Consider the following 114,586-nt stretch of genomic DNA (forward strand, 5'->3'; position numbering starts at 1 on the left):
CAGGCCCAGAGTCTAAGTCCCACAACCCCGACAAAGAGTGTGTGCTTGTGTGGGGGGGAGAGGGAGGGGCAGGTAAATGGAGGGAAGGGGAGGGGAGGGGGGGAGGGAAGGGAAGGGAAGGGAAAGGAGAGGAAAAGAAAATGCTGGGCCCTGGTGGGTCATGCCTGCCATCCTAGCTACACCAGAGGATGAGATCCGAGAATTGTGGTTTCAAGCCAACTTGGTCAGGAAAGTCCATGAGACTTTAGACTCTTATTTTCCATTAAACACCAGAAAATCAGAAGTGGAGCTATGGTTCAAAGTGGTAGAGCACTAGTTTTGAGCCCAGGGATAGTGTCCAAGCTCTGAGTTCAAGGCCCACAATTGATGAAAAAAACTAGAAAAAAAATATCCTTTTACCAGGAACCCACCCCTCTATCACAATTTTATTTCATGCAGTAAGGCAGGGCTCATGATCTAGTATCTCCTAAGGGCCTCACTTCTCAATACTCTTGAATTAAGAACTGTGCCTGTACTGAGGCTTAAATGCAGGATCTGGGAGCTATCCATTGGCTTTTATGCTCAAGGCTGGTTCTCTACCACCCAAGCCACAGTTCCACTTGGGCCACAACTCCACTTTCAGCTGTTTGGTGGATAACTGGAGACAAAATTCTCAATAGACTTTCCTGCTCAGAGTTTGGCTTTGAACCATGATGGAGGCCCCTCTTTCCCTGGCCCTGTGCCATGCTTCATGGCATCCTTTTTTAACTTCCCATTAAACTTGCTCTGGTCTGTTGAGTTTGCTCGCTGCACTTTCTTTATTCAAATACCTCCATAACGCAGTTTCTTAGCACCCTATCCCTCCCGACCCAGTCCTTCACCTCAGTTTTCCTAGTGTCAGAAGCTATTCAGTGAATATTATGACTGCATTCTCCTGCCCCCTTCCTCTCTTCATTGGTAGAAGTTAGTAGAAAAGCAGCCAATCAAGGCGTTGTTTGCAGCTTACAGAACTTGGAGACGGCAGGGTAAACTGGCCAACCAAAACATGCCAGAGAAGAGAAATGGGCCACAGATAGTGAACAGGCTACAGGAGAATAGAGAAATCAGGACAAAAGAATGAGTAAATAAAAGCAGGAGAGCCACCAGTCAAAAAGCCGTCTTCAAAGACTCCAATTGTCTCTAACTTCCAACATCTGTTATGAGAAACTGGTACAAGTTGGAAGACATGGATTCAAGGATTGTCTTCCTGTGGCATACCAACGCACGTGTTCTTTCTCTGCCATCTTTCTCTTCTAATAAACTTTCCTGTCACTTTTACTTATGTTCAAATCCCCCATAACTTGTTCTCCAATAAAAATTTTGTATCCTGGGCCGGGAGTTTAGCCTAGTGGTTAAAGTGCTTGCCTATCATGCATGAAGACCCGGGTTCGATTCCTCGGTACCACATACATAGATAAAAGCCAGAAGTGGTGCTGAGGCTCAAGTGGTAGAGCTCTAGCCTTGAGAAAGTCCAAGGACAGTGCTCAGGCCCTGAGCTCAAGCCCAGGACTGGCAAAAAAAAAAAAAAATTTGTATCCTCTAATTCATCTATTTTCTAGCTATTACCAAAAGTAGGAACTGGCTGAGAGTTTAGGAGGTGTATTTTCCATCCGGTGTGTGTTAATAAAGAGATTCATTGCAAATGTCCAGCTGACTGATGCTTCTTGAAAGGACTAGGAAAGGAAGGGTATAAAGGCGAAGTATTTCTGGTGAATTCACCCTGCTTCCATGGTCTGAAGTGAAGAGAATTGTCATCTTCTTTTGGCCTTAAAATGGACACTCTGCATTTGCATATAGGAGAAAGGGAGATAAGTACGCTGGAGGGAAAAAGGAAATTCCAAAATACCTGAGTTCCATTTCTGACTTTTCAACTAAAGAATGTGAGAGTTTCTCAGACAATTTCTTATCACCAGTGTGCTTCAACTTCTTATCTACAAATGGGAATGACAACGGAATATCACATGCAAAGGTGTTGGATGTAAGCAAGATGGCTACAGTCAGGAGCAGTGTAATGGGTTGAATAACAATCCTTGTCCCCTTAAGAAAATTAATATCCATTTGATTCTCAGAATGTGACCTCATATGGAGTAAGGGTCTTTTGAGATGAGACCAGACTAGATTAGAATAGGTCATGAATCTAATGCAAATGATACAATAAGAATTTAGAAAGCAGGATGTAGAGACATAAAGAAGGTATTGTGAGAATAGAGCTTGGTAAAAATGATATATCTATAATCCAAGGAACACGTTGCCTTTCTGATAGTCAGATGTCCCCTGCTGACATTTGGGTGAAAGAGTTCTATCCATTTTTAGCCACCGAATTTGCAGGGTAAAGGTTATCAGAAGCCAAGTGCAGTCATCCATGCCAAATCCTAGCACAAATGAGAAGGGGAACTGCCACACATATGGCTTATTAAAAGAACGGTCATGAGAGACTCTGCCAGGACACTACTTTGCACAGACACACAGAATTTATCAATGAGGTCATCTCCTCAACCATGGTCTCTGCTCAGCCCTGGATTTATGCCACTCTCCTCCTCCCCATTGATCTTTGAAGACAATGATGGTTGCTTATGTAAGTGTCACTTCACCTCTAGAAACCTTTGCCCTCTGAATACACCCAGGGTACATTAGTGCATGCACTTTTCACCTGTCCTGCTCAGTCTGAATTCAACTCAGTATCTTAGGGAGAAATTCTCCCTGCTATTATTGGGGTTGGTTATGGCAACTGGTCACAGCAAGCCTCAGAAAGCAATGCAATTGCCTATTCATTTTTCCCTGCACTCAAGGAAATTCATCAGCTTTTATATGGGACAGAGGAGTACGGAGCCTTAACAGTAAATTAAGGAAGGGAGAGAGACCGACAGACAGAGACAGAAAAAGAAACAATGTTCCTGGCCTAAAATTTAAAGTGTTTTGCTACTAAATATAAATTAAACATTCCTTTCTGAGCTCTAGTTATTCATATTCAATGTGAGCGACCTATCTGGTAATGGCTAAGAAACGCACACAGTAAATCTTTTCATAAAAAGTCTTAGCGGTTATTACCAGGCATTTCTCCAACATTCCCTTCTATCCTTCCAAGCCTTGGTGTATGTCTTCATAATTTAAAATAAGCCTATGGTGGCGGGGGGGGGGGGGGAAACCCAATCACCATCCAAATGTTTTATGTTAAATATCTTGTTACATATTAATAAAAAAATTTAAATAGAAATGTGTCCCATTATCTCAGCTAATTCCTATTGACTTTGTTTTTGAAAGGAGAAATGCAAGTATGTAAACACTAAAGAAAAATAAACAGTATAAATACTTACTTGAATTGCTCCTTAGTTTTAGTCATAGGCCTATTCCTAACCCTATATGTATCACCAACAAATTTTTCGCAGCCAACCTGGGCTAGATAATGAGTGAAGAGTGTGACTCAGTGGTAGAGCACTTCTGTATCCTAAGCAAGGCCTTGGGTTCAATCTCTCATCTCTTTTGCTGTCCCTTGGTTATCTCATATTGTTACAGTATCTCACTTTGTTATCTGATGTATTGGATTTATTTGTATTTGGTTATTTGAAATTGGATAGGGAAGGGGGTAAAAACCAAGACGGGTGGGGGGGTGGGTGGTGGAGGGGAGAGTAATGGGGACCAAGACATGTGAAAGGGTATCAATATATGTGAATTAATGCACCTTCTATCTGGCAAATATCATGTAACCCTTTTATTAATTACAATAAAAAAATAAAGATAAAAAATGAAGAGAAGCTCTTTTGGGTTGCCATTTATAGAATTACTTCTTAAAGACTTCAGGCATGCCACCATTTATTTAACTAAGCCTCTGTTGTGTGCAATGTTTTGCTATTTTACACAGTACTGGTTATCTTATGCACAACCTATATCTAGAATGTTGTTAAGTATGTCCACACAGTAAATTCCTAGCAGGGGAGAATTATTAGAAATGATCATGCTAGTCATATAGTAACATTCCATAATGCAAATTCTCTACCCCCTTGCAATTAGAATAAAATCCAAATCACTTATATGGACTTAAATTGGCTTACTTAGGACTAAGACTTGGTCCTGACAAATCTTCAATGAATTATCCCTTAATTATGACCTGAGGCCACCCAGTCTTTTGTGGTCCAATCCTTCAATTTTGATTCTTCTTTGGCGGGGTGTTGGGGGTATGCAGTTGTGTTTTGTGCAAGTACTGCAGCTTGAACTCCAGGCCTGGGCCCTGTCCCATAGGGCATTTTCCCTCAGGGCTGGCACTCTACCACTTGAGCCACACATCCATTTTTGGTAGTTAATTGGAGATAAGAGTGTCACAGATACTTTTCTTCCTGGGCTGGCTTTGAACTTTTATTTCAGCCTCTTGAGTAGCTAGGATTCCACACCTGTCTGTTGGTTTTTAAAATCCTACAGGGCAGGATTTTAAAAACCAGGCTGGCCAGCAACTTGTTCTATGCTGATTGATTCTTTACCCCTCAGGGCTCCTGAGCTACTCTAACACCCTGCAAGAAGTAGAGAACTCTACTCAGAGTCACTTTCTCAGTGAGACCTTTGACCTGTGCTCATAATAAAGCACTCTGAGTCCTCATGGTTCCTCATTTAATTCTCACAGCATTTCCTCTCCAAGAAATCATTTCCCTCCCCCCCCCCAGCTTCAGACCAGCAAGCCACTGGTTCTTGTTCTCCACCAAGTCCCAGATGCATCTATAGTAAGAAGAATCCAGAAAATGAACTTGCGGATTTGAAGTTTGCACACAGCCTTTACATTACTTTCTAGACAGTCACAGCTTGCCCTGTATGGTGTGTGCCTGTTCTGAATACCTTTCCTACATTCAGTCTTAGCAAGCATTCCCCATTGTCTTATTACTGTCCTATTTAAAGGTTTAGAAATAAGCCAGGTGCTGACTGATTGTTCAAGGCTTATAATTCTAGTTACTCAGGAGGCTGAGATCAGAGGATCCAGTCTCAGAGCCAGCCAGAAATATCCGTGACACACTTATCTCCAATTACCAGCAAATGACCATAAGTGGAGTAGTAGCTCAAGTGACACAATATTAGCCCTGAGTAAAAAAACCAAGTGAGAGTACACAGGCCCTGAGTTCAAGCCCCAATGTCAGTATAAAAACAAAGTACACACACACACATACACACACGAATCTAGAAATAGATAACTACTTCCTTGGAGTTATCTTTTTATACATAAGTAAGAACAGATACTTGTTTATATCATCACCATCCCAAGTTCATCTTCAAAAAATAAGCAGGCCCTAACAGCTACTACTTGAATAAGAAACATAATAACTAAATTGGGGAACTTCCCACACTACTTGAATTAATGTAATGATTGATGGGAATAATAAATTTAAAAACAGCATCATTTTTTAGACAAGATAATCTTATCCTTACAACATGCCACAAAGGCCCTTTCTTGATTTTCAGTCTCCAAGGCTTTCTCACTTCCCTATATTCTTTAAGTATATTTTGTCAATATTTATCAATGTATATTTATAGTCAATCAATATTTAATCATATACTCATTCACTCATAAATATTTACAGATTGCTCACCAGCTCAGGTGCTGAGCTAAAACCTATGTCTCTCCATTTTTCCTACTCATCTTTGCCAAGTATTCTATCCCAGGCTTTACCCTAAAGTCACAGATCTGATCTGCAAAAGTCTATAAGAGGGGCCGGGAGTTTTGCCTAGTGGTTAAAGTGCTTGCCTAGCATGCATGAAGACCCGGGTTCGATTCCTGGGTGCCACATATAGAAAAAAGCCGAAAGTGGTGCTGAGGCTCAAGGGGTAGAACTCTAGCCTTGAGAAAGTCCAAGGACAGTGCTCAGGCCCTGAGCTCAAGCCCAGGACTGTCAAGCGCACACACACACACACACACACACACACACACACACACACACACACACACACACAAGTCTATAAGAGACAGTTTTGCCTAGTAATAGAGTACTTGCCTAGCATGCATGAAGACCAGGCTGGAAGTGGTGCGCTGGCTCGGTGGCTCATGTGGTAGAGTGCTAGCCTTGAGAAAAGCCCAAGGACAGTACTCAGGCCCTGACTTCAAGCCCTAGGACTGCCGCCCTCCCCCCCTTTTTTTTAAGTCTATAAGAAAGGATTAGCTGAGCACCTGCGACTAGGGATTGAACACCTATAATCCTACCTACTCCAGCAGGATTGTGGATTGTGGTTCAAAGCTAGCCTGGGCATTAGACTCTTATCTCTAAATCAGTAGCAAAAAAAATCTGGACACGGACTTGTAGAATACTAGCCTTGAGCACAAAAACTCAGGGACAGCACCTAGGCCCTGAGTTCAAGCTTAGGGACAGCTTGCACAAGTGCACCACACAGACGCACACACACACACACACACACACACACACACGCACACACATCTGCAGAAAAACTCCACATGCAGAGATTAAGTCCCTACCTGGAATCTTTGGGAGTGCCAATTTACATATTAATTCGCTAATCATCAACCAGTTCAGCCCTTTGATGTATGCAATATTGAACTGGCTTTCTTTTAACTCCTTCTTTAATTAGCAGCCTCTTCCTCTTTTACAGGGATATTTTCTCCCAGTGCTCAGTGCTCATGGCTTAGAGCAGGCTTAGCCAGATTTGAATGAGGTACTCTGTCCAATGTCCGCCAGAGACAGGGGATTTTCTTCCTTAAGGTTGGCATTACAGCCCTCTCCTCAAACATAGTTCTGTTCTTCCTCCAGGTACAATAAATAAAAACAAAATCACCCAGGGACACCAAGTTTTTGCATTGGACCGGTGGGTCCAGCTCTTAAAGCTAAGTTCCTTTGCTCCTTTGTCTCTGGTCCTTAATTACAACCTCCACCCGCTTGGTGCCCAAACCCTCTTAGTTGCCAAACCCCACTCCCTGCACTCTGTTCCACTTTCCACTCCTAGTCTTGTCCTGACTTTCCACCACCCTCAGCATCGCCCCCCTCTCTCGCTGGCTCGTGATCCAAGAACTCGGTCCCCCCAGCCCATCCTTCAACAGCCAGAACTCCTGGGTGTGTGTTCCCGGGGAGTGGGGGTGGGGATAGGGTTGGGGCCAGGGGAGGGGGTTGGTCTTGGAGGTGGGCAGGTCACATACCCTTCTCCCGGGAGAGCTGTCTCCTGCGGGAGGAGGCGCGCGCGGGAGCGAGCTGGCAGCTTTTACTCTTTCCCAATTGTTTACTCGTCCCAGAGCAACCAGGTCCACGCGCCTAAGAGCTGAGCCTCTAGGGTTGGGAAAAATGGGGTGAAACTTCATTCAAGGCTGGGCCTGGCGGCCCACGAGGTTGGAATGGGGGTGGTTTTAATCTGTGGGCGTGTGAAGGTGGGTGGAGAAGGGGTGTGTGTGTCAGTGTGTGTTGAGTGTGTGTGACCTGCAAGGCCACTTCCTCCCTCTCTCAGTGCCCTGCCCCCCCCCCCAATCCTGCCACCATCGTGGTATAAACAAAACTGTCACCTCCCCCCTCCCTCCTTCCCACCTCTGGAGGCGGGCAGAGGTCTTAGCTCCTTGGCTCCTTCCTCTAGCAAAGGGTTAATTTTTCCCGATCGCATGAGGGGGAGGAGATTTCCCCGTAGACGAGTCAAAAAGCGTGGTGGACAAACCTTGCGGGCACTAAGACCGCCAGGCATTCATTTCCTCCTCCGGTGGCTGCGGACGCGGGGAGGAGGCGAGCCCGGGAGATCGAGCGAGAGCCAGCCAGCCAGCCAGAGAGCGAGCGAGCGAGCGAGCGAGCGAGGAGCTGGGAGCCGGGGCTCAGGCAATGCTCAACAACCCTGGATGTAGCTGAGGAGAGGTTGGGGCCGAGAGCTGGACGGCGGGGATGGCGGGGATGGTGGGGGGGGACAGGGAGGGGAGACCTCGCCGGGGGGTGGGGTGAGGGGCTGGGCGGGAGAGTCCTCGAGACCCCCCGCGCCTCACGGGCGCTTTCGTTTGGCCCAGACAGCCCGCATCGACTCCGAGGATCTGCCCCGATGAACATGTCAGTGTTGACTCTCCAAGAATACGAATTCGAAAAGCAGTTCAACGTGAACGAAGCCATCCAATGGATGCAGGAAAACTGGTGAGGGGCTCGCGTGTGAGTGACACCCCCCCCCCAACCTCAGCATGTATTCCTGTCGGTCGTGCCTCTGGCAGGGGTGTGTGTGTGTGAATGGAAGTCCTAACCAGCCGAGGGCTGAGTTCCGGAGAGGGGAGGGGGGGTCTCCAGGTTTGCAGGAAGTGTGCAATCTCGGGGGTGGGGGTCTGGGGTGTTTCTTGGTGCCAGGCGCGGGCACCCCGCATCTATCGTATCTTCATGTCGCTTATATAACACGGGACCTAGCTGTGCGCCCTGGGGAGAGATGTCTGCACGCCCCGGGAAGGCGGGAGACGCGACCGCAGTCCACACACCCCACCAGGACTACCCTGCTGGTTTTGGGGTGGGGAGGGGGCGGTGGCTTGGTCTCCCCGCCCCCTCCACACTCGAGGGCACGAGGCTGGAGGACCCTCTCCCTGCCGCCGCGCCCGGCACCGGTCGTCGCCTGCTTCCCATCCCCGGCGTCCTTCCTTTCTCCTTGGCGCTCGCCCCCTTCTCGGGCCCGGGCTCTGACTGCCGCTCCCAGGGCGGGTGCCAGGTTTCCAGGGGTGGGGGGACCCCACCCCCACCCCCGCTTCCCACCCGGCCCCGGGGTCCCCAGCACGACCGGATCCCTCTTTCCGGTTTCACGGAAGACCTCGGGGGAGTGGAAGGGAGGCGGAGAGGTGGGGACAATGAGCCGTGTAGTACGAATGAATGAAGCCGCGCCATGATGTAGTTTCTGTGGTACGGAAACGCCTTTTGGACACACTCCCTTCGAATTCAGAGCCAAGCCGCTGATTGGCGTGCGGGCGCGTGGCTTAGACGCCCCTCAGGCTGCAGAGTCCTTGGGTCCTGGGTGTCTGCGGGGGGGGGGGGCGTCTCTTTCCCGGAAGTTTTGGGGTCGTAGAAGGGGAGGAGGGGAACCCCATCTTTGTTTACCGCGTTCCCTGCACCGATCGTGTAGAAAATCCCCGGGTGGGAGGCGATCCGGTGTCACCTTGCCTCACCGGCCCGCGGGGAGGGTGCGCGCGGCTGGCTTTTTCCTCTCCACCTCTTGCCTGGGCTCTAGCTATCGGTAAAGCGCTCGCCCTACGTCTTCCCCGGCCAGACCAACTAGCCCGATGGCCTCAGAAATGAGGGGGTGAGGGGGGCCTGGCTGGGGGAGAGTGGGGGGCGCCGGGGCGCTGGGGGCTTTGGGGCGCCGCGTGCGCGCGCATCCAGCCCTGCCCTCTCCTACCATCATTAATGGGAAACCCGAGACTCGGCGAGTCCCGGCCCCTGGGGCGGGGTGGGGGGGTGGGACGGGTTGGTGGAGGGGTTCCCCCGCGCCCGCTACACTCCTGTACGCTCGAGTCGCCCCGGCCCGAGTCCGGAGGTGCGGCTGGCGCCTCCAGCCTCTTCCCGCCCGGCTGGCGTGTGCGGATCCGGGCCGGGACTCCGGCGGAGTGCTCGCCGCGCGTTGGCAAGGTCGGCGGTGTGCTTGTTGACCGCGGTGGGCCTTGGGGGGGGAACCCCGGAAGAATGCTCGTAGACCGCGCCGGGACTTTGGAGAAGGGGCTCGATCCTCGGGGGAAGGGGATCGGGAAGTGGCGGCGGCGGGCACGTGCGGTGCAGGGCCGGGTTCCCACGCGGGGCCTCCGGAGCCTGAGAGGCCGCGATCCCCGGGGGGCTCAGCCTGAAAAGGTAGTTAGGTTATTTGTCAGGCGCCACGTCTCGATCCGGGGGTGGTGGGGGTGAGGGTGGGTCAGGGGAGGCCCAGGTATTTCGGACGCCCGCCCTACCGCGGCCCTCGGTCCCTGCATTTCCTCCTCCCGGGGAGGGGGTGGCGCTGAAGGCCCAGAGGGGGCGGCGGCCCGAGGACCTCGGACCGCCCGGGGCTGAGTTCTGGCCTCCGGCTCCTCCCGCCCTCGCTTGCACGCCCTGCCTCCCGCGGAGCCCGGCGCCTGGCGCTCGGGGTCCGGCCTCTCCCTCGCAGCGGCAGCGCTTTTCAGACCCGACCTGGCGGTTGGAATTTACGATCTGTGGACTCCCGCCGGGGCATTCCCACCTAGTGAGCTATTTGTCGCTTTTTCTGCAGGGTTACTTCCTTCCTCTCTACCGTCCTCCCCACCCCCCCGGCCCTGGGATCCATTCCCTTCATAAGTACTCAGAGCCAGATAGTACTCAAGAGATTGTAAAAAATCAATCAACCAATCAATCACTAATAATAATAATAAAACCATCCACTTCTCTGGATCACTGTTTCTTCCAAGCTGTTTTACTGTACCTGTCTTCCCCAGTATCTTTATTTGCGAGGAAATTTACATATGGGTCGGTGACCCATCTCCCCCCCCTTTCCCCCAGCAGAACGGCAGTCCCCTTTGGGGACAGGTCCCTAACTCCATTCCGTCCTAGGTGCTGCAGAAAGCAGCTAGCAGAGTACTTTGTACCAGAAGACACTTACTTGTCCAGGGACTCAAGCTAAATGATGTCCATTTTAAGGCCAGTGATACCCGTACATACTCAGAGCTAGGCTTCTAACTCATTTGGTGGGATTTCAGATCCCTGTTCTGTTGACTTGTGTCCCTGGATCACACGCCGCCCTGCTCCACACCTTCTGCTTCGAAGATAGTCTTGCTTCCATCATTCAGTTCCTTTTCAGTTTCTCCCAATAGGTCCTGTCAAGCCCCGATTTTAGAACTCTCTTCACCTCACTCACCTCCCTCCATGTCTTGAGCCAGGTAGATGAGAAAATGAACTTCATCTTCTTGGTTAACAGGAACAGCATAAAATCATAATCATTGCTTAAACTTGGAGGGGATTACAACATCTCACGGCTCCCACACTTACTCTCTTAAAATAGTCTTCTGGAAGAAAATCACTAGTAAGGCTTCTTTCTGCCTTGTGTCTTTACAATTTATTTATAGCTATTCTTGAAAAAAATGAAACTCATAAACCTAGCCCCAAACAATGCTTAAAATTTGGAGAATTGATAATGTATCTCTTTAAGATTGAGTTACAAGGGCTCTTGGAGTATTGCAAAGAGAGTCAATTAGCTTTTCCAGTAAGTGGTTGTGCTAGCTAGCATCAGATCCTGTTAAAGAGTCCCTTAAAACAAGAAGAGTTTGTTAAACAACCCTTAGATGAACATACTTATAGATTGTGTTTTCATAAACTCTAAGGGCTGGAACATAGGCATGTTTATGGGATCATTGCTGCCTTGATGTTTAACCTGACACTTTCTGGCAGTAGCGTTTTTTTTTTAAATATAGGAAATTGTTTTCTATATAATAGATTGGAATAGAATTGAAATGCAAAGTAGTAAGTGTATTCTCTTAGAGAATCATCCGATCTCATGTCTTGAAAGTACATGTCCAATTAAAAATAATCCCATGTAAAATCTGGCTGGAGTTTCTTATATGAGGTGTGTGGGGGAAAGGGGAGGAAAATGCCTGCTTTTAGCTCCAAATAACTTTTTTTTTAGATCCAGTTTCACACTGAAAAGTCCTTGTGACTTTTTTTTAACAGCTTGAAAATAGAGATATTCTGTTCTTTTATAAGATGTCTGGCCTTTCCCTGTTATTTTCTCTAAGCTGATTTAATTTTGTTAAGTACAGCCAGCAAGGGAGGCAGAAACACCTTATGATTGGGAAGGTGACATAAAATTCATTGAGTGAGAAGGAGCAGGGCTCTAGCTGTGTCTTCCCTCAGCCCTCAGCCAGGTTTGTGCTAACTACACTGGATGCTAGCTGCTCTAGTTGTAATTGTGTGGCCAATGGTGATTATCTTCTGATGTCGGCTGACACAGTGTTCACCAATAGGAAAGCAGGAGGCCTGTGCTGACTGCTGTAACATTATGTATGTGTGGTGATGTCAGCAGAGGGCATGCCTAGCACTTCTTCAAGCCCTCCTCCTCTGCTGGCAACCCCCCCCCCCCATCTAGCCTTTCAGTACTTTGTATGTTTTTCTGACTCCTCCACCCCTTTTTTCCTGGAGTGATGGTCAGAAGGCTTTTTTTTTTTTTCTTTTTCTTTTTTTGTTTTCTGTTTTGTATTCTGGATTATAAGATTATAAAACAGGAATTTTTACAATTCAAATACTATTCCAGTGTAAGAAGCATTTCTATTCAGTTTATTTTGACCTAATTAAAAAAAAGACTACAAAAGAAATTGTGCCTCTGTATGTTCTTATGAGAGGTCTATAAAATAATATGGTGTAATTCTTTAGAATTAAAGGAAAAAATGCTTAACCTGTATGAACTCTTAAAGTTCACAGAACTTTTTAAATGAAGCTTAGCATTTGACTGTTGTTTTTCCTCTACTGAAATTGCTTTAATTTGCTCCCTTAATTCTGTTTGCATGTGTGAATGAGGGAACCCAGTCTAGGCACTGGGGAAGGGCAGAAAAAGCAAGAGTAATCAGTATTAGGATTACAGCAGATAGGATTTGAATTTCCTGTCTAAGAAAACGCTCTGTCTTCATGGGCCTCTTAACTCAGAGAGTCATAGTGATAACAATCAACTTTAGCATTGAAAAATCGTAAGGGTGAGAGGCATTTAAGGAGTTTGCAAATCACCATCCACATGTACATTTGCATTAGTTACTATGTGGTTGTTGTTATTATTATTATTATTATTATTTATAGGCTTTCCCCCCCTTGGAACTTAAATTTTTCTGATTGCTTTTATGCTAATGACCCCCAAACTGTCAAGGTACACATTAGAATTTAGCTCCTTCAGTCAGTCCACTCCATATCTAAGAGTTGCTTTACCTACTATCTTCAAAGAAATGTTTTTCTATCCAAGGCAATGCGCAGGCTATGAGTGGGCCTGCTAGAAAGATTTAAGGCATAAAATAATCAGTAGCCATGAAATGTGTTAACCAACAAATAAAATGAAGGAAGGCCAATATGATACCCATTCTTAAATCTTTGTATCTGTGACTTGAGTTATTGTAGGTCCCAGTATTCTCTTGAATTAGATATCTACTAATTATCTTGATGATTGTTTCATTTTTTATATATGGACCCAGATGAGCTGTTGCCCTTTATTAATGGCTATCAGACGTGGGTGATGCAACTCCCCCCCAACCCCTCTGTTATCTTTTCTTGTCTCTCAATCCCTCCTTTCCTCCCTCCCCCAGATCCACCTGCTTCTAATGTTCCTTCAGAACACCTTGCTTTGTATTTTCTTTGCTAGATAAGCTCAGGCCTTGACTCAGGAAAGCTACCTCTGCCACATATCTTATTCCTGTTGATGAGCCTGGAAAATGAGTGAAAACTTACTTTGCAGTGTGCTGCTCAGGTTTACAACTTCATTCCCTCATCCAAATTCTTGTATATAGTAGGGGCAAATGTGAACTCTTGGCATAGTTGTTCAGAGGATAACATAAAACAGCGTAGCTAATTGTATTTCACCTCCAAGAAGTCAGTTTACAGATAGATTTGCCTTTAAAAATAAAAAGTATTACCTGATGACTGAATGTTGTAGAATAATAGAGGATGGGGAGGATGGAGAGAGAGAATAAGCAAAGAGTTAAAATACTTGACATGCATGTGTGAGATGCCACTGCTGAGAACCCCTGGAACAATTAACATACACTTAAAAATGAATGACTGGAATGCAAAACAGCTGCAGTGAGAGGGAGGGGTGAATATGGCTGAAATACTTTATGTACAAGTGTGGAAATGGAACTATGAAGCTTGAGATTGGTTAAAGAAAGGAACAGAAGGGAAGAGGAAGAGTGACTAGGGGAAAGCCTGATCAAGGTACACTGTCGGTGTAAAATATCCTGATGCAACTAATTGGTGCTAATATATATATATATATATATATTTCCTTTTTAAAAGAATATTGCTTGAGGGTATGCACTATGATTTTGCAAGTCTATTGTGCAAGAATTATCCCAAAGAATGGGACCATGCAAGTCTCCTTAGTTCATGAATGTGTATTTATCATGATTTATTTCCATAGTGAGGAATTAAGATTTTTAGCTTTGAGGTTATTTATTGCTAAGTGGATTGAGTAGCAGGTGTTTTGTGGTATTCTATACAATGAAATAAATTGGATAAAGTGGACATGCGATCTGGAAGTAATTTTGCTCATGCATGGCTTTCTCATACTTTTATTCATTATCTTTAGGCTTTGATATTGTAGGGTTTCCCCCCCTTTTTAAATTTAGCAATAGGGAAAGTTTCACTAACAGTCACATTTATATATGGATATGATCATACTTTATGTGAAATAACTCCATCCTCCTACATAAATTTCAGATGTTTTAACTCAGTCCTTTATATCTTAACAGCTATCCTAGAAGCAAGTTTTGATTTTTCTGAATTGACTTTTAAAATGTTTTTCTTTTTAGCAAGTTTTAAAAAAAATTCTTGTATTAATTGTGCAAAATAGGGGGTTTCATTATAACATTTTCATGGTACTATTAACTTTTAATAACAGTGTTGAGAATCTTTTCTTTAAAATTCTGAAGGCTATCTTTGTTAGAGTACAAATTATGCCTATATCAGACAGGTGCCAGTGACTTATTCCTATAACCCTAGCTCAGATCTGAGGATTATGGTTCAAAGCCATTCCAGGCAGTAAAGTCTATGAAACATCTCCAGTCCACAAAAAGCTGGAAGTGAAGCTGTGCTTCAAATGGTAGAGTGCCAGCTTGAGTAAGAAAGCTAAAGTACAGTTCCCAGGACCTGAGTTCAAGCCCTAGTACCAGTGTGTGCATACACACACACACACACAAAGATAAGCCTACATCACATCAATGAGTGTATGTATGGAGTGCATGTGCTCATAATACATATTAAGTGATTTTAAATATATGAAAGCTGATACATATGAAAGGTCATTTGTTATCTGCTTCTTGCTAACACATGGCCATCTTGTTGAGCTAACCAGACTTCTAAAATTCACTGCAAAAGAAGTCCTAAAAATTATCCATGGTGAAAAAAATATCTGAAATAATATGACTTTAGTGAGTATTTTAAAGCTACTGAAATTGAATATTTAACACTTGGATTTACCCCCAAATTACTGCTGAAATTTAAAATCTCTTTGATTTGGTTAATAATCACTGCGATCCTTACCTTTTTCCTGTCTTTTTATGCCATATTGTTTAAGTCTTTTATACAGGGAGCTTAAATAATACTAAGCTCATTTACCTTATCGGGAGAAGCACTTTATGGAAATTCAGTGTTTTGAATCCAGTCTTCTGGAGTTGAGAATTTCATGATCTTGGGCCTGGAGGGTTAGTGGGGGGAAAGCAAAACATCTGATGAAATGATGAGCTTTTTTGAAAAAAAGAAATCGTGACTCCTATCAACATCTATATGTACTTAAGAGCTGGTCTAGCATTGTGATGAGAGGGTAGGAAGCTCAATAAAAGGTGTTTTACAAGAAAAAAAGTACTGTAAATATTGTTCTCTACAGCTTCCTTTCAACTTTATGAGTTGTAGTATAGACTTAAAGAACTTGGATCTGTATAGAGTCTCAATAATATTGGCCCAGCTACTTACTGACTGCAACTCTTAAGATATTATCTTTTGTACAACAGAAACCTGGCTCGGTGGGGCTCACTTCTAGGGAGGAATAAGAAGGTATGGTTGGTCTCTAGATATGACAAAGGTTGGATGGATAGATATCATACAGGGGGGGGGGGCAAATGTTCCCTCATTTGAATATTCATGAAGATTCATGAAACAATGCCCTTGAAAATCTCAACTGTCCTGACAACATCTCTGTGGTTTTCATCACTGGCTTTGTACTTGTCTCTTAGAATTGTCACTAAACCCATCTATGTGGGTACAAACTGAGTAAGCCATTAGGAAGAATCACTGCATTTCTGAATATTGCTTGTTGAGCATGGATTAATACTTACAGTTTCAGAAAGTTGATTATCAAACTCTAATTCAGTTTTACCTGAAGGAGAAACCATGACACAGATTTGGATTCAGGGCATTTCTTCTTAAGCTGTGGCATGTAGTAAGCTTCCATCTGCTGCTCTGTAGGGAATTTCACACACTCAGCGTGGGTCTAGACTCTGGGAGTTCAAGTTTCCACCTGGCACTGCCTGAAGCTTGGCTTTCCTCCCTTGGGCAAGATTTCCTAGGTCCTGCTAACTGCCACTCACTGTTGACAAAAGCCATGTGCAGCCTGGAAGTCTTCTTCCCTCTTGTGAGAGATTAGCTCTCACAGCATTAAGGCTGAAAGGGTGCTTTGTATTTTGTTTTTGTTTTAAATTCTCTTCCCAATCTTAAGAACTATTTACAGGAAAAAAGAAATGAATACAAAGGTATAGGAAAGAAATCCCTTTCATTCTTGTTTCTTGCAGACCTTTTCCATAGGTTTAAGTGGACAAGTCCTGTTGTTCATTATATAACAACCTTTGTGCTGGGCACCCGACATTCCTGTGCTCTCTTCTTCCTTACTTGCTCTGTTGCCCCCTCTCCCGCTGTACATAATAAATATGTTCCATTACTAAAACTCTAGCCTCAGTGATTACTTGTATGGTTGGACTTCTTGTGGAAAACCAACCTCAATACAAAACATGCTAAGTTTTTAGTATCTTATTAGAAGTAATCATCAACCTGTTTTCCCTCTCCTTTGTCGAGATTCTGCATGATTGGCAAGCAATCTTCTGATGACTTAACACCCCCAACTCCTCTTGAATATCTTCATGTATTAATCTCTTCAGTTACCTGATGGTTTCCTTTAGATACATATAAATTATAATGTTGAGGAAACTAGTTCTTCCCCCATGACATGCTAGGGTTTGAACTCAGGATCTCATGCATGCTAAGCAGGCATGTTATCGCTTGAGCCATACCCCAGCTCGTGTTGCATTAGTTACATTTTGAATAAGGGCACACATTTTGGCGTAGAATCAACCAGAGATCACACAGTCCTATCCTCACTTTCTTGTTTACAAACAGCTTGTCGGTTGAGATGAGGATTGATTTTTTTTGCTCAGGTTGTTCTTGAACATCCATCTTCCCTCCCACAGGCCATCACCAACATACTCTTAAATGTTCTGGTATTTACAGCGAGGTTGATGTCTAGAAAAGTTGAGCTAATTTGCATTCTGGTTCAGAAGGAACATTCCCATCCTTCAGGTTGAAGATGATCACATTAAAAAAAACTCTTTAAAACATCAATTGTTATGATAAAGGTGATATACAGAGGGTTATAGTTACTTAAGTCAGGTAAAGAATACATATCTTAGGGGCCGGGAATTTGGCTTAGTGGTAGAGTGCTTGCCTAGCATGCTTAAAGACCTGGGTTCAATTCCTTGATACCACATACTTAGGGGGAAAAAAAAAAGCTAGAAGTGATGCTGAGGCTCAAGTGGTAGAGCTTTAGCCTTAAGAAAGTCCAAGGACAGTGCTCAGGCCCTGACTCAGGCCTAGGACTGGCAAAAAAAACAACAACAAAAAACCCCCAAAACATGTCTTTTTGAACAGTGTCACTCCTTCTCTTGAGTTCTCCTCGTTTTTCTCTCTCATTCCCACCTACCAGTTGCACAGTTCATTTTCAACATAGTGTCCAGTAAGTACCACTGCTGCATGTGTTCACCTTTTCTTCCTCCATTTCTGGGCTCTCCTCCTACCCTCCCAAAGACCCCTAAATGAACAAACAAGACCAAAAGAAAACAAAAATGGTAACAAAGTAATCCTGAAAGCCAGGCATTGGTGGCCTGTGCCTGTAATCCCAGCTATTTGAGGGGTATATAGGAAGAGCATGATTCAAGGACATCGCCTGGGGGAAATGTGAGATCATGTTGACAAGAAGAGCTAAAAGCAGGGGCTGGGAATTTGGCTTGGTGGTAGAGTGCTTACCTAGCATGCATGAAGACCTGGGTTCAGTTCCTCAGTTCCACATACATAGTAAAAGCTGGAAGTTGTGCTGTGGCCCAAGTGGTAGAGCTCTAGCCTTGAGCAAGCTCAGTGCTCAGGCCCTGAGTTCAAGCCCCAGGACTGGTAAAAATAAAAAAAAAAGCAAAAAACATAAAGGATTGATAATCCGTGGCTTGTAATACACTAACTTTTTGAAGCCTAGAGCAGATCTGGCAACTAGTTTAGTACATGGGAAAGAAATGTGCTTTTTAAAAACTTGATTGAAACAACAACTAACCTATAGGTCAGTAGTCCCAGGAGGAAGTGGTGAGGGTCAGGATGAGAAAGGAAGACACCTCCTGCTAGATTCATTCTGCACAACTGCACTGTTGGGTTTCTTGTTTTTTTCCATGCTTTTGCAGGTGTTGCAATGAATATTTGTGTAGGTTTGGGAGTCTGGTGGTTCAGCCCATTGGCTGTAGAGCCAGTATGACTGGGTTCAAGTCTTCCATCTATCTCAGAGGAGCTGAGTGATGTTTCAGGTTAATTAGCCTCTCTGCTTTACCTCTCTCATCTCCAAATTGGAGATAATTATAGTAGTCAGTCTTAATGTGGGATGAAGATGATAATGAATTGGCAGGTCTACCTTAGCAGATTTATGAGGATTAAACCTTCACTATTGTAACTTAAACAGTCCAGCAGGTGCTGTGTGTGTGTGTGTGTGTGTGTGTGTGTACTTGGGCTTGAATTCAGGGCCTGATCACTATCTCTTAGTTTTTTTTGCTTAAGGTGGTATTTTATCACTTTATCCCTAGATCTATTTCTGGATTATTATTATTATTTCATTATTATTATTATTGCTATCATTATTATCATTGTGGTTAATTGAAGTCTCATAGAGGTTTCTTTTTTTCTTTTCTTTGGCCTGGGCTGGCTTTGAACTTCGATCCATTCTCAGATCTGTCTCCTGAGTAGTTAGAGGTACAGGTGTGAGCCTTCAGCGTTTAGGAGCACATGTATTTTTGTTCCATTAGTGTCCCCCACAATTTCACTAAGGGGTAAAGAGGGAAGGCAGGAAGGCTATGTGGAGTCAGTTAAATTTCCAAGGAAGCAACATGTAGTCTTATCAGTTCTAGGAAGGTGGAAAAGGAGAGCTTGGCAGAACAGCCCCTGGTGAGGTAGGACCTGATGGTTAAGAAAAGGTCTTATGACCTCAACTTGGCCTGGCAGCAATCTAGCATCTACTTGGAAAGAGACTAGCAAGAGAAAACACTGTTAGTGTAGATGGTTTCACCCAAAGTGTGAGCCAGGTTTCCTGTGTAGATTTTGAAACCACAGTTCTACTTCTGTGTGTTGTTTTTGTTGTTGTTTGGTGATTAATTGGACAAGAAAGTCTCACAGCCTTTTTTGTCCAGGCTCGTTTTGAACTTTTATTCTCAGCTTAAAGCCTCCTAAGTAGCTAGGATTACAGATGGGAGCTGCCAGCACCCACCCAGTTTGTTTCCTAATGAAGTTTCTACTCACTTATTTATTCACTAATAGATATAAACAGACAATGTTGTTTATTGTAGCATTTATGGTCTCCCTGCCTCAGTCTCTTCTAAGTGCTGGGATTACAGCAGTGAGCCACCCGGGGACCCCTTGACATATAGCTGGTGTTTAATTATTATTCTTACATGGTTATTTTCAGAGATACTATTCTGAATCTGTACTGTGATTGTGACACGATGTGTGACTGCAGAGGGTTTGTTACTACCTGGCTCTTCTCTAATTCTTTGTAGTTACTGAAATGTTTTAGAAGAAAAGGCCTTCTGTGATCCTTAACCTCCATACTCCGAGCTCACTTGGCATTCAGTTTCCCCTTGGGTCCGCTTGCGCACATCCAGATGTAGCAGATGGGGAGAAAGGCCTCAGTGACCCGAAGCAGCTGTTCTGTGTGATTCAGCCCCACTTTCTTTGGGGATTATCAGTGGCACAAATCAAACTCCTCTTCCTCAGCTGCCCTGCTCCAATATGCCATTCACCAGCGGGGGTGTAATTGCGCACGCAAAATAAAACAGCCCTCTCAAATTCAAAACCCAGATCTGGGTGTCACCTGCTGCTGGCGGTGGCTTCCTTCCCACTACCTTTTGGTTTTCTCCACTCCTTTTTCTGCCCTCCCCCCCCCTTCCTTCCTCATTATCTTAGGGAACAGATCTGTGGTGGAGAATTCAGTAGTGGTTTCTCACTGATGATGGAACAGATCCAAACTGCTTTGGGAAGGGTGGCCAAGCTCTCCAAACCTGCTTGGTTGACCTTGGATGGAATTAGCTGTTGCTAAGCCTTTCTCTTTCCCACTTGTCAAAATACATGGCTGCTTCCTGTTACTCTTGGTTTGTTAGCAGTTGATTTATAAACAGATTACTCTTTGTGCCCTCCCCAGTGTGGAAATGAGTGCCTAGCAACCCCTTTTAGCAATGAGGTAGGTAGGCGCAATGTGTTTTGTGGACAGAGTACACAGAGGCAGGAACGTTTAAGACTTTTCAATCATTTTCAAATGATCTGACTGCGTTATGCCCCATATCCGACTCCTTAATGGAAATGTGAAAGGCTGTCTAGTTCCTTAAAAATATATGTTAGGTTACACAGGGTGGCTTATATCTATAATCTTAGCTGCTAATGAGGCAGAAGGCGGATCACTATCAGCCTAAATAAAGAGTTCGGGAGACCCCAGTCTCAGGCAATAAGCTGAACATTGGGGTCATGCAACTGTGAGTCCCTTCCTGAAAAATAACTATAATACAAAATAGGTCTGGGTCACAGCGTGAGTGGTAGGGCACCTGCCTACCCAGCAAGGCTCTGAATTCAAATCCAAGTACTGTCAAACAAAGCAAAACGTGAAGCATATTTTATCCTCTTGGTTTTTTAAGAAGAAAAGGCATCAGTTTAGCACAACTACATTTTAAGTGAGATCCTCCTAATTTTTAGGGACTGTTAGCCCTCTTCTAAGTAACCAGACCATTTATTCCAATCAGAAAAAGTGACATAAAAGTATTTTTTTTTCCAGCTGAACACCAGTGTTTCATGTCTGTAATCCTAGCTACTCAGGACACTGAGATCTGAGGACTGAGGTTCAAAGCGGCTCAGGCAAGACAACCCATGAGACTTTATCTCCATTTATCAAAAAAGCTGTATGTGGAACTGGACTCAAGGGGTAGAGTGCTAGCCTTGAACAGTGAAACTCAGGGACAACACCTAGGTCCAGAGTTTAAGCCCCAGAACCAGCAAGGAAGAAGAAAAATAACCAGAATGTATGCTAGAATTAACATTACAATGATCAATAGACTTTAAGTGTAAAGGGAGTGTAGGAAAATCCTGTTTTGCACTTATCTGCTGTCACGAATGCTTTTTCAGATAAAAGATGATTCACACTGATGCTGTGACCTTAAACATACTTTCCTTTTTGCAGTAATAAATTACACCATTTGATTCTTATTAATTTGTTTAGTGATAAAGGCCATCAACTGCAATTTTTCTATATGGCCTGAGGAATGTATCAAGATGGGCCAAAGTTTCCCCGAAGGAAACCACAGTCATCTAATCTAATAAAGGTAAAAAATTAAACCTTAAACTGGTCTCTAGAGAAAACAGGGAATAGGGTAATTGGCTCAGGGATCTTGTGGCACCTGGCCCCAGATGCTGCTACATACCTGGAGAATACATCATTAGTATAGACATCTCATTCTGCAGAAAGCCTGGGAAAACAGGTGAGACTTAGAGAAAGCTGGAAGGCTGAGGCCAGGAAGGTTGAGTTCCGAGATTGGTGGTGTATGATGTAGGTGAGAGTCTAGAACTGCTTTGTAGGGCACCTAGCCCATGGTTTTGACTCTCATTTCTCCGCGACTTTCTCTTAGAGAGATGAAGGATTGTCTCTGCGGACACAGATAATAGGCTTGTTGGTTCTCTTATTTTGTTTTGTTTTAACATTTTAGTTATCCTCTAATTGACCAAGTTAGGCAGGTTTTAGGAGGCTCAGCTAATCCAGTATTGGTTTCTATACGTTCATTTCCTATCCTATCCTCTGTTCATGTCAAAATGGGAGGAAGCTACAGGAGAATGTTCAAACAGTGTATCTACATATATATATTATCTACATATATATATATATATATTTTTTTTTTTTGCCAGTCCTGGGGCTTGAAGTCAGGGCCTAACCACTGTCCTTGGGCTTTTTCCTCAAGGCTAGCACTCTGCCACTTGGCCACAGCACCATTTCTGGCTTTTTCTGTGCCTGTGGTGATACAGAAGAATTGAACCTGCTAGGCAAGCACTCTACCGCTAGGCCAAACTTCCAGCCAATTATATATATATTTTTGAGGGGGTAGAGGGAGGCTTGAAATCAGGACCTAGATGCTGTCCCTTAGTTTTCTTTTTCTTTTTTGTTTTTGTTTGTTTTGTTTTTTGCTTAAGGCCAGTGTTCTATTACTTCACCCACCATTCCACTTCCAGCTTTGGGGTGAAGAATTGTAGATACAAGTCTCACAGTCTCTCCTACCTGGACTGGTTTCAGATCATGAGCCTCAGATCTCAGCCTCCTGAGTAGCTAGGATTATAGGCGTGAGCCACTAGCAGTGAGCATTGTATGGCATGTAGTTTTTAGAAATCTCTGTAACTGTTGCAAGAGGTAATCTGGGTTCAACTCTTTTTAAAAATTAAGATAAAAAGCTGGGCACAGTGGCTCACACCTGTAATCCTAGCTATTCAGGAGGCTGAGATCTGAAGATGGAGGTTCAAAGCCAGTCTGGGCACTAAAGACCATGAAACTCTTATCTCCAATTAACCACTGGAAAAGGGAAGTGGGGCTGTGGCTCAAAGGGTAGGGCGGTAGCCTTGAGCTGAAGAGCTCAGGGACAGCACCCAGGCCAAGTTCAAGCCCCATGACATCCTCCCCCACCCCTCCCAAAAACATTTAGATAATATTCTATTCTTAAGATATATACAGCAAAGTACTTATTTCTGGATGCCAAAAAGCCCTATATATTTAAATATGATAAAATATCATTTTATTATAGGTTTATTATTTGTAGAAAAATAAATGCTATGGAGAATTAGTATTAAGTATAATTAATATGGTAGTAATTTGTATGCCAGCTAAATTAGGATAATTAATGTCTTTGCTGTGTGAGCATTAAAATGCTGTTTCCTCACAAGATAATTCTTCTGCTAAAAAATTTAATCTGTTAAGCGTGTATGACTTTCTTCTGTAGTATCTGGGAAAAAGGGACATTATTTCTATTCACATAAATCATACATGTTTCCCTTCCTTCCTTTCTTTCTTTCGTGTGTGTGTGTGTGTGTGTGTGTGTGTGTGTGTGTGTGTGTGTGTGTATACTAGGGCTTAAAATCAGGATCTTATGCTCCTTTGGTGATTTTGCTCATGGCTGATGCTGTACCTCTTCAGCCATACCTCCAGACTGGCATCTGTCTGGTTAATTGGAAATGGAGTTTTGTAGACTTTTCTGCTTGGGTTGGCTTTGAACCACAATCCTCCAGATCTTAGCCTTCTAAGTATAGGTGCGAGCCATCAGTGCTAGGTTCCTCACAACTTTTTAAAGGGCATATTTTCTTATTGTAGAAATTTGCTTAAAGTTTTTTTTTAATTACCCAAAATGTATGTAAGGTAATGTATGAGAAATGTATGTAAGCCAGGTACTTAACACTTAATATCAAAATTATAATTTACTAAGCTTGATTGAAGTATTCTTTCTAGAGCCATCCCCTGAGAAGACACCATGCAGAAAGGAAAGGAAAGGCTGTATACTTGTATATTTCACTTTTGAAAACCTTCAACTAGAATTTTCTCACACTTATAATAATTATTTCAATGTAATGCATTTGGAAAAGGGACTTCAAATTTAACACTGTATAATATGAATCTTGCAACAATTTTAAAAAGAATAAACCCTCATTAATGACTGGGTTTATTTTGAAGCACAGCAAATGTGCAGTCTAACGTTGAGCTGTTTTTGTCCCCAGTGCTAGGACTGTGGCTTAGATGAATGTCACTTCCTGTGAAGATTTCAGGCAATCCCAAGATTGTGCTTAAAATTGGCCTTCACAGAAGAGCACTAGCCTTGAGCACAAAGGCTCAGGGTCAGCACTCAGGCCCTGAGTTCAAGACCTAGGACCAGGACACACACAAAAACAAAGCAAAACAAAATTTGCAATCACAGATAAAATACCACAACCACTATGGAAAATTACATGAATCAAGGTAAAACGACTGCCAGGTTTTTAGAAGTACTATGGTTAAGGAATAGGAAACTTTGCCTCAGATCTGTGATTTAGTTCATTATGTACTAGACATTTCATAGGCCCCTTGCTGCCCCATAATGCATTGGTATTCCCATGGGTCCATGGGTTTCTTTTTATGTAGCTTGAGGAATGTAGCTTGAGGAATGGACCAGAGTTTCCACAGGGACCACAATCTACTAATCTAACAAAGGTAAAAGATTAAACCATAAACATGTCCCTAGAGAAAATAGGAATAGGATAATTGGCTCAGGGATCTTGTGGTACTTGGACCCAGATAACTGCCATGTACCCGGATCTGAGGGACAAGGACCAGGGACTGGGAGGTGTTGAACTGAGTTTCTTTTACCTTTCACAGAGACTATAGGAAATAGTAACAAATAGGTGAAAGGCCATGTCCCCTTCATCATGAAATTTTACTCAATGGGGGAGTACACAGATGTCCTGTTTGTAGTATGTCTTAGCTGTTACATTGTGCTCAGTTGCTTTCCTTAGGTTGTCAGCAATAAAACAATTCTGTGTGTCTTTTTAATATGCAATATTTACGGCATGTCCGATGGAACAGTGCCCTGACTAATCCCCATAAATTATATATCTTCATTGTTCTTAGGCCAGATAATGGATTACTTTTTTTGGCTAATACCAGGTTCGAACTCAGGGGACTCAGGCTTGCCCAGTTTGCTAGGATAGTGCTCTACTACTGAGCTAGGCTTTTAGCCTAGCTTCTTGTAGGTTATTTTGGAATTTCCTAACTATGCTGGCTTCACACCACCTCTGCAATCCTTTTGATCTCAGCTTCCTGATTAGTTAGGATAAAAAGTATGAGCCATTGGCACTTAACCTTTAACTATGAGCCTCTTGAAAGCAGCCTCCCAAATTCCTACAATTACAGGCACAAACCACCAGAGTGTCTGGCACCTGAACTCTAAGGCTTGAACTCAGGGCTTGGGTGATGTCCTTGAGCCTCTTTGTGCTCAAGGCATATAATGCTCTACCATTTGAGCCACAGCACCACCTCAGGGTTTTGAGTGGTTAATTGGAAATAGTCTCATGGGGATTTTTCTGCCTGAATTGACTTTGAACCACAGTCCTCAGATCTCAGCCTCCTGAATAGCACCCTGCCAGCACACACTACTTTTGATTCGAGTTCATCCCAGCCATTAACTTTGTGTTAGAGGTCATGCTAATTGCTAGTTTCCTTTTTATATCTTAATTCATTTTTTTTTAATTTTTTGGAGATGAGTTTTTCCTTTATAGCCCCAGTTGCCCTCGAACTTGCAAACCTCCTGACTTAGAATCCAGATGGCTTGGGGACAACAGAGATATGCCTCCACACTGAGCTCTTTCACTTATTGATTTTGTTAAAATATTTAGCATAAGGATCAGTTCATCAGGAAAGTTCTTTCCATTCAGAATGAGTTTTGGCCAAAAGCAGCTAATGGCTGGGTGCTGTGGGCCCTTTAGAATGCATCAATAAAAAGCCAGGCACCTGTGGCTCACACCTGTAATCCTCATTACTCTGGAGGCTGAGGTCTGAGAATCACAGTTCAAAGCCAGCCTATGCAGGAAAAAAATCTGTGAGACTCTGATCCCCAGTTGACCACCAGAAAACCAGAAATGGAGCTGTAGCTCAAAGTAGTAGGGCACTACCCTTGAGTGAAAAAACTCAGACACAGCACCCAGGCCCTGAGTTCAAGCTCTACAACTGATCAAAAAATAAATAAAAGAATACATGAGTACTTGTATTCTTTGACCCTCATGTAGGTAAAGGAATCAAATAAGAACCTTGTCTCAGCAGGTCTAATTCTGTGCTTTGGAGTCCTCTGAAGTGAGGATGCCCTAGAAACATTCCCCAGAACTTGGTTGGGATATTTGTCACCCACCCTCTGGGGCCTGGCACCCAGAGCAAGTTTGTGGCAGCATGCTACTCACGGCCCAGTGCTCATGTCTCTGCTTGTTCCTTCTCTGCCTCCCTGACTCACACCTAGCAATCTGTTCTGTGGGTGGAGAAGCAGGTCAGAGGTGGGATAGGCAGATAAATAAAGTCATTGGGTGAAATTGCCCCCTATAAGGGCCAGGCATATGGCGAGCCTTTGGTGTTTCTCACCCATAGGTAGGCATATTCAGCACAGTACCAGACTGAAAGGTATCATCCAATGTAGGCCCAGGTGTGTACATTGGCTCTAAATTCCACCTTTCTTCTTGGACTTAAATAAAACAAAGCAAATATGGCCTGGAGCTGATGTCACGTTTTTTGAAATGCTTGGCTACCCAAGAGGCTGATCCAAGAATCACAGCTTAAGCCAGCCTCAGCAAGAAAGTCTGTGAGACTTTTATCTCCAGTTAATTGTGGCTCAAGTGGCAGAGTGCTAACCTTGAGCACAAACACACACACACACACACACACACACACACACACACACACACACACACACAAATGTTGATACTGAGAGCATCTAGTGAGATGAATAAAACATTGGAGGGGAGAGATAAGGAAGAGTGGCAGATGGTTAGGAACCATGTCCGCTAGCCATTGTTGAGATAAGGAAAGATTAATACCTAATTTTCCTTCAAGAAAGCCAAATGTTGTGTGTGTGTGTGTGTGTGTGTGTGTGTGATCTTCTGGGGAGAAGGGATAGGCTCAATGTCAAAGGTCACTATAGTCACAAACTGATTTGAGCACAGGTCTTTCTCCCACGAACTCACTTGGTAGCTGGCCACAAGTTATCATGCTCAGCTTTGAGCGGGCTTGAGTTGCTAATGTATCCCAGGATCCTGAAGCTCTGTTACTGCCAGGTGTGCTGGACACAAGATTGCAAGTTGTTCTAATATCAGGAATCAGATGGGTCATCTTGCTTGGAGAAGACTCCCCTCTCCCTCCCACCCACCTTCCATGGTTGGCCACAGGGTTCACATAGAAAGTTGTCTTTGGCAACTGGTCTTGGATTCTTTCCCAGTGCTAGGGCATATGATTTGTTTATCAAAAACAAGTGTGAACCTGATGATTTTCACATACCTGTTTCATAAATCTTCTTGATGCTTCTGACAAGGGATGGCATTATTATCATTATTTTGTAGTTAAAGGTGATTGGAATCTCTGAGAAGTGATTAACTCATCCCTGTCCCCAGGGAGTGTGTGGTTGAGATCAAAAGCTCCCCAGATTCTGAGATCAGCGCTCTACTCTACCTCAGGGCCACATGGGTGAAAGACAGCTCAGTCTATGGACAATCTACTTAAGTCTTGATTATCCGAGCTCATTCCCACCCACTGTTTTTTTTTTTTTTTGGAGTGCTACAAATTTCAGGATTTGGGCTTGGTGTGGCGGCTCACGACTGGAATCAGAGCTACTGAATGGGCGGAGATAGGAGGATCTCAGTCTGAGACTGGCCCAGGCAAAAACATGAGACTCCATCTGAAAAATAAAGCCATAAAGATTAGAAAGTATGACCTTTGCCCAGCCAACCATACAAAGCCTGAAATTTTAAACCTCGGTATTGAAAATCAAAAACCAAAAAGCCAATGGTGGGAATTTGATGAATGTTAGAAGAATTAGCCTGATTTGATCAAGGTTTCCCCAGGTGATTGTGGGTAATAAAGTTGTTTATAGACTGGAAGTCAATCTGACTAAGTAAAGTAAGTCTGATGGACAGCAATCACAGCGGCATAAGAGCCTTCTTCCAGAACCTCAAATAATATTTAGGATGACTTAGTTGAATTGATCATTGTTTCATTGTTGTGGCTTTTGTGGCATGACTTGATCTTAGCCCCTGAGGCAGATTCCCTGGCAGATTCCCCTGGATCCATCCGGAGATCGGAGATCGTGGAGAGGAATGCCACCCAGATCTTAATGTTGTTTGCATATATCAAGCATGTAGGCTGTTCTGCTTGTCAAAATTAGTCAGAAGCCAAGTTGCTCTGTGCAAAATAAAAGCCAAACAAACCTGCCCTCCCATCTCATGTGTTTGCTATACTTCAGGTGGCTTATAAAGACTCCGTGTGCCCAAGAGCCATATACAGCATTGTATATAAGAAAACCAGCCACCCGCCTACCCGCCTGCCCACCTGCTGTTGCTTGCCCAAATGTTTATATATTGCATGGCAGACCTGAGAGGTTGAGCTGTGTAAAGGCCCTCAGTGAGTGCCTCACACATAAGTTTCATGCCAACCATGTAGGGTTTCCATTCTGAAGAGGATCGTGACCTTGTCTTTTCTCTCTTAGACCTTGCCAAGTTCAAGTTCTAGACCTGGGTATTCTGACCCAGAGTTCTCCCCTTGACACTAATTGCCGGGTGAACTTGACTGTCATTGACTTTATTGGTCTGCCATTTCTTAGAGTAGATAGTGTGCAGTAATCAAACCAGGCTATGGTGAGAATGACACTAGTGTCATTAAAGGGTATCAGTGAAGTACCGAATTCTAGAATTCATATAACCTTTCATAAAGGAGTGTTTGCAGTTACTGTAGTCTTGCCTGCCTTCCAGCCTCATTGGAGATCTCAAGCAACAATAAATGTAATGTCATGTGAAGCGGTCAGAAATGCTGTCTCAACCCTTCCCAAAGATGCCTCATTGCTGCCAAATCCTATTATATTGGCTCGTATTTTCCAGGCTGATAGGATAAGTTACTGTAGTATGCCCTCAATTCACCCTCTTAGTCCTAGGTAGCTAGCTGCCCCTTTTACTTGAGTAGTTTTATGGCCCTGGCAAACTGACTTGCTGGAATCTCACCTGCAATATTTGACCTTTCTCCCATTTTATTCTGAAAGCCCACCTCAATATAATTGATCTTCATCTTCTTTTAAGGTTTCCTAATATTGTTGGAAAGCCTTTACTTTTCAAATTATAGTGTATGTGTATAAGTGTGTGTGTGTGTGTGTGTGTGTGTGTGTGTGTGTGTGTGTGTGTTCATGCTTGAGACAAGGTCTTCTTGTGGAGATCAGGTTGGCCTTGAACTCACAGTCTGTCTCTTCTTTCCTAGGGCTGAGATTTTATATTGGTGGATTATTGGTGAAGTCTCTTGCGATTAACCCTTGAACATATTGGGGATTATGAATTGTAGATCTTTTTTTGTATGTGCTAGTCCTGGGGCTGGAACTTAGGACCTGGCACTAGCTCTGAGAAGCTCAGAGATAGTGCTTTACTACTTGAGCCACAGTTCCACTTGTGGCTTTTTTTTTGGGGGGGGGTGTTTAATTGGAGATAAGCATCTCATAAACTTTCTTATCCAGGTTGTCTTGAAACCACAAGTTCTCAGCCTCCTGAGTAGCTAGGATTATAGGCCTGAGCCCCAGGCGTCTGGCCTTAGGGTGATATGTTGATGTTCTCTCCAGGCTGGCACAGGTTCAGGACTTGTTCAGGTGGCCCTTCTCCCAGCAGTTATACTTGTAGATGCAGTAAAGATAGACCCAGGGTACAGTGGCCTTTGGTGTCTTCCTGTAAATCAGTACACAAGGCAGGAATCTACACGGAAAGAGATGTTATCACTCTTTGCTAAGGTAGATGCCCTTGAGGAACTCTTAGGATAGCTAGGCCTATAACTTGGCTTCTTGCTCCTGTTTCTCCCAGTAGGATCCTCTTATTGTCAAAGTGACCCACTACTCTTGGCTTACTTTCCATAGACAATGTGCAGTCGGAATGTCTACCATCTTCCTAGTTACCTATGAAGGACCAGCAAAAAGCACATGGGTTTCTTTGTTTGCTTGCTTACCTTTTTTTTTTTTCGTTAATGATATTGGTACTTAGGCTTGAACTCAAGGCCTGGACACTATTTCTTAATTTTTTTTTCTCTCAAGGCTAGCTCCCTGCCACTTGAGGCATGGCTCCACTTCTGGCTCTTTGCGGGATCATTTGAGATAAAAGTCCCCTGACACTAGCTTTAAGTTGCTAGTGTAACATTCTCACAGATTTGTCTATGTAGTTGATTGAGAGCTGTGATCCTTAAGATCCGAGGCTCCTGAATGACTAGGGAGGATTACAGGCATGAGCTTCTAGAAGCTTCTAGCTTGCTGCTTTTCAAATATCAAGCCATGAATGACCATATGAAATATAGTTCCTCTCTTTTCTTGTTGGAAAAATGTTATGCTTTCAATGTGCATGCTTTAAGGACTTTCATGCTATAGGTCGTTGCAAGGTAGATGTTTATGAGCCATGATTATTTTACTAACCAAGGAAGTCTTTAACAATCTGCTTAAAAATCCAGCCATCCATAGAAAGGGTATCAATGTTTGTGAAGTAATGCATCTTCTATCTGGTGAATATAATGTATCCCTTCTATTAATTACAATAAAAAAATCTAAATAAAAAAAAATCCAGCCATCCGCCTGGGAGTTTGCCCTAGTGGTAGAGTGCTTGCCTAGCATGCACGAGAACCTGGTTCAATTCCTCAGTACTACATACATAGAAAAATGCTGGAAGTGGATCTGAGGCTCAAGTAGTAGAGTTCTGGCCTTGAGAAAATCCAAGGACAGTGCTCAGGCCCTGAGCTTAAGCCCAGAACTGGCAAAAAAAAATCCAGCCATCCTTAACTGGGTACCACTGTCTTATACCTGTCATTCTAGTTACTCAGGAGGCTGAGAGCTGATGATCAGGATTTGAAGCCAGCTGATGCAGCAAAGTTTGAGACTCCAATCTCTGGTTAACCACCAAAAAGCCAGAAGTGGAGCTATGGTTCAATTGGTAGAATACCAGTCTTGGGGCAAAAGAGCTAAAGGCATGCATCTAGGCCTTGAGGTCAAGCCACAGGTTCAAAATCTGTGGTTTTGGCTAGGCATGTACAATCCAGCAAGGCCAGCAAGGGCAAAAAAACTTAGCAAAATAAATGTACCTTAGCTCAGTAAATGAGGAAGACATGGCTGTACATGTCTTAAGATTCCCAACTCTAAGGAAGATGTAAGTAGGAAGATCTCAGTCCAAAGTCACACACACACACACACACACACACACACACACACACACAATCTAGCCATCCTGCCCCTTCTTTCCTGGAAAATAAGCATGAGGGTTTTTGTTTTTGTTTTTTAAATTACACAGGGAGTCTTTTTGTTTCTGTTAATGTTCATTAATAAGATGTTAGAAGGAGGTTAGTCATATGTTGTCCTGTACTGGGAAAGGCCTTAGCCTTTCATTATTTCCTATAGGAATCCTGCAGGGAGAATTCCATTCTAATTCTTGGTCACTTGTTATTTAACCTTTTTTCCACTCTACCTCCCCTTCCAGTAAACATTTCACCTCCTCTCCACTTTACATCCCATTCCCATGAACATTTTTTCTTCCTTTCTACTCTACCTCCCATTGCAATGAACATCTTATCTTCTGAATATTTACATTTTACCAACATCAGCTGGTTCGACTGCCTGACTCAAGTGATTGCTAAAACCTTGGTTTTCCAGCCACTTTCCAAGTCTTCTATCCCCACCTAATCGGAATGGGAGCTCCAGACCTCATGCTTACATGCAGCATTATTATCCCTCTTTTTTACTTTATTTTCCAGATAGGGTCTTTCTTTTTTACCCTGGTCTCAGGCTTCAATAATTCTACTACCCATGCTTCTTGGGTAGCTTAGAATGGCACGTATACCCCAGTACACCTGGCTTGTGCGTTTGAGATAAGGTAGTCTCACACAGGCAGGCCTTGAACTGTCATCCTCCTTTTCTGTGCTTCTAGAGTAGCTAAGATTTTATATTTGATGACTAATCCAACTTTTGTTTGAGATATGGTTTCCCTATGTATCTTCAGCTAGTCTAAAACTGTTGAACCTGCTCTTTAAGTCTCCTGAGTGTCTTCTACTTTATTTTTCCCCCAGTACTAGAGCTTGAACTCATGGACTCAGCACTTAGCGTTTTTTCTGCTTAGGGCTGGTTCTCCATCATTTGAGCCACAGTTCTATTTTTTGCAGTTAATTGGGAATTATAGGCTCATGGATTTTCCTGCCAGCACTGGCTTCAATCTGGGAATGCTCAAATTAGACCAAGATTACAGGTGTGAGCTGTCAGGCTCTGACTTTTCTTCCACTTCTTATTTTGTTCTTTTCCTTGTTTCTTGAGCACATATTCCAGGAAAGGAACATAGGCATTGTTGGAGGCATGCCTACTAAAGCATTCTTGGTAAGAGATGGTGTACAGTGTTCTTTAATATTGCTCTTCAATTATTCATATACTGCATTGTGTCGAGTTCTTAATAGGGAGGTTAATGGGCCGCAATAAGACTTAGGTTCCCATTTCGTGAGAAGTTCCCTAGGGAGCTTCTGGGTCACCAATGTTTTGGCCTTAACATATCCTGAAGTGGGGGTCCAGAACATGGAAGATTGAACCAGTAGTTTGGAAGAGTCTTAGCAATAAGCAATCTAGACCTCTTCCTACTGCTCTATGTGATTCTGGCTATTTGAAGTCCTTCTGGATTCGTATTCCCTCTATCATGGCACACGCAGCCGCTGCTGGCACAAGGTATGGCTGAACAAGGCAGAGAAGCAGGGCCTCTCACAGGCTGAGAAGAGCAAAGATAAGGCCTGCATCCAAGATCCAGGAGCATAGTTAAATCCTGATGTATGTGACACAGGTTATTCAGTTTTGATTTCTGAAAAACAATGGACTTAAAATAGGATCTGTGTCTATCAGCCAGTTGCTTCTTTCTTAGAGGAGCCCCTGATATCTTCCTTTTGAGAGGTTAAGATGTCTTTGGCAATTTAATGCAGCAAAATTTGGCAGGGAGGTGGGGTGGAACTAGGATTTGAACCCCGGGCCTTGGGTGTCCTATACAAGGAATCTGTCACCTGAGTCACACACGCAACCCTTTTTGCTTTAGTTATTTCTCACATAAGTTCTCAGGTTTGGTCTGAAGTGACCTTGGACTGTGATCCTCCTACTTCCATCTTTCTTATAGTTGAGATCTCAGGTATGTATCACCACACACTTCTCATTTATTTATGTATTTTTTATCCTAGCTGGCCTTCCTGGTATGTAAGGGTTCTGCTATCCATACCTGGCCCAAACCACAAGTTTTGAAAAGAGTCATAGGTGCATTTTGAAATAAGGTTTCTAGGACAGTGTAAAGAAAGCACTTTCCCCTTTCTTGGGTAAAATCTGAAATAACTTTAGCCTTCTAAAGCACAAATGGGGGTGTGCTTTTGCACACGTGTGCACACAGGCTGACCTAGTTTTCTCAGCGCTCAGCCCTAGTGTATACATGCTTCAGAATTAGCCCACCACAAATGCAGAGTCTCAGGTAGGGTGGCAGCAGGAGGCATCTCTCTGCCCTACGGAGTCAGAGAAAGTGTTTTAGCAAGATTCTCCCGTACTGTTCAGGTGTGTTCAGGTGTGTGTCCTGAGCTTAGGAAGGTCTGGTGGCAGTAGGGTGACACTTCCCCTGAGAACCTGGAGTCTTTTAAATGAGTTTCAGTTTCTATTTTATGGGGTGTGTGTGTGTGTGTGTGTGTGTGTGTGTGTGTGTGCGTGTGTGTGTGCGTGCCAGTATTATGGCTTGAACTCAGGGCCTGGGCACTGTTCCTTAGCTTTTTCATGCTACCACTTGAACCACTGCTCTACTTCTGTGGCTTTTTTCTTTTTCCTTTTCTTTTCTTTCTTTCTGTCTTTCTTTTTTCTTTCTTTCTTTTTTTTTTTTTGCCTACATTGGCTTCCTGCCATGCTCCTCAGATTTCAGCCTCCTAAATAGGTAGGGTTACAGGTATCAGTCAGCACCACCCTGCTTCATAGTTGTTGTTGTTGTTGTTGTTGTTGTTGTAATAAAGGAAAGATCCAGAAGCTGGTGTCAGGTGAAGGCTAGGCAGCTTTTTCTGTATATGCGATACCAAGGAATTGAACCCAGGGCTTCATGCATGCTAAGCAAAACACTCTACCACTAGTCCACACTCCCAGCTCCTAGGACCTTATGCTTTCTACCTCTTAAGCCAAGCACTCAGCTGCAACTTGCTTTTTTTTTTTTTTAACTAAAAGTGCCTGGAAATTTAAAGGGCAGAATATTTACAACATTATTTTTTTTTCAGGGAATGTTTAGATCTTCCTTTCCTTTCAATGCTTTTACCTTTACTATTTGTGGGTGAGCTACATGGGTAGTTTTCCAAATAAACATATTGCTTTAAAGTTCAACTTTAATTTTAAAAATTCTGAACTGAGCCAGGCACCAGTGGCTCATGCTTATAATCCTAGCTTCTTAGGAGACTGAGATCTGAGGATCACAGTTCAAAGCCAGCCTGGGCACAGAAATCCATGGCATTCTTATCTCCAAATAACCAGAAAACCAGAAGTGGCACTGTGACTCAAGTGGTAGAATGTTAGCCTTAAACTATAGTGCTTAAGGACAGTACCCCCGCCCAGAGCTTCAGCCCTACCACCACCACCAACAACAAAACTCTGAACTGAATGTCTATGCTTCTTCATGGCACACATCCCTCCTGAGGGGAGACCCCAGGTCTTTCATTATTTCAATTACATTCACGAGTCATCGCAATTTGGGGATGACACCAATATTTGTGGGGAGAGGGTGACCAACAAGGTAGGTATAAGAGCCCATCAGACTTACAATTTAATTTATTTACCCAAAGATTTCCACCTCACTAGAGAAACAGTGAGTTAAATATGTCACAGGCTTAGCCAGCACTGTTGGATCCCAGGGAAGCCCTGAGGCTAAAGTAATCCCAGAAATCTGCACATAGATTCCTAGGTTCAATACCTGCCCATGCTGCTACAAGCTGTACAATTTGGGGTAGGCAGATTACTTCATCTGTTGCTTTACATTCCCCCCTCAGTCAAAAGGAAATTAAGAGAGTTCCTTGTTCCTTCTGATAGTCTGAAGATTCATTTAGATAATGGATCATGAAGTCAATAATATTAATCTTATCAGTGGGGCTGTGAAGAGTTTACAGGTAAAACAGCATTGTTTGAAGATGTTAGCATCATTCATTTCTCAAGTGGGTGGAAATCCTAGAAGGAAAAGAATGGATCTAATAGTAGGTAATTATGAGGCAGATGAATATTCATAATGGCTCATGAATATTCAGAGACACAGTCATGGACTCCCATATATTTGGACCTTGGCAGTCTCACATAGATTATAATGGCAGGGTAATGCTCCATCAGAACAGTTTTCTTAGCATCTGTCAAGAAGTTCTACTTTAGGAAGGCCACACTAAGCTTTACTGGGGGCCACTTTTCCTCACACAGAATTAACAGCACACAGCGCAGACGACAGACAGTGCCATTATCTGTCATCTACTATCACCATATTGAATGGTTACAGATCTTCTACCAGGTGGAAGTGGTGCTGTGGTTCAAGTTGTGGAACACTAGTCTTGAGAAAGCCCAAGGACAGTGCCAGGACCTGAGTTCAACACCCTGGGACTGGCAAAAAAAAAAAAAAAAAGCATAAAGCCCTAAATTCAAACTCTAGTACTTCCCTGTGAACCCACTTCAAAACAAAAACAGACAAACAAAAAACTAAAAACCAACAGGTGGGCTGGGAGTTTGGCCTAGTGGTAGAGTGCTTGGCTAGCATGCATGAAGACCCGGGTTTGATTCCTCGGTAGCACATGCATAGAAAAAAGCTGGAAGTGGTGCTGAGGCTGAAGTGGTAGAGCTCTAGCCATGAGAAAGTTCAAAGACAGTGCTCAGGCCCTGAACTCAAGCCCTGGACTGGCAAAAAAAAAAAAAAAAAAAAAAAACCCCAACAGGCAACAACAAAAATTGTAAGATTAAGGAAAAAAAAAAGGATTTGTGATGGCTATAATTTGAGATCAATCTGGGCACAAAGTTAGGGAGACCTCACGTCAGTGAAAAAAAGCTGTGTTCAGACATTCACTGTATTGAGAAACATCTGAACATCTTAAATCTGGATCTTTGTGAAAGCAAAGAATCTCAACCCCTAGGAGATGTTGGCTCTCTGTGGGGATTTGGCAAGGATGGGAAGGTGTGTAGAGGTGGCTTATTGAATAGATATGTATGAATAGATTTGTATCTTCAACCACATGAAAGTCCTCTTTCAGGCTCTGGGCTGCGCTGGCTTTTAATGAAAACAAAATCTATTAATTTGATTCAGAAGGCCTGCAAGCTCTCTAAAGCCTGTAGGATTTGTGTTCGTACTGGGATTTGAACTCTGGGCCTTGTATTCACAAGGCAGGAACTTGTCACTTGAGCCCCTCTGTGGGCAGAGTTTCAAGTGTATGACTAGACTGGCCTGGACCTAGATTCTTCTATTTATGGTTCTTTTTGTTGTTGGTGGTGGTGGTGGTTGTGGTCTCAGGGCTTGAACTCGGGCCTGGGTGTCAGCTCAAGGCTACCACCTGAGCCACAGGGTGGTTAATTGGAGGTAAGAGTCGCATGGTCTTTTGTGCCTGGACTGCCTTAGAAGCACGATCTTTAGATCTCTGCCTCCTGAGAGGCTAGGATTACAGGCCTGAGCCACCAGTGCCCAGCTATTTATGCTTCTTATCTACCTGGAATGACATCTGCACACCACTGGGCCCACCATTTTATTGGTGGAGATGAGATCCTCACAAACTTTTTGCCTGGGCTAACCTTGAACCTGGATCCTCTTGAGCTCAGTCTCCTCAATGGCTAGGATTACAGATGTGAGCCACCAGCGTCCATTTCCTCTTTTCATTTCTTAGGTGGGAAGTGTTATCTCTACTTTGTAAATGAGTGGTCAAGGATCTTGAAACCATTAACATTCACACCGCCTTTATTTCTGAAGCTCCACTTTGCTTGTAATAATGATCCTTGCCTGTCATATCCTAGGACTGATTTGCAATCACTGAGAGGTAAATAGGCGGTTTCCCCATTTTTCCCAGGACCAGATCTGAAGTGCTTTTGGGGGTGAGCTGCCTGGTTTGGAGCTCGTTAGTGAGGTGCTTCCTCATTCTTTCCCTGTGCCAGCAGGGTTTCTGGCAGGCTCCTAGGTAGCCGGTACATGGAGATTCTCATCAGTGTTGTTTGGAAAAATAATCCTTGCTTTGGCTGCCTGAGGCTGGTTGTGTTGTTTTGTTTTGTTTTGTTTTTTTCTTTTTTCCTGCCTGCTCTGCAAGCTTAGAAGCTATGTTCTGTTTCTCTCCTCACTAATCCCAATCACTCTTGCACAGCCTGCCTCAGTTTCCCTTCATCACTGGCTACTGTCATCAGGTCACCTCCCTCCATCCTGGACCACCTGACACCTCCTTTTCTCTGTGACAGGGCCAGGCTCTGTCGGAGGGTACCTCTCTTCTAGGAAGATTCTCCCTGTGACAGGAGAATAGGGGATCAGAACAGGATAGAGACGGGGCTTCCTTGATGTCTGCAAGCTTTCTTGGATTCTGGCATTGGAAGGGGCATCGTTTGCCATGCTGGAATATCTCCATCCTTTGCCCTTTATGGCTTAGCAGGCAATGTCTCTGGAGTGGTGACAATTCAGTTGGCGTTGGTTCAGCTTCTCCAAGCCTGGAGAGTACGGGTTGGAAACTGCATGCTCAGTGGTGAGGGTGAGTCGCCTCCACACAGCACCCAAGGAGGAAACCAAGGAAGAGACCTGAATCCTCTGTGCACCCGAGGGGCTTGCAAGGCTGAAGAAAGGGGATCTGTGATTGGCTATGGAGGTAGGGTCTCATGAGATCTGAATTCTGATAGGCCGATAAACTCCCTGATGGGTAACCACAGTTCAATTAGGGAACAATTATAATTCCATAAAATGTTCATTCTCAACCATCAAACGAATAGGAATGGAATGAAGCAAATAGGGTTTTTAATTGCAGCTTCTCATTATTTTGCACCGTAAACGCTGGACCAAATCCCATTGATTTACAATAGAAGAAGGTACCTTTCCAGAATCTAAATTCATAAAAATGCTCAATGGGCTCTTTGCCTTTTTTACTGATTGGTTGCCAGGTGCTTTTAGCTCATTCTGTAATCCTACCTACTTAGGAGGCTGACACTGGAGGGGGAGTGTCACAGTTTGAAGCCATCATCGGCAGCGACTCCATCTCCAATTAGTGTAAAAAGCAGAGCTAGAGGTGTGGCTCAAATGATAGAACACAAACCAGGAGCAAGCAAGCTAAATTAAAGCTCAGGTACCAACATACACACACACACACACACACACACACACACACACACACACACACACTGATGGAGGTGGAATCAAAATGCAAATTGGGCTATTTAGCTGTAATAGGAACTCATCATCATTTCAGCATTCCTGTTTGTCATTCCTTGGCTCAAATTTACACACACACACACACACACACACACACACACACACACCTCAATCTCTTTAATTCTGACATCCAAGACTATGGTATTATGAAGCTAGGGACGAGGATGGTGTGTGTTATACAGTGGCTGAGCATGTTGTATCACTGTCACTTGCAGTCAGTGTGTCACAGAAGCCTTCTGAGTGCTGGCCCTGTTTCTAGAATTGATCCACTCAGATCTAGCTAGGTAGCTATAGTTTTTACAATATGGTCAATTAAATAAAAGCACCTTGCCAGACACCAGTGATTCATGCCTAGAATCCCTAGTGACTTAGGAGGCTGAGGTTTGAAGATTATACTTTGAAACTAGCTCAGGCAAGGAAGTCTATGAGACTTTAATTTAACAACCCCCAAAAGCCATAAGTGGTGATGTGACTCAACTGGTAAATTCTAGCCTTGAGCACAAGAATAGCACTCAGGCCGAAGGTTTAAACCCCAGGACCAGCACAATCAATCAATCAATCAATGAAATGCAAACACCTGCAGAAGATGTATCAACCCCAATTTAAAGGATTTCCTTCCCTACTACAATGGGTGCTGTGACCAGGAATGAGCTGCTTGCTAGGGACTGTGAGTGTCATAAGCAAAGGATCACCATTTCCTAACCCACTGAGAAATGTAGTCCCATTGCAGAAGTAGGCCCCTGGGGTGGGGTTGGGGGAAATGGAGAGGAACAATAGAAACACTGACCAAAACATATTGTACTCATATGCTAATGTGTTGTATTGAAACCCGTTGCACAACTCGGGAGGCTGAGATCTGCGGATCATGGTTCAAACCCAGCCTGGGCAGAAAAGATTATGAAACTTATCTCCAATTAACCACCAGAAAACTGGAATAGGTGCTGTGGTTTAAAGTGGTAGAGGACTATCCTTGAGTAAAAGAACTCAGAGATAGCACCCAGGCCTCAAGTTCAAGCCCCATGACCAACAAAATGAGAGAGAGAGAGAGAGAGAGAGAGAGAGAGAGAGAGAGAGAGAGAGAGAGAGAGAGAGAGAGAGAGACAGGGAGGGAGAGGAAGAAGAAGAAGAAGAAGAAGAAGAAGAAGAAGAAGAAGAAGAAGAAGAAGAAGAAGAAGAAGAAGAAAAGAAAAATGTATACAAGCAAAACTCTTAAACCTATTAGTATCAGCATACAATAGTTGTTTGGAGAACTCAATCCGGAAACATCCTGTTATAGACAACAGCTACTGATTCTTCAATCCACAATTTTATTATGTCTGGATGAAAGAGGAGCCATCTTTCCAATGAGGAAATGGGGGACAAAGCAAACTGTTTCTGTAATCTGATCAAGTTTCCTTCTTTGTTGTCTGACTTTTGAGCTGGGGGAGACGGGCAGTGGGGGCTGGGAACAAAGCAGCATTGGCATTTGATTATTATTTCTGAGAGACTTGAGTGACACCGTCAGAGGTTTATGTCAAGGGCTGCTGATCTGGGCACTGTGGCTCCTGCTGCAATGAGTCACCATTTATTTGGGGGTGTGGGGAGGTGGCTGCTTGGGTAGTAGACAAGGAATTGGCAAAGCAGCACCATTGGGAAAATTTGAGACATATCCATGCTAAAGCAGGGAGAAATAGCTTCATGATATCAGACACTGTCAAATGTATCTTTCCGCATCGACTCAATGTCTGGTATTTTAGAATCTTCTCTCAATCAGACAATGGAGGCTTAGCCTGTAATCCTAGCCATGTCAAATTCCCAAATACCACAAGGTTCTTTAATACTGACAAAGTGTTAATGTTGCCAGACTGGTGACTCACACCTCTAATCTTAGTAGGGTCGCAGTTCAAAGCCAGCCTAGGCAGAAAAGTCCCCAAAACTCTTGTATACCCAATTAACTACCAAAGATAAAACAAAACAAAACAGCAACAAAAGCCAGAAATGAAGGAAAGCCAGAAGTAGAGTGCTAGCCTTGAGAATCTTTGCTCAAGGACAGCTCCCCAGGCTCTTGAGTTCAAGTCCCGGGACCAGCATACATTCACACACACACGCATACACATACACACAGGTAACAACTTACCCATCAGATTTACAAATAACATTTCCTTCCTTCCTTCCTTCCTTCCTTCCTTCCTTCCTTCCTTCCTTCCTTCCTTCCTTCTTCTTTAAAAAAGTAATATATAGGCCCATCTCAGATCTTCCATTCCCCAGCCCGGGCCCTTGATATATTCTCTTTTCTGTTTGATGTCTAGGAAATTGCTGTTTCTGTCATAGTCTTGATTGGTATCCTTCTGGTCAATGCTGAGCTTTTGCTAATTCAAAGGAACTTTTCAAAACTGAGATTTGAAACTTTGGACCTTGCATTTGCTAGGCAGGTGCTCTACCACTTAAACCACTCTCCTAGCCATTTTGTTTTTAGTTTATTTAGTAATTTAGTGCCAGATCTGGGGCTTGAACTTGAGGCCTAGACAGTGTCCCTGAGCCATAGCTCCACTACTGAGGTTGGGGGCATTACCTGGAGATAAGAATCTCAAGGATTTTCCTGTGCAGGCTGGCTTTGGCCCTCAGATCTCAGCTTCCTGAGTAGCTAGGGTTATAAGCTTCAGCCACCCACACCTGGCTTTTAGTTTATGTTTCAAATATGTTCTGATTGACTTGTTCAACTTAGACCATGATACTATGGACCTTCCCCCCTCCCCCCCACCCCATTAGCTGAGATTACAGGCATGTACCACTATAATCAACTCCAACTTAAAAAAAAATAATTCATGAATTTTCCTCACTCGTGAGATTGGGATGTAGTTTGTTGCCTTGTAAGTTCCAATCCTACCATAGCTTTCTTTAATACCCATGTGCCACCGTACCTGGCCTACACAGCTTTTAAAAAATACCAACGTCCCATACCTTTCTCTATACCTAAAAGGATTCTATAGGTGGTAGTACCAAATATTGCCCAGGCATGCATCACTTAAGGACAGGGTACATTCTTAGAAGTGTGTCATTAAGCACTTCCCAAGCTGTGCCAACATCAGAACTTGAGTTGATTCTCATATGACCCCAGGAGTCTGAGCCGTGAAGCTTTGAAGATCAGAAGTTGAACTAACTGGTGAGTTAGGGCATATACCAGCTCTCATGGATTATGTTTATCCGAAAACAACAGTTATGAGAATAGGTGAATGAAAAAATTTAATCCTAGTGACAAGACATCAGAAAATAGATATTTCAGCAATCTGTATGTAAAATGAAGACTAATATACACTTAGAGTTCAAATTATATTGTCAACTTTTCAGCCAGGCTACAAACCCCAGGCATAGCTAAAGGTTTTACATTTTCCTTTTTTATTCTTGTTCACTCCAAGCAAGTAATTGTTATATCTATCTTTACACATCCTTGAATTACATACTATTTATTTGTTTGTTTGTCTTGTGCCAATAGTAGAGCTTGAACTCTGGGCCTGTTTCTCTCTTAGTTTCTATGCATGGCTGGCCTCTATCACTTCCTGCTTTTTTGCTGGTTCATTGGCGATAAGAGTCACTCAGGTTTGTCTGACCAGGCAGACTTTGAACCAGGATTTAGATCTCTTCTTCTTGAGCAGTGAAAATTTAGATCATAAGACAAGCCCTCATCTAGAAGCCTTAGAATACTGAATGGTCCTTCTGGAATTTAACTCGATTTTTTCTTTTCTTTATTTATATTTAATATTTATTTATTTATTGAGGCATAGTCCAGCTAGTTAGCTCAGGTTGGCCTTGAACTCCTGCCTCACCCTCCCACATTAAAAGTGTGCACACATCCAGACAGCCTAGTAGGAATTTTATGGTACCCAAGAGAATAATATGTGATTCGCATACTTTTTTCCAGCTTTAAACTTAATGTTTTTCTTAAGGTCTTCAGTACGTTCATTAAAAATAATAATAGTAATAATAATAACCTTTTAGCTGCATGCCACATGGGAGCTGAAGTCGAGAGGGTTGCACTTTGAGGCCAGCCCAAGCGAAAAACAAAGTTACAGCTCATCTCAAAAGGCAAGCCAGGATTCCTGGCCATCTGAGCTGCATAAGAGACAAAGGTAGAAGGAAAGTCATCGAGCTGAACGTAGGTAAGAAGTGTGAGCCTTTCCGAAAACTATCCCAATCCAAAAGGACTAAGGACATGAATCAAATGATAGAGCACCTGCCTGCTGAGATTAAGACATTGAATTCAAACCTCTGGAATAATAATAATAATAATAATAATAACCACCTTTGGTTACAGTTAGCGAATAAATACTTGGATAATAAGGACAAGCTTCATGTGAACCCACACTATCTCTGTTCATGACTTTAATTCTGAAAACGAGTAGCAATCTCTTGGTTCCAATTGAATGCTTTAGAATCAAAGGCAGAAAACCATTCAAAAACAACGCATTATAAAAAACCAAAAGCTCTTTTTCCCATTTTCAGAGTAAGTGGGAAAGACTGGTGGATATGGGACAACTTCATGAAAAAGCGGCCTCTAGTTCAAAATGTAGGACAGGCAGGCTTCCTCTGTGTGTGTGTGTGAGTGTGTGTGTGTGTGTGTGTGTGTGTGTGTGTGTGTGTGTATGTTGCTAGGACTAAAGTTGCTAAATGACTAGCAGAGGCAGCAGGTTAAGGGAGGGTGTTCTGCCCTTCAAACACTTGCAAACATTACTGATAAGTACAAACTATGACCAAGTGGGAAACATTCCAGACTCTTGGTAGAGATGGTTTCAAGTCAGTTAGAGACTGTCACCTGCTAAGGGAGAGGTGACTTAGAGTAGACTGGGGAAAGATGAGGCAAATTAGATGGGTGGAGTGGGGGGAGGGGGAGGGGGATCCTCGGCAAAGCTTACTTCAGTTTAAAAAATTATGTCAAGGGCTGGGAGTTTGGCCTAGTGGTAGAGTGCTTGCGTAGCATGCATGAAGACCCGGGTTCGATTCCTCGGTACCACATACATAGAAAAAAGCCAGAAGTGGTGCTGAGGCTCAAGTGGTAGAACTCTAGCCTTGAGAAAGTCCAAGGACAGTGCTCAGACCCTGAGCTCAAGCCCAGGATTGGCAAAAAAAAAAAAAAAATTATGTCAAAACTTTCTTTTGATAGAGAGTCATCGGTCCTGGTGCAATTCCCATCTTGTTTCCTAATCATCCCTCCCCCCTCCCCACACAAAAACTAGTAGACTTAAGAGGGAATGTTAAGATCTTCTTTCTAGGAAGGAGGAAAAATTATATGTGTGGTTTTTCTACAAAGTGGTATATATACTTTTATCTCCAATAAACTACTCAGAAAAAGCCAGAAGTGACACCATGGTTCAAGTGGTAGAGTGCTAGCCTTGAGCACAGAGAATCTCAGAGACAAAGCCTAGAACCTCAGTTCAAGCCCCAGGACCAGCCAAAAAATAAGTAATAGGTTTAGTGAAAATATGAAAAGGATTACATTGGACCAGACACATTTTATATTTTTTTAAAGTGCATTACAGAATGACAATTCCTTTCTACAACAATTTAAAGGAAATAAAAATAAATTACGTGGTATACATAATCTAACTGCAGACCATCCTTCACACACAAAACTACCATGGAGGTATGAAACGTTTCAATAAGAGAGTGTTACTGAAATCACCATGATTTTATCTATACACTTCTGCCTAAATCTGTCTACAAAGTAAAATAAATCGACAGACCAGAGCCTAAAGTGGCTGGAAGTGCATCCAATTCTCACTCAAATAAAAATGGCCCAGTTCCAAGAACATTCTTGGATACATGTATTTGGGTATTTTAGTGTTTTGGGTTTTTTTTCGCCCTCTCCTTCAGTTTAAACAACTGGAATTGTTCTTGAAGCCAAGCTTGTATAGAATAAGAATTATTTCTTCATTTTGTTGTTTGTTTTCTTAATTAAAAAAATCACACACCTACAAAGATATATCACCCAAATCTCACATTTTCCCTAAAACTTAGAAGTGTGGTATTAAGTCTTTGAACTCAGGGCTTCCCACTTGATACTTACCACTTTAGCCACACCCCTAGACCTTTTTGCTTTTAATCCCCTCCCCCCAATAGAGGCTCAAAGGTTGTTTTGAGTTTTGTTACTTTTTGCCAAGGCCAGCCATGAAACACAGTCCTCCTATATACATCTCCATAGCCAGGGTTATAGGTGTGAATCATTGTGTCTGCCTTGTGGATTGAAATAGGGTCTTGCTTTTCATCCAGACTGACCTTGAACTTCTATCCTTATGACCTTCAGTTCTCAAGTAGCAGGGATGATAACAGCTAATATACCACTACTCTGGATGCCTTTTTTTTTTTCTAATGTTAATTTATTTGCCATTACTTCAGGGAGATATTTTCATTCTCCAGCCAAAAGACATTTCCTCTTCCTAAGGCAAACATTTTCTTTTCTGTCCCTTCATCTCACTGCAGAGTGAGTTGTTTTTATTTGTTGCTTGGTGACTGTCTCTAAGTAGAGTAAGCTCTGTGAGGTTTGTCTTAGTTCCACACTGTTCTAGCACCCAGTGTAGGACCTAGCAGAGAAAAGCAATCCAGTAGTATTGTAGAGTAATGAGATATACAGATACTGCACCCACCCAAACCCACAAACAAACTGCTTGTGAGCTGGCTGTACAAGCCACGGGCCAGGAAGAAAGAATGGTTGTGGCTTTGTAGGCATGTTTTATCAAATTAAAGAGTTGCAAATAAGTTCTTAGCCAAGTCAAGTCAATTAATCCAGAACATGCAATATTTCTAATAGGCTACTTTTTTCCCCCAGGGGCGGGGTGGAGGCGTCAGTCATGGAGCCTGAACTATGGGCAGAGCACTGTTCCTGAGCTCTTCAGCTCAAATCTAGCACCCAACCACTTCAGCCACAGCACCACTTCCTGTTTTCTGGTGGTTAATTGGAGATAAAAGTCTCACGACTTTCCTGCCTGGGCTGGCTTTGAACTATGATCCTCAGATTTCAGCCTCCTGAGTAGCTAGGATTACAGGGGTGAGGGCTTAACAGGCTACTTGTTAGAAACAAGGAAGTGTAAGCAATGCATTTTGAACAGAAACTGTTGGATAAAAGAAAGAACTGAATTCACATTAAAGCCAGGTCTGAGATTTATTAGGTATTTATATGTAAGCTCTCTTTTAAGCTTTGAGATAGACTTGTGGGTTTTGTTTTGTTTTTGTTTTTTGTCTTTATCCTTAAGAGAGGCTCTAAATTTGTCTCCAAAGATTGGTATGAACAGCCAGGAGTGATGGCTCACACCTGTAATCATAGCTACTCAGGAGACTGAGATATGAAAAATCACAATTTGAAGCCAGCCTGGGCAGGAAGGTCTTTGAGACTCTTAACCCCAAGGAATCAGTAAAATGCTGGGAGTGGAGGTTTTGGTCAAGTGATAGAGTACCAGCCTTGAGTGAAAAAAGCCAATTCAGAGAGTGAGGTTTTGAGTTCAAGCCCAGTACTGGCACAAAAGAAAAGAGGATGCATGAGGTACTGTTAAACCCTACCCAAGTCATCTACATGCCCAGGTTTGGGGCCTGCTCTTTTGAAATTAACAAGAGGAAGAGCTCCTGACTAAGCTCATGGCTAGTTATTAGCATTTATTATTATTATTATTATTATTACTCATGGAGCTTGAACACGGGGCCTGGGTGTTGTCCCTGAGCTCCTTTGCTCAAGGCTAGCACTCTACCACTTTGAGCCACAGCTCTATATCTGGTCTCCTGATGGTTAATTGGAGATAAGTCTTATGGGTTTTCCTGTTTGGGTTAGCTTTGAACTGTGATCTTCAGATCTCAGCCTCCTGAGTAGCTGGGGTAACAGCAATGTTTTGGTTTTCTGGTATTGAGGATTGAACCTATGACCTCACGCTTTTTAAGCAGTGGTTTTACCACTCGAGTTGTATCCCTTTCCAATGATTTTGTTTTTGCCTTTTTATTGTTGTTGTGGTTTGTGGTGTCAGTTTTAGAGCTTGAACTGAGGGCCTGGGTGCTGTCCCTGAACTTTTTCATGTAAGTCTAGCACTCTCTGTAAGCCATTGTGCCACTTCTGATTTTCTGGTTGTTAATTGGAGGTAAGAATCTCACGGACTTTCTTACCTGGCCTGTCTTTGAACCAGGACCCTCAGATCTCAGCCTTCAGAGCAGCTAGGATACAGGTGTAAATCACTGATGCCTGTCTTTTGTTTTGTTTTTAAAGCAAGCCATTTCTCTTTGTCCCCAAGCTGGCCTCAAACTTAAGGTCCTCCTGCGTCTGCCTCTCAGGCAACTATTTATTCTTCATTCTGAAAGAAAAAAAAAGCCTTAACCTTTTAATTTAGGTAGACTTAATAGAAACGAACTTAGTTGATCTAAATAAAATATGACATATAAGTTAAAACACTGTCTAACCCAGTCTTGATTCCTCAGTACCACATACATAGAAAAATCTAGAAATGGTGCAATGGATCAAGTGGTAGAGCTGTAGTCTTGAGAAAGCCCAAGAACAGTGTTTAGGCCCTGAGTTCAGGCCCCAGGACTGTTAAAAAAAATAGTGTCTAAAACCTTAGTGCTAATCTACGCAGTGAAAAATGCCCTCTCTCTGGGTGTAAGATGAATTTGACGCACTTCTGGTTGGCTTGGACCTCTGCTTTCAACTTTGCCCCAGATAAAATGAGTCATAGTGGTAAAGGAATGAAGTAGCAGCCATAAAGAGATTGTAAGAGGCAGGCAGCTGGTTATCTGGGTTAGTATTCAATCCTGGCTCACAGTTTCGACTTCCCTGGTTCCTCATACTGAAAGGAGCTCAAATCTATTCTTAGAAACCCCAGTGAATAAAGTTCTCTTGCTTTCTAGTCATCTAAGTAAACAAAAGGACTTAGTTTTAAGATATTTATTGACACACACATATGCATGCATGCATGTGCACATGTGCACACGCACACACACACGCACAAATATATGTATCCATATATATACATGCCACAACCATAAAATTTCCAGAGCTACTACACTTTCCCTGACAGCCTTTGATGTGTGGCATTTAATTTCATGGCTTTCCTGGCAAGAGGGAAGAGGAGAGCTACTTGGCTTCCATTTATGAGTTCTACAGCCCTTTAACACACATCCCCAGGAGACATCTGGAAAGTTCTGTAATGTTTTTTTTGTTCAGGCCCCCATTTCCTCAGTTTACCAATATTCATAAATGGATGGGAATCTGCATCCCAGGTCCTTAAGTTTATAAGGAAGTGTTAATTTTCTCCTTATTTTGGTGGTTATATCTGTCAATCACTTGAACATTATAACAAGTACTAGCTTCATGGTTAGGATATAACCTTTTACTGCTATTTTAAATGTCTCAAGTTTTATATAAGGTATTCAATGCAGAGCAAGTGCACATTTTACTAAAGACAACCCTATAAGTGTAGGAACTCTGCTCAGAAGAACTTTCAGCCTGGCTTTAGATACTTTATAGATAATTGAACTTGAGCATGAAATGTCAAGTACTTTAATGATTGCTAATTTGGATGATTCCTAGTTCCAGAGATTGGAGACATCACGGATCTATGAAAGGGTGAAGTTGGACCAGGCTTGGTAGCCTGTAATCCTACTACTCCAGGAGTATCACATTTCATAGTCATTCTGGGCAAAATCTTAACGAGTCCTCATCTCAACCAATAGCTGAGAGTGGTGGCTCATAGCCTGTCATCCTAGCTACACAGGAAATGTAACGAGGATTGAAGCCAGACCATTGAGCCATAAAGCCGACTCCCCACAAATGACTAAAGTAAAAAAGGCTGAAGTGTGGCATAAGTGGTAAAACACTTGCCTAGAAAGCACAAGGTCCCCACTTCCAACCTGAGGATTGCCAATATGTATATACGAAGTAGGGATTTGAGAAACATACCAGGAAAATTTGAGATGAATTTCCAATTCATAGAATCCTAAGGGACAGAGAAACAAGAATGAGGAGAATATGATTTTCTAATCAGCTTCCTCTCTGTTTACATACGTGCAGTCTTTTTGTTATTAGTGGTGGTCACGGGGCCTGAATTCAGGGCTTGGGAGCTGGATAGCGTTCTACCTCTTAGAGCCACAGCTCCACTTATTGGAGATAAGAGTCTTACAGACTTTCCTGCCCAGACTGGCTTTGAACTCAATACTCAGATCTCAGCCTTCTGTGTAGCTAGGATTACAGGAGGGAGCTACCAGAGCTTGGCATACGTGCAATGTTTAACTGGGATGTCATCCTTGAAGCGTCAAACACACCATCAAGCTTAGAAGCAAAGTCCTTGTTTCAATGCAGTCTCTCAAGTTGAACATCTAACTGAAGTTCTTGCAATGTTAATGAGGGTAGGGAGGGGTCAGCTCCTTGTGAGCTGCCTACTAAATTACTTCCAGCCTTCTCTTCTTTCTGGTTCTTAGATTTTTGAAGCTCTGTTCATCTCATCTCAAATGTCTGTGGGACTGAGCACTGGATTAGACCAGTCCTGAGACTGAGAGAATTATATAATTGTCTTTTGCACTCCCTAAAGACCTAGCGAATTACAATTCCTTTTGATTGATTTGTTTGTTATTTATTTATTTATTGTGCTGGTATAGGGACTTGGACTCCAGGACCAGAGCTCTCTTCCTTATTCTTTTTTTTTTTTTTCCCCCAGTTCTACCATTTGAGCCCATACCTCTACTTTGGCTTTCTGGCTCATTGCAGATAAGACTCACAAGAGGGCCAGGAGTTTAGCCTAGTGATAAAGTGCTTGCCTAGCATGCACGAAGACCCAGGTTCGATTCCTCAATACCACAATACAAAGAAAAAAGCCAGAAATAGTGCTGTGGCTCAAGTGGTAGAGCTCTAGCTTTGAGAAAGCCCAAGGACAGTGCCAGGCCCTGAGTTAAAGGCCTAGGACTGGCAAAAAAAAAAAAAAAAATCACAAGAAATTTTCTACCTGGTTTGTGTTTACACTGTGATCCTCAGATCTCACCTCCTGAGTAGCTAGGATTACAGGCATGAGCCACCAGCCCCTACCTATATTTGTGATGTTGTTAAATAGATCCTCTGAATTAAATGTATGAATGTAGATACTCAACCAGTGGTCTAGAATAAATCATCTAGAGTTCTGACTTATCTTTTTTGTCCACATACACTGTATGTAGATTTCTGACTGATATTCTAAAAATACTCATCATGTTTATGAAAGGGAAGGTTTCATTTTTCCAGAGGAAAAAGAGATTGCTTCTCTGTCCTAAAGTGAACTCAGGATTGGAAAACGGCATGGTCCATTTTGATCTATCTCAACAAACAATTTGACTAGGTCAGATTAAAAAATCGCCACCACAATCTCTTCAGGTTTTCTGGCAACTCCAGGGCCTCTGAATATGGCATCTTCTTCTTCTGATGGGAATTCAGCCTTCCCTCTTTTCATATTAGAATCCCAGGTAGCTCTGGGGTCAGACATTTCATAAATAATTCTTCATTTCCATTGCAGCATCCAACACATAAATCCTGCACGTGGTTGAGGCGTTCATGAGTTGGAGGCAGCCTGAATTGTGAAAGATTCTGTTATAGTAAGTTGTGTGCATATTAGCTAGCCTGAGACAGCTGGTGTCCCAGTTCACATATGTATGGTGATAGCAACCTTTGGCTGGTGTGATAGGTTTTGTTTCACATGAACAATGCAGTTCCTGCTTGGATGGGAGATAAATTGACTCTTTGGTTGGTTTGGTTTGTATGTGGCTTATTATTGCTATACAACTTTCTTCTTCCTAAATTTTTTTCTTAGAATGGTGTGTGTGTGTGTGTGTGTGTGTGTGTGTGTGTGTGTGTGTGTGTATTTGAACTTAGGACCTCATAATTGATAAGCAAGTACTCTATCACTTGATCTAGCGCTTTCTGCTTTTTAGTTTTAAGAAGTAAGATCTTTTCTTGTCTGGGTAAGACCTGGACTGTTGAACCTCCTATTTCATGCTTCAAGTAAACCACAACTCCTGCCAATCTCCATTTCCAAGTAGAATCGTTGGGTGGACTCTGGCCCCTGCTTGGCTTGTCTTACCTCAGAAGTCACTTTTTCTTGGACCACTGTGTTGTTTCTGCTTTAACATCCTGAACTCGTCTTTAATACTTTACTCATTACATTAAACTAAGTGAGAATTAATATGACTGGAATGCCCAGGAAATGTGTGTGTTCCGCTGCTGCTGCTGCTGCTACTGCTTCTTCTTCTTCTTCTTCTTCTTCTTCTTCTTCTTCTTCTTCTTCTTCTTCTTCTTCTTCTTCTTCTTCTCCTCCTCCTCCTCCTCCTCCTCCTCCTCCTCCTCCTCCTTCTTCTTCTTCTTCTTCTTCTTCTCCTTATTTCTTTCTGCGGTCTCTCTTCAGTCACATCAGAATCATGTTTTTGTTTTTGTTTTTAATATCACTCTGTATATTCATGTTTTATGGTAATAGCTTGCTGGTTCTCAGACTGTTATTAAATCACCATAGACCTGGACATTCTGTCACAACAGTTTAGCATGTTAGCTTCGAAGAAGTTTTAACAGAGCGTAGATTAAGGTTAATGTGACATTGGTGAGGTCAAAATCAACAAGTGGAACTTGGGTTACAGATGAGGAGCTCTTTGTTTCACTCCACTCAAGTCCAGAACCCCATGATAGTAAAAGGGGAAGCAGCTCCGTGATAGTACTTTGAAATAAGCTCACGGCATCTTTGCTTTGTTGTTAAAAGGTACCATTGACTCATACCTGTGATCCTAGCTACTCAGGAGGCTGAGCTCTGAGGATTGTGGTGGTTCAAAGCCAGCCCAGGCAGGAAAGTTCCTGAGACTCCTATCTCCAGAAAACTGAAAGTGGAGCTGTAGAGCACCAGTCTTGAGCAAAACATTGTGCATGCCCTAGGTTCAAGCCCCATGACCAACCAAAAACAAAGACAAAAAGCTGGTGATGTACAGAGGTGTTACAGGTAAAATAACTCAGGTAAAAAATAATTCAGGTAAAATAAGTCAGGTAAAGAGTACACTCTTTGTGGACAATGTTCCCCCTTCCCGTTTTTTCCTCCCATCCCCACCCAAACATTGTATAGTTCATTTTCGGCTGCATATTTTATTTGTTTATTTTTGAAACAGTATTGCACAATGAAGCCCAGATAGGTCCCATACTTGGAATTTTCCTCTCCGCAGCCTACTCAGTGCTGGGGTTACATGCAGGTACTCTCATGCCTGGCAAAACCCAATTATATCTTATCTTTGAAATAATGTTTTCAGCTTTGAAATGTTTTAATGTGCCTACTTGATGGGGCCAGGTTACAATGTATGCAGTGCAATCACTCAACTGAAAATCACAAACTTGATCTCTGCTCCCTTAAGTCCTCAAGTGATAGGCTTTCTTTTCTTAGAAGTAAGCAAATGCTGGAGAATATTTTTTCTCAAATAAAGATCACTTCATTTCTTTTTTTTTTTTAGATTAGAAGTCATGTTTTATTCATTTTCATTTGACTTAAAAAATAGTTTCTGTGATGCCATTAGACTTGGCATCTTACCTTGTGCATTTAGAGCAATTGGCATTAGAAAGCCTTTTGTCCCCTTTCCCCAGCTGATTTGTGAAGAAAATGGAGAAGCAAGAATTTCCTGGCCTTGTTGAGAATCATTATACTCCTCTTGCAACATGGACCTCAGAACAGATTGCCAGGGAAGCAGAATTCATGTGCTTATAGAAAATCGAACTCTTGTCTAATTGAGAATACCTCTGGTGGTTTCTTAATGAGCCAGCCTTTGCTTTATTTTATTATTTTATGTGTTGAGGATTGAGTTCCCCAGAGGAAACCTGAGGGAACAATACACATGTTCTTACGAGGAAAGGTTTAGTAAGCTCATATCCAGTCTTGGGCTACTTTAAAGCGGTTAGAATTCAAGGCTATATCATGGGTCTCCTCTCCCTCTTTCTCCCTGCTGCCTCCCTCCTTTTTCCCCTGCTTTCTTTCATCTCTTCCTCTTCCCCATCTTTTTCTCCTATGCTAATTGAGCCCAAGGCTTTGTGTATTCTAAGCAAGCACTCCACCTCTGAGCCTACAACTCCCCAAGTTCTGAACATTTTATGCTTAGAAAACCTCCCAGTCAGGGCACCAGGTCATCAGCTGTGAGATAAGATTCTCAAATCGCTGCTCCTGCATGAGCCAGTGAATGTGCATGGTAATGGAGGAACTTCTGACCTAGGTCTTCTACTGAGGGGTTTTCTAATAATGTGTTCAGGTGGCTTTAATCCACAAATACAGAGAAAGAAAAGGGAAGGAAAGAAAAAAAGAGGAAAAAAAGGAGAAAACATACACCACATTATTGTTCTACAGTATCACATCTCTCCATATCCGTTGCGTGGATTGTTTGCTAACAATTGTCAGGATATTCTTATACAGTATCACTTCTCTCTGTATTTTTTGAAAGTTCCCCCCCCCCTTCTTTTGTTCATTCCTTTTCTCTCATGCCAGAACCAAGGTTTGAACTCACAGGTTACCATTTGCTTGGATTGTTTGCTCGTGGCCACACCTTCCGTCTTGCATTTTGCTGGTTATTTTGGAGAGAGTCTCTGGGCTTTTCTGTCACAACCTGACCCTGAATTGTGAGTCTTCAAAATCTCAGTCTCCTGAGTTCAAGCCCTAGCACCAGCATAAAAAAAGTTCATATATCTCTATCTAGCTAGCTAGCTAGAGCTCCAGAAACTAAAATTTAACAATTTTCTGTGTATCATTTCTTCATTGATTTGGAAAGTTCTTATTACCACCCCTCTGATCTAAAGCCTGGGGCATACAAGGAGTTTTGGAAGGAGATGGGCATATTGACTCGCTTGTTAGATCCAGAAAGAAGAGGTGCAGTGGATCTGACAAAGAGACAGAAAGAGCTTATGAGGAGAGGACACGCTTGTCACTCTTCCCAATACAATCAGGGAGTGGTGAGAATGGCACACCACTGAAAGGCCAGTGATATAGAAGACAGCACACGGTAACAACATGTCTTTGGGGAATGACAGTTTCTTTGTATCATCAAGTTTTCGGGGGGTAGGGGGGATTTTGACATGATTGCAGAGATGTAGACAGAGGTAAGTTAGGTTGATGCACTTTGGACGTTTTTGGTTTTGCTTGTCCTGGAGCTTGGTCCTACGTACTTGTCCTTGAGCGTTTGTGCTCAAGGCTAGCACTCTACCACATTGAACCACAGCACCACTTCAGTTTTCTGCTTGTTAATTATAGCGAGGAGTCTCACGGACTTTCCTGCCTGGATTGACTTTGAACTGCGATCCTCGGAACTCACATAGTCTCCTGAGTAGGTAGGATGACAGATGAGCCACCAGCACTGGGCTTATTTTAGACATCTTAAAGGCAATGTCAAATCTGTCCAAATTCTCCGTAGTTCCCAGCATCGACCTTCCACCCTCAGTGACACCCATATTTAAATGGCATATACTAAACATTATATATAACATAACAAAATTTAAAGGTGTTAACCTTACATATAACTTCATGCTTTTATTTCCTAATAGAATCTTTACATTGGCACTCCTCATACACATATCTTATGCAAATAGCTATATACATTTTATGTTCTCAGTAATTTTTCTATATTAGCTTTGGATCCCAGAAATATTCTATAGATCCTTTTGGCCAGCTTGGAAAAACACAGTATAAGGGCCTCAGGAAATACAGTGTCACCATATAACACAGGAGCAGTGGGTTTTAGCAGCCAACTGTCTAGTGGAAAATGCTGTCTGAAAACTAACTTTTTAAATGAATAGTGCCACTGTTTTTTTTCATATTTGTTTTGATGAATCATTTATATGAAAATAATTCAAACTATTTTTGTGTCTACCAGTACTAGGGCTTGAACTTGGGCCTGAGCACTGTCCTATAACTTTTTTCACACAAGCCTGGTGTTCTACTACTTGAGCCACAGTTTTACTTCTAGCTTTTTGGTTAATTGGAACTAAAAGTGTCATGGATTTGTTTGCCTAGAGTTGGCTTCAAACTTTGATCCTTGGTCTCCTGAGTAGCTAGGTTGGCAGGCATAAGCTACCTGTCTCCTGGCACAAATGAATACTTTCGGTGGTGGTAGGGGGGAGTTAAATAAATTCCACATGTAAGTAGTTTACAATTTTCTTGAAAATCAGAAACTGTGATGAAGTGTAGTAGGAAAAAATGATCAGCAAAACTATGATTGTGGAAAAAGACCAAAAGAGAAGTAGTGTATACACTCCCACTCAATCAAAGAAAATGCTTTAGATTATAAAAAGTATCTTTAAGGACAAACTTCTCCCTCCCCTTCCCTCCCCCCTTTCACAATAATGGAGAATAAGGTCAGGCTAGCTGAGTACTCAGCCACTGGAACCACTTCCCTCAGTGTGCTTTCTTTTGGTTTTAATTTTTATTCAGAGTCTAAATTTCCCTGGGCTGATGTCACACTACCAAGTAGCTGTAATTTCAGGTGTGCACCACCAGGCCTATGCATTTTGTTTGCTTGTTTACTTTCAATTTTTTTTTGGGGGGGGGGCTGGAAACTTTTCTCTGTAAGCATAGCTAAGGAAAGATCATTGCTACTCCTGACTTTTGTTTTATCGTGTGTGTGTGTGTGTGTGTGTGTGTGTGTGTGTGTGTGTGTATACACTCTGAAACAGGTCTGTGTAGCCCAGCTGGCCTTGAACTCCCAAGCCTGTCATCTCTGTCTTCTGGGTGCTGGGATTACAGGTGCCAGGCCTGATTATCCTCAAATCATGGTACTTAATTTAGCCTTGACAAAGGAAAGTGTAGGCAGAAGTTCAGACTCACCATAAGCAAGGATGCCCAGAGCCTGTGTATGTCAGTATGAATAAAATCAAGCACATGTTCCTTTTACTGCCTACCCTATGGAGGACATTTGAGGGATGTAAGAAAACATAATGACCTTGTGACCTTCAGAGGAATGGTGAGGTAGACACTCCTTGGTCTCTGAGAAGTTTACTTTCCATCTAATGAACTTTGATCTTTGAGTCTGTTTTTGGAATGCATGATTTAAAAGAAAAATGCCAGCCACTGACCTTAGTCATATCCCAGAAGTCACCTGATATGCAAATGAAGAAGCCACCACCCTGTGTGCTGCCACTCAGTAGTATAAAGATTTGGGAAAGCAGCACAAAGTCCTGTTCTCAAAGAGCTGGACTCCTAATTCACTTGTTTTCTGACAGAGCTGAAGAGTTTTCCCCACAATCATTTCTGCTGATTTTGAACATGTAAATGAAAATGAAGAGTGCAAAAGAAATAAGAAGAAGGCTTCCTAGGAAATGATGTAAATAGATACAAAGATAAAATCTCCTAAAGCATGAAGATAAAAGGTTTCTGAACCAGCCAGGGCATTGCCTGACAGGTTTTGGCTGTCCCTTATAGAAACTGATGGCAGATGTAATTTCCTGTTGAACTTGTTTGGCTTTGTGCATTTCAAAGAGGACAGTCCAAAGAGGACAGACCACCTACCAACATGACAAAACTACAGGGAGCTTAGGCTCCTGAAGAGTTAGTAACCCTGATGAATTGCTTTCTTAGATTTAGATTCTGGGTACTCTTGGTTTATAATCCTGAAATCTGGACGATTAGGGTCTGGAGCCAATCCAGGCCCGCCAAAAAAAAAAAAAAAAAAAAAAAAAAAGAGTCTGGGAGTCTATTTCTAATTAAGCAGCAAAAAACCAGGTGAGAAGCATGGCTCAAGTGGCAGAGGGCCAGCCATGAGCAAGAAAATCAAAAGAGAGTGATAGTCTTTGAGTTCAGCTGGGTAATAGAATTTCTTATTGGTATTAGGAGGCTTTGTCATGGGATAATATCTGTTTTCTTTACCATTTCAATATTTACCCAAAATGATGCTATTTCTACATGTTCAGATGCTTGTTATGTCATAGACACTTTGCTAACAGATTGATGACTTCTTTGACTATGAGATTGCTCCCATGTGAACTTCAGAAAAGTAGAGAGTAGATGGTGAAAACATTGCTCTCTTCTGGTTTAGGATTGACTTTCCTGAAATTACCCTATTCTACAGAACTGCTAGTTGATTAAAGAGAGACTAGAAAATGGAATTCTACCTCCAGAAAAATTAACTTTGTATGGGTTCAGGAAAGTTAGTGGGGGATGTCTTGGAAGTAACTAGGAAGTTTGGTTCTATTCATTTCAAGTTATCTTCTTTTTCTAGGAAGACACCAGGGGAGTGGGGGTGGTGGGGTGGCGGGGGAGGGAGTGATCACATCTGAACTCAGGACCTGGGTGCTTTCTCTTAGCTTTTTTGCTCGACTAATTACTACCTAAGACAAACACATCTCTACTTATAGCTTTTTGGTGGCTAATTAGAGATAAGAATCTCACAAGCCAGGTACTGGTGGCTCATGTCTGTAATCCTAGCCTCTCGGGAGGCTGAGATTTGGAGATTGGGAGTTCAAAGCCAGCTTGACAGGAAAGTCTGTGAAATTCTTGTCTCCAATTAACCCCTAGAACACCAGAAGTAGAACTTCGGCTCAAAGTGATAGAGTGCTAGCCTTGAGCAAAAGAGCTCATGGACAGTGCCTAGTCCCAGAGGCCAAGCCCCACAACCCACCCAAAAAAGAAAAACAAAAATCACTCAGACTTTCCCAAGGCTGATTTCAAATTGTAATCCTCAGATCTCAGCCTTCTAATTAGCTAGGATTACACGAGTGAGCCACTGCCCAATGGCAGGAGATGCATTTTTTAAGATGCAATTCTCTATGACCTTCATTGCCAGATAAAACGTAGCAGACCAACAGTGGTAAGAACTGAATCTGCTAGCCTTGCATTCTCCAATGTTTCGTCTCATTTTTTGGTTTTTGTTGTTGTTGTTGTTGTTGTTGTTGTTGTTGTTTTGGTAGAAGGCTGGCTTGGGAGTCTCACAAGTGGGGAACAGATAGGAAAGATTAAGGTGTGCATGGTATCTGTACACAGCACAGAAGACAATGCCATCAAACAGAGCTGTAGTTAATCATGCAAGTCAGTTGAGTGCAGTTTCCCCGAGATGGTCCCATCGTAAGCCTTTATATCTGCCCACAGTACTTGGCATAGCAAAAAAAATGTAGATGTGGTATTAAGGGATTAGATGTGAGGAGAGCATTATTTTGGGATTGGTGGATCCAGTTTACTGTCTGGTGTCATTACAGTTGGAGAAGGCTTCTAGGTGGTGTTGATGGATTATCTTTGAAATTTACCCTTACTCACTGGGCAAGGGCTCCAACTCAAAGTGGCAACATGACCACAAACTAGAGATTAGAACAATGTAACAAGTGGCCCTTGGGTATTGGGAGAAACAGAAATAGATTTCTGCCTCCAGTCTCAGAAAAGCATTCAGCCCTGGTGATACCTTAAGACTTAACTCTTCAAGACCCCAGAATTGTACAAAATGAAAAAATACTGTTATAAAACAGTAGTTCTTCTGGGTTTTGGTATAGCATGGATTAGATATTAATATAATTCAATCACAGTACTGCATGTTCATCTGTGTGTGTGTGTGTGTGTGTGTGTGTGTGTGTGTGTGTCGGGGGAGAAAAAATGTGCTCTGAGACTTAAACTCTGAGGCTGGGTATTGTCCCTTAGCATTTTCTGCTCAAGGCTGGTGCTCTACCACCCATACCTCCACTTCCAGCTTTTTGATGTTAATTGGAGATGAACTTTCCTGCCTAGGCTGGCTTTGAACCATGATCCTCAAATCTCAAGCCTCCCAAGTAGCTAGGATTACAGGCATAAACCACTGGCATCCCACTAATTTTATTAGTTTTGAACTTTCTATTGTAAGAGAAAATGCAGTTTTTTTGAGGAGGTCATTTTTTCAGGGCTTTACAGTTGCTAGACAGGCATTTAGTTGAACTGCACCTCCCCTCCCTCATTTTGGCACTGCTTATTTTGAGGTATGGTCTCACTTTTGCCTTTCCCATACTTAAATGGAAATCCCTCTATTTTAGCCTTCCTGTAGCAGTCTGGAGTGACAACCATACACTACTACCACACCCAGCTTCTTCTCTGAGTTGGAGCCTTGATAACTTTTTGGTTTAGATTGACTACAGCCAGAGCTGTCTGCCCAATCTCAGTCAAACACCATGTGAGGATAACAGGGTGAGCCAACCATTTCTAGCCTGAGAAAATACTTTTAATGAATGCCTAAATCTGTTCCTGGCATTGAGAACACCTAATTTCTGAATCACTTTTAAGTAGTGATTAGTAATTGTGCAGAATAATAGGTGACATTGTGACATTCAGCATGCAAACTTTGTTTCTTTTTTTTTTTTTTTTGCCAGTCCTGGGCTTGAGCTCAGGGCCTGAGCACTGTCCTTGGACTTTTCTCAAGGCTAGAGCCCTACCACTTGAGCCTCAGCACCATTTCTGGCTTTTTTCTATGTATGTGGTACCGAGGAATCGAACCCGGGTCTTCGTGCATGCTAGGCAAGCACTTTAACCACTAGGCCAAACTCCTGGCCCCTCAGCATGCAAACTTTGAAAGATCAATGTGGGTAATGGCAAAGTCTTGGCTGCAGATATTGTTGACATCTTTTTTTATATTTTTTATTGTAATTAATTAAAGGGTTACATGATATTTGCCAGATAGAAGGTGCATTAATTCACATACATTGATACCCTTTCACATGTCTTGGTCCCCATTACCCTCCCCTCCACCCCCCCATCTTGGTTTTCCCCCTTCCCTATCCAATTTCAAATAACCAATACAAATAAATCCAATATATCAGATAACAAAATGAGATACTGTTGACATCTTTTTTTACTTGAATTTTTTTAAAGTAAAGATAGGGGTTTTTTTTTTTCATATGCCAGTTTTTACTCTAACATCATGTCAAATATAGATTTGATTTTGTTGATTAAAAACTCAATTATCTGTACCAAGAGATAATATCACTCCTAAGTGACTTTTCTTAATCCAGAAGTTGCATCTGGGTTATTTCATACTAGCTTCTCCAGTTTTCATTGGAATTTTCTATTCAAGGGAAACAGTAATGTCAAGAGTATATATATTCATCCAGGAATCAACATATAAATGTGATTTTTTTCTTTGCTTTTATTTTCGAGCTTCCTTGTTGTTTATGTGGCAGTACAAATAAGGGAAAACTTATTTAAAAAAAAAAACCCAAGGATTAGAACTAAAACAGCAATAGGTAATTGTATAGACAGATTAACTCTTTGCACAGACAAGGGGTTATGTTTAGGCTGGTTTAATATAGTTATCTGTGGAGTTGCTATTTTTCCCTCAGTTTTGATTTAAATCTAGGGAAATTGTCTCAATGGGACTTAATCTGATAAACTTGAAATCTGGTTTCTATTCTATTGGAAATAATCATATCCTTTTAGTCATATTCAGTTCTGGTTTTGATCTTTAGCCCTTCAATCTGCCTGTAATCTGTACATCTGTAAAATACTCAAGGCTTCTTGAATTCTTGAAAACAAGAATTATTCCAGATTATTCCAGCTAATTCTGAAGTGGAGAAGTATCTCCCAGTGTTGTACAGGAACTCCTCTAGAAACAGAGAAACCACATTCTGAGAGATCCAATTGGGAATCTCTATTGGAAAGCTGGCTACTGGAGATGGACTCCTGTCTCAAAAACCTGCAGCCCAGAATAAGAATAGAGTTTGCACAAGGCTTTAAAGACAAAACCCAAGTATTTCAGGTGGAGACCCAAGCCCAATAAAAGCAAAGGAAATACTCAAGGTCAAGCAAAACAAACCAAATAGGAAAATACTCAAGGGAAAGCATTCTCTGTAGCAAAGCTCTCCTGGAACTAAACGACCTGCACCAGCAATTCAAGGAATGGCCTATCTAACTTCTAGACTTTTCAGTGGAAAGTGCCCCTCACCCAGAAAGGCATCAAGACAGCTGTGAAATGTTACTTAGGTGATGTTACTTATACCCACTATTTTTATTTCACCAAGAGCCTAAGTGCAGTGAATTGAGTTATTGATGGAGTCTCTTCCTGGGTTCAATTTCTTACCAGTTGTACTCTGTTGCCATTTACTCCCAAGAACCTTAACCCTTAACTGGGAATAAGGCAGTGATGGAAACCAGACCATGAAACTGGTTTTAGGGCACCAGGTAGCCTGTGCCTCTCATCAGCAACAGACCCAAAATCTTGTTAACAGGATCCTTACTGCTGTGGGGACAGGGGCGCATGGACAAAAAGTAAGGTAACAATCTCTTTGAAGTTAGAGACACCCGCATGGGAAACAATCCTAGGATGGATGACTTCCTTGTCTTAGGAAGGAGAGGCAAGCAGTGAACAACCACAATTTGCATAGGCCTTAAAGTAACTCCAAGGCCCAAGAAAGTTCAGATTCTGATTAACGCACTTTTAGGGTAGAATCTTGGGTCTCTGTAATACTAGGAGTGATTGATTGATCTTTCTCAATTGATCTTTCTCGGGCCACTTCCAGCTTTCTGAAAGTCAGAGAATGGCATTCTAGTTCTCTTTGTTAGACCTCACGGCTGGGCTTTCAGAGATTCCCACAGTCCTCTTTGCCAGAACTTCCGGTTTTGCCTGATCACTAGAGTTTAATATTTTACCAGTTAGTATTCATTAGTGTTACTATGATTAGTACCCACACTTACCTGGAAAGTCTTTATGAAGCCAGCTGGCCAGATGAGAATATTGAGAGCAATTTTTAAATAAAAACAGAAATCATAAATTATTTTTCTTTATGCAGAGTGTATTGTTATGTTGTATCCACGTGGGACATTTGCCTAATGAGACATATGTAAATACGCACATTTTTACAAGAGTTTTGGAAACACTTTATTATTATTATATTTATTTATTTTTAGGGGGTTGTAGATCTATGAACTAAGGACCTGTATACTAAGTTTTTTTGCTCAAGGCTAGCATTCTACTACCTGGACCACAGCTCCACTTTCAGTTTTCTGTGATAAGAGTCTCACAGACTTTCCTGCCTGGGGGCTGGCTGTGAAACAGGATCCTTAGATTTCAGCCTCCTGAGGAGCTAGGATTACAGGAGTGAGACACCAACACCTAGTGAGCTTTATTGTTCTTAAGGAGACTTTTAAAAATGTCAGCTTTATAAAGAAAGAATAGACTTCAGTTCTTTCCCCAACTTAGTAGTCTCTTAATGTCTTTGGCTTTAACTGTGAAAATGATTTTCTTCTCTCTCTCTCTCTCTCTCTCTCTCTCTCTCTCTCTCTCTCTCTCTCTCTCTCTCTCTCTCTCTCTCTCTCTCTCTCACTGAGGATAGAACTCAGTACTTGAGCCACCTCTTCAGCTTTGATCATATCATCTCACTTTTTGCATGGGTATGATCCTCTTATTTATGCTTCCTGCCATAGCTGTGACGACAGGTACACACCAACATGTCTGTCATAGGGACCTTTCAAACATTTTTACTGTTCTGGAGCTACAATTCTTTGGATCTTAGCCTCTTGTGTTAGGAGAATAGGCATGAGCCACCAGCACCCAGCTTCCTGGTCTTTTTTGCTTTATGTTTTTGTTGTGTGTGTGTGTGAGGGATTCTTTGTGGTTGTCTTTTGATTTCTTTGCCTTTTGCCTTGTATGTGAGTTTATCTGTTTGGGCTATGGTAAGAGAGAGAGAGTACAGAAATGGTGGCTCACACCTGTAATGCCAGCTACTCACGAGGCTAAGATCTGAGAATTGTGGTTTGAAGCCAACCCAAGCAGAAAAGTCACTGTGAGACTCTTATCTCCAGTTAACCACCAGAAAACCAGAAGTGGTGCTGTAGCACAAAGTGATGGAGCACTAACTTTGATAGAAAAAAGGGCAGTACCTTGGCCCCTAAGTTCAAGCCACATGACTGATCCCCCACCCCAAAGTGTGAATAAATACAGCAATGATACTCACTAGAAACTATGTTGAAAATGAGTTATACAACTTGGGGGGTAGGGGGAGGGTAAGAGGGAAAACTGGGAGAAAATGAGGGAAGAGGTAACATTGTTCCAAAAGATAATATACCCATTACCTGGCTTGTAGCTTTAACCCCTCTGTACATTACCTTTACAATAAAAAATAAATTTTAAAAATAACAGCAACAATAAAAACCCTTTGTTTCTAGCAAAGCCAAACAGACTTGCTTCTCAAATATGGAGCACTTTAAGATTGGAATGGACATTTCACTATGTGAGAAAGGAACTCAGTCACTTGGTCCAATGATCATTTGTATTGAGGTAATCCAGTGACCCATCAAAATTCTGGAAGTAGAGTTATGCCTTAAGGAGTAGAGCACCAGACTTGAAGAAAAAGGGGAAAAAAAAGCGCATGCCACTTAACTCAAGTCCCAGTATCAGCACAAAGGAAGAAAAAGAATTATGTTTTAAATATGGGCTTTGTTTTGTATCATTTTTGAGAGCATTTTCTTGCCAGAGACCTTAGTTTAGCATGTAACAAGGAAACGGCATGCTGTAAGAGGTTTTAAAAGGGGTTGTTTTCCATTCACACATGTAGACAAGCTATTTTCTCTACCAGGCCTGCTTTTAAGAGGAATAGATTTTAATACAAGGGGCAAAGTGGCTGGACTTGGAATCAGTTTTACTAAATGTAACTTTACTTTCATCCTGGCCTATTTCAAGAATAGAAAAACTCAAGTATAGAAGAGTGCTTTTCTCACCTTTCATAAAAGAAAAGAAGAAAACCTGTGATCTCTAAATTAGCATCTGGGGGAAGTAAAATGAGAAAGAGGTATTTGCAACTCAGCTGTGGCTGAGAAATCACACCTAACTTAAGTTTCCTGGGTCAAACATATCAGGCTAGAAAACACCCTTTGATTTAGATATAACTTTGTGCCACAATGTCAAAGCCAACTAGTACTTACAGGCATATTTCCTTTATTATTAACAGAAAGGTTAGTTTTGTGTTTGCCAGTACTGGGACTTGATCTCAGAGCCTTACTCTTGGTTTGCTTTTTTTTGCCCAAGGTTGGGACTCTACCAACTGAGCCACACTTCCCCTTTTAGCTTTTTGCTTACGAGTCTGGTGTCTGTGTCTGCCTAGTCTCGCTTCAAACTGGGATCCTTGCATCTCAGCCTCCTGAGTAGCTAGGGTTATAGGAATGAGGTACCTGCTGCACCTGATACTAAAGAAGCTGAATGACAGATGAACTAGAGATGAAATCTTGCATTCTGTCTTGAACATTAAAACTTGGTACACACTACTAGTAAATAGCAATCCTAAGACCTCCTTTCTCTCTTTTTTTTCCCTAGCAACTAAGTATTTCTACAATGGCTTGTTCATGGATACATCCCATAAATTAGGCAATTTAGACACACTATGACTCAGGAAGGCACTCAAGCCACACTCCCAAGAAGTTCATGAGTAATTAGCCTTGGTTGTGAAATAATTACACACCTGTAAGCTTCTTTAGTAGCAGATGGTACCCAGGTGGCTTGGAGCAGTCCAAGATGGTTGTCAGAGATCTTAGGTGCTGGGGAAAGCTCCAACTACGTACTCGCTTTATCAATGGAAACAAAGATCTATTTCATTTAAACACAGCCTTACACAGATATTGCTGGAAGAAGAGTACAACCGAACCCCACTAAGTGTCACTCAGTTTCTCTAAGTCAGAAAGACCACTTTCTAGGAAGGTTTTGGAATAAGATCATAGATAAATTCAAACTTCTAAGAAGAATGTCACTCTTTTGTTTTTTTTTTAATGACTTAACCTAATTTCTATATTTTATTTTTTTCATTGTTGGTCATAGAAATGCAAGGGAGGGAAAGTTAAGTATATAGACAACAAAACCAAATCCTACCAGTATTTTATTTATCTTTATTGAGTTGATTACTAACCTGCTCCAAACTCACAACCCTGAGAAGTAGTCATTAAGTATTGAGGGTTAAGGGTTGAACAATAATGATGTATATTTAAGACTTATTAAGCAAGACAAGTTTCTCCCATCTAGGATTTCTTAATTATCTGGTAATAAAGGTGTAGTGTCACCATTATATCTAGCTCTGAATGGCTGCCACACAGCCTAGGAAGAATTACTGGGTTACCACTGAAACATAAAGGAAATGATCCATCCCCATGAAATACTAAGTAAGCTAGCAGAGTATCAGAAGTCATTCTGACTATAACGGAACCTTTACTAGAGAAATGCCCCAAAGAAAATGCAATTTTAATCCACTTAAATTACCCAGTTTGGCAAGGAAAATCTTATCTTCCAAGCAAAATGAAAAGGCAATCATACATTCAGTCATACATAATACCTTTTGAAATACTGAGGTGAAAACAGTATGAGTTGTTGCTTCTTATCTACTTCCTTGATTACTGCCAGAGCAATTTTGGGTGGTCTTGACCAAGATACACCCTGGGGCTATTGTGAACCATAAGTGACCAGTGTCATGAGCCTCCTGTCTCTTCTTCTGTCCAATAAGGAAATGAGTTTTGTCTCTGAGATTCTTGCAATTCTCAAATTCTCTTCCATTATTTGCCCTTGAATGGATGAGATGATCATTATGATGGTGACAATGATGGTGATGATGGCGGTGTGTGTATGTACGCACTCACGCATTTGCTGAATAATTGGATATAAGAGTCTGAGGGACTTTTCTGCCTGGCCTGGCTTCAACCTGAGTATCTAGGATTACAGGCATAAGCTACCAGATCCTGGCTCATGAATAGCAGAGTTTTAAAGGAAGAGTTTTTAGGTGACAAAGGGGAACCTATGGCTTTATGTATGCTGGGCAAGCTCTACATAACTAAGCTAAATTCCCATTCCCCATTACTAAAGAAAGTCTTAAAAAAATAAAAAAAAAAAACCTGGAAAAGAAAAAAGGGCTTTCTGGGAAGTTTCTTACCAGAAGTAAGAAAATTACATTAAAAAAAAAATCGGAGCACCGATATCCACATTTGTAATCCTAGTTACTCAGTAGGTTGAGATCTGAGGATTGTGGTTCAAAGCCAGACTGTGCAGGAAAATCTGTGAGACTCTTACCTCCAAAAAACCTCCAGAAAACTGGAAGTGGTGCTGTGGCTCAAAGTGGCAGAGCACTAACCTTGAGCTGAATTGCTCAGGGACAGTGCCCAGGCCCAGAATTCAATCCCCATGACTGACAAAATAGAGAGAGAAAAAGAGAGAGAGCGAAAGAGAGAGGGGGAGAGAGGGGGAACTTTATCCACTTTCCCTTTGGTGGCTAGAATGTTTGGAATGTCTACTATTTAATTTAGTTTGCTCATAATGGCAAGTAATATAATGAATATAACCAAATTAAGAAAAATTATGATATGTAATGATGAGGAAATATTTTCAGTGAAGAGGGTTTGAATACTGTGACAGCTGAAGCATGAAGGGGTAAGGAGATTCCTGTTCTCTTCACAGTTGAATGAGGCTCTGTTCAGTTATGTAGACATCATGGAATTCAGTAGAAAGCCTGAAGGAATCCTGAGCTGACCATGAACCCAAAATCCTCCCTTCCCCCACATTTATCCTGACAATGTTTTCCACGGGCAAAAGCTCTAGGGCTCCTTTACCTCTAAGCCAATTTCTTTACAAAATAAAGATAATCTATAAGGTGAGGTGATGGGAAGAACTGCAGTAAAATTTCTACTCAATGAGTCAGAACTCCTGGGATTAGAGCCACTCACCACCTTTATAATTTAGAAAAAGGCACTTCTATATTATTTCACACACTATTGCTGACATTAACTTCACGGCCTTTTGTTTTTTAGTGAGTCTTTGCTTATGTTTTATATGTATGCATATTTTAAAATATAGAGCATATTTATACTTTGCGTACCAACAGAGGTAGTGTTTGCTCTAATAGTATACCAAATTTCTGGGCACATTTTATTTATACATACATACATACATACATACATACATACATACATACATACATACACATGTGCATATGTATGCACATGTGTATGTACATATGCATATATATGTACATATACCTATATATGTTTATATATGCATATATACATATATCTGTTATATGAGTATGTATTTACATACTACAGCAAACATGTATTTATAGCTAAAAGAATTTTTTTTCCTGAAAGGCTCTAGAGTTATTTTCCATAAAATGATCTCACTTTTCTAATTCCCTTTAAAATGAAGAAGTACTCTCTAGAGGAATAACGTGCACATATTTGGGGGTTTGTTTTTATTTTAATCTTTTATTCTAGTTGTTGGCCTTACAGAGTCACATCTTTCATTTGGTGTCTTCTATTATCATTGAGATGCCATCATTTCCCCCTTCAGAAACTTTGACAGTACAAGACCCTGTTTGATTAGACATGCATTAAGGACTGACTTTTTACACCAAACCTTAGGCCTTGTGTGCCTAGAGAGGAATTTGCTATAAATTTGCATGGTTACATTTGAAGTAATTGTTCAGCATTGTGTCTTGTCTTGCAAGACAGTGTTGGTCCATTTGATCACAGGCGCTTGTTCAAGTAAAACAATTTGCACCCCAGTGTCAGTGGCTTGTGCCTGTAATCCTAGCTACTCGGGCAGCTAAGATGTGAGGATCCATGCTTGACCTAGTCCAGGATTATCTCCAATCAACACTGGAAAACCAAAGGTGACCGTGTGGGTCAAAGTGATAGAGTGCTCTATAGGCACATGAAGAAATGCTTGACATATCTGGCCATAAAAGAAATGCAAATCAAAATAACTCTAAGATTCCACCTCACTCCAGTTAGAATGGCCAGGATCAGGAAAACTAATAACAACAGATGCTGGAGGGGATGTGGCCAGGCGGGATCACTACTACACTGTTGGAGGGAGTGCAAAATCATCAACCACTATGGAAAGCAGTATGGCAGTTCCTCAAAAGACTAAACATAGAGCTCCCCTATGACCCAGCAATTCCACTACTTGGCATTTACCCACTCATCCCAGAAACAAGGACATACTAAATCCACTAGGCCAACGATGTTCATTGCAGCACTATTTACCATAGCAAAGATATGGAACCAACCCAGATGCCCCTCAGTTGATGAGTGAATCAACAAGATATGGTATTTGTACACAATGGAATTCTATGCTGCTGTCAGAAAGAATGACATTGCCGAATTTGCAAGGAAATGGAAAGACAGAAAAAATCATATTAGTGAAGTAAGCCAGAATCAAAGGAACATAGGCTCAATGGTTTCATTTGTCATAATCAATAGAAACCTTGGGCTCACCTAGCAAAGATTTATAATAGAACAAAACCTAGATACATAAGGACATATAGGATGACACTAAACGAAAGTACCTCCAGGATATTGAAACAAAAGCCAAATAATGAATGATTGTTGTCCTTAATGTACTATGTTATCTCTCATCTCTTTTGCTGTCCCTTGGTTATATCATATTGTTACAGTATCTCACTTTGTTATCTGATATATTGGATATATTGGTATTTGGTTATTTGAAATTTGATAGGGAAGGGGGGAAAACCAAGATGGGGGGTGGGGGGAGGGTAATGGGGACCAAGACATGTGAAAGGGTATCAATGTATGTGAATTAATGCACCTTCTATCTGGCAAATATCATGTAACCCTTTTATTAATTACAATAAAAAGTATTTAAAAAAAAAAAGAAAGTACCTTCAGGATATAGAAACAAGCCATATAATGAGTGATTGTTGTCCTTAATGTACCATTTGAAATCGGATAGGGAAGGGGGAAAACAAGATGAGGGGCAGGAGGAGGGGCAAATGGGGACCAAGATATGAGAAAGGATATCAGTGTTTGTGAAATAATGCACCTTCTATCTGGTGAATATAATGTAGATTATCTTGTTTTGGTTTTGAGCCAGGTACCAATGTCTCACGATTATTGTAATCCTTTCTAACCCGGAGGCTGAGGCCTGCAAGGTCAGAATTCAAAGCCCATCCAGGCACAAAAGTCATTGAGACTCTTATCTCCAATTAACCAACCAAAATCTGGGCGGGAAGTGTGGCTCAAAGGGTAGACAACCAGCCATGACTGAATAGGCCAAAGGAACGGGAAGGGTAATATGGTATACCAACACATACACAATTCTTTTCTTTTTTTTCCTTTTGGTGTTATCATTTCTGACTTACTGTTCAGCCTTTTTCCTGTTGGCCTAATTGTGTAGAAAGCATTTGTTTTAATTTTTTAAAAAATGGCTGTTTTAGGATGTATGTACACATGTGTATTATGACATTTTCATTGTACTTTATCAAATTCTAGTTCTATAGAAGCTGCTGGTTTCTTATGTATAGATATGTGGGCTTGGCACTGTGAATATTGTTGTCTTTAATTAGTTTAGCAACAAATTAGCATCTCCTTAGGGACGTGGAGAATTCTGTTTTATTTTATCTTTGGTAGCAGGATTTGAACTTTGGACCTTGTGGCTTTAGTTATTTTTCAGGTTAATGTCTCAGACAATCCCAGTCCTGTTTATAGCTTCCTGGGTAGCTGGAATTTCAGATGTGGGCCCTTGTGCCCTGCTTGTTGGTTGAGATGGGGGGTCTCATGGTTTAGCCTTGAACCATTATCCTCCTCCCCTCTGCCTCCAACTGTGCTGTCTCCATAATGTGGGTCCCTATCTAGTGCCTGCAAAGAGGGAAACTGGTGTAAATGTCAATAGTTCCTTATGAATAAAAGTGATTAAAGGCAGATTGCTTTTTCCCCCCCTTAGGAAGAAATCATTCCTGTTTTCTGCACTGTATGCTGCCTTTATATTTGGTGGCCGGTACCTAATGAACAAACGGGCAAAGTTTGAACTGAGAAAGCCATTAGTGCTCTGGTCTCTGACCCTCGCCGTCTTCAGGTAAGTTTTTTTCATTTAAAAAAAAATCCATCCATTTTATCTCATTTGCTGAAAGAAGGCAATACTTGAGCATTTATTTTTGTGTCTGTGTTTTGACTGAAATCAATCCAGGCTTCCATCCAGGAAAGCCATCATTACAGCCATGTTTGTGTGACAGCCTTATTCTGTGTTGAGAGTCCTCAGGACTTGTCTCATCCTGGTAGGACAAGACGCATGCGTGAATTCCAGTATATTTTTTTTTGTATGAATATAACTAAGGGCCCAATGGAAAGAAGACATGGAAGGAAACGGCTGGAATCCATTGGAGAGCAGAGTTCAAATGCCATGCCTTGTCCTTAATGGAAAGATGGCTGGGTCAGCTCTCTAGAACACAGTACACTAGTTCTGCATCCCATTAAACACTCCCCATCGTGACTTCCTCAACAAACCCACCGGAGGGCTATGTACATGCAGCCAGTTCTTCCTTCCCTTCAGGCAGAACTCGGTTGGAAAGCCATCAGGACTAAGTCTGGTTCCTCCAGGGCTGTCTTGTCAGCCAGCATGCAGGTGCTTTATTTATGGAGGTGCAGCTCCAAGGAGTCTTCCCAGCCTTGGTGATGTAGTTATCACCAGACTGATTAGCACCACAGCTGGTGCAGAATTTACCTACAGTTCTAATAAAGGCACTTGTTCTAAATGTGATTTGTTTGTCAAGATTAGCAAGTTTATGGCCAAGCTTGGGAGGAAATAAGCAGGAGGCGGAACAAATAGATGCAGTAGAAAACACTAACCAATTCATTGCAGTGCTTTTGAATATCCATCGGCATTTCTCATGGTCTTGTGGTCTACAGAACCACCCTACTGTTCCTGGTATCATCAGAAGCCTTGTTAGCCACTTAAATCTAGCTGACAGCTAACCTGGCATGTTGAAGTATCCCTGCCCAAATTAGATGAGCCATTTCTCCAAACGAAAAAGGAATGATAATATGTAGAAACCAGTTTCTTTATTATTAGAAATTGATGATGATGATGATGATGATGATGATGATGATAAATTGTCAGGCACCTGTGTCTTACACCTGTAATCCTAGCTCCTCAGAAGGCAGAGATTTGGTTCAAAGCCTTTCAGTGTGTGCATGTGTGTGTGTGTGTGTGTTAGTCCTGGGGCTTGAACTCAGGACTTGAGCACTATCCTTTAGCTTACTTTGCCAATGCTCTACCACTTGAACAACAGCTCTGTTTCCAGCTTTTTGGCATTTAGAAATAAGACTTTTCTCAGATTTGCCTGCCTGTGCTGTCTTCTAGCTGCAATCTTCAAATCTCAGTTTCCTGAGTAGTTTAGGCTTATGGACATGAGCCGCCAACTAACTCCATGTTAGAAACGAAAGCAGTTTTGAAACATAATGAGGAATATTTATATTAATATTTTCATGCGTGTCCTTCTCAAGCTTAATGTTAAGCTTCAGATCATCTTACCATAATTTGCCGCCTCTTTATCACAGTTAATAACATTTGTGCTTAGATTCAGATATGCCTTTTATAAAACTTCTGTGTTATAGGTGTTAAAACAACTTGGTGACAGGTAAGATGCTTTAACTCCTTGGGCCAAAAATGAATTAGCATATAAGTAACTGGTTCTACTACAGCCTGCTCTGAAAGCTGATTTGGAAAACAGCATGGATATTCTAGCAGAGATTGCATGATACACGTAGTATTTACTTAGAATAACATCTGCAGTATTTTTTTGAAAAAGGATTGTTTCAAATGCAGATTAAGTGAGGGATTATCGTACTCAGAAACTTCCTGAGTGACCTCACAAATCCTTAAAGACTCTTTCTTCTTTGGTGTGTGTGTGTGTGTGTGTGTGTGTGTGTGAACACGGTTTTGAACTCTTAACAAATCTGTGAGACCTACAGAATGTAATTTCTGGGAATTGGCTAATTGCATAATTAGAAGTCAGTTAAGGCTGGTATCTACAACTAACTAGAGGATTATAATGGCAGATTGCAAAAAGAAAATATTAAGATGATGAACATAAATGACTGCTAGATGGTCCTAGCTTGGGGGCTTCCTGTTATGAAACGGAATGAACAGAAGCATTGAGAACAGCCTTCCTTCTCCAAGTAGTTCAGGTGTCCCAGGGGTCTGGCTGTTAGGAAGACTGTAGAAAGAACTGGAATCCAGATTTCAAATGGTCACCATACTGTAGTTTTCTTCGGCTTAGACTAAGTTAAAAACCTTTCTCCAAAAGCCAGTACTTTTCCCGTGAGAAGCAATTCTTGCAGGCTTCATATGATCCCAGTCTCAAAAGCATTAGCAGCTCTTTGATGGGAGTTTTCCATTTTTGTGTTTCACATTTCCACCAAAAGCTCTGGCTAGTTCTTCCTTATCGATTGCTGGCGAGGCAGCGGGAATGACAAATGGCCTAGATTTCTCAAGGTTTTGCATATGATGTGAGGAACCCTGGTTATTTCCTTTGCAAACAGCAGGTTTTGCTGGTAAATGAATTTGTTTAATTGGCAGGTAGCTCTTCACAGAACTCATTTCCTAATGTTTGTTGCCAAAAAAAAAAAAAGTAAGTTAGAATATGCTGTTGCCTATTTGTTGTTTTGGTTTTTGGTACTGGTACTGGGGCTTCAACTCAGGACCTGGGAGCTGTTCCTAATTTTTTTTTTCTCAACACTAGTATTCCATTATGAGCCACAGCTCCACTTCTGGCTTTTTGGTTAAATGATGACAGGAACTGTGATTTTTAGATCTCAGCCTCCTGAGTAGCTAGGATCTCAGGCATGAGGAATCCATCAGCAATAGCTGTTTGGATCCCTTTGGATTCTCACTTTGTAACTCCATTGTTATGTTTGCTGGAGTCTAATAGTCAAACAATGCTTATTGGATTCATCGTTATCTGAGGAAGTTCCTACAGTGTTCAGAGCATGAGACCTAGAACAAATTTGTCTAATTAACAATTGATTTAGGGCTCAATAACTGTGATTTCTTAACTATGCAAAAAGCAGTGGTTTTCATTTCTACTGCAATGGTGGACAGACAAGTAACTGTCTGGGGTGTGTGTATGTTCCTGAGTTGTGTGTGAGCCTCATCAATCTAACCATGGGGTACAATGACTACAGCAGTAAATGATTGCTAATTGACCCTTGGTATTTGGGCTAATCCAAAATGAAATCAGAAGTTTACCGTTCAGCTTATAAAGTCACTTATGACTAAATGACATTGATTACCATTATTTAAAGCTATCTTATGCAAGAAGCCAGAACTTGGATTTCTTGAGACAATTTAGCTTACTTCTTATACTATTTGATCAGATAAGCAAACAAGTAAATAACTGTCTAGGACAAGGATGCAGAGAAAGAAAAGCTGAGAAGGAAAAGAAAATCTAGTTTCTTCCTTTATTTAGAAGTAATAACTCGATGTTTCTTCCCAAACATGAGTAGGCAGTTTGGCTTTGGAGATTTTGTCCGACTTTCTCAAACTGGTTCTTACTACCTCAGAAAACCAAACCCATTTTTTCATCACACTTGAGAGTAAAGGAATGACACACCCGAGTGTTCCTTAATGTGTGATTTAATGTCAGTAATGTATTTTATTTAGTTCTTCATGAAGACAAAGGCCCTTAAACTCATGTGAAGTCACTGAATAACTAAAACACTTCAACTGATTTTGTTTTGTGACAGTTTTTTGTTTTGTGACTTGAACTCAGAGCCCCTTACTCTTGCTTGGCCTTTTTGCTAAAGGATGGTGCTTTAAGATTTTGCTCAAGGCTGGTGGAGCAACAGCTCCACTTCTATTTTTGTTTTTTCCTACTTAATTGGAGATAAGAGTCTCATACATTTTTTTTTTGCTTGGACTGTCTGCCAACCCCAATCCTCAGCCTCCTGAGTAGCTAACATTATAGACATGAGCTACAGGTATACCTGGCCTATAAATATTTTCTTTCCCTTTCTTTCCCTTCTCTTATACATTGCTTTCAATGTTGCTTCCTTAGCTGAGACTGCACGTGGAATTACATGTGTGTGACTTGCTGACAGGACAGGACAGTGACCTTGAAATCCATTGAGCTGACTAATAGAGAGAGAAGTAATCTGTCTCTTCAGTGGCTTTCATTGAGCAATGACAGGGTTATTGCACAATGACAAGGTTATTCTTAATGACAGCCCGTCCTTGGACAGACTAAGGGACAGCAGCTAGTAGGTTTCCATTTTCTTTTCTTTTCTTGGTCATGAGCCTTTAACTCAAGGCCTGGACACTGTCCCTGAGCTCTTTCACTTAAGACTAGAGCTTTACTACTTCAAGCCACAGTGCCATTTCCACTTTTCTTGTGGTTCATTGGCAATGAGAGTCTCACATGGCCTTTCTTGCCTGTGCTGACTTTGAACCATGATCCTTAGGTCTCAACCTCCTGAGTAGCTAGGATTACAGGCATGAGCCATCAGCACCCAACTGATTAGAAGTGGTTTTTTTTTTCTTCCCTCTTTGATTAGAAGCATTTCAAGCTGAAAACCAGCTAGAAAGTTAGAGTTGACTAAAAAAGAAATTATCACCACCTTCAACAGATGTTTTAAATGACTTTCTTCCCCTAAAAAATATAGATGTGGCTATGTAGCTAAACAGAGGGAGTGCCAGTGTCCCTGCTGTGACATTGGTGACAGGTGCACACTAGCATTTTTGCTGGGGTGGGTGGGGGGATAACATCAGAAACAGCTGGGCTTGGAAACCTTCCGGAAATCCTTTATTGTTTCCTGTGTTGGGTCAAGTCCAAAAGGAGAATAATTACCTTCCAGAGCTGCCAAGTTTTTAGGCCATTCAGGAGCTCTAGCTCTTTCCTAAAAAAGGGAGAGGAGAGGAAAGGAAAAAAAAAAAAAAAAAGGACTGAGTCAAGTTGCAAGAATAGTGACTGAACTATTATAAAAAGCATTTCTAGGGGCCGGGAGTTTGGCCTAGTGGTAGAGTGCTTGCCTAGCATGCACGAAGACCCGGGTTCGATTCCTTGGTACCCCACATACATAGCAAAAAGCCGGAAGTGGTGCTGAGGCTCAAGTGGTAGAGTGCTAGCCTTGAGAAAGTCCAAGGACAGTGCTCAGGCCCTGAGCTCAAGCCCAGGACTGGCAAAAAAAAAAAAAAAGCATTTCTAAAGGACTAATTTCCTCAGGAGTGGTCTGTTTGCTCTCACTGATGAAATTTGATGTAATGCTCTTTCTAGAAGCAGCCTGATCAAAAGCAGAGAAGGTAGAAGGGGCGGGGGGGGGGGGGATCTGACCCACTTGCCATCTACACGACATTAATAATAGAGGAGGTTGAATATTTCAGCCATCACAGTAATTGAGGAAGAACAGGGTAGAAAGAAAGCCAGTATTATTAAAACAGGAATGTTTGACTGTTCTGAAATTTCTTCAACTTTCAAGTATTTGTAAAATATTGGAGCTGGGAATGTGGCCTAGTGACAGAGTGCTTGCCTAGCACACACCAAGTCCTGGGTCCGACTCCTCGGTACCATATACAGAGAAAAAAAAGCTGGAAGTGGTGATGTGGCTTAAGTGGTAGAGTACCGGCCTTGGAAAAAACCCAAGGGAAGTCCCCAGGCCAAAGAAAGAAAGTTTAACTCTTTCCTGGTTAGTGACAAGTAAAAGTGATTGGGTGCACATCCCCTCTTCATTGGCCTCCTTAGAGCCATAAACTATTCCAGTTGGGGGAGAGCTTACTCACTATACTCAACAACATCTGCCTTTCTTTTTCTTTTTCTTTTTTTTTTTTTTGCCAGCCCTGGGTTCAATCTCCAACACTGGGAAAAAGAAAAAAAAAAAAAGGAGGGAGAGGAAAGGATTCTATGAGTTTAGGAGGAAGGGGAGAAAAGCTTATTGTAGGCCTCTCCAAAATGTATTAAAACTTCCTGGAATGTGTGATTTCTTGTTTCTGAGTTCTCCCTCAAAGAACTTCTGAGAGTACAGCCTGAAAATCTGCATTTACCTCCACATTCCTGGGTACTGTCTGTCTCTGAGGAATAGCCCAGAGCTCTCAGGAGACGTTCAGTAGACCAAGAGTCCAGTGCCCAATGCCAGGTGACAGACTTGTGACTCTGGCCCACTTGGCACACCTGAGCCTTGACTCATGCCCTGACTGACCTTTCTGCAGCCATTTCTGTATTATGTATTAGCTAGATGTGGAAATTACTTTTAAAAAATACATATACACATTCATATACATATACACATACAAGTATATACACGTATGTACTTACACATGCAAATGTATATGTATACATGGAAGCATGTGTATGTATGCGTGTACACATATGTGTATATGTGCATATGTGTTGTGTCTGTCCCTGTATACACATACACTCATATATGTATGTATATATGTGTGTGTGTACGTACACACATGTATAGATATACACATGTATATGTGTATATCTATACATGCATGTAGGTGTGTGTCAGTTTCCCTCATTAAAATCTGTTCACAATGAAAATAGGTTTTTTTTCTTGTTGTTTCTCTTTTCTAACTCCCTGGACACTCCAGAGAACCTCTTATGTAATCAGCAGGAGTTTTCTAAGTGGACAAACCCGGATAGATACAGTCAAATAGGAGCACAATTTTCTAGGGAGTTATCTGTGGCTCTTGGCTTGAGTTGCATTGGACACTGGATTCTTTCCTCCACATTCAATATTTGATATTGACCTGCAAGGGCTCTTTAATTTGAGATTTCTGTGGAGCTGTGGAAAGGGTTTGTGGTTAAAAACTCAATAGAACTTGTCATGTGGTTAGATTCAGTAAATTTGCCCAAGAAAATACTGGTCTCATCCATTCTCTTCCCAAGACACTGACACTCGCATTTATCTTTTTGTTAACACTCATCATAGATTCATTTTTCATCAGAAAGAGAAATCGTTGAGCGTGCTGAGTCATTATTAATCATTTCTTGAAAGCTTTCCAGCATGACAGGAGCTGACTGGGTCTGCGGCCTGGCTCCCGGTCTGTCCATCTGCTTATTAGGTATTGTCACTGCCCTACCCACATCATAGCTCCCTGCCACACCACTGGGCCCATCTGGGTTTCACTCGCGTGGTATCCCAGACTTTCAACTGTTCATTTTATCTCTTCCACGAAGTCATTTTTAGCATTTATTAAAAGCACATGTCACATGCTCCTGGAGTTTTTACTTTGGGTTGGAGGATTGTATTTGTTGGCTTGTTTGCTTATCATGACATGGAACTAAAGATCTTCCTGCCTGAGATTACAAATGCATACCAACACACTTTTGGACTTCTTGATTTGTCTTTTTTTCTTTATGTTTTGAAAGATATTTTTTGCACTTAATGGCATGATAGATATGATTGCTTAAGGTGTAGGATTTTTATCTATGGAGACATCCAAACCCTCTTTCAATGTTCTTTATTTTAGCCGTAAACTAACTAACTAAATAAATAAATAAACAAACCCATAGGCTATGGCTTTCATTTTCACATTTATTTTGTGAGTAAATTGGAGCTATGTATTGTTGTTTATTGCTTTATCATATAGGAGTAAGATTGACTTAGGTTTTGATGTAAAAATTATGAGGTTGCTTCCTCTCTCTCTCTCTCTCTCTCTCTCTCTCTCTCTCTCTCTCTCTCTCTCTCTCTCTCTCTCCCCCCCCCTCTCTCTGCCATTCCTGGGGACTGAACTCAGGATCTAGACACTGTCCTTGGACATTTTGCTCAAGGCTAAAGCTCTGCCACTTGAGTCACCATGACACTTCTGGCTTTTTAAGTGTAGGTGGTACTGAAGAATCAAACCTAGGGCTTTGCGTGTGCTAGGCAAGCACTCTACCCTTAAGCCAAACTTCTGGCCTCTGAGATTGCTTTCTGACAAAATCAAATCTTGAAGGTTATCTCTGGGGTCTTCAGAGAAAGCCAGATAGTCCATCACCTACAGCCACCTCCTTTTACTGAGGCACAGAGAAAGACAACTCACCCTTCATACTTGCAAGAGAAGTATGTCACTGGTCAAACACACACCTGTCTCATAAAAGTAACTAGAACAACAGGGAAAAGAAATCAAGCCAACCTCTTTTTGAGTAGGGTAAGCATTTACACTAAATAGATACCTGTAGAATTGATGTTCATTAACTCGTGCACCCTTAGCATTGTAGTAATTCAGTGACTATGAATGAATATGAAAACTCCAGAAGAAATAATGTACTGTTTTAAAAGATGATAAAGATCTAAAAGTCTTGTCTTCAAATTAAAAAAAAATTAAATGTGTCTTTAGATTAATATGCCAGGGGGAAAAATTAGATATATGAAAGAGCAGATACTTAATGATTGATGCCTTTTCCTTTTCTGGTGCTTTCTTATAGGGACTTCCAAAAGTTTAGAGTTGAACCTCATTTTAAATATGTAGAAAGCCAGAGGTCACAGTAACTTTGCTTCTTCTCCTCTCTCCCTTTTTTTCATTCTTTCTCCTTTTCCTCCTTTCTTCCGCTTCTCCCTCCTTTCTTTCTTTCCATCCCTTTCTTCCTCCTTTCTTCTACCCTCTTCTTTTTTTTCATTCCTTTTTGTTTTCCTTGATTGATTGGCTTGGGTTGCCAAAAGAGATTATACAGATAATGACCTATCACATGGCTTGGCTAATAAAATGAATTTCATAACCAATCAAATTGTTATTAATCATCTCTCAGAAAGAATCCTTTCTTGTCCTGGAGCAGATGGGGCTCTTGGGTAAGCCCGTGCAGGGAAGTTACTGGTGCAGTGCTTTAATCTTGGCACTGAATTGTTGCTGTCCTAGTCACTGGTGTATTCCTAAGGGGATAAAGAGCTCCCCCTCCCCTGCCACCTTGCAAAGTAATAAAGGTTTCTTGTATGAACAAGATGACTAACCACTTTGCGGGATCTAATGAGTTTTTGGGCTTCAACATTCATCTTTACTATCACATGTACTAAGTTTTTGCACATTTTTGGCTAGTCTCTCATTTCAGTTCTCCACTGAACATATTACAGTCACTAATCGTAGAACTTTATCTCTGTTCTCCTCATGAGAATTGTGAAACCTGACACATTGTTGTGTCCCAGTGAAGGTGAAAGTCAGAATTCCTTCATTCTGGGCACAACTCCTCAGGTCATAGCAAACCAGTGGTTGAGGAGAGATGAACTGGAGGAAGATAGCCCACTTACCTGGAGGCATCTGTTTTGTAAGGATATAGAACTCTTAAGGCTTACATTTCGGAAAGAAGGTGCTTCTCTGGGACAACAATAATCACAGAGAGGCAGCTCCATCAGTTATGCCAGCTGCATCCACAGGCCTGTGGAGGGGCCATCTTACCTTGCAGGATGACATTTCCAGGGCACCTGTAACCCCTAGCTAGGACCCGCAGGCATGTCCCACTCCCAGGTTTGGTCCAACTGGTGTTAAGCTGTGTACCCAGTGTTACAGCGGTTACTACCACTGGTAGTTATCATGTTTAGCCATACTGAGACCCACAGCCTGGTGACAAAATCAGGAACAGTACTCAGGTGCTCTGAGCTATAACCAGAAGTGTTTACTATGCAGAAACTATGAGTCCTTGAGTCAGTCCACTGACTTCTTTATCTGTAAAACAGGGATCATGATGCCCATGTACTTGTGATGAGAATCAAATATCATCTTCTTGGCTCGTGGGAGCTCTTTATATGTGGGGGCCCAGAGTGCTCTCACATGGTGCTTCCACAATGAACAGAAACTTGGCATCTGGAATGAGAGCTGATACCATTGTGTCTGAGACCTAGGGTGCTACCTGCCACATGACAGTGGCCAAAGTAAAGCTACCAGTAGGTCCAGATAGATGAAACCTCTAAAAATACTGGTGAACCTTAATAGCAGATCAAGTAATATGAGTTTATTCATCCAAGTATGATTGGGTATGTGTCTGGCTCTGGAAGCTAGCAGTTCAAGTCTTGTCATCAGAAACTTGATGACCACTCCTGTGTTTATGAGAAGAGTTGCTACTGTTGAGGGGGGTGTTGCCATGTTTCGAAAGCTGGAGAAAAAAAAAATCTCACACCATTCTTCCCTTTGATTAGAAGATAGGAGAGAACTTTTCATTGCCAAATTCTAGAAGTAATGGCAGCTTCGATGGTCAAGTTAATAGAAATTGGATGTGGTTGGCTGTATAGAATACAAGGACCATAGGAGCCATGTTTGAATTCCATAAGATATCCAAGAGCCAGTAAGGCAATATACAAAGGTTCATTGCCACATGACCTCTTGTCCTGTGAAAGAATGATTGAGGATTTATACCCAAGGTTTTCTCTTCTGAGATTGAAATATTGGCATTCTTAAAGTCATGGCTGAGATACTTCTGTTTTAACTCTCAGATGGCAATAAAAATAGGACGTTCAGTGCCCAGAGTGATGAAATCTTTCCTCACATAGATAAATGATAGTCAAAGTGTGGGTGTGAAGAATTAACTAGAACTTTTACACTTCCATAAAACCCAAAGGTGACAAAAAAAAAAAAAAGTTACAATGAAGCGGGCGCGGTGTAATCCTAGCTAATCAGGAGACTGAGATCTGAGGATCGGGGTTCAAAGCCAACCCAGCCACAAAAGGACCTAAGACTCTTATCTCCAATTAACTTTTATCAAACAGGAAGTGGGGCTTGGCTCAAGGGTAGGGCCTTGAGCTGAAGAGCTCAGGGTCAGTGCTCAGGCCAAGTTCAAACTCCATGACCCCCCCACACACACAAAAAAAAGAAAGAAAGAAAGAAAGAAAGAAAGAAAGAAAGAAAGAAAGAAAGAAAGAAAGGAAATTACAATGAAAGCCTTCTAAACATGGATTACCAAAGTTCCAACATATGCTTAACTGTCTATCCAAAGAGGAATTTCAAACACATGTACGTACCCTCTTCATATTTTGTCACAACTGTCAATTGTTCCTGTTACATGCACACACTTGTTTATTGACAGGTTCCTTCTACAATAGGATATGCCTTCTTCGTGATTACTGCAATATCTAACACTTGGTGTGGATTAAGTGGGTGTTGGTTCAATAAATGAATCAGTGTTTTCTCGCCTAGTCCTCATGCCTGTTTGTTATCCAAGGGCTGGTCTGTAATTAGTGGTGTTACATCTTACCTTCACACTGAAAATTCACTAGTAAGTTTGTGGCATTGTGATTGCTTCGTCAGTGTTAGCAGTGTAGTCAGGCATCTATTTAGATAAAACTTTTTGAAATTAGCCATTGTTAATATAGGTTCATCTTATAACTGTGAAACATGACAGATGGTACTTATAAACTGACAGGTAAACTGGTGACCTTTTTATATAACTACTTGAGTAAAACTTTGATTAAAACAATAAAATGCAATAGTCAAAGACAATGAGAAGGTCCTTTCTCCAGCTGTGGGCCTCTCCCTCCTGAATGAACAGTCCAGAGGGTATCCTGGGTTGCATTTGAGAACCCTGCATTTAGCATTTCTTGTCATCAGAGCTGGCATTGTGCCCCAGCTTGCCAAGGAGAATAGCAACAGAGTACTGTGCTCCCCCATTCCTGGTATAATCTAAAGCAGGCTTTGGCTGGAGAATTTAGATAATGTCTTACAAAGAAAAAGAGAAAGCTAAGTATGTGAGCCAAGAAATAGCATGTGATATGGTAGTCACCCACCCTCAGTCAGCACAGACAGCTTGTCTGAGGCTCTGGGTTTAGAATAATCTTTGTTATCTGACTGGAATATACCTCATGCATGAACCAATTACTCTTCCATACTAACTGCCTCTCCTTCAGACTGGCCGTGTGCAAGGCTCAGTTCTTATCCTCCCGTAAGCTTATTAGTATAGTGACAACTCACAGTGTATTGAATTGGTTCATCACAAGCTCTTGTGCAGACAGGAGTCAATCAAGATACAAGGGCTGGGAGGCCGAGGGCAGCCACATGTGGGGCCTCTTGCATGTCCCTGCGCCTCACTCTGGTTTTGTGCAAAAAGTGAGCTCCCCATGCCTGGGAGAACTGCCCAGGAGAAGTACTCAGAGAATGAAGGCCTCATTGCATTGCTGGAGTCTTGGAGGCAGACAGTAAACTCAGGTTATAGACATGGATGGGATATTTCTTGTTCTTTCTTTGTTTTTTTTTTTCTTTTCTTTTTCTTTCCTTTTGCCTTAAGGAAGGTTTAACCTCGGGGCCTTGCACATGCTAGGAAAACGCTCCACCAATTGAGCTACACCCATACTTGTTCTGTTTTTGAGATATCAGAAGCTTGTCACTAAACACCTAGCTGAATAGTAATTTTCAAAACTCACTGAGGTAATTTGTGGCTATATAACCTCCTCATTCCTGGTGAAAGAACACGGAACATCCAGCAAGTGACTGAGATGTGCTCCTAGCCTCATGCGTCCAAAGGCTTCCTTCACTCCACAACTGGAATTTCTTGGTGGTTGTTTAGAATGCTGTGAAACTGGGCCCAGCCAGAGAGTGGGTGGACGCTGAGGAAAAGTTTGCCCTGAGCATATAAATAAGGGGTGGGGACACAGAATATGAGGTGCTTGCTGTCTCTGGAGGAAATGGAATGTTGGGAAGAGAGAAAGGCGCCTCACCTGACAGCGTGTTAGTGATGTGTTCCTGAGGTGTGTGGTTGTCATAATCTTCACCCAGTTCCATAGGAGGCAGCTGAGACGTGCTGGGCGCAGAGCTGGTGGCTTCCCACATAGAACAATCATTCTATTGGCTGAGGGGCGCCCCAACCCCCCACCCCTGCAGTAGCTTTGTCAACCCACAACAATGCACCAATGGCTGGCACTGACCATCTCCCAGACAAGCACTACTGTCCTCTATTCTGAGTCAGCCTTGTTCACAGTTCAGGGAACGCAGCTTAGGTCCCGATATGAGACAATAATGTGTGCTGTGTGCACTCATTGTCAGCATTATTGTGTGTCACTGTGATACTGAGACCTTTAGTTCTACAATGCTCTGTAAGTCACACACACACACACACACACACACACACACACGCACTCACGCGCATGCGAGGCCTTAAACCTCCAACTTCTAAATGCCATATTTGTTGGCTCTGAATTCAAGTCCACTTTCTAGAACTCTTTCAAGGACCATCACCAACCAGTCAGAATTTACCTTAGTGATTTCTATCACAATAGACAGGACAGTCAAATCGTACTAAAGTATTAACAATTCAAAATTAGGAATATGGCCAAGCACAGTCGCTCGTGCCTATAATCTTAGCCATGTGGGAAGTAGAGATCAAATGGAATGAGGTTTGATGCCAGAGTAAGCAAAACAGTCAGCCAACCCAGGAGTGATTTGCATGCCCGTGGTTCTGGCTGGGTTAGGAATATAATGAAGACCGTGTTCCAAGTCCAACCATGAAACCATATGCAAAACATAGGAATGGTGGGGAGCGCCTGAACAGCAAACATGAGGAAGGCCCTGAGTTCAAACCCCAGTATTGCCAAAAACAAAAAAAGAAAGAAAGAAATTGGCAATGAACTAGCAATGATAATTGAAAGATGAAAGTCATGCAGAGGTGATTTTTTGGCTCAGCCTTAATGACAAAGCACACATCCTAGCAGCAAAGAGGAGAAACGATGCAGTGTCTGCAGCTGGTGGTTAGAGTCACTGGGAAAGGTGATTTTCTGGAAAACAAGCTTGCTGGCTCAGGAAGATTCTAGACCCAGGACTAGTGAGCAGTGAATATGTATGAAAGGGAATTATTATTTGCATGTTCCTTGCTTTGTAAAGTTTTATGAAAAGCACATGTATGAAAAGTGGATTCGTTATCTCTAAAGCGAGATGTCTAGAGACAGGATCACACCCACACACAAAAATGAGTTGCCTGTCCACATCAGTCACATCAAGAGGGATTGTGTGGACTGTCCTTGAGTGGTCCTTGTCCTGGAGGCAGCGCTGAGGCTTGCAAGATGGCGGCTGCATTTCCCAGGACCTGTGAGTTAAAAGTCAGGAGACCCTGACCTCACTCATGCCAGAATAGATCCTATGTCCACCCTAATATGTCATGAGTGCTGACACTGATGGAGACTCTTCAGAACTGCTTCTTATTTCTTTAAATTAAAAGGTAAGGAAAATCATCTTATCTTTAACATTTCAAAAATAGGAATAGGAGCTGGTGCTGGTGTCTCATGCCTGTAATCCTAGCTACTCAGGAAACTGAGATCTGAGGATTGCGACTCAAAACCATCCTGGGCAGGAAAGTTCATGAGATTCTTATCTCCAATTAACCACCAGAAAACCGGAAGTGGCTCTGTGACTTAAGTGGTAGAGTGCTAGCCTTGAGCTGAAGAGCTCCGGGACAGGGTCCAGGCCCACAATTCAGAATTCAAGTTCCACCACCAGACTCCCTCCCCTCCCCCACAAAGAAAGGAATAGGACCAATCACAATAGCTTAAGTCATATCGTAAGGTGGATTTTCCTTCCATGGGGAAGGGCTCTTTAATCTGGAAAAGAAGAAAGAAATGTACCTCTCCATTTAACTGGCAATGCAGAATGTCTGCAGTACCACATTCAGATTTTCCTATAACTTTCCATACCAGTCAAACAAAGCATTCAGTATGTTGTGCCTTAAATTGGGGTTGCTGGAACTTCTTGTATTAAAATCTAGTCGTTGCTGGTGCTGGTGGACTCATACTTGCAAAAAGAAATATCCTAGCTACTCAGAAAATCTGAGATCCGAGGATCATGGTTCAAAGCCAGTCTAGGCAGTAAAGTCAGTGACACTCTGATTTCCAGTGAACCACCAAACAGCCTTGAAGTGGAGCTGTGGCTTCAGTGGTAGAGCACTAGCCTTGAATAGAAAAGTTCAGGGACAGCCCCAAGACCAGCACCAAAACAAACAAGCAAACAAACAAAAACAACAATAATTATTCTTTTTTAGCTAACATCTAGTGAGGTAAACACAGAACAAGAAATCAGTTCAAAAACAACAACAACAATCGTCATCTGACTTAACCATTGCAATCCAATTGTAATCCATTGACTGGGAAGGCTTAGGTCATTTCTCTTGGAGAAGACATTTCTTGGAAATTAGAAAGTTTCAGACAAAGCCAAGTACCATTTGTTCCTGCCTTTCATCCTAACTACTCAGAAAGCTGAGATCTGAAGATCACAATTTGAAGCCAGTCCAGGCAAATAAGCCTATTAGACTCTTGTCTCTAGAAAAAGCCAAAAGTGGAGCTGTAGCTCAGGTGATAGATTGCCAGTCTTGAGCTGAAAAAATTTAAAGGACAACATCTAGGCCTTGAGGTCAAGCATCTCTACCCCTGGTCCATACTCACACACTATAGAAGATGAGAAGGACAAAGTGAAGCTGTGATTCAAGCTGTAGAATGTTCACTTGGAGTGCAAAAACTCAGGGACAATGTTCATGGCCTGACTTCAAGCCCTAGGATTGGCACACACACACACACACACACACACACACACACACACACACACACGGTACTTTCAGGTAAATGCACATTTTTGTGATTATTCTGTGTCTCTTTCCCACCAACGACTACCAGTCCATTCTCTTGTGCTTGATGTCAGAAGTAAAATGAATTTCTAACAGTTGTTTCTGTTTCTCTTCTCATTCTGAAGTATATTCGGTGCTCTTCGAACTGGTGCTTATATGGTATACATGTTGATGACCAAAGGCCTGAAACAGTCAGTCTGTGACCAGAGTTTTTACAATGGACCCATCAGCAAATTCTGGGCTTATGCATTTGTGCTAAGCAAAGCACCGGAACTAGGTGAGTTCCTTCTCTTATTCAACTTCCTGCCCTTCTTATCCTAGCCACACTTCTGCAGTACTTCTTAAAAACAAATGCTAGTGCCTCATGCCCATAATCCTACCTACTCAAGAGGCTGAGATCTGAGGATCACTGTTTGAAGCCAGCCTGGGCAGAAAATCCAAGAACTGTAATCTCCAATTAACCAGTAAAAAGCTAGAAGTGACTCAAGTAGTTGAGGACCAGCCTCCAGCAAAAGAGCTAAGGAACAGTGTCTAGGCCCTCATTTCAAGCCCCAATACTGATGCACGTGTATACACACATGTGTGTATACACACACACACACTACAAAGAAGTAAAAGAAGTACACAATCTGAGGTTCTTGCTTTGTTAGTTGCAGGAAAGTGATAATGAATAAATTTGAGTGCTTGATTGACCTGTACTTTATTCTTGCTCTCCTTGTATCTCCCTTTAAAGTACTTTATGCCATGTATATTAATAGACATCGTTTACATGCAATAAGCCCAACTTCCAAGCATTCTTAAAATAGATCATTTTCAGGGACTTATAAAATACCCACAGCCCCCTCTCTACGACTCATTAGCTAATATTAGAAGCACAGAGAAAATGAACTGCATGGCTGATCCCAAATCACATTTCTAAGATTTCTTTCACCCCTGGAGCTACTATTAGGAAATTTAGCTTTTTGTTTGGGTATCCTGAGTTCTCATTAACAAATGAAAGTTGTTGGTCTCTGGTGTTATTGTAAGTTTAATCATCAATGAGTTTGGCCTTGGAGAGAGATTATTCACCTTCTAGCAATGAATAAAAAATTTTGGTTATGGTTACATACATACATACATACATACATACATACATACATACATACATACATACATACATTTCTAACGTTTAATCTGACTCCTTGACAGTCTTGAACGTAAAGGTGGCAGAGGTTGACAGACACCTCGGTAGAATCAGTGGCCAATGATTTACCAGATCTCAAAGGAAGTCTGCTCATTGCTGACAAATTTGACTTAGAGGTGACAAAACACTCAAAGTGCAAACACAAGCAGTACCAGCCACCCGCTCATAATCAGTTGTGTTTTCTTAGAGAAAACTTGGTCATGCCACTCTCTGGCTTTCTTGATATTTTTTTGTTAATCTGAAATTAAGAATTGTGTGTTTTCTCCTGTGATCCCACAAGAAAAAGCCTAAAATAGGTGGATTAAGGGTCAGACAGGTAAGGGCTCGGGTAGGAAACTAATCGACACACTGATCAATTCTTTTAGCTGAACAATGTAGGAACTAATATTTTAAAGAAAAAAGATCAATCATTCAAAATTGTAATGCTATATCTTGTATCTTAATTCTGGAATTAAAAGAAAGCACATGTACTTAGATTAAATGTTACTTGATTTCCTTTCCTGGTTCTCTTAGGAGGGGACTTAAAGGTCATAGTTTCATTGCAGCCTCCTATTAAGCTATCAGACATCTCCAGTGAGGTGTCTCTCCCGCTAGTTCCTGCCCAGAGTCTATTTTTTCTATACAATGTAAGTTTCCTCTGCTACTTATCCACCAACAGCTAATGCAGAGACAGAGAAGAAAACTTCCCAGAAACCTTTATTGAGAGGGTCAGGCTTTTACTTGGCTTTTTTGCTCAAGCCTAGCACTTTGCCATGTGAGCCACACATCTACCTCGGGCTTTTTAGTGGTTAATTGAAAATAATAGACAGATTTGTCTCCCTGGGCCAGTTTTGAACTGTGATCCTCAGATCTCAGCCTCCCATGTTCCTAGAATTACAGATGTGAACAATCAGTCAATCAGTGCCTGGCTTTGCTTCAGCTGTTTTCTAGATCCTATTTCTTACTTTGTGCCTTGGCCAGCCTGGGACTCGAATCCTACCTACCTCCATCTCCATCTCCCAGGTAGGCGGGATCAAAGGCCTGTGTCACTGTGCCTGCCCTTAGTTGTAGAGTCTGTTTCGAGTACCCCATGTTCTCAGAACCTTTTTCTGAAAAATTTGAGAATCTGAAATGTTGTTTCTCAAATACCCTAGAATTTCTTTGGAGGAAAAGACTGGGAGAAACCAAGGGAAGGAAAGACATTGTCCCAACAGAAATGTACTCATTATCGGACTTAAGAGACTAATCCCTCTGTATATCACCTTTATAATAACAATTAAACAACAAATAAACAAATAAAAGAAAAAATAACTTCCAAGTCACAGTAGATCTCCATATGTATACTCCGCCAATAGCTGACTTCGCCTTGGTGCCTTTTTGTGCATTTTAGAGGATGAATTTGGAAATTTCATCACTCTCACTTAATTAGGAAGGATTTATCCTTTTGGATGATTGAAAACTTTTCCTCATCAAATGCCAAAATCTGCCTTTCATACTCTGAATCTGAACTCTCTGGATTGCATGAGAAAACCCTAATGCTTTTCCCACACTTGCAGTACAGTTTTCCCCTAAACCCCCAGGCCTTATAGCTTTAGTTAAACTTTTTTGATATACTGTGGTAAGATGGACAAAATATTCACATTATTGTGCAGCCATCACATCATCCATTCTCCAGAACTTTCCACATCTCTCCTATCTGAAATTCTGAACCCATTCAACATGAACTCCCCCGTTCGCCCTTTATTGAACTCTGGCACATAGCTTGAAGCGAACGACCCTCTGTTTCAGCAGAAAATAGTGAGCTCATTTCAATGAATTTGTGGAGTTGTGCCCTGCTAGAACAAGGGACAGCCAGAGAGCCACTCCTCTGCTTTGTGTGCCAAATCTTTTAGTGCCTACTGTGTGAATTATATTAAAACCTGCTGAGACTTTGCTTTTGTTGAAACTTGGAAACATCTGCTCTGAGTCTAGGTCCTTGCTCAGTTGAGCTTATCATTGTTCTTAAAGCTCTGACTCAGCTGCACCCTGCCTCACTCTATGAAGAGGGGGTTCAGCCATTTGTGACAGGCCACGTAGGCAATGTCACCTCTGTCTCTTGGTGACGATAGACATTCAGGAAACAGGGGGGTCCCCAAAATTGATGGCCTTCTTGGTAGACCCAGATCTGCACATAGTAGGTTCACCAAACCCGGTGATCTGCCTACGGCTTGTCATTTTGACAAGATTAGAGAGATGATAAAGAGGAAAAAATAGAAGCAGGAAGTACTCAACTAGGTGACAAGAACAGAACACCTTCCACAGTCCAAACTCCCCTTGTTAGTACTTAGCCAAAAATCTGTTTTAAAATACATCTACTGGACATTTGCCTACCCCCCCCCAAAAAAAAAGATTGGTTGGCAGATAGCAGCTACAAGTTCTTAGGATAGTTTACACTTCTGGATTCCTCTACTGCTTTTTGGCAAGCCCATAAATGCCACAACTTGGCAAAAGACTGTAGCTCCTGACAAGTGAAGTATACTGTTATGTAGGTTCTTCCCCTCCCCATACATATACATGCACACACTGAGAAATAACCATTTGTACCTGCTAAATCAGTGTAAACACAATATTCCAAACCAAGAGAGGTTTTGAGGGGCTCTTCCAAAACCTCACCCCCTGAGCAGCCATCTTCAGTCAGGGGCCTTCCTTACCCAAAGTCTTTGGGCTGGGAACTTCATGTGGACTCGAATTCTCAGCGGTCTCAGAGGCATTGCTTAGGAAGGCGAGTCATTATCACTCATCTACCATCCTGCGTCTCTCTTCTGGAAAACAAGGCACCTTGAATGAATTCAAACTAATTTTGCTTTGAGGATTTCATGTCACAGCCTTCTCTTCCACCCCCAAGGTAACTTGTAAGTCTCATCCTCCAGACAGGAAAAGCACCAGCCAATCAACCCTCCACTTCAGGCTTATAGGTGCCGTTCCCTTGTTTAAATCCTTCTTTTGATGGGTCTTAATGTTCAAGTTAATGATGAAGCCAAATTGAATCTAAAGAATCGTGATGAAATGCTTGTTACTTTGGGGGAAATAACTTATGTGTTTAGATAGTGTATAATAGTGCATCAGACGGATGTTTTTCGTGAAGGCTGAGAGACTCATGAACAAGACCTTCTCAATTATGAATGAGCAACTTTGGATTTTGACATAAAATTTCTTGATCTTCTGCCTTCTTTCCGTGTTAACAAAAGTAGGCTGGAGTTAAGGTATTTCTGTGATAACCTACAGAGGGAAGAGAGATGTAGAACTGTAATTATACAGGAGTGGTGGATCTTTGACAGGCAGGCCAGAATAACCCAGTTTAACGCCAAGATCGAAGGTCTCTAGACACCAGTTGTCGCTGTAAAGGCAATCTAAGGAGAGTGACCCTCACTATCTGCCATTATCAGCCTGCCTGACATTTATAGATACAATAAAAATCAGGCTTCATGCATGGGAGAAGCTGTCAAAGGGAATTTTATAATCAGTTCAGAAATGTAGCAACTGAAACTTAGCTATTCTGTTCTAGACAAAAAAAATATGAAGTAGTGGGGGGGGAAGGGAAATGGGTACCAAGACATGTGAAAGGGTATCAATGTATGTGAATTAATGCACCTTCTATCTGGCAAATATCATGTAACCCTTTTACTAATTACAATAAAAAATATGGAAAAAATATGAAGTAATTATTGTTTAAAAATTCAGCAGGGAAAGAAAGTAGTATCTCTTGGAAACTGGAGTAGAGGGTAGCACGTGTATGGATGCTAACCAAAAGTCATTAGAATCAATCCTGAAAGACTCTTCAGTATTCTTTGTTCTTGCCTAATGCTAAGAATGGTGGGAAGTGACAAGGCTTCTGAGGGAGAAGAGAGGCATACGCAGTAGTTCCCTTTGTGCATATTGAAATGATAAATAAGAATTTTCAAGTCCTTGTTGTTTTGGTGTTTGTGAAGGATGTTGTCAATAACCTGAGTTCCTGAGGAAGAGGGATGTGTCTACGCTTGCCTGATTCTTTCTCATAACCCCATCTCTCTCTCTCTCTCTTTTTCTTTCTTTCTTTCTAATTGAATCCTACTTGGTAATGGAACTGTACATCCATGTTCTCTATTCTGTGTCTTTCAGAACCAGGAAAAGGGAGTCATTATAAAGATAGAGCATCTACCTACTTGAGTATAATTCTAGCTCCTATTATATACAATCCAGACCTCACATCAGGAGTAGTCTTCTTTTTCCACACAGATATATTATTATAGAAATGTTTCAATAGCACCTGGAGAGCCTTTTACAGTTAATTTCATAAAATAAAAATGACCCCATTTCCATTTTTTTTTCCTGGATTCATTGGTAGAAAAGACTTTCCTTCTCCTGGTCTGTAAATGTGTATAGAAATGGCTTTGCTGTCTCCCTGTCCCATCATTACCTTACGTTGTGTAAGGTGCCCCCAAACACACAGACACATTGGGGGATACTTTTTTGATCATATGCCAAAGAAAAACTATGGTTTCATGATTTGAGAGGCCTTAGCACAGCTTGCTGAGGACTTTGGTTTGCATTCCAGTTGAGTTTTTGTTTTTGCTTTTGCCAGTTCTGGGGCTTGAACTCTGTGCCTAAGCATTGTCCTTGGGCTTTCTCAAGGCTAGAGCTCTACCACCTGAGCCACAGCACTACTTCTGGCTTTTTCTATGTAAATGATACCAAGGAATGAAACCCAGGTCTTGGTGCTGCTAAGCAAATACTCTAACACTAGGCCAAACTCCTGGCCCTCCAGTTCAGTTTTGCTTAGTAAATGGCCTGAGACAAGCCCCCAGGCCTTTCCCTGGTATATTTCCAAAGACATGTTTGGTTCTCTTGAGACTTGAGTCACCTGGCTGCAGTGTTTATTCCAGAGCAATAGTTAGTAGAATTTTGTGTCACATACCTTGAAAGAAACATCCATGGCTGGCTTTGCTGTGTATGAAGAAAGTCTAGTTACTGTAACCCCTCTGTGTATCACCTTTATAATATTTTTTAATTTAATGAAATAAAAGCTGGGCGCCTGTAAACCTAGCTAACTCAAGAGGCTGAAATATGAGGATTACAGTCCAAGCCAGCAGGGCAAAAAAGTCCCCATCAGACTCTTATCTGCAATTAAAAACTCAAAAACTGGGCTGTGACTCAGAGTGGTCGAGTGCCAGCCTTAAAACAAAAAGCTCAGGCACAGCACCCAGGCCCTGAGTTCAAGCCCCACGACTAACAAATAAAGTGAAAATAAAAATTTCAACCCAGGGGGGCGGGAGTGTAGCCTAGTGTAGCCTAGTATGGGCAAAGACCAGGGTTCGATTCCTCAGTACTACATATACAGAAACATCTGGAAGTGGTGCTGTGGCTCAAGTAGCAGAACACTAGCCTTGAGCAAAAACTGTCCAAGGACAACGCCCAGGCCCTGAGTCAAGCTCCAGAACTGGGGAAAAACAAAAACTCAACCCAGGGGTGGGAGAGTAAAGGTATATCAATTATCCTCTTTAATCCACAACCCATTCTAAGCTACGCCTCTCATCCCCCTTGGGTTACGAGACACGCAAAAGTAATGAAGATCTTGCTCAGATTTTCCCCACCAAGAGCACTGGTTTAGGAAAACTGTTGAGTTACTGATTCAAATCCAGCCTTGCTCTAGAACCATCTTGTAAACCACCAAGGGTCTCATGGTCACTTCTTTCTCTCCATTGTCTTCCAGGAGATACAATCTTCATTATCTTGAGGAAACAGAAGTTGATCTTCCTGCACTGGTACCACCACATCACTGTGCTCCTGTACTCCTGGTACTCCTACAAAGACATGGTGGCCGGGGGTGGCTGGTTCATGACAATGAACTATGGCGTGCATGCCGTGATGTACACTTACTATGCCTTGAGGGCCGCGGGTTTCCGCGTCTCCCGGAAGTTTGCCATGTTCATCACCTTGTCTCAAATCACTCAGATGCTCATGGGCTGCGTCATTAACTACCTAGTCTTCTCCTGGATGCAGCAAGACCAATGTTACTCTCACTTTCAGAACATCTTCTGGTCCTCACTCATGTACCTCAGCTACTTAGTCCTCTTCTGCCATTTCTTCTTCGAGGCCTACATCGGCAAAATGAGGAAAACAACTAAGGCTGAATAGTGGTGGAACTGGGTGAGGAGGCAGCCATAGCTCAGGGTCATCAATTTAAAAACAAAAACAACAAGAACAACAACCACAAAAAAACAACAAAAAACAAGAAAAACAAAACAAAAAAAAAAAACAACCAGACAAAAGAAAATGGCACAAGGAAATATCACATATGGTGCGGCTGAAACAAAGCAGACACAAAAACTCGAAGCAGCAGAAGGATGATTAGGTTGACAAAACCCAGTAAGTTTATGACCCTTTTTTTGGGTGAGGACTCACTGAGTGCCCTCTCTATCTCAAAACTGTTGCTCGGGGTTCAAGGGGTCCCCCGCCTCTCTCTTATCTGTCAGCCCTAGGACAAATGTAAGCAAAAGGGAACCAGAGGCAGAAAGACTGACAGAAAGCAAGCAAAGACTATTAACACCATATGAAGAAAAGAAGGAAAAGGCTTTACTAAGTGTTATATTTCTCTAAGGATGGAAGAATTATACTTTTAAAACTGCGTGAGCACACACACGTCCATACACACAATCTTTCTAACCTTTTTTCAACGTGAACCTGGAGCCCATAGAAATGATGACAATGGAAAAAACACAGGGTTTATATCTAGAATAATAACAATTTTTGCAGAAATTGAAGCCTTTTAAGAAAATTTAGCTGTTGTAATTCTCCTGAGAAAAGATGTCTTAATCTTTTTTTTTTTTTTTTCCGTCTTTTATTTTTAAGTTTTAACTGAGGGGGAAAAGAAAAAAATCAACATTTCCACATGTCCCCTAAACTGAAAAGCCTCAGGCTAATGAATTTGCCATAACCAAATAGGGCACAATAGTTTTCTGGAAGGATGGAAAGAATTCAGCCCCGGTCCTACAGGAACCTATATAGAGCTGGATCATCAGTCGGTAAGTTAGCGTGTTGCCTTTGTTCTGTAGCCCCAGACTTTTGAGCAGGAGAGTAAATACAACGAAAGCGCAAGCAAATGACATGGAACTGGAACCCATGCTATCCAAACAAAGCTCAACACATTGCCACTGGAGCTGAGAAAAAGGAGAAAAGACCTAGCTGAAGACACATCCACTAGACAGGAAATAAACCTACACCCCACCCTAGTTGACTTTACACATATTCCTGACTTTCCAAATGAAGCCCTAGGGAACAAACCATGCCTTTTTTTTTTTTTTTTGTGACTTTCAAGAAGAAATCTGCAGAACTCTCTGCCTGATTTTGGATGAACACTGTGTTTCTGCATCTGCATTTGCTCCCCAAGCAATGCAGAGGTGTTTAAAGTGCCCTCTGCTGGCCGAGTGGAGATACTTCAACAAATCCTTCATGACAAGTTTGGCTAAAAAGCAAAGGACAACAAACAGCTCCCCGCCCGCCATAGATTAATTCCTCACATTTGAAATTATATCAGAGTACTCATGCTATTTTTGGCTAAACCAGAAGATATCCTTTCTGCTTCAAGTCGGCTTCAGAAGTTTGTTTTCGTTTGTTTGTTTGTTTGTAGAAAAGGGACTTTTTGCTCTGGAACTCAGAAAATCAATTTACTAAGAGCCATATTCTTTAAGGAAAAAAATTAAAAAGCTAGATAATATTAAGTGTAATATTTCAGTCCTCTACAAGCCAAATAAATGTGTCAACATTCCTAGTATTTCAAAGAAGCAATTATGTAAAGTTGTTCAGTGTGATATCATAGTATTTCTAATTGGTTAAGTAGCATAATGATTAGATGAAAAGATTAGAGGTAACTTCAGTGCATAGATTATCCACACATAACCACACATATATACACACAAATGTGGGATACACTGAACTTCAAAGCCCAAACTAGCAGAAACTGTCGTTTTATGTTTCTTGCTTTATTTGAGAGTGTACAGTCAAAGGGATTTTTTCCAGAATATTTTTATATTATTTTAGCTTTAATTGTGCCGTCATTTGTGACCCAGCTGTTCTGCTTTTCTGTCAGAGATAGTAAGAGCTATGTCAGCATCTTGTTTCCATGTGGAATTTTAAAGAGAATAAAGTTTTATTCCATTCTGTGGGAATGGCTGGACTGGTGGAGCAAGAATCCATGCAAATCAATCTATGACTGAAAAGACTGAGGAGAGGGCTCTTGCACCTGCGATTTACCAGTGTAAACAGTCTAGTATGGTGTCTGGTGTTGGTTTGTAGGTGATATAATTGCTTGTCGGGAGGAGTGTGTTGTGATTAGGGATAAGGTAGGTCTAGTGCAACAAAAAAAGATTCTTAGGATGCAAATGTTCTTTCGAGCTTTGCAAACACCTGATTCTGTGCAATAAACACGTAAGTCTCCACCTCCTCTCATGACAGAAAATAAGCAGAATGATCAAAGTGAGAAAAGGGCCACACACTAGCTGACCAGCAAGGCTTATCTGATTCATTATTTAATTCAGTGATTTATGATCAGACCGCACTGCAATATGGAAATGAGCCCACAAAAAAAAAAAAACGACTAAAAAGGAAGCTTCCAGAAACATGTTCATTTTGATGTTAGGTTCATGCTGACATTCAAAAACAACTTAAAATTTTTTTGTCTGCTGGTTGACTGGTCTAATAAGTTGTTTTTAAACTGGCTAAATGTATCTTAAAGGAATTTCTGATACTTAACCATGAGAGAGGGCAAAAGCCACACATTGAAAAAAAATAACAACAGAATTCTGGTCTGACAGGTTCTGTATACTGTTTTTAACATCTCAGCTTAGCTGCTTTAATTACATCAAGGTAGGAGGCCAGGTGCGTGGCCTGTGACACATCTGAAACATAGCAGACAATTGACTGCCACAGATAATCCTGCTGTGAGTAAACATTCCAGAAAAACTTGGGCAGACAAGTTTTTATAGCTGCCCCACTAAGTTGCAATAGGTTCTCTTTTCTATTAGAAAATTTCCACTGCATTCCAGTCCCAGCGTGGCAAAAAAAAAAAAAAAACCCATCATGCCTCCAAATCATATATATATATATATATATATATATATATTTAATACACTAGGCCTGAGCTTCAACTAATTACACAAGTTTGCAAAGCAATTCTAGTGTGAAACACTCCCCGGTTTTTGTTGCTTAGAACAACTATTACTTATTTATTGTATTTATATCCAGTGCCAGGCAAAAGTATTCCATTAAAATCATGGATTAAGGTTCTTATTGCAAGTAACTTATTCTCTTTTTCTAATCATACCTCACTACAAAAATTAGGGGCAGGGGAGGGGACACAGGTGCATGGAACCTGAGGAGAGAGAGATTGGGCTATGCCCACACCTCTTCAATTCTTCATTCACATGAAGGACTGATTAATCACTACCATCTTGGCTCAATCCAACAATTGGGCTGACCAGATTTTTGCAGAATGGATATTCAGTAAGTACCTAGGAGAAGAGAACTAGGAGAGATAAACACTTTCTTTTAAATAAATAGTCACATGTAGCATCTTTATGATAAGTCTGTCACATCAGAGTAACAAAGCAGCCAGCGTCTTATTACATGGGAGTAGAATGTTCTGGAAGTTTGGCCATCTTCCCAACTTGCTAACTGACCTGGTTACCTGCTCAGGTTACTATCTTAGTCGGAGAATCGGTTCTTATTCCGAGACAGTCTGGCACACGAGTTAGTCAGCTACAACACACTGATGACTCAAGTTTGCGTGGTGATTTTTTTTTAATACAGCTGTTGGATTGGCCAGCTATTAACCGAAGGGAACTGCTTCGAGAGTGGGCCTCATGTCACAGCTCAGAGCTTTGAGTTTGCATGGCCATGGCCCAGCCCATCTGGCTGAGACCCTTCCCCCCTCAAAATTCATCCATCCTGACAAGTCATATTGGGTGAGAATGGGATGATGGAACCAGAACTTTCCAGTAGTCCAACATGCCTGTCTGTGATCATATTTTGCTGTCAACTTCAGCTGAGAGCACAGCTTGTGTTCCTGAGTGAGTCATTGTCCCCTGTCTTTTTAAAAAATTTATGTATATCAACCAGTTCTCTGAGCTCCAGGTGCATAGATTTTGCTGAGAACATGTGGCCCCCCCCACTTGGCCTGTCGTGGAATGCACCTGCAAATGACTGCTAATGGGACATGGATGGCATATCTCATCCCATTTCTCAGGAGAGCATGCAAGGCTCTAGGCTGCCAGTGAGCCAGCATTGTCTGGTGGTACCCAGTAGTGACATAAAACAGGTGTCCATACATTTAAAACATCTTCCTCAGTGACTACAGTTGAAAACATCTACAACATGTGGCAGGATCTGTAGCTGAAGAAAACAAGTATGGGTGTGCCACTCAGAGCATCCAGAGCCTGCATAAGTCTTTTGAATCAGTAGGTTACTTTCTCCATCCTCCCATCACTTGAATATTCAGGGTCGACCAGATGGGCTGTGGAGGAGGGGTCTCCCCAGACATAGGCACACATAAGTTGCTGTAGCAGGAGGGAGAGGGCTGGGGAGATCTTGCACACAGCTCTGCCATTGAGCTCAGGCAGGTGAAAGTGTCAATCAGAAGTATTTTATGGGAAGTCTACACCCACAACTGCATTGTGGTATGCTGGAGTCACTGGTTAGATGAAAAGCTGGTCCCATAAATCAGGACCAAGCCACACTGGCAACCCATTGAGGACATCCTAGGAAGATTGTGTTGGTACTTAAATGCTATTGTTTTTCCGAATGTTTGGGGGTATGTGGAACTTTTCTCCCAGTGGACAAAAATAAAATAAATCAAGTAGCCAGATACAGCTTCCGTGGTCTTGGTTGTGTCAGACAAGTGCTAGACTAGGGATGTCTAGGCCAGAGGTTGATCTATGCTTCCTTGAAAAGCACTGGAAGGTTTGGCTTCTTGAGGGCTCCTGAGCCTGTATCCCGATGGAAACCCATCCACCCACGCCTCACAAAGCAAATCACAGCAATGTCAGAACTGTTCTTTTCAAGTGCTTATTTCACAACATAAAAAAAATATTTTTGGTGTATTAAGATTAAAAATAAAATCATAACTTTTGATTTAAAAAGCAAACTGTGTATCTGGTATCATTTATTGATTATTCCAGAAAGTTCAAAGAACCCAGGTAAATGGGATATTTGAAGTTCTCTAGAAGGTCATTCCCACATGTTACACTCAGGGGACAGAAAAGTGACTAAAACTTCTCCCCAACCCCCGGCTGAGTGCAGCAGTGAGATATGGAGTGCTGTCCTTAACACTGCAGTTCCCCAAGGCAACTCGCTCTCCTAAGGCCTTTTGTGAGGATAATACCTTACAGACCATGTGTTTCCCACGTGAGTCAGCTGACCTGAGCTGGCTCAGCAAGGGCCCACAGGAGAAATCAGATCCCAGTTTTGGAGATGAGAAGATATGCTTGTTCAATCCAGGCTGACAGAGGAAAACTTGATCTTGACTACAGTGTCATTGCGTCCAAGCAGTCGGCCACCATGTCCGTGTGTGTATGAGTCCTGGATCGAACTCAGGGCCTATGTGCTATCCAGCACATAGGGAGATGGGGGGGAGTGCTTAATTGGAGATAAAAAGTCATAGACTTTCTTGCCCAGGCTATCTTTTGAAACATGATCCTCAGATCTTGGCCTCTTGGGTAGCTAGGATTACAGGCATGAGCCACCAGTGCCCGGCTGCAGTAAAATACACAGAACATTGCCACATTATTGACAGTGTTTTGAGGCAACCCATGTTGGGGAAATATTTAACAAGAACTGTGCGGTTTTTGTATCATCAAGACATCCTTGCACAGCTGCCAGCTATGGGCAGGACCAGTCCAACTCACCCCATATCTTGGTCCTGAAATAACCTGGCCTTTCAAGTACATTCTATTGCTAACTTTTGAGATTCAATGGCTTATGGCATTTTTCCTGGCTTTACAGTCTCTATAATGTGCAACATACAATAAATAACACTTTGCCCATGCCATTTGTATTTGAAATTGAATATCCTGCTGTTTGGGGAAATTTTCCATAGCCAAATAAAGTCTCTCCCTCTCCTCTCTCGTGCTTCAATCATCTTCATATAGATAGATAGACAGACAGGTAGATAGAAATAGCTTTTCTTTTTCTACTTTTCTCCCCAGGTACTGGGGTTTGAAGCCAGCCTCTCATATGTTTGAGGCAAACAACATGTCCCCCCCAAGTATCTGAGATTATATGCATGCTCATCACTTTCCTAGCTTCCAAATGCATTGTTAAGATGGACCTTTCTTTTAAAATAAAAGTTATCTTTTTCGTAATCTATTTTCTTAACTTGGAATAAAATAGGAAGTTCACTGCACACAAAAACATTAATTTTTAAGAAGGAATAACTGGAAATGTAATATAAGAACTATAGTATTCTCAAATGAAAAGCTTCAGAAAAGAATAAAACAATTGAAGGATACAAGCTTTCCTTAATACTATACTAATGGGATGTCATGTCCAAGAAGTATTCTACAGCAGGCTTCCTATGAACAAAACCATGACTGATGAGAATCTCAGTATTACAGTAACATAATGACAGTGTGTGTTGGTATGTGTCCTAAACTCGTGGTCACAGTGGGTGACTGAGCCAATGATTAGGCCAGTGAGGATAATATGAAGGGCTCCATTCTGATCAGCTATAGTTGTTTAATCTGGGATGAATCTCATTTTCAGGCATTGTTCTCTGACACCAAACTTAGAGGCCCAGCTAAGCACAGAGCTTCCAGGGATGGAAACTGGAGAAGTTCCCTTGATCCCACAAAACTAGATATAACACACAGAATTACACACACATTGATGCCTGGCTATCTGTAATATTCTGTAATGGGTTCTGCTGATAATGATCTGTAATTAATAGAAGAGATCTTGGACCTTCCTGATCTCAAAGATACTCCTAGCTCATGGTTGATGCTCTGCCACTTGAGCCCACACCCCCGCTCATCCCTTAGCTGGACATTCTTGCCTGGGCAAGCTTCAAACCTCAGCTCTCAGCCTCCTAAATAGCTAGGATTACAGGCATGATCCACTGGTGCCTGGCTCATCATTTTAACTTTATCCCTCACTCCTTAAGTCTAGACCTTGAAAACCTCCCTTCCAAAGGCCTGTGAGTGAAAGGTCTTGTATACCAGGCTGGCACCCCAAGATAGTACTACCAGGCAATGGTAAGATCCAGAGCAAAGGTTTTTTAGGCCATCAGGTGTGTCCTGGGAAGGAACAATGCAGGTGAACTGCATTTTACTCCATCTCAAGCTTCTGTTTGTCCTCCCCGCCCCAGCTCTAAAGCAACCGATAATGGACCCCCAATACAGTGAGCCAAAATAAGCCCTTTTGGAAATAGAGCTGTGGCTCTGGTGGTAGTGGGCCAGCCTTGAGCAAAAGAAACTCAGGGTAGCACTCAGGCCCTGAATTCAAGCCCTAGGACTAACACACACACACACACACACACACACACACACACACACACACACACACGGAAACCCTTTACATTTTAAACCCTTTACATTTTCTGCTCCTCATTGTGTTAGTTAAAGGCAGCCTGGGATTTTGCCCTATGCATATGTTTATATGGGAAACACTATATCCACACTTGCTATGGGAAATAGAACAACCAAAGTATGGCACACTTCAATCTGCACTTCTGGTCACCCCTCCGGATTCTGCAGTCTTCGATATTTTCAGCCCTCCAGGGTGAAACCCCTGGGTTACACTGCAGGGATTCACCCACAGCTTCCTTTGCTATTGACAATATAATTCCATTCATACCAGAGAGCAAACCTGCCCCCAGGCTTTGTCTCTGCTGTTTTATTTATGAAAACCCACTCCTGTGGGTGTTTCTGCCCACAGCTAGGTTCTCCAGGAAGAGAAATGACACGCTTACTCTATTTGAGCACCTAGATACGACTTCCTAGCATTTGGCCATGTTTGTTTTCCAGAACACTTTAGGCATTAAAACACTTTATTCATATACTATAAAAATGCTATGAAAAAAACCTCCAAGATATCAAGACATTTTCATTTCATATAATCATGCTATGGATATTATAAAATTTAGGCAAATTAGCAATGTTTTTTTTCAGCTGGTGTCCTGTTCCTTGTAAGAAGTGGCACACAGGTTTGAACTTGGGATCTCAAGCTTGTTAGGTGTTTTACCACTTTAGCCCTACCCCTAGCCTTGTGTTTGTTTAGTTATTTGTCAGATAGAATCTTAGATATTTTGCCTTAGGCCAGCCTCAGACCCTAATCCTAGCTGGAATTACTAGTGCACACTACCTGCCACCTTGTATGGTCTCCTATCCCACACCAATACGCCCCCCCGGCCTTTTTTTGGGGGGGAGGTCATGAGGCATGAACTCAGGGTCTAGGCACTGTCCCTAAAATGTATTGCTCAGAGCTATACTCTACTGCTTGGAGCAACCGCTCCACTTCTGATTTTCTGATGGTTAATTGAAGATAAGAGTCTCATGGATTTTCCTGCCCAGGCTGGCTACAGACTGCCGGCCTCAGAGCTCAGCCTTCTGGGTAGGTAGGATTACAGGCATGAGCCACCAGATCCCAGCATCCTATTATCTTTTTTTTAAGTCCCACAGTTGTCTTCACAATGGTGTGTGTGTGTGTGTGTGTGTGTGTGTGTGTTCTGAGGCTTGAACTCAGGGCCCAAGAGCTTTCCCTGAGGTTTTTGTGCTCGACTAGCTCTCTACCACTTTGAGCCACAGCTCCATTTCTTGTGTTTTCTGGTTAGTTGGACAGAAGAGTCTCAGACTTTTCTGCCCCACTGACTTTGAACCCCCTATCCCCACATCTCAGTCTGCTGAGTAGCTAAGATTACAGGTGTGAGCCACTAGCACTTGACTTCCAAAAGGTCTTTTGGCAGATATGATCCATGCCCTCCACACACTTTTTGCTTATTTTTCAGGTAGGCCTTGCATTTTTTGTTCAGGGCTGGCCTCAGATTATGATCCTCCAACCAATGCCTCCCGTGTAGCTGAGATTGTACTTAACAGCCACCAATGCCCACATTATGGGTTGTGATGGTGTCTAGCATAGGGCTGGCAACAAGTTTTTGTTTTTTGTTGTTAGTCGTGGGGTTTGAACTCTGGGCTTGGGCACTGGTCCCTGTGCTCTTCAAGCTCAAGGCTACTCCTCTACCACTTCGAGCCATGGTGCCACTTCCGGTTTTCTGGTGGTTAAGGGGCTGTAAATCACTGCTGAGCTATTTGCCATGCCTCAAAGGTAGAATGACATCATCACACCACATTCCAAAAGACTTAGACATGCAAAGAAGAAACAGACCTAATTTCCCAGATAACAAGTCCTCTGAAATCCTGAGTACCTTGCAAATGATAGCCCCCTCCCTGTTTTGTTTGTGTGTGTGTGTTGTTTTTCACTGCATTTGGGGTTAGACTGGCAAGCTCCAAATTTTATCTCCCTCCACCCCTCTTGGCTGCCAGCTTATTGTTGTCACCTTCCTCTCCTGTCTAGCATCTTTTGGGATCAATGTGTTCTTTATGAGAGATCCTGGAGGGCCCCACGGGTCCTCAAGAGGGACATTATTCCATTTGCTTTTGCTTGTCAGCAAACGCCTTGTTGCTGATGCTGTCACTTTGCCTTAGCATTTTATACAAGCTTCGCTGATGATCCTTCTTCAACTTACACAATATGGTGTGGGAAGAGTGAACACTCATCGCTCCTTTAACCCCTTCTGAACCATTCTCTGTACTCTGGGGCCAAGTCACCAGTTTTCTGTCTGTCTTCATTTCTTCATCTCCAAATGCACTTTAGCTGTGTCTGTGTCTCCAGATGCCTTCCCTAATTCTGCACAGCCGAGACCCACCTAGAAGTCAGATCAGATCTTCATTCGCAGCACGATACCTTGCTTCTTTTGGTACAGACTTCAAGATGATGGATGAAGAAACAATAATCAGAAATTCAGAAATGGCCACCATTATCTGGAATTTACAACAGAGAGGATCTGGAAGCTTGAACTCATGGCCACTTGTCATTTTACTTCAAGATTGGCACACTACCACTTGAGCCATAACTTGATTTCTAGCTTTTCCTGAGTGATTTGGAGATAAAGAGTCTCTTGCATTTCCCAAACTGGCCTGGCTTTGACCTCAATTCTCAGATCCCATCTTCCTGAGTAGCTGAGATTACAGGCATGAGCCACCAGCACAGGCTACCTAAGCTTTTATGAAGTAGATACACAGCGATGACAAATGTACAGAATTCATCAGAAAATAATCCAGCTCCTTGTTTAACTTTACACAAAGTAACTTGAGTGTAATGCAAATTTTTGTCTCATTTTGGCTTATACCTTTGGAAATGGTATAGTAAAACAAGTAAGACTGTGTGCTCTGGAGGACAGCTGTGTAGGTTTGATTCTTTTTCATCACCAGCTGTGTGGATATGGGCAAGTAACTTAGGTCCTTTTTGCCTTGATTTCCTTATCTGCCAAATAAGGATGAAAGGAGCATCGATATCAAGTTCTTAAACTGTTTAGTCCATCTTTTGTTCTCAATGAACATTTTTTTGCAGCAGACCAAGCTACTACTCCAGAGAGAAAGAGAGAGAGAGAAAGATTCCTTGAAAATATCACCATCACCCTTCATCGACTGCTTCCTGAAGTTCAGGCTGCACTTCATTTTTTGTACAGCTCCCATAGTGCCTGGAGGAACAGGTAACTCTTCAAGGCAGTCTAAAAGAAAGCATACATTCTAGGTATTTCCTAAATAGTTTCTTCAAGTCCACACCTCTCCAGCTGCAAATTAATCAGACCCAGGCTCAGCCACGATTGCTCCCTTGAGAGGTGCTGAGATTTTGTCTTGTGAAAAGACCTTGAAGCAATTCACCTTCTGTGCCTCCCTCCATGCGTATCTCAGCCACTGTGGTCTTAGAAAGATACATGATGCTAAAATGCAGCTTTCGCCTGTAACAAGAGACGTTATAAGCTCACTGGGCCTGGACCACAGACTCCATCTCCTCAGCTTTCACATCCACTGACTTCAACAAAGATTGAGTACTTCCTGCTCCACAATCACTGCACGGATTCTAATATTTTCATAAGAAAAAATAAACCTATTGATGAGGTTTTTGCGCCATGAAAAAGTCCTCAAATTCCTTCACGAATGGGGAATGTGGAAGGAAAATTAGAAGTATCATCAAAAAGGAAAAGAAATTCTCTTTTCCCCTTTCTACTGGGAATGCTAGCCAGAGAAGTTTGGTACTATGAAAACATGGGCTTGTTTGCTGGCAAATTATAAATAGATTCACACTTGTAGTTCAATAGGGAATGCTGATTGTGTCCAGCCACATTTAAAAAAAATAACTTCTTAGATGCTCATATGAAATGATCTCAAGAAAACAGATTTATCCACACCAAGCATTCATTAATGCTACCTCATATATTGAAGCATATTGTTTTATGCATATATAATATGCTACTGTATCCTTCCAAGCTTGTTGTGAGTAGGACATAGTAGATTAATTCATCAACTTGGAAATCCTTTTCTGGATTACAGCTAACAAAAAAAAAATCTTTACCTTGGAAGCCAACAGAAAGGCATTTATAAGACAGCTGAGGCAGAGGGGGAATGGTTAGAGGCCTTTTAGAGTCTGAGATAAAAATGTGGCTGGGCCAGGAGTTTGGCCTAGTAGTGGAGCACTTGCCTAGCATGCACGAAGGTTTGATTCCTCTGTACCCCTCACATTAAAAAAAAAAAAAAGCAAGAAGTGGTGCTATGGCTCAAGTGGTAGAGCTCTAGCCTTGAAAAAAGCCCAAGGACAGTGCCCAGGCCCCGACTTCAAGCCCCAGGACTGGCAAACAGAAAATAAAAGAATGTGGCTATAACCTTTTCATTACCACTCCAGTTAAGCAGGCTTTTTCCCTCCATTTAAACAGGCTTACCCACTTTCACACATTAAGGAAAGCAGAAGTTTTGGATGGAAGGAAGAGGAAGAGAAGGCAGAGCAGGAGGAGGAAGAAAAAGAAAAACAAGAAGGAAGAACAAGAACAAGAACATCAAGACAAGAACAAGAAAGGGAGGAGAAGAAAGAGAAATTAAGAAAGAAGGAAGGAAGAGAGAGAGAAAGAAAGAAAGAAAGAAAAGAAAAAGGAAGGAAGGAAGGAAGGAAGGACAAACTCTGGTCAAGAATGGCAGAATGAGGGAATCATATTTGGTCTCAATATCTACCATTTGGCAAAGATGGGAATCCTTGTTGAACAGAGTGGTTACAGGCGGTCCAGGAACATGGTGTCATCATACAAAGCACAGGAGAACAGATACTAACAGACTCACACAAGGACACTTTTGTTTATTTTTCATGGGCTGTGAAAATTGATCTTTAAAGTGGTCCCACATGAGTGTCTCCTTGGCCCAACAAATCTCTCCGAATACTTTGATTTCCTTTGCCATCACAATGAATCTATCCAGTACAGTCATGCCTCTTAATTGACAAAATGAAGAGATGGAAAAGAAGCCAGGCTTCAGATTAATGTGGCAGAATTCTGAATTATAGCCAATCTCTTACAAACCCCACATGGATCGTATGATATTTCCAGGACTAGAGTTCTATAGAAAGAGGGGGGGGGGCAGGCAGACAGACAGTCAGACAGACAGACAGACAGGCACTGAGAGAAAGAGACAGAGGAGAGAGAGACAGAGGAGAGAGAGGAGAGAGAGAAGAAGAGAGAAAAGTAAAAGAAAGAAAGAAAAAGGACTAAATGCACAGCAGAGTCAATCCCAACAAGCCATGGCTGAAACTGCAGTAAGGTTTCTCGTAAGCTACTTTTTTTCTTTTCTTTTTTTAAATTTGTTTGTGCTGGTCCTGGGGCTTAAATTCAAGATCCGGACACTGTCGCTTGGTATTTTTGCTCAGGCCTGGTATGCTACTACTTGAGGCATATCTTCACTTCTATATTTTTGCTCATTGATTGGAGATTCGACTCTCATGGGCTTTCTTTCCTGGACTGGTTTTGAAACTTGAAGCTAGGTTCTGATTTGTTTTCTCGGTGATGGCCATTTTTCAGTGACACAGAATCTCAGTGCCTTTTAGATTTGGATTGCCTTTGTGGCTAAGGATATTGACCATTTATACTTACTGGACGTTTTTACTTCTTCTGACAATTGTCTGTTCAGTTCATTTGCTCATTTGTTAAATGGGTTGTTTGTTCATTGAGTAGCTGGCTGCTTTTGTTACTTTTTTATTTTTAAACAGTGTCTTGCTTTTTACTTAGGCCAACTTGGACTGCAATCCTCCTATAGATGCTTCTTAACTAGCTGGGATATAAGGCACAAACAGATCAGTATAGCCTTCCAGTGGCCCAGATGGGATCTAAAGAACTTTCTTTCTTGGCTGCCTTCTAAACATCATCTTCTGAATTCTCTATCTCCTGAGTGGCTGTGATTATAGGAATGTGTGAGCATTGTATCCACAGGAAAACCTATTTTGAAAGGATAATTCATACTATTTTTAATTTTTCTCTTCTGGAATGTTCCAATACACCAGGCACAAGGTTCCTATAGATATCAGAAACAATTCTAACTTTATAGCGTGGACAAGACTTAAAGGACATGAAAACATGCAAGTATGTCAGGAAATGACAGCTTTCCTATCAGAAAAATTAAACAAATTCTAGGTTCACAAATTTGGGGTTATTAAATCATTTCTATACAAAAACCATCTGTGGGTTTTCGTGCCACCAGGAGACACATATTTCAGTAGTTTTGCCACCTAATCTGTTCATATTAGAAATGGACACTCAAGGTGGCTATTATAATGTTAACGTTGTCAGTGGACTGGAGATGTAGTTCAGTGATAGATTCCCTGCCTATATTTTATACATCAGTTCCTCTCACCAACAGCTCATCAGTTAATAGATACCTGACACAAGTGATCAAATCCAAAAATTGGACCAAGAGAATAAAATTCCTTTTCCTAAGAATTTGACATTGAGAAGTTAGGGCAACTGGATCAGCTTCTTTTACCAGTCCAAGCGTGCGTGGGCCATGGGCCAGTAGTGCCCAGGCCAGGCCAATTGGGAACTTGTGAAAATTGTGGACCTAGCAAGTTAGGCTAAGTGAACTTTTATTATTTTAATTTTAACAAGTTTTCCCAGCTAATTCTGTGGCCATTAGTGTATGAGCAGGATAATGAGATGGGGATGGGGGAGTGGCATTTGAAAGGGTAGATGGTATATAGAGTTGAGGGTGGACAGATTTCTCATCATTCTGGATCCTGGGCCAGCTAAGGCCAGAAGGAAACAAAACTCATATCAAGATCGATTTGCCAGGAGAACAGGAAGCAGATCTATGGGAACCAAAAGTCCCTGGTGACTAAAGACCAGACCAAATACTTAGGACTCCAGGGATAGTTCAGTTTCATCTCAGCCATCCGTTCCCTAGAAGCAGCTGTCCCCCCTGGAATTTTGGTGCTAAACTTAGGTTATTTCTGTGTGCTTTGTTAGGTTTTGTGCTGGTACTGCAGGCTTGAATTCTGAGTCTGAGTGCTGTCCTTCAGCTTTTTCATGCAAGGCTGGTGCTCTATCATTTGAGGCATAGCTCTACCTCCAGTTTTTTGGTGGAGAATTGGAGCTAAGACTCTCCTAGACTAGCTTTGAACAGTGAACCTCAGTTACTCATCTGACCATCCTGTGGTCACAGACTTAAGATAATTTGGGGAATGAAGTGTAGAAGTGGAAAGGCATTGCTAAATACTCTGGAGAAATTGCACCCCATCTGGTGCTGGGTTGGCTGTCAGCTCATCATAGAGCCAATGCTGGCATTCTGGAGCCAGAGCTTCACAGAAGAGGCCCCATCAGATAGCCAGGTAAAGAGCGTGCCACAGAAACAAGAAGAGGTAGCGCTCAGGAAAGTGTCTTGACATAATCAGATATCATTTTAAGTATCTGAAGACTCAGTCTCCTGAAAACTAGAGCTTACTCCATAGCTGGCTCTAATAGATGACTGGAAAGGAGAATTTCCTGATAATTACAATGGCAGTTACAGTTTTTTGAACTATCAAGCTCCTGGTGCCTGAAGGGTTAAGTCAGAAGCGGAAGCCAAAGCCATATTTCTCTGAGCCAGGTGCCATATTTCTCTGAGTCTCCAGTTACTGGGCCAGGATTATAAAGGCGTCTATTTTTTCTGATCACAAGCAGTCACTGAAGTTTCAGAGTTCACTTTGGCCTTCTTCTGTGAGAACTTTGATAAGTTTTATCACTATTTTTGAACAAAGCGATTGGGACAATTAGAAATAAAGTCATTCAGAGCCCACAGACCAGTGAAAAGAAAGCTTTTAATTTGGGCATAATAAAGAAACCCAGCTGGTTCTAAAAGTTCCAATGAATTAGAGATTTTCTGTTGTTGTTGTTGTTTTAAGTTGCTAATGGCAGAGAACCTTGAAACCAGACTGTGAAAGCATCCGCTTCCTACCACTTACCATCCTGATTTTCTATTTTTATTCTTAAAAAGTTGTCTCTATCTGGTCTTGCACGAACACAGGAAAAACCAACCATTTTATTCTAATTCCCAGCTGAGAAAAGCCGTATGCACAGCTGGAGAAACTGCTTAATGATTGAGCAAACAGACCAGCTTGCTCAAGGCTTTGAAAAGCAACCTTTAAAACTGAAGCTGAAAACTGGGTGCCAGTAGCTCATGCCTATAATCCCAGCTACTTAAAAGGTTGGGATCTGAGGATTGTGGTTCACAGCCAATCCAAGCAAGAAAGTTCATGATATTCTCATCTCCAATTAACCACAAAAAAGTAGATCTGTGGCTCACAGATTAGAGCACACTACCTTTGAGAAGAAAAAAAAAAAACACTCAGGGACAGCGCCCAGGCCCTGAGTTCAAGCCCCAGGTCTGACACCAAGGCAAAACAGTAATAAGGAAAAGATTCCATACTGCAGACTGTTCATAGAAGATGGTCAGCTTACTAATGTACTTTAGTAATGTACTTAGTACTAATATACTAATACGAGAGAAGAAATGCAGAACACAAATCAGAACACCAGCATTTGAATGCACACTTTCATTCATTATAAACACCACTTTAAGATGGTTTCTTTTAAAGGGTAAAGATGTTTCAAGTCAGCATGGCAGTTCACGTCAGCATGGCAGTTCACGAGCAGGGTGGATCTTGAGCATCGTCACCCCTTTCATTGGTCTCCGCCTTCCCTCCATTTACTTGCTTCCATTTTCACACTGCTCACCGAGTATTATGACTACATGCTCCTCCCACCCTTCCTCTCTCCATTTGTCTGCCCCCTTTTCTCCTTGTCCTCACCCCCTCCCTAACACCCCAAAGCACACCAGATGCTGAGATTTCTCTATTCTAGGTCATTCCTGGAGCTTGAGAGCACTCTTCCTGTTCTTGCTTCTCCAGGTTTTCCTTTGTCTCATTCGTTTCTAGTCTTCTGTGTTCCAAAAATGTAATGATATGTGGGCTGGCGCATTTTCTGCCCTTCTCAAGCCATGGAGATCCACAGAGGGAAAACTCCACGTGCCTGCTCTGTGCCTCACCATGTCAGCAAGCCTAGCCCCAGAGAACACGAGGAGTGTGAAGAGTTCTGCTCTGGAATCCATAAACCGCTCAACAGAATCCAAGGGTAACTACTTTCATTTCTTCTACTGTGTTGGTGTATATGTTTGTGTGTGTGTGTGTGTGTGTGTGTGTGTGTGTGTGTGTGTGTTTATGTATGTGTGCATGCAGGTACTGAAGGTTAAACTCAGGGTCTGTGTGCTGACCCTTAGCTTTTATGCCCAAGGCTTCTGCTCTAGTATTTGAGCCACAACTCCACTTCTGGCTTTTTGGTAGTGAATTGGGAGATAAAGACACACACGGCTTTGCTTCTCAGGCTGCTTTCAACCTGCAATCCTCAAATCTTAGCCTTCTGATTAGTTAGGGATTATAGGAGTGAGTGTTGGTACCTGATTGACTTGACAATTTTTTCTTTTACTAAATGCTCTATGTTATGTATAAAAATATGAAAAAATCTAGTGGCTTAAAGCTCTAATCCTAGCTACTCAGGAGGCTGAAGTCTGGGGATTGTGGTACAAAGCTAGCCTAGGCTGAAGGTCTATGAGATTCTTATCTCCAATAAACTACTCAGAAAAAGCCAGAAGTAGCACTGTGGCTCAAGTGGTACAGTGCTAGCCTTAAGCACAAAGAGGCTCAGGGTCAGTCCCCGGGCCCTGAGTTCAAGCTCGAGGACAAGGAAAACAAAAAGTAAAAAATAATCAGAGATTATGAATGACATTATGTTTCCTTAGAGAATATTCTTTTTTAAAACTTTCTATCACTAGGCAAAGAACACAGGACTTTGAGTTTGATAGTCAAATGCTCTACCACTTAAGCCATGACCCTAGTACAAGGATTTAGTTTTGCTTATAGTAAAATTAAAGATGAGATCAAATCACCTTAATTCTATTTTTATTTATATTGCTATAACTGAGAATCAAACCCAGGGCTACATCCCCAGCATGGAGTGTGTGTGTGTGTGTGTGTGTGTGTGTGTGTGTGTGTATGCCAGTCTTAGAGCTTGAACTCAGGGCCTGGGCATGGTTCCTAAGCTTTTTTGGTCCAAAGCTAGTGCTCTACCACTTGAGCCACAGGTCCACTTTTTTTTTGTACTTTATTGGAGATAAAAGCCTCATGGAGCTTTCTGCCCAAGCTGGCTTCAGATCTCTACCTGCTGGGTAGCTAGGATTACAGGCCTGAGCCACCAGCATTCTTCATCCCGTTGAAATGAACTAATCTGAACATATGCCTTTTTTTCAAATATTCACAGTTGACTTTGGCCTGTACTCTAGACACTGCTATATGTGTCTACTATAGAAATAAAGGTGCCACCAACCCCAGACAATGACAGGAGGACTGTGTGGAAGAATTTATGCACTACAAGAACTATGCACACCCTGAAGAATCTGGTTGTATTTGCTTATTGAATCCATTAAGAACACAACCCATCAAATATTATTTAGCAGGTAACTTCCTTTAAGAACTCTCAGCTGCAAAAAGAGCTAGGGCAGTGCAATCTAGAAAGAGGACCGAGGGTCAGAGTGGAGTGAATGATCAGGGCTCAGGATGTAATAACACATAGACAAGTCAGGCTTGCCAGAGAAAGCTATGAAGCCTGGCACCTGGAGCCTTTCCAGTAATAACTCCCAGCAGAACTCCATGGAGGCCCACCAAGGCCCACAGAGGCCCATGAAGAGCTGGTGTACCCATGCCCAGGGCTGGGCCTGAGATCACTACTGTGTATCAAGGCCAAAGGCAGGAAAACCAGCTAAACACCCAGTAAGTGACGTGAGCATAAGGGGAAGCCTGCCATCCATCACCAGTAGAAAGAGGGAAGATTAACCAACACCTGTGCCACATCTATCCATGACCAACTGTAACACAATAACACACACAGAGAACAACTACAGGCCACAGAAGAATGTTCTTCCTTGACGTATCCAGCTCCTGGCATGTAACGCCTAGTTGTTTTCTTTGTTGTTAGTTTAGGGTCTCCAGCCAGAGAAACCCTGTCAAGTTCTGACAGGAGAGAGCTCAGCTTCAGGCCTGCCTGGAACTGAGCTGAAGATCCCAGAAATGCAAAGGTTCTGATTTAAGGAGTTTAAACAGGGGCAGGAAAGGGAGGAGGTTAGCCAAGGGAGAAGTAAAAGGAACAGAGCAAAAACATCGCACCAGTCATAACTGCTGATTAGTTTTCATGTCTCTCAAATTGTTTTCTGCTTCATTTGGGGATGGGAGAGATTAAGAATTTACTGTTCAGTGTCACTATTACATTTTTAGTTATCTCATATATCAGATACATGTCATATATATTCATATGAAAACTGGCATGAATTGACCATCAAAGTTCCACTAGAAAGTGCTGGAACCCTTATAGAATAAAAAATATATCGAAAGAATACAGTATCCTAAGCCTCCATTAGGCATTCTACAAGACAGCAGAAAACTTAGGTAATAAGCAGTAGATCATATGACATTTAGTTAAATAGAATCTCAATCAAGTATTGTGTACAAAGAAATCATGAAAGGTAGAAAATCAAAATATTCAGTCTGGAGGAAATGCAAATCAAGTATCTTAGATGAAAATGCACTTTTTTTCCTTCAAACATTTTTAAATGAATAATTCTTCTGTTGGAGCTACAAGACAAGAAGACATCTCTTCTTGTGACTTGTTCGCTGAAGAGCACAAAGGATGCTTTTTCTTTAAGCTGACCTAGGAACTGGGACCACGAGGGAGGAGCCAGGACAAGTTAATAAAATGGCCTTAGTTTCTAAGGTGTCAGAACCATTGGAAAACTTAAAAGTAACACAGATTTTTCTGGCTCAAAGATATTGACATAGGGCTGGGAATGTGGCTTCATGGTAGAGTGCTTGCCTAACATGCAGGAAGTCCTGGATTGGATTCCATTACTCAGTATCAATAAACAGAAAAGGCCAGAAGTGGTGCTATGGCTCAAGTGTTAGAGTGCTAGCCTTGAGCAAAAGAAGCTCATGAACAGTGCCCAGGCCTTGAGTCCAAAGCCCAGCACTGACATATGAACTTGCATGCACTCACACACAGACACACACACAGATGTATCTTCTGATTCTCCTTTGTCATTTAAAGCAAAGCTGACTTCAGAACAATGAAAGTTAGCTAAGGAAAACTGTCATGTGGAATAGTTAACAACTATTGTTTGAAGCATAAAAGTTAACCATCACCCAGTATTTACTCACAATGCTAGAAAGGACCCAGTTGAAACCATGTGTCTTGATTCTTTTTATTCTGAATAAACAAAATCCAAAGGAGAAATGAGAGGAAAAACAGTCACAAGGACTAGTTAACACGTCATATCCATGATCCAAAGTCTCCAATTCATTTAAATTAATCTGAATTACTGTATTATAGATTATATTCCCTGCAGTAACAATGCCTTGAGCACAGGAAAAACATTTAATTAGAATATCGTGTAAAAGTTTACTCTATGTAGAGTTCAAGATTTCAAATAATCTTAAAAGAAAGTTTGTAAGTATCCCACTGAACAAATCACTTTGGTTCCATTCAAATTCATTGATTGACCAAGTAGACAGCAAAGTATTTTATGATGATTTTATTTAAATAATTAGGAGAATTCCATGACTACCCATCAGTCAATTTGCTTACAATCTCATAATTGAAAATAGCAAATATTTTCCAAAGATTTAAAATATAAAAAAAGAAGTAAGTGATCTATTCTGAGATCAGCTTCTAGTGTGCTACATTTTTCATTCATTTATCCCAGTTCATTGGGGCCAAAAGCCCAGCGTGAGCCCCAGGGATCAAGGCAATGCTGACAAGGTACCTGAACTGTTCAACCATCCCTTGAGACTGAGTTGGAAGTTCCTCCAGATCAAAGAAATTACTTTGCAATTTTGACCAAACGCCCAGATTTCTACTGAGGCTTCAAGGTAAAACAACAACAACCCAGTGCCCACTGAAGTTCACAAAACACAAATGTCCTCACATGTGTCTTACAGGAGCTTTTCCTAGCTATGCTTCTCACTTCTCTTTACTGGGCCCATCTGAAGGAGGAAACAAAAATCACAGCTGTGTTGCTGCCTCCAGGGCAGAGGCAGTGATTAGCTACAGAGACTGGGGGCCCAAAAAGATACTCGTCCTTTACTTTTTAGAAGAAAACGCAACATCCATTGACACAGTCTGTTCTTCTTGATGCTTCCTTTAATTCCAGTGTTCTCTGACTTGGTTCCGTTTAGCCTGGCAGACCTCAGCTCCACTGTCACCCCAATGGGTTAGATGACAGCACAGAACTGATAGGGATAGAATGGGGCTCCCTAGCCTCCATTGCAGAAGCCTATTTCCCAGTAGGAGGGCAGATGAGCTTCCTTCCCTTCTGGACCTGAGGACCAGAACCCTCACCACTGGATGGTGACGCCCAGTACAGAGCTAAGCTCTGGGCTAAGCGCCTATACGTGGCGTGTAGTGGGGAGGCTCCTACACTGACCCCCACACAAAGAAGAAGAAAAGGAGAAGGAGGAAGAAGAGGAGGAGGGGGATGGGGAAGGGAGGAAAACAGGGATGGGAAGGAGGAAAAAGAGGACATACATTAAGGGAAGATGGGGATGAGGAAGGAGGAAAAGGCAGGAAGAAAGAAAAGGGAAAAGGAAGAGATGGTGGAGGAGGAGGGGGAGGAGAGAAAAGGAGGAGGAGGAAGATGAGGAGAAGGAGGAAGAGGAGGAATTATTTCGAGGACACACAAAAGAAACTGATTGTCAAACTATTGCAAACTCAACTTTAAATTTGGAAAATAGTCTTGACTGAAAGCGATGACTCAGAACCGTGCCACTTTGTCTTTAGCTTTCTTTGAGTCCTACTAACCCCTCATTTGGACTGGAGATGATTCCGGAACAAAGCTCAGCTGTTCCGTGCGCTTGGGCTTCTTTCTCCCAGCAAATGCACCTCCCATCACCTGCTGCTGTTGGTGTCTGGTGAGGTTGAAGATGGTTCAGTGGCACTATTTTTCTGAACTTGACAGAAGCAGAGAAGGAACTGGTTCTGAGCCAAAGATGTCCTGGCCTATCTACACCATCTCCCCATTTAGCGCCAGCACCGGAGCAACTGAGCCTCACACGTGGGAAACAGAGAAGAATCTCAAAAAAATGTGTCAAAATTGAGCTCATGTCTGTAAATCTAACTGTTCAGGAGGCTGAGATCAAAGGACCACAATTTGAAACCAGCCCAGACAAGAAAGTCGGAGAGACTCTTATCCCCAGTTAAACATCCAAAAAACAGAAGTGAAGCTGTGGCTCAAGTGGTAGAGAGCTAGCCTTGAACAAAAATGCTAAGGTAAACACCCAGGACTGGCACAAAGAAAGGGAGGAGAGAGAGGAGGAGGAGGAAAGAAGAAAAAGGAGAAGGAGGAGGCAAAGAAGGAAGGAAACAAGGAAGGGAGGAAGGAAGGGAGGAAATTTAAAAATGGATCAAAATATCCTCAGTAGAACACACAAACATGCAGACATTTTAATCTATCCCTGAGTAACCATCAAACCGAAATAAATCCTTAGTTCATTTCTGCAAATAATCACACTCCTGTCCCAAATTATATATATATACCTCTAAAGTCGATTACCTATGCAAGAAAAGAACTGTATCTATAAGCTGCCCAAGAAAAAGTACCATGGAACCACCATATCTTCATTGCTGTCTAGCAAAAACCACAAAAGCCAAAGCAACTGTTGAAATACTGGATTTTTAAGTTACCCAGGCAACAGTTACTACACATAAAACTGATTCTTTTATTTTTCTGTTCAATTATTAAGTGTACCTTGTAGATCCAGGACTGGCAATAAAGTTTTATTGAATTCAACACTGGTAGAATAAAAATAAGAGGGGAATTTAGGGTGAGTTTTCCAGAATAAAATCCTTATGCTCTTTCTAGAAGGAAATTGGTAGAGGAAGACAAGAAGGGAAATATCAGAAGCTTAAGGGAGGTTTGCACACTGCTGTCATTTGCAGGGGAACTGTTTTGGTTGTCTTGAAAATTCTTCAGAAACCTTTCTGAAGATTTATGACACAAGAGTACAAAGTTTCACAAGATCTTCTGGAAAGTGACACAAGTGACAAGCCAGGTGTCTCTGACTGGCACCTGTAATCCTAACTACTCAGAAGGACTGCAGAGACCTAAGGATTGCAGTTTGAAGCAGCCAACGCAGGAAAGTCTTTGAGACCCTTATCTCCAATGAACTAGCAAAAAGTTGGAAGTGGCAGCATGGGTCAAGTGGTAGAACACCAGCCTTGAGCAGAAAAGGCTAAGAGAGAGCACA

At 42.0% G+C, this 114,586-nt stretch overlaps 1 protein-coding gene across 3 annotated transcripts; it reads left to right on the top strand.

Moving 5' to 3' along the window:
* The first annotated feature begins 7,305 nt into the window (after window positions 1–7,305).
* Window positions 7,306–91,892, top strand: Elovl6 (ELOVL fatty acid elongase 6). Of its 3 annotated transcripts, none has more exons than XM_090356684.1 (5): window positions 7,306–7,324; window positions 7,979–8,099; window positions 68,952–69,083; window positions 84,636–84,787; window positions 91,401–91,892. In XM_090356684.1, exons 2-5 carry the CDS (start codon window positions 8,011–8,013, stop codon window positions 91,823–91,825), a joined length of 798 nt encoding a protein of 265 aa, XP_090212810.1. In that variant the 5' UTR covers window positions 7,306–7,324; window positions 7,979–8,010; the 3' UTR covers window positions 91,826–91,892. The 3 variants fall into 3 exon arrangements, with proteins under 3 accessions (XP_090212810.1, XP_090212808.1, XP_090212809.1); XM_090356682.1 differs by lacking the exon at window positions 7,306–7,324 and adding an exon at window positions 7,642–7,832; XM_090356683.1 differs by lacking the exon at window positions 7,306–7,324 and adding an exon at window positions 7,642–7,832 and having other exon boundaries at window positions 7,983–8,099.
* The last annotated feature ends 22,694 nt before the right edge of the window (window positions 91,893–114,586 follow it).

This window comes from Megascapheus bottae, chromosome 23 (assembly GCF_031878675.1).
Source record: "Megascapheus bottae isolate mThoBot1 chromosome 23, mThoBot2.hap1, whole genome shotgun sequence".
NCBI lineage: Eukaryota > Metazoa > Chordata > Mammalia > Rodentia > Geomyidae > Megascapheus > Megascapheus bottae.

What these genes read in the sequence shown, in the direction of transcription:
- Elovl6 (XM_090356684.1), top strand. Translation starts at nt 8,011, where the DNA reads ATGAACATGTCAGTGTTGACTCTCCAAGAATACGAATTCGAAAAGCAG. An exon ending in CAATGGATGCAGGAAAACTG is followed by an intron (nt 8,100 to 68,951) that starts GTGAGGGGCTCG and finishes TCCCCCCCTTAG; the next exon opens with GAAGAAATCATTCCTGTTTT. An exon ending in AAGCAAAGCACCGGAACTAG is followed by an intron (nt 84,788 to 91,400) that starts GTGAGTTCCTTC and finishes ATTGTCTTCCAG; the next exon opens with GAGATACAATCTTCATTATC.